This window comes from Antechinus flavipes, chromosome 2 (assembly GCF_016432865.1).
Source record: "Antechinus flavipes isolate AdamAnt ecotype Samford, QLD, Australia chromosome 2, AdamAnt_v2, whole genome shotgun sequence".
In the NCBI taxonomy this organism is placed as follows: Eukaryota; Metazoa; Chordata; class Mammalia; order Dasyuromorphia; family Dasyuridae; genus Antechinus; species Antechinus flavipes.
The window spans coordinates 612,767,980-612,912,158 of NC_067399.1; the positions used below are offsets into that span (position 1 = coordinate 612,767,980).

Sequence of the window (144,179 nt, forward strand, 5' to 3'; positions counted from 1 at the left end):
TAGACTTCCAGTCACTAAGGAATGCATATAGTGAGGTTAGCGGAGAGTCCAGGGTCCATTAAGAACACACTTAGTAGAGATTGTTATCTCAGGGTACAGAGCAGCACAGCAAGAGTGTCTTTGAAAGGGAAATGTTGTTGGTGTTTTAGTGTTGTTTATTCTCTATAAATTATTGGATTACTTTGTGGCAACTTATTTTTCTTCCTTTTACTCCAGCTGTTTTTTATAACATCATTTCATGCCATTCTTGTTTAGAGGAAGTGAAGAAGAAACACTAGGGTCATTCCACCATTTTTTTTTCTTTTCTTTCATTAATAAAGATCATGAGTCAGAATTCTGTTTCAACTTCCCTCAGAAAATCCTATCTTTCTCAGTGAATCTTTCTACTTTACTGTGCTAAAATCAGTTTTTATTTTTTATTGTTATTACAGATTATTTATAGTAGTAGTACATAGTTTGCCAAATGTTAAGTTACCATGAGATCTACCATTTTCTTAGTGTTGTCTAGTATTTTTCAGATAAGCTAAATTCAGAAAAATAATTTTTCCCCCCTGCTCATGTACATTTGTGTTCTGCTTAATTATTTCAGTGGACCCAAGATTTCATCAATATGATACTTTTCAGTGATGTTGATTCACATCCGTACCTTCTCATCATGTGTGACATTGTGTTCTTCTGTAGGTCATCTCCAGGAATTTTTCACACAATACTAGCCATTTTCTACATAACATTTTCTTCGTAACCTTATGTCAAGGCAGATGAAGTCAAGAAGCATTTATTAAACATCTTACTCCATGTCAGGATCTGTGCTAAGAGATGGAGATCCAAAGAACTGTTCTTCCTCTCAAGGAGCTTAAGTCTTTAATAGGGAAGATAACATGTAAATGTTAGGTACAAACAGGATACGGATAGAATGATCAAGAATTTTCCTAAATAGAAGGCCATAGCATTTAGGGAGACTGGGAAAGGCACTTTGCAAAAGATGGGATTTTTGCTGTGACCTGAAGGAGGCTAGCAAGTCAGGAGACAGACCCCGAGACAGAGGGAATGCTAGGCTGAGGAGGACCGTCTGTGAAAGTGACAAGTCAGAGATGGGGCATCATATGGGAAGAAGAGTGTCTGGGTACGGAGATCATTAATAGAGAAAAGGGGTCATGTCACAAAGGGGTTGGTCCTGGATGAAATAAGAGACCCTGGAGCTTACTGAATTGGGGGGAGAGGGAGATTGGTTAGATTTGTGCTTTAGGAAGATTATTTTGAGATGAATGGAAAGAGGATTGGAATGGAGAGAAAAAGAGAGACTAATGAGCAAAGTATTGTAGTGTGGGCACCGGGTTCATGGCAGAGTCAGATGAGAGAAGGGGCAAATACTGGAAATCAGCAGGACTTGGCAATTGATTGAATATGGGGCAAAGGGACAGGGAGAGTAAGGAGTTGAAGATAGTGCCTGGAAGAATGGTAGGACTCTCAATAGTAATGGGAAAGTTAGAAAGAAGGGAAGACTTTGGTGGGGGAGGAAGGAAATAAATTTAAGATTTTTGTAAGACATACAGTGAGAGATATCTGATAGGTATTTGGAATGGGGAGAATGGAGAATGGAAAAAAGATTAAGATTGGATTAATAGATCTGAGACATAAATAGATAACTGAATACATGGGAGCCTATGAAATCACCAAACAAGTTAATATTGAGGGAGAAAGGGACCGAGGACAGATCCTTGTGGGACTCCTTTCCTCCCCCCTTCACTATTAGCAGGTGCTTCCTGGATGAAGAACGAGCAAAAGGACTGAAAAGGAGCAGTCAGACCATTCAAAAAGAAACTTAGATAAAGATAGTACAATCTAGATAATGTTAACTTATAATTTCCTAGAACAGTACACAGCTGCAAGGATCTATTTTTATTTAAGTTTGATTCTACTGATCTACAGTGCCAGAAACCAGATTGGTCAGTAAGGATAAAGTTTGGGAATTTTGCTAATGAAGAGATCTCTGGTAACTTTGGAGGGAGCTATTTAAATTGAATAACAATAGCAGAAGCCAGATTGCAGAGTTAGAGGAGAAGAGGAAAGGAAATAAAAGCTCTACTTATAGGTCTCCTGAAAAAAATTAGCCATGAAAGGGAGGAAAAATTTCAGACAGTAGTGAAGATGGGTGGATCAAATGAGAGTTTTTGAGGGAAGGATAACATGTTTGAAAGTAGGGAAACAAATGAACAGAGAGATTAAAGATTAGTGAGAAAGGGGTTATAAAGTGACAAATCTATTGAAAGATGGGATGAAATGGAATCTCTTATGTAGATGGAGCACATCCAGCGCTTAGCAAAGAAAAAAGCCACTGTGTGTGAAATGCTTAGAGGAGGAGAGACAGAAGGCATCTGAGAATATGAAATGAAAAACAAAGAAGAGGGTGCTTTTTGCTCTTCCTGGCCTTCCCTTAGTTTCTATAGTGAAACATGAGAGTCTTGATTCTCAGCTGAGAAGGTGAGGGGAAGAAGAATTGGAGGTTTGGGGAGTCATAAAAAGGTTGGAAAGGCCACTGCAGTGAATGGGAAAGAATCAGAAAGTGTGAAAGGATTGTCTTGCCAAGTTAGGACTCAGTTGAAATTATTTAACATAAATCTGGAGGGAGGACCCAGTCATCATTATGTAATTTTTTTTCCCTAGCTTCATTCAGCAGTACATGAGTAGGAGTGAAGATAGTCAATGGTGGAAGTAATGAGTGGTTAGGACTTGATAAGATCAGAGCAACAATAGGATAAAGGGTCAGAGGACTCAAAAGCACAATATAGAGTTGAACTGGTTTAACCAAAGGATCAAGATGGGAAAGAAAAGAGAGTAACTAGTGCAGGAATAATGTCTTGTTATGAAATTTAAGGGGTGGAAAGAGTGGAGCTCACAGCAAAGATGAAGAAATAGAATTAGGGTATGCAAGGCAGAGGGAGAGATAGTATGACAACAGATTATGATCGTAGAAAGAAATTTCAGAGTTCACAAATATGAGTATAAACAATTAGGGATGATGGCAAGATCAAATGCATGATCAGAGTTGTCCTAGCAGATGTTTAACAAGTGACTCTGAAGAAAAGGAAAAAAATGCTGGATACAGTTTTAAGCTTAATCTTATTATTAACATTTCCCCTCTGGCTTTGTTTAGATCATTAGACAAATAAATCAAGCCCTGGTTTGCTGACTTCTGAGATATGAATGCTTATAATGAAAATTTAGCTTTTGTGTCTCATGAGCTGATATAGCTGCCTCTAGTGCATTCTGATATTATCCATCTTTGAGTTAATTGAGGGTGGGGTGATAGAATAAATCATGGAAAATAAATTGAGGAATTGAGAGGTGTGGGCAATTGAGGGAGTATTAGTATTTTGTCTATTCAAGTCCGGTAGGGTGAGGGCAAGAGTTTGGGAGGAGAAAAAAGACTTTGAGCCAGGTACAGAACCCATTGAGGAAGGAAGGAGAATATCCTGGAGTTTGGTACTAAAGTTTTATTTGAATGATAAATATATATTGAATGAATGAACCTCAGATGAGGAGAGTTTAGAAGTGGCAGTTGAGAACAAGAAGTATTCCATCACCTCTGCCAGGATCAGTAATTGATGTGAGGTATGAGGAGATAGAGGTATGAGAGAAAGCACACCCAGTGCTAGAAGAGAATGAGAAGCTTTCTCGTTGGGAGGAAGTTAGGTCTCGATATGGAAATTGGTAGAAAGGAAAATGTTTAAGGTGAAAGCAAGTTTGTTACTTAAGAAATAGACATGGCAACTTCAGAGTGGGACTTTGGAGGGGTGAGGGTCTATATTGAATAAGAGTAGTCAGTGGGAGTTTGAATAATGACAGCTGTTCAGATTCACTGGCATGGGAAGGGTATGTTGGAATGGGAACATTTTAATCATTAAAGAAATTCAGGTGGGTTTTCATTTTCCCAGAGGGTTTGATTTGACTTTCTACTATTCTCTCCCCTATTCTTTTTCCCTTGTAACACTCCTCTCCATTCTATTCCACCTAAACACATTCTCTTAAACAGTGGGCACTAGGTTCTGTTTGGTTTTTAGAAGTGGATGATGTTGTGGATAATTTATGTGTGAGAGATATGGTGTAGTGGATAGAGGGGATGGCTTTGAAATTAAGGAAAACTACATGTACTAGCTGTGTGATCATGGATAAAATAACTTATTCTTTCAGTGACCCAGATAAATTCCTTGTAAGCATTGTAAGTTATTGATGAGTTTCAGCTTTCTGCTAGTGGAGGGATTCCCCATATTGTGAGTTCCTTGAATTGATAAAATCATAGATCTGGACCATCATCCACCAAAAAGAAGAACATCTTGGTTTGAATTCCTTTGTTTCCTTAAGTTTCCTATTTGGAAACAGATAATTCATAAGTTGAATGGATAACCCACATTTCCATGATCAAGACTTAACCTTGTTGCTATGGATATTTTGCTGGATTTTAAAAAGTTTTATTAAAAAATTTTGAAGTAACAATTTAACAAATCATAAGATCTTTAGAATATAAAGTAGTCTTAGAGGTCAGAGTCATTAATGGCAAATTAGTGAGAATTAGAAACTTAATTTACTTGGCCATAGTTTCTTTAGTTTTAAAATGAAGTTGGACCCAATAATTTCTAAGATTTTGTTAAAATGTGTCTACTTTGTAATGTTTTAAAATACTAAGTTCACATATGTTTAGTGATGAGATTTTTCAATTCTTTCTTTAATTTTAGGTAAGCAAAAGTGAGGAAAATTCTGGAATCTTGAAGATGCCTTGCCACAATATCCTAGTTTTCTGTATAAATTATAAATAACTTCGAGAATCGACTGAAGAGAGGACACAAGGATCAGTTTTTCAAATCATGCCATCTGAACAGAAGCATTTTTTTTGTGATGGAAAACTAACTACTTTAGAAAAGGATTATGATGTGAAAGATATAGTAGTTATTAATTCTGTAGAATCAGAGGAACCAAGAATTTTAGAAGATAATTTTGAACTGAAAAATGTGAAAGTTCATTTGCCCAAGATAAGTGTTCCAAATGAAGCCCTGTTGACACATGAGGTTGACATATATAGACAATTATTTGAAAATAAACCACAAACTGCCAGAAAATCTGTGAGCAAAGAGAAAGTAGATGAAAGTCCTTTAAATGATTTAAAGGAGTGTAATTTGTGGCATAGACCCAATGTAGGATATGAAGAAGAAGGAATGAAAATGTCTGCAAAAATACTTAATTTCAGCTGTACAAAATGTAGAGACAATATTCGCTATAGCCCGAATGATTTGCAGAAACATTTTCAACTTTTGCACTGTGGAGAGTTACCTTTATATCCTTGTGAGATGTGCAGTTTTTCTGCAAATGACTTTCAGTCATTTAAACAACACAGACTTATCCACCGAAGCACTTTAGTAAAATGTGACATTTGTAATGATGAGACTGTGTATACTTTATTAGATTTAACAAAACATTTTACAGTTAACCATTGTGTTAATGGTAATTTTCAATGTGAAAAATGCAAGTTCTCTACCAAGGACGTTGGCACATTTGTTCAGCATATTCATAGACATAATGATATTCACTATAAATGTAGTAAGTGTCATCATATCAGTTTCACCAAAGGAGAATTTCAGCAACATCTCTTTGTTCATTCCACTACTTTTCCCTTCAGTTGTCAATATTGTAAGTATAGTGCTGCCGGGAAGGACCAACTTCTAAAACATATGTTAGCTTTGCACAAAGATCAATTATATGCAAAAGATAAACTGGAAAAGGAAAAATGTGAAAAAAGGATAGTTAAGACTACATCTGGACTTAAGCTTATATTAAGACGATACAAAATAGGAACATCAAGAAAGACGCTTTGGAGACAAAAGAAGGAGAGCAATGGAAATGACAGCTATGTAGAAAAAAACACACAGGTGCTTAAAAATGCTAATAAAATTCAGATTAAATCTGAAGAACAGAGTAATGTATGGGAGCATTTGAATGAAGAAAAGGATGAAACCATGTATATTGAAAAGCGGAGTCAGAAGCAAGATACACCAGAATCAGAAACAAGAAATCTCTTACCTACCAGTCAGTGTAGTAAACCTGAAGAAGGATCAAGTTCTGGTTTTGGATTTTTGAAGAATGTTATACATGGACCCACGGTGCTGATGATGAAAAATAATAAAATATCAGTTCCTGCCAACTATAGTGCTAAATTTATGGGGTTCAAGATGGTAGATGGAAAACAACATATAGTCATAAAAATATTGCCTACCAATAAATCGAGTTCATGTTCTCCGGGTCTTCAGCCTGAAATAACAAAGGACAACACTACTGATTTGCAGCATCAAAAAGCTAAAACCACTGGATTATCTTCAGGTGCTACACTGCATATATCTGATTTAAATAACACAATTTGCACTAGTACATCTAATCCATTATCATTTCCTACTCCTCTGTTTTCTGGGAATACAACATTGGAAAAAGAAAAAGCTGTCATGGCTCAAGCTAGGGGTAAATCTCAGATAGTAGGTGCTGAGAAAAGTACACCTCATTTGTCAACAAATTCAGAACTGACTGCAGCTCCTTTGAATTTGACCACTAAACTTAGAATAAGTAATAATGTTGGAGCATGTGGAAGTTGTGTTACTCAAAATCATCCTCAGGTATTGTGTGCCACAGGTAAGAACCCGGTTAACTTGGAATCTATTGAAATAAAATCTGTTGAACCAAAAGCACAGCATAGTGGGATGTTGAATAACTCCAGTATTAATGATCTCAACTATATGCCATCCTCTAATCAAGGAACATTACCTTTTCACAATTACTCAAAAATGGACATTTTGGATAACTCATGCAGTATTTCAGTGACAGCACATGAAAACTCTGAAGAATCTTCATCAAGTAAAACGGCTATACACCAGTATCGTTCAAGAAGTGAATCAGTCTCATCATCAGTGGGAAGGAACACAAATCCAGACCTCCATCAACCATTTCCATCAAAGATTTGTCAAACTTACTGCCCTTCAAACACTAAAGATATTTTTGAACCTTTAAAAAACCACTGTGAATTTGATGCAGAAATTTTAGAAACAGGACAAAATATTAACGTACAGAATCCTGATGCTAATACAAATCAAAACTTAGGGAATGTTGCCGAGAAATCAGATTGGAAGGATGACACTTGTGCTGATTCATTCACAATGCCTAAAATCACATCTGTTTTCTCACTACAAAGTAAGCAGGCATCTGATTTTTTGTCACCTGAAGAAAACCAGTTGTTACAAGATGTATTGAAGGAAAACTCAAATGTGGGAAAAGATTCTGATACAAAACCAAATAAAGTAATACAACTTTATGATGAGCCACTTTTGAGAAATGAGGGAAAGATGAACATAACTGAATATTTTAAAGATTCAGAAACCCCATGCACTTTACCCATTTCTTCAAGTAATGTGGGTACTGGTGTACATACAGAATATCTCAGTGCCAGCAACTGTACAACAAATAAAGAAATAGGTGGGGGGAAAGAAAAACAAGTACTATCAGTACCAAATGATTTGGGAGACTTTGAGAAAATACCCAGAACTGCTGGTTTTGACACATTAGTTAAAACCCATTCTGATACTCAGCAGCTTATAAAAAGCAAAGTACAAGCTACTTCAGAAAATTCTAATGGCCTGGGTTCTTTTCATGTTCTGAGCCCATCAATAAATTCTGAACCCCCCAAGACAATTTTAGTTCAGTCATCTCCTAAAGGGTTTATTTTACCTTTACATCTTGCTAGCAAATCTGGATTACAGCTTGTTTCAGGAAGAAGTCTTTCATCAACTAATCCACCAGGTATTTATATGGCTCAAGGTGTGTCATCATCTCTCCTTTTAAACAAGAAACCTGGAGTGGTTTTAAGGTTAAGTAATGGAGTGCTTGGAAGTGTAGCCAACATCACAGGTGAGAATTCTCAAGTTTTTGGTGGAGCTGCTGCTAAGGAGCAAGACAAAATACCTTCTGTAAGGACAGAATTGAAAAAGGATAGTTCAGCAAATATAATTCGCCCCTCTACATTTGATAGTAGACCTGATATGACCATTAATTCAGAAAATAGTATGTCACTTAAAGCGTCATATTTTATTAGAAACTCAGCAGAACCTTCAGGGAATAGAATTTCTCCTCAAAATACACTGCCTGGATATCAAGGTACTAATTTACATACTATGGATTCAGTGAAACAGCCGAGTGAAGCTCAGCAGAAACAATCTCTTTATGCTCTGTTGCCCGATGGTCGGCAGGCAGTTCTCCTAAGATGTGTTACTCCCAATAAGTCGCAAATAGGGCCGTCTGATTTATTACAGAATAGCACTTATGAGCTTCAAAATCATCAACCAAAGAAAACTGGAGCAACACAGCAAAAAATACTGCTGAAAATAATAAAGAACCCTGCTTTTGATAACGGTCCGCCAGGAAAGAGTCCTAAGTCTTCATTACAGTTAGATATCATTCGATCTCATCAAACTTCCACAGCAATGGAGAAACAACCCGCTTCTTCCAGTGATGCCTTACTCTTAAAAAATAGATTGATGCCAGCAACCTCTACAGCAATATGCTCCATACCTCCTCAAGGGACAGTGGGTACCACCAGCCCCCCAGAGACGGAGCTGTTGAAGTGTCAGACCGAGGGTTCATTTGGGAGTGATTTCAGTAATAGAAAGTCTACCAGGAGAAAGATTTCAAAAACAAAAACTCATGTAAGACATAAATCTTCTGAACCTATGATCACGTGTAAGAACAGGAACTTTGGACCAAAATGGAGAGGAAATTTCCAGGAATGGCCTAGAAAAAAAGTAATGTTGCATAGGAAGAGTAAAAGAAAAACTAAACCCGAAGATTTTCATGATGTGTTAGACCTTTACAGACCAAGGTTTCCTAAGGACACAGTTAGAACTTTGCGACTTTTTCCTTTCAGTTCTACACAACTGGTAAAATGCCCCAGAAGAAATCAGCCAGTTGTGGTTTTAAACCATCCTGATGCAGATGCTCCAGAAGTGGTAAATGTAATGAAAAGTATTGCTAAGTTTAAAGGACACGTACTCAAGGTTTCATTGTCAAAAAGAACAATTCAGGCACTTTTGGAACCAGCATGTTGTAACTTTTCTAAAGCAATTAGTGATGACTTTTCTGCCAAAAGGCATAAAGTACTTAAACCTGTGAAAGAAAGATTTGTGTTAAAATTAACGCTTAAAAAAACAAGCAAAAATAATTATCAGATTGTGAAAACTACCTCTGATAATACTTTGAAGGCAAAGTTTAACTGCTGGTATTGTGGTAGAGTATTTGACAATCAGGATGCTTGGGTGGGACATGGACAGCGGCATTTAATGGAAGCTACTCGGGATTGGCATATGTTAGAATAATTTACCTTGATTATTTAAAAAATTACTTTAAAAGAATCAAATTATGATTTGCAGATGTTTTCTATTTCAGCATAATACCAGAAGTTAAGCTTTTAAATATTAATTGTTTTTGGAGCTGGTTATATTTTAATGGGAAAGCAGAATTGCAGCATTTTGAAAAAGCAAACAACATGCATGCATTTTGAATTTATAGCACAAATGTAAGTTTTTGTTTGTTTGTTTTTTGTTTTTGTTTTGCTTTTGCAAGAATATGTTCAAGAAATTAGGTTAAAATGAAAAAATTTGAAAAGTAAATCTTTTTTCCCAGTTATAAATTTATTTGGGAATGTATATTATAGTGGAGGTTGGCTCAATACTGCTTTAGCTGTTATCAGTCCTATAAAATCTGGTAAGTATTTCCTCTGTGGATCTAACCTCCCACCAAGAAGCTAACATATTTCTTCTTGGTTTCCTTTCCAGGCTGCTATTCTCAGTCTAGATTACTCAGAGATTTCTAGCACATAGAGGAGTATAATCTTTTAGGCAGTGTAGTCCAATGGAAAGAGTCCTGGATTTGGAGCCAGAGATCCTCTTCTCCACTATTAGCTCTGCTGCATTTAGTGTTTGTGTGACTTTGGGTAAGTCATTCTGTACTTCTGTATGAGGAGGGTAGGACTGATTTTGACCCTTGAGGGTCTTTTCAGCTCTAATCTATGATTCTCTCTGAAGGAAATAGATTGATTGGATAGTGTATTTGACTTACAGTTAATTCATCATAACTAGGATACAAGTGGGTACCTCACTTTTGTACAAGAGATGTCTCTGAATAGATAAGTAAAACAAATCAGTAAGTACTTTGCTTAATAATATCCTTTGATGAATGAAGGTTGACACTTTAGAGGGGCTATTCAGAGATGATTTAAAGGCTAGTATTGGGTTGCATAATAACAAGGAAATGTCTTTTTCGGCTCAAAATTAAAGAATCTTTTTGCAGAGATAGTGGCAGATTTCTTTAGATAATTGAATTTTCCAGAGTTTCCAGGGAACTCTTGGTCTTAGTGGATTCTAATTATTTTTCTTCTGGATGTAAGATCTACAAGTAGGCACTTCTCAGGGAAAAATGTTTTTCTAGATTTTTTGTTTTAAATTTATACAATAGCAATCTGGTAATCTCAGAGCTCTGGAAGAAAAAAAAAAAACCCAGTCCCATTTCCATGACTTACAAAACATCATTCTCATAGCTTTCACACATGCCTCCAGTGAAGTGGCTTTATTAATATTTAGAGGACTGGAAATCCAAAGCAAAACAGCCAATTGGTATCAGAGAAATAAAGGGAGATAGCAGTTCTATACAGTGGCAAAACTCAGGACCACTTTCTAGTGGATGCCTGGATAAGAACATATTTAAAATGAAGTTGTTGCACCGAATAATTAAAGATATAAAATTTCTGCTTTATAAATGTGGTTTAACTTTTATTAGGTCTTTGTATAACAAAACTCATCTGTATTATAAAATTATATGATCTAAGATTTTTTTGTTACATGGTTACTATAAGTGTTATATATTTTTATTATTGATTGGAATAAATCTTCAGGGCTTTTCTTCTGTACATGACTAAGATTTTAGATGTGTACATATTTTTGTATATGGCTTATTTGCTATAAATCCTGCACAGAAATTTTTTGGCCTAAAAAGTTTGTTTATTTTAGTTCTGGGCATGCACTAATAAAACTGGTTGAAAACTTTTAAAATATATATACAGAGCTTTTACCAGCATTATTTTCTTGGTTTTAATTTTAGTTTTATTAATTTTTTTTGTAAATTTGTTTTTCAGGGATATGAACACTATTGTTAGTAAGTGCCTAAAAGATGTGAAACAGTTTACATATATCAACTGTAACAAAAGGTCCAAAATGGGCCATTTCCCCAAGAGATTTATTTTAAAAAAGCCATATGTAGATGCTTTAAGCTATCTTGCTATGCACATGACACTTGTACTATTTCTGTGCAGTTTGTCTACTTTCTTAGTGAAGTATTTTTCATATAAATAAAACCTGTTACAATTGTGTTTATTAAATTGAGCCTAAGAATGGAATCAATTGGAAACATACAGTATATATTCATAATGCATAATGGTGTTAATTCAAGAATGGTAAGCATTGCTAATTTCTGTAATAACTTTCTCTTTAATATTAAATTTATCTTAAATTGTGTTTACACAACAATTTTAGTCTACTGTATTAATATCTAATGACAACTTAATGTTGTGCATTTTGAAAGACTTAGTTTTTTTTCAATCTTTTATGCCAGTACCCTATAAATAATAAAGTATGATTTTATTCTAAAGATTAGAAATTTATTTCAGAGTGGTATGTGACTTTAACCTCCCCTTCCCTCCCTCACCCCACCATTTGCGAGGATTATTTTGCTAGGACAAACTTGGTAAAAGCTCCTCATTTCTTAATAGGCCAGTCACCGGGCTTACCATTCCAATAATAGCCACTGAAGTGATCATCAGTCTTAGAGTTATTCTTGTAATAGATAATTGAGAGGTAAAAGAGAGCAGTCTAGTTGATAATCTTTTTCTTCAGTGGGTCACTGTTAAAATGACAGTATAAATTTCTTGAATTAATAGAGTGCTAATAAATACAAAGAGTTGTGAGATCTAAGAAATCTGTCATTTTAGTGGTCTTCAGATCTATATTCCTTGTCTTCCCTGACCTCAGTTGGAAGCCACTGTGATTCCCTCCAATGTCAGAAACTCTTTGCTCAGGCAAGTGTAGGTTTTTGGGCTACAGAGTAGCTGTATTGGGAAGATTTATCCTTCAGGTGGAAAACATCTTTAGCCTAATTGGGCCAATTGTGGTTAGGAGCTCAACTACTTCTGTGTCCTAACTTCCTCTCACTAGCAAAGTTGTGGTAAAAGCAGAAATATCCCTTTTGTCCTTTCTGTTATGTCCTTTCCTTATGGCTTAAACTGAAGCAAGTACAATCAAATATTTCTAGGACAATCTTCCAATTAAGAATTTTTATTTTTGCCCACACATACTTAGGTATTAAGTTCTTTTTTATATAGCTGTTGATGTTCAGTAAATGGTCCTCAGCTATTTTTTTTTTAAAGAACCTTCTTTCTTTTGTAATAATTTGAACATAAAACAAAAAAGCTTGATAGTTTTGCCATAACAGCCAAAATATGTTTTATTGATTCTCAAACTACCAAAACATTTTTAAGTCCCAAATTTTGTGTAGTGTTATGATATACTAAGATTTCAAAGTAAAACTGATATGCATCAACAGGTACGAGATATATAGAAAGAACAAAATAAGTGAATGGAGAGTATATTCCATTCATACCAGAGTGGGAAGGAATTTTTCCATTTGGAGTACAATTAGACTGAACTGAGTCCTGGGATCAGCAGTCGTAGAATATTGTCATAACTGCCACTAGCTGTGTGACATTGTTCATTGTCTTTAGGTTTCAGTTTTATATAAAAGGAAGGGGTTGGAGTTAATTGTCTTTAAATGCCTTCTGACTCTTAAAAATTATTTTTTTTCCAGTGAATGTGTCTCTGTTTTCAGTTCCACTAAAATATAGTTTAGGAAGAGAGTCGGATCCGGAGAGATAGAGAGCGACTGGAATTTGCAGGCTATATTAGGATAGAACTAAGGAAAATAAGGAACTATAATTTGATGAGACTTCTTAAGTGAGCTGGGATTCTTGGGGATTTTGAAATGAAAAGGAAAAAGTTGAAATAAAGGGGGAGATAAACTTTTCCAGGTACAAATAGAAATTTGTAAATTCTGCAAAACACCTTTTTTGCATGTAGATTATTTTAGTTGAGAACTCACTTGCAAGAAATCTTTCTTTTTAGACTTAATTTACCTCACTGGAATAATGATCCTCTTCTCATCCTCCTAAAGGATTTGCTCCTCTTTAACAGAAGCCCTTGGCATCCACTTGGGCTTATGGTGCTTTAGACATACCTGCATTAAAACTTCTCCTCAGCTAGGTAGGTGATGAGGTTTCTGAAAGATACCAAAATGGTCTTACTCCAATTCAACAAATATGTGCTCATTATGTCAAGGTACTAAACACTGGAGATATGAAAATGAAACAGTTCTTGCCCTGAAAGAGCTTATATTCTACTTATTTTTTCACATTGGAGAACAGAACTACAGGCAGCTAAGTAGATTGCTTTTGTTTTTAATTATTGATGTCAATGTTTCCTTGCACTAGAACTGGTATTTAAGAACTGATGAATCACTCCAGTAAAACTGTTCGTGAAATGGATTTTTCTTATCTGTCTATTTATTAAATTCCCTGAATTTCAGAACATACTATTTTCTTCCAAAAAAAAAATAAATAAAATTAACTGTTTTGCAATTTAATTTGTCATGTTTTTTAATTAAGAAATTGGGAAGTATGACTGATTTTCCTGTAACACCTACACCCTCTCTTTTAATTTTAAAGTTGAAAGTTCTGCAAATGTAACAGCATCATATAAAAATAGGTAATTTTATTCTAGGTTACCAAAGAAAGCTTGCATATTCTTAGTGAATTAAAATAGCATTCCACAAGTATATTGGTGGGGGTGTCAAGGAGAATACCTTTTAAAAATAATCTATTTTATTTCTAAAACATCTGTTTACCTCAAGAATTTGGTCACAAACTTTTATAAATTTGAGTTTTTAATTTTATGAAACTCTTGAAAGCCTGAGAGTCTTTAAATAATAGTAATCTGTATTGACTGAAACAAACATCCTTAGAAATATAGACTAGCCATATTTTTGGAATAACTAAAGTTACAGTTTTGTTTCCAATTATTTTTTGGTCTACTTCCCCCTGGCTTTTTGTTGAATGTAATTTTCATTGCATCGTGGTCTGAAAAGGATGCATTTACTATTTCTGCCTTACTGCATTTGAGTTTGAGGTTTTTATGTCCTAATATATGGTCAATTTTTGTATAGGTTCCATGAACTGCTGAAATTCCTTTCTGTCTCCATTACATTTTCTCCAGAGATCTATCATATCTAACTTTTCTAGTATTCTATTTACCTCTTTGACTTCTTTCTTATTTATTTTGTGGTTTGATTTATCTAATTCTGAGAGTGCAAGGTTAAGATCTCCCACTATTATAGTTTTACTGTCTATTTCTTCTTGCAGCTCTCTTAATTTCTCTTTTAAGAATTTAGATGCTACCCCACTTGGTGCATATATGTTTAATATAGATAGTGCTTCATTATCCATGCTACCCTTTAGCAAGACATAGTGCCCTTCCTTAACTCTTTTAATTAGATCAATTTTTGCTTTAGCTTGATCTGACATCAGGATGGCTACCCCTGCTTTTTTGACTTCACCTGAAGCATAGTAGATTTTGCTCCAACCTTTTGCCTTTAACCTGCATGTATCTCCCCGCTTCAGGTGTGTTTCCTGTAAACAACATATTGTAGGATTCTGGCTTTTAATCCATTCTGCTAACCGCTTCCTCTTTATGGGGGGGGGGTTACCCCGTTCACATTTATGGTTAGAATGACCAATTCTGTATTACTTGCCATCTTGTTAACCCCGGTTTATGCTTTTCTCCCTTCTTTCCCCTTTCCCCCCCTTCCCAGTATTAAGCTTGTGAGCACCACTTGCTTCTCACAGCCTTCCCTTTTTAGTATCCCTCCCCCCGCCTTAGAGTTCCTCCCCATATCTTACCCCTTTCCCTCCCAGTTCCCTTATTCCCTTCCTCTTAGCTTATTCCTTCCCTTTTCACTTTTCCCTTCTCACTTTTCAATGAGGTGGGAGAAGTTTCACCATGGATTGAATATATCTTAAGATTTTTCACTTAAAGCCAATTCTGAAGGCAGTAAGATACCCATTATATTCATCCCCCTCCATTCTTTCTCTCAGATATAATAGGTTTCCTATGCCTCTTCATGAGATGTACTACCCCCACTTTGCCCTTTTTCTGGTACAATGTCCTTTCCACATCAGTTTCTAGAACAAGGTATACGTGTATTCTTTATACATCTTTATAGCGGAAATATAGTTCCCAAGATTAATCTTTACCTTTTTAGATTTCTCTTGAGTTCTGTACTTGTAGATCAAACTTTTTGTTAAGTTCTGGCTTTTTCATTAGAAATAGATGAAATTCGCTTACTTCGTTGAATGTCCATTTTCTTCCCTGGAAAAAGATGCTCATTCTCGCTGGGTAAGTTATTTTTGGTTGCATACCAAGTTCCTTAGCCTTTCGGAATATCATATTCCAGGCCCTTTGATCCTTTAATATGGATGCTGCCAGATCCTGGGTGATCCTTATTGTGGCTCCTTGATACTTGAATTGGGTTTTTCTAGCCGCTTGCAATATTATTTCCTTCGTCTGAGGGTTCTGGCATTTGGCCACTATATTCCTTGGTGTTTTGATTTTAGGATCCCTTTCAGTGGGTGATCGATGAATCCTTTCAATGTTTATTTTTTCCTCTGTTCCTATGACTTCTGGGCAGTTCTCTTTGATAATTTCCTGGAAAATAGTGTCCAGGCTCTTTTTTTCATCATGTTTTTCTGGGAGTCCAATGATTCTCAGATTGTCTCTCCTGGATCTGTTTTCCAGGTCTGTTGTCTTCCCCAGAAGGTATTTCACATTTTTCTCCATTGTTTGATTTTTTTGGATTTGCTTGACTGATTCTTCTTGTCTCCTCGAGTCATTCAATTCCATTTGTTCAATTCTGATTTTCAGTGAAGTATTCTCTTCACTCACTTTTTAAAAATCTTTTTCTACTTGTCCCATTGAGTTCTTTTGTTCTGTGGAATTTTTTTCCATTTCGCCAGTTTTGTTTTTTAGAGAGCTGTTTTCTGTTTCCAGTTCACTAATCCTATTTTTCAAGGATTTTACTTCTTTATCCACTCTCTCTTTAACTTTCTCCAGGCTCTTTTGCCAAGCCTCCCTCTCCTTTTCCCAAGCTTCTCTCTCCTTTTCCCAAGCCTCACTCTGCTTTCCCCATTTTTCTTCTAGCTCCCTTGTGAGAGCCTTTTTAATCACTTCTATGAGGTTCATCTGTGCTGAGGAACAGACGATCTCCTCCTTTGGGGAATCACCTGGGGACTGCCTGTTTTTAGTCTCCTCAGGATTTAGAGTCTGCTCTCTATCTGTGTAGAAGCTGTCAAGGGTTAAAGTCCTCTTCAGCTTCTTGCTCATTCTGTCTATTAATCAGAGACAAACTACCAAAGAAAAACAGAAAAAACTGGAGTCTTTCTTTGGGGGGGGGCTGGGTGTGTTATCGAGCTTCCTCTACAGACTGCAGGGGGCAGCAGTGAGGCACTAGCAGGACTGTGCTGCGCCTGCGCTCTGAGATCCCAGAGCGTGCTGAGTCACTGAGGGGGAGGGGTAGCCAGGTCCCGAGAGACTCCAGCTGTTTGCGGTTGTGTTCTTCACCCCCAGTGTTTTTAGCTTCTCTGCTGGGCTGCTGACTTGCTGCCGGAGCAAAGTATCCAGTCCTGTAGCAAAGCTCTCCCCACCCCCTCTCAGCTCTGCTCCCGTGCTCTCACTGCCGCTGCCCGCCGCCTGCGCCCGATCTAAAACCGCCCCAGCCCTCCAGTAAAGACAGACCTTTCTTGGCAGATCTCAAGGATGGCTTCTCTTGGTAACTATTTGTGGGTTTTTTTCAGTCAAGCATTGATTCAGAGGCTTGTAATGAAATGGATAGTGAGAGAAAGCGCGGAGCTTATGCAGCTGTGTGCCTCCTCTCCGCCATCTTAACCGGAAGTCCTAAAGTTACAGTTTTGAAAAGGGAAAAGAGTAAGAGAAGGAAAAAAAGTGAAAAGCAGAAACAAGGCTGAAGTATTAAATGAGATCATTTGACCTATAATAAATTTATTAAGCGCCTTTTGTGTACAATGAATGTACTTTGATCCTGAGGAACAAAGCTAAGAGAGTTTTTGCCTTGTTGACCTTTATTTTCCCTAATACTCCAGATCATGAATTCTTAGTCCTTCATAAAAGTATCTATTGTATACATTTACAATTGAAGGACAAGATTTTCAATTAAATGACTGAAAAATAAAGATATTTCCTTTTGCCAATTAGATTCATGGATCTTGGAGGACCCCCAGATTAAGAATATTTATGAAGATTAGAACCTTTATTAAGCACCTTTAATTACTCTAGTGAATTCCTTATGTGGATATGCCATTTATTGATGCAAATCAGCAGTGTTTTCAATGTGGAGTCTCAGAGTTGTGGAACTCTAGGGATGACACTGAGAGTAAACCATAGTTGCACAACTAGCACGGGTCAGAGATGTGATGTGAGTCTTTTTATCTACTATACTAGTAGAATCAAACTCAAAAATAAAAACAGATCCCTGTGGCTGCATAGTGACTTGGAAAAACTACTAATTACCACGGTGTATCTGTGTTCAACTTGTCCCAGTTACATTGTAAACTGATTTGGGCAGTGTTTGAAACTTGCACTGCTTGGTGCTGCTTCACAGTAATGACAGGAATAAGACAAGTAATTATAAAGTAAATTTGAGTATTGTGGATGTAAATAAAGCATAACATGCAGTGAACATAAATATATGCACAAGTATTTCTGGCTGGAGGGTGGAAATCAAGGGAAACCATGGAGCAACAGATATTTGAACTGGACTTCAAAAAGTAGCATTTCAACAGATGGATATATATTGTGAAAATCATGAGTTTATTTCCCCTTTCATTGCCTCCTTTATGTTTCCCAGGATATAGTGCCATTTTGTTATTGCAGATACAGTAAGGAAGTGTCTTGGTGCATTGCCATAGCACAACAGAAGCCAAGATGATGCCAGGGAACCCTATCTCTTCTCTCTCTCTCTCTCTCCCATCTGTCTCTCTCCTCTCTCCTCTCTCTCTCTCTCTCTAGCATACTATGCAGTCAATATCACTGCAGGTAAAGGCAACAAAGCAAAGGCAGTATTATTTGGCTTTGCTCAGATCTTTCCAGAAATTATCTGAGAGAATTTGCTAAGGAGAGATTCATAGCAGAATTCAAATGTTGAGAAATTATATTAAAGAAAAAATGACAAGTTCTTACAAAAAAATTTATTAGGAAAAGTGCATACTAAATATTGTTCAACACTAGCAAAATACAAGAAAATTTGTTTTCCTGTAATGTTTAAAAAGAGGAGATACAATTTCTCTAGCAAGTGTTGTTTTCCTAATTGGCTTCATGAGACCCTTGATGATGTTCTCATTCATCCTCTCTTCATCTCTCCACACACAGCATTAACCCCTTGATTCTGGGCCCTATCCCCTCTCAGACTACTACAGTAGTCTGGTGCTCATTGGTCTCATGTCTCCCCTTTCCAATCATTCCATATTGCTGCCAAGGATTTTTTCTAAAGTGGAGATCTAATTTGACACTCTACCCAAAGTCATATGCAGTCCTTTGTATTTGTCTTTTTCAGCCCTTTACAACCTAGCTCCAGCTTACCTTTCCAGTTGCATTTATATCTTTTTCCATTTTTTTCTAAAACTTAAACTGGCCTTAGTATTCCTGTCATCTTCAAGCCTGGAATATAATCCTCCCTCTTGCCTTCCCAGACTTGGAATCTCCCTCCCTACAAGTGACTATACATATATGTATATAGAACCATAGGATTGATGATTTAGAGGCCTCAGAGGCTACCTATCCTATCTAATCCAACCCCTTCATTTTACAGATAAGGAAATCAAAACCAAATAGACTAGTGATTACCCAAGGCCAGATAATTACTTGAGTGGGATTTGCACCCTGGTTCTCTGATTTCAGGGCCAGTTACACCAAAGCTTCCTCCACTTTGTCCATCTAGCTTTAAGGTGAGGGCAGTGGCTATTTTTTTAAATCAAAATTTGTTTGCTGCCTCTGTTGAAAACAGAAGTGACATTCCAGAGGAATTTAATTTCTTTATTTCACACTACATCATATTCATTTAATTCTTTTCCCTCCCCACTCCAACATATTTCTTTCCATTGGAACATCTATACATGCAAACCATAGGTAACAAAAATTTTTTTTAAGATAACCTCTTGCTTTTGTGTAGTGTAAGGAATCTTCAAACTTAAGTAAATCTCAGAAACCTTTATATTAATTTTCAGAAATTTGACAGCCAGGAGCTAAGCACTACTCTCCCATATACTATCAGATTCTCCCTCTGCTATCCCCCTTCCCAATTTCTAAAGTTAGAAACAAAATTCATTGCAATTAATTGAAGTTAAAACTAAAGGTCTTTGTCCAGACCCCAACTTACACAATTGTGTTTGACACAGGAAGACTGGAACTTCTCAGGCTCCCACCTGCTTCTCTTGTGGGGCCGATACTCCAGTTCAGAAGTGTAAAACATAAGAGCCTATGAATGCCTCAGAACCAGATTAAAATACAATTGTAAATATTTAACTAAATAAAACTATCATACAACAAATATTACATTAAAAAGTTATGTCAATATGCAGTCCATAGTGATCCTTATGTACAAATTGCCAGCCCCTCTTTCTACTTGAGTTTGACACCCCTGCTCTAGGACATCTGAGCTATAGAGGGAGGGGGAAGGAAGTACTTTCAAATGAGAAGATCTGTTTTTAATCTTTGGAGAACCAGAATTGTCATTAGGTCGAAGGTTTATGTCCTAGAAGTTAGACTTTAAAAGGACCTTAAAAATGATCAAATCTAAGCTTATTTTACAGATGAGGAAAATGAAGTTCAAAGAGGTTGTGTAATTTGCCTAGAGTCATTCAGTTAATGATTAAGGCAGAATTTGAATCTAGGTCTTTGACTCCAAGTCTAGCAGTTAGAAATCAATGGCCAATCACTTTTGTTGCCATTGTTAATCTTTATTAGACTATTAGATTTCAGTGTTCCAGAGCAGGCTCTCACAGATTTGGAATTAATGAGATTATACTGTATAGGAACAACAACATTTAGAAAACTAAAATGACTTAAAGTGTGATAGGCCGATTGAGATGGAGCGGTTTCATGATCCACATTAAAAGGGGATTTTTCTTTAAGAGCTTTAAGCCAAGCATTTCTTTACATGGACAGCTTCCCTGCTGTATTACAGTAAGGATGCTCAGAAATTCAGAAATGTGTTAATAATATTCAGAGCAAGGTCAACTGACATTAATGTATAAATATTAAACATCTTATTAAAAGATACAGTTCTCTTTATTAGTGAGTTGTCCACTTTGAAGCAATCACATTTCTGTCCAATTTTGAGTGACACAATTTTTCCTTGTCCTCCTTTTTGGGAATTAATCACATCTCTTGGAGGAGGTTTGCTGTGAACTCAGTGTTTTATTCATCTTCTGGGTCAACCAATAGAAACACTCGTGAAGAAGAATGACCATCTCTGTAAGGAGCAGAACAACCCAAACGAATCCTGAAGTGAACAATGATTTCTAGAAAGCTGTCCCCATGATTCAGGGTACTGCCATACTCTGTGAGAGGGACTGACTGCTGACAAATCTTAGCAATTGCTCAGTAATAAATGCCTGCTGCCCCATACAGTCCAGAATGCATCATCTTATAACATTTTGATCTTTTTTTTTTTTACATTAAATATTTAGCCAAGAAGTGATTATCAAGATTTAAGAAAAGATACAAGGACATCTCAGCTATGTGAGTTTAGTGCTCTTTTTTTGCAGCCTCAGTTTCTTAGCAACCTTGTTTGCTAGGTGGCTGTTATCTTCTGCTGAAAATTGATCAATAGAAGAAAATTTATAATTGAATGATTGAAAATTCTCATTCTCTTAACTGCTTCTTGCAGTCCAGTTTGGAGTCTATTATAGCAACAGTGATTAATATCGCAAACTCGTTGTGTACTAATAGCATAATCTTCAGAAATAATAGACAACATCTTCTCCAAGATGTTCTCCTGAAGGAATGGTGTCCTCTGTGCCAGTTGCCTCAGTCCATAATGCATGAGCCACAGTGTTTCTGATGTCACTAAAAAGTGGGAAGTTGAGGATATCAGAGGCAACCATGCTAATCTTGGTTCTCTTCTTGATTCCTATGAAACTTTAACAGCATATTTCAGTCTAGTGGAATCTTTGGTGTTGTTCTGACTGTCGATGAGAACCAGAGGTGTATGTTGGTGATTTTTTATTATATCAGCCACGCTGTTAAAGTGCTGGATGAAAAAAACAGACATATTAAAGTTGACCCTAGACTTTAATTCCTTATAATAACCCAGTCCAAGCCCTTTCCCTTCTCCAGCAACTTCTACAAGCAAGTGAACTTTTGTTTCAACACAAGTACCATCTTTATGAATTTCTTCCAAAAAGATCACTTGCCCAGGAGCTGGGAGACTTGGATCTTAATCTCAACTCTTCCACTATCTTATTGTATGACTTTTGAGAATTCACTCTACCTCTCTAGATCTTGGCTTCCTCATCTGTGGAATGAGGTGGTTGGACTGGGGACTATTAAGGTCTTTCCCAAGCTTTAACTTTCTTTGTTTCTATTCTCAATATTTCATTGAATTAGATCACAAAGTGTCTTAATCTGCTCTTCAAAGTCAAACTGGAGGGAGAGGTCTCCCAGAAATGTTCACAGCTGACTGAGGTACATAACCTTCAGTTAGTTAGCTTGGAATTAGTTAAAAGGAAAGCAGTAAACCTATTTTACCCTTTGATATTTACTTATTCAGTTTGGAGCTGAAACTATTAGTAGAAGCTCCTGTCTTCTCAAAAGAAGATGGCCAATGCTTATAGCTAGTATGAAAAAAATTCAGTAAGAAGCAACTTCCAGACACACACACACACACAGTGAGAGACAGAGTGACACACAGAAACAGAGAGAGACAGATGGACAGATGCAGACAAACGAGAGAGAGACTGGAACAGACAGATGAGAAAGAGAAAGACAGAGGAGACAGACAGACAGATGAGAGAGAGAGAAACAGAAAGAGAATGAGCAAACATCCTGTCTAGAGCAAAGCTGGGAGAAACAGATACAAAGGAACATGATACACATGGATCCTCTTAAAGCTGAGACATTCAGAAACTTGAGTTAATAAACTGTGATCTTCCTGGAGATCATGGGCTTAAGAAATTGGATTTTTTTTTTTTAAACCTTGCTTTGATTTGTTATGTTATATAAGTATTTCCTTCCCAGAGGTTATGGAGTTGACTGATTTACTAGAAATGTTTTTTTTTTTTCTGAGTTTTCTTATAGATCTATCAAGAAATGCAAAAGTTTCAAGCTGCTACTAGATTAAATAAATGAGGGCCTGAAGAATGAGTCAGATCTAGCGGTCTGAGAACTCAAAACTTATAAGATCATGAACAATTGAATGTGGATATACAGAGTGGAGAAGGAAAGACTTAGGGAAAACCTAATAGTCAAGTTGCTTTCAAGTCTGTCATGTGGAAAAGTTGCTGGACTTAATTCTGCTTATATCCAGATGACAGAACTAGGAATGAGGGGCAGAATCTGCAATGAGGCAGATATACAAGCCCTTTAAGAAAAACTTCCTAAAGATGAGGGCTATATCAAATTGGAACCAACCGATTGCCCCTCAGGAGGAGGTTAGATGACCGTTTGTTGGGGATATTGTAGAAGAGCTTTTGTTCTGTCACGGGATAGGTTAGATGGCCTCTCGGGACCATGTCCACTCTGAGATTTTGTGATTCATTTCCTTCGGCCTCTTACAATGTAGACTAGTCAATGGTCAGTGAGCTCTTTCTAGGGCACTTGTGCCATCTAGCGATCAAGCTAAGTAATTGCTCTCGAAGCAGAGATGAGCCCGGCAGGCCATCTCATGGCCAAACTAGAAATGCCCTTAGAATGAACTGAGATAATCACCCTCTAGGTGAAAGTCTGATGAATTGCAAAATTACTTCTATAATTTCTATGACGAAATTTTGAAGTCATTAATTACGGTATATCACATGGAGACATACTAGCTGCCCTCATTTGTTTGAAGGGTGGTCCCACAGAGGGGAAGGTGTGGTTATTGGGCATGTCGCTCCAGAAGGCAAAACTGAAACCAGCAGATAGAAGTTATTTGATGGAAGCTTTTGGCTTAATCTGAGGAAAAACATTCTGTTACTCTGACTTGGATGAACTCTATCATTGCCCTTGTCCCGACCTTGGCTTTATGTCTCGTTCCTGACTGCCCACAGAATCCCTAGCACAAGAATATCATCCTGTATGTTCTGTAATTACGTTGTGTGTAAGCTATCTCCAGATCAAGACTGTAAATCTCCTGAGGTCTGGACAGGACAGTGCTTGTGCTTGATACTTCTTTTATATACGCAAGGGCACCTTACACAGGGGCTGAACCTCTGGAGCCCAGTTGAGTTGAATTGATGGAATCACTCACCTCTTCACCATTTTTCTTACTGCCCAAAGCATATTGTTTTGTTGATTCAATATATCTCACAGGGATGTTATAAACTCTTCTGTTATAGAATACAACTAATGTGAATGGCTGCTTGGAGTTGTGACCAGAGCTCTTCCTTATAAGAAATGATCCATCCTAGTTATAAAAGAAAATAAAAAAACAACAAAAACATTATGGTTAGTATTTCTGTAATTTGCCACAAATAGAAAAGCACTTTTAAAGATAACTAAAGAAAAGTTTTCATGGTTTTTGAATAACTTTTCATTGGAAAGGGCACTGGGCTTTTCAGAAAACTTGGTTTTCAATCTTGGCTTTTTCACTTGGGATCGCAAATTTTGGAGCTGAAAGGGACTTTAGAATTTTAGTCTGACCTCTTCATCTTACAAATAAAGGGAGTGACTTTTCCAAGGCTATTCAGGTAGTAAAATTTTGGAGTTGGGTTTACTCTAGAACGTGTGGTTCCAATTTTAATTTCATTTCCATTGTACCATGCTGTTACAAAAGAATGGAAGTAAATAGGACAATTTTATTACAAGAAGGTCTCTAGACCTTAAAAAAAAGATATCCTAATTTTCATTTTCTGTATTAAGTCAATATAATTTTTTTTAAAAATAACATTTTATAAAAGCCAGCCAGGTATTATATTACTCAGAATAATATACAGAGCAAAAACTTGAAACCTTAGGGTGGGTGGGTAGTCCAGAAGGATACCTGTTCTGTCCCCATTTCTTCTGGGAATCCTCATTACCAGGAATGGGAAGAAGATCTATCAGAATCTGGATTCTGGATTTTGGAGAAACTACTACTATCTGCCTCTGGTCTACAGAAGTCCTATTCTCCCTCCTCTTCCTTTCTTAGAATCTAGAAATGGTGATCAGAGGATAAAGCATTCTTGTTCATAAGTAAAGCTTGAAGAAACTTCCAAGTGCACATATTTTACTTAAGTGGGATGCACTAAAATATGGAGCAACAGAATATTAGAGGGAATATGAGATCCAGAGAAAGCAATTGCTACTTGGTATCAGCACCTATCCATGGGAGAGGAATTTATGTAAGGTGATACTAGAAAACAGCCTAGAGGAATTAAATAGAATAGAGGGACTGAGTACCAGGGTCAACCAGGATCTTGTACCTATTTCTTTGTCTCATCTGCATCCTATACATTCCATCCTGGTCTCCTGCCTTGAATCTACACTTCCTTGCCAGAGTAATCTGAAAACACAACTCTGATTATCTCACTCCCTTAATCACAAACTTTATATGGCTTCTAATGCTATACTGAATACAATCCAAACTCCTGCACTTGGCATTAACTTCCCACCAATGTGCTTCTCTCCAGTTCTTCTCTATATCTTATGTGTACATAGCTGTTTCCACATTGTCTCTTCTGTTTGTGACGTTCTTGACAGATTTTTTTTAGCTTGTCTTTGTCACTAGCACATTGCCAGGAACATGTTGTTGTTATTGTTCAGTCATGTCCAATTCTTCTTGACCCCATTTGGAGTTTTCTTATTAAAAACATTGAAGTGGCTTGCTATTTCCTTCTCCAGTCCATTTTATGGATAGGAAAACTGAGGCAAACAGGATTAAGTGACTTGCCTAGGATCGCACAACTTATTGTCTGAGGCTAGATTTGAATCCAGAGACCATGCATTATGGTGCCTCCTAACAAGCCTAATGGTTAGTGCCTAATAAATGCTTGTTGATTCCAAATAATCTATATTCTGGGCAAATCAAACTATTTGCAGTTTTTCCAAATCTTCTACATTTTTCCACCTCTATGGCTTTGTTCATGCTGTCCCTTTTGACTTGAAAGTACTTTTTGCTTCTAGCTCCTGGAATCCATCTTCTCAATCTTAAGGGCCCAGGCCAAATGATGACTCTTCCTTGAACATTTTCTAAGTCTAAGTCTCACTCCTCTGATCTCCCAGAGCACTCAGTACCCCTCATGTCATTTACCTCATCTTGTCTAATGTAACTATGCCCATGGATAAGCACATGGGGAGGAGATGAAGAACACTTGGAAGAAGAGCAAGCTGATGATGGAGGGACAAAGGGACTGAGAGGATATGGGTAAAGGATGGAGAATGGAACAGAGAGAACAGCCCCATATCAAGTGTGTAAATACTCTTGGAATTTATCCTGCTGGTAAAAGTTATTATTCTGAGGGGAGAAGAGGAAAGAAATGCCATTCTTATAACTCAGAAGCAGATAAAATGTTTGGATTAAAAAAAAAGGAGTGAAAGTCCAAGGTCTCAAGTCTATGCAGCTGATAAGTTGAACAGTCCTGCCATGAGCAGAAATAAAAGAGAAGATAGAGAGCAGCAAGTTTGGGAGAAGATGCTCCTTTTGTTTGAGAATGTGGAGCTTGGGATAACAGTGCTCCATCTAAGTAGGGCCAAATGGGACTCGCCAATGCCCAGTCCAACACTATCTCTTATGCCCTGCTACCTTTCTCTAGAGGCCTGAAATTGTTTCAGTTAGCATCTGTTGACGTGACATGTAGGAGAAAGAGTAATGGCCATGGAGTTAGTGGCTCCCACCTCTCCCATGGCCCACTGTGTGGTTTTGAATAAGCCATGTAAAGCAAATAAGCCATAGTCTCCCCACAAGAAGAAGTCTATATTGAGCTCTTGCTCTGTGCAAGGCCCTGGACTAAGTGCTGAGGATACCAAAGAAAGGGAAAAACAGCCCCTGCCCTCAAGGAGGTCCCTGCCCAATGTGGGAGATGGTGTGCAAACAGCTACCTACATATATCTGGGGCGATATACAGATATGGATCTATGTTTTATCTACATACACATATATGTACATATACATATGTGTAGGGCTGCCCACTTTGTTCAAATGCCAAACGCACGCTTGCCAGATATTCTATTTCCTGGAGAACTCACACAGGGCAGGCGCTCACAAGGGGGTCAGAAAAAGCGATACAAGAACATTCTCAAGGTCCCTCTTAAGAACTTTAGAATTGATTGTATGACATGGGCGACACAGACACAGGATCGCCCAGCATCATCAGAGAAGGGGCTGGGTTCCATGAGCAGAGAATTGAATTGGATCAGAAGAAACACAAGATGCACAAAGTTAGAGAGTCTACCCCAAATGTTCATAGGGACAATTTGTGTCCGACTTGCGGCAGAGCATTCTGGGTTTGGGCTGCTTCGATCAGCCACAGTTGGACACATTAATTTGGCTTTTACATAGTGATGTCACTTTGGTCTTCTTCGAGAACCAAGTACAACAATAACCAACTATATCTATATACACATATGTGTAATACATAGTTTTATGTGTGTATATGTGTGTGTGTATGTACACACATATAAAATTTGGAGGCAATCTTAGAGGGAAAACACTAACATTAAGTTTTATATATGTATGTACACACATATAAATATTTATGGATAAAATTGAGAGGGAAGACACTAACATTAAAAAGCAGAGGAAAAGGTGATATTTTAGCTGGGACTTGAGGGAAACCTGAAGATGGAGAGCATGTTGAAGATGGCGCACTGTCAGGAGAAATGCAGAGAATCAGAAGATTCAGAAGGGTGTCTTGTACAAGGAACAGGAAGGAGGCCAGTCATACTCAATTGCAGTTTGTGGAAGGAAGTATACAGAGACTAGAAAGGGGAAGAAAGTATGATAAAAGAGCTTTAAAAACCAATCAAAGGGGAGCCCCTGGAATTTGTGAATGAGGCTTGCACTTCAGGAAAACCACTTTGATAGCTGACTGCAGTGGGAAGAGACTTACTCAGGAAGGGAGACTAGCTAGAAGGCTTCTGTAACAGTCTAAGTGTGAGGTGATGTGGATCTGCACAAGTTTGGCAGCAGCTGCAGAGTCAGAGCAGAGAAGGGCTGTGAACAAGAAATGTGAAGGATCAGTGGACAGGTTGGCCACAGTTGAGTGTGGGTAACAGGCAAGCAAGAGAGAATGAGCAATCAAAGATGAAACCTAGGTTGTGAGACTGGGTAACTGAAAGGATGGTCACACCCTTGATAGCAAAGGGGAATTTAGGAAAAGGGCAAGATTTGGGGGAAAGGGGAAATAATGAATTCAGTTTGGATGTATCGAAGACAGACTTCACCTCTTCAGAGTATCATGAAGCCCAAATGAAAAAAAAAGGATGCAAAAAAATTATTATAAAATATAAAGTGTTATATAAAAGAAATATACACATTTTGGAAAACACACCTTATTGGATTTGTATAATGCAGCCTCTGCTGATTTTCGATCACAGGACCCAGCGTACCATGGTCTGCAGTGAACTTCAGCTTCCTGCAGAATCAAGAGCACTGTAAAAATGCTGATGCATAGGAGAGACTGGAATGAACTCTGTCTTTTAGATACATGAAAAGAATCCATGAAAAGAGTGCAGGATTGGTACGTTCCTCAGTTCATATCCCAACTGTGTGACCTTGGGAAAGCGTCTCAATGTCTCTGGGCCTAGAAACCATTCAATTTGTACATTTGTAAAATGAGGGGTGTGACCTTGCTAGATCTATGATCCTAGGAACCTAGACACTTGTATGTGTGTGTGTGTGTGTGTGTGTGTGTGTGTGTATGTTTTAATTATAAAACAGGACTATACGACTTATGGAAAGAAAACAACACGGACATCAGATGGCAGTGTTGAACCTTTCCTATTCTGGTATCTGTGAGAAACTGAGGAAAGGACATTCTTCCTGTTTGTTAAAGAAATGGGAATCATCACTTTCCACGTATGGGATCTCAAAGATGCCCAAAGTCAATGACAAAGGGCCCATCCACTATTGGGCTTATCTCCTTCCATGGTTTCCTTTATCTCCTCTTTATAATCAGCTTCCAAATCTGTTTCCCCCCTCTCTGCCTAGAGTCCCCACCCCATATTCCCAGATGCTTGTTGGGTTAGCACCATCTTGTTTTCCACTGTGACCCCAAACTCAACACGCCTAAAACTGAATCCCAAATGTGCCCTTCCCCACGACTATATTTCTTCTGACAACACGATCATTCTTCTTTCTGTTATCTAGACTTAGAATCCTGGTTTCAACATTTAACTCCTCCCTCAAGCCTGCCCCACCCCTCCCAATATAATCAGCTCCTAAATCTATGTTGATAACTCGGATCTCCTTCCTCTTTTTCATTCCTACAGCAACTGCCTTCGTTCAGGCCCTCCTTATCTGGTGTCCAGCCTGCTGTAATTATCTCCTAGTGAGGTTCCTGTCTACTTACTCCTTTTTCATCTGTTTTTCACATTGCTGCCCAAATTAGCCTTTTACACAGCCTCTTATGCATAAAGAAGATCCCTGGACTTGGAATCAGAAAATCTGACATGGAAGAATCATTCTAGCATTGTGTTACCTCAGGCAACCTCATGCAATCATCTCATCCATAAAAGTGGGGTCATGAAGCTTGCACTGCCTACCTAATGGAGTCATTGTTGGGAAAGTACTCTGTAATCCATAAGAGTTTTTTTTTTTTAATTGACAGAAATCATTATTGGTAACAATCATTAAAGAATACACTTTGATCACATCATTTCTCTATCAAAAAATCTACTTTTCCCCCCCAAAACATTGCTTTGAATAAAATATAACCTCTTATTTCTGTGTTTGAGGTCATTGACTTCTCAGATCACTTTATTGCTGTACAGTTATTCACTGTGTCCAACTATAGCATCTAATGCTGTCTTTGGGTTTGGGGGCAAATATTCTGGAGTGGTCTGCCATTCCCTTACCCAGTAAGTAGATAAAGGCAAACAGAAGTTGAGTGACATAGCTAATAAATGTCTGAAGCTGGATGTGAACTCTGGTCTTTCTGATTCCAGCCTGCATATCCATCGCTAAACTATATGTCTCCCCTTACCCTGCCGTCATCCTGCTTTCTCTGCTCTCAGTGCCTTTGCTTCTGCTGGGGCAAGCCTTAGTATCGCTTCCTATTAAAGTTTTGCCTTCAAAGTCTCAGTTGTTACCTCTTCTATGAAGTCTTCTCTGACCTTCCCAACTTAGAGTCATCCCAAATTTTGAGCAAAACTTTAGATCTTCTCTTTGCATTTATCTCACTCTATCAGCTGCCAAGTTTTATGTGTATGTGTACACATGTGCACACATGTGCATTCATTCACAGGTGTGCATACCTATAATATACATGTGCATATAAATATATAGGGCACACAGGCATGTGGTATTGTGTATTTATGTGCGTATAATTCATATATTTATGTGCCTATATTTACTGTTCACAGCATACATACATTCATGTGTGTATATGTGTATTGCATGTGCGTGTATATATATGTAAGATTCTTAAAGGCAGAAATTGTTTCTTTTATGTATTTACATAGCATGGTGCCTGGCACATAGTAGGTACTCGATTAATGCTTTCTCATTATTTTATTCCTATGTCATAGTTACTTGGTGTACATATCTATCTTCATCAGATTATAAGCTATATCTCACCTATCTTCATATCCCTAGTGATTTGCCTTTATCAGGTGCTTGGTAAAGGTTTGTTAAATTGAATTAAATTTAAGTTTATAAAATGCCCATTCATATAACTCCATTCAAGTTCCATCTAAAAATACCCTCTCTTATGTGTTGTTGTACTCCTTTACCAGATGAAGAATTGATACATACAAGAATAATTTCATACCTGATCTGACAAACAGGAATTGGCTGGAAAGTTAGATAATGGAACATCCATACTGGGGCTCAACACCTCTGGAGGCTCTAAAAAAGATTTAAAATTGGTCAAAAAGAGAAATATAAGACTTTGTCCCTGCTCTCAAGGAGCTTACAGTGTAGTTGGGACATCAGGCAGAAACATGACAAACAATTACAGAACTACATAAAACATTATATAAGGGAAGGTATGCATGTGAAAAATGCAAGAAGTGTTCAAAGGAGGCAGAAACCAATTGGATCCAAGTGGTCAGAAAGGACTTCGTGGAGGAGGTAAGATTTGTAAGACTGAGGAGGTAAATGGGATGGACTGGACATTCTTGCTGGAAGAGAAGCACAAGCAAAGTGTGGCAACACTATCACCTCATGAAGTTTGTTCAGTTTTGGAACTGAGCAGTTATTTGTAGAAAATGGGGAAAAGAAAATGGTTGGTTCTAAAATATTTGATTTGCATTTATTGACACTTATAGTAGTAGACAAATGAATAGAATGGATGAGGCCTGTCTCACTTAAAAAAAAAAAAAAAAGAAATAGAAAAAAAATTTAAATTCTCTAAAACAGTGTCCTCCCCCAGCCTCAACTGGCATTTGAATAGACTTCAAAACATGATAATGAAATTTAGATTTATCCATCCTAATATGCACTGGGACCCTCATGATTTCTCTCCATCTAAACCTGGAGAGTGGTGTCCTCAATGACAAAGACTGGGAGATCAACGAACAAAACTGGTGTTCCAATTTTGGGAAGACTTCAAGGCACAAATGGTGGTCCAGGACATGCGAGTGATAGTAGGGTCAGGCTCTTTGGATGAGTCTTAGAGAATCTCAGAGTTGAGTGTGGCTACATTAAACATCTACTCTAAAATCATGCCTAAAAAAGAATTTTTGTTATTAAATAACATTTGCTTGAAGACTTCCAAAGAAGGCTTCTATTAGACTTGAGGCTTTTTTTTTTTTTTTTTTTTTTTTTGCTGAGGCAGTTGAGGTTAAGTGACTTGCCCAGGGTCGTACAGCTAGGAAGTATATATGTATGTACACACACACGCACATATAAACAACACAAGCCTAGATTTGCTTTTTGATCACTTTTACCTAGTGATTTTGGTTCTTCCCTCTGGACCAAAAAGAACTAATTTATTTCTCCAGAGTCCTAACTTACTGAATTTGACATAGAATATATTAAAAAATTAGAATTAATGATTATTGAATTTGACTTAAAGGTCTTCAAACTAATTCAATTAAAGTTGTAGAAAATTTGGAATGGCTTCAAATCCTTCCCTGTCTCTATCTTTTTAAATAAGTGTAATATAGATTTAAATATCTTTCACAAATTCAATAATGACCAAAATTTTTTTATTTACAATTTCATTTAAAAAAACCCGCAAAGATTTAGTGAAAACTACATTTGGCTAACACGATTCCTAAACCCATTAAAATCACCATTAAAATAAATGTAAGAGATGACTTGTGAGATATATTACAAAATATTTTTGGTATAAAGGCAAGAAAGTCATATTCAGAGTGAGGAATTCTGGACTCTAGTCTTGGCTATGTCACTGACCCAATCTGTGACTCTTCTCCCTTCTTCCTAACTTTCCTCATTTCTAAAATGCAAGGAGTAAGAGAAGGAATGCTGGATTAAACAATGTCTTCTATCTCCAGTTGCCTATGTTTTGGGAATTTCAGTGCTCATAGAACATTCACCAGTTAGTTTTACCTTCAATACTGTTTGGTTACTTGATTGTTTATATTTATTGAATTAACCAAAAGATGAATGGCCAAATCTCTTAATTCCATACAATCTTATTGTAAATAAAACCACCTTTAATTATATTATCAATAACTTATTGCACTCACTTGGTGGAGGTACAGGTTTCTGTTGGATTGGTCTGAAATAAAAGAGAAATAGAGCGTGAATTTATTTAACTCTAAAGAGTATAAATGAAGACAGTTATCAATGGGCATGTCTATAATACTAACTGTGTAGTCTTGGGCAAATTATTTAAATGTTCTGAGTCTCAGTTTCTTTATCCGTAAAACAAGAGGGTTGGGCTAAATGATCTTTTTTCTGAGTTCAGATTAAACTGTTCTGTGGTTCTCTGAAATTTTCTGGTGGTTCTAAGTTATCAGCAGGAGGCTTGTACCTCTTGCACCATAGGAGACTCAAGGAGATTCAACTTCTCAAAAGACTCCATAAAATGGTTAATCTAATATCTAAGAATGCATTTAAGTGGAGACACCATTGGGCCTGCTTTAATAAATCAAATGAGTCATGCCTAAATAGCAACATAAATTAGCAAATAATTTACCATTACTAAATTCTCCAAAAAGAATTTATTAAATGGTTGTAGACTTGTACAATCTGGGTACAATTCTAAATCTACTTTTTACTTATCCCAGGCAAGTCTTTTTAACCTCTCTAAAATTCTCCCCCTTTCTCCCCCCCCCCCCAATATATTATCATCCCAACTAAATAAACAAAGAAGATACAGCAAAGTGTTTGGTAAACATAAAATACTATGTAAATAAAAGTGATCTTCATTACTATTATTTTTAATGCCCTCTGCAATTGTTTGCAGAATTAATTTGTTATGTAAACCTTTTCTTTCTTCATAGAAAATTTAAAGTTAAGTTTTAATTTAACCCAAGTCAGATCATTATAAATTCCCTTGGGGATTTCATAGAGCTACTTGTGTTTCAAGATGCTTGCATCTTGAATAAGGGATACAAGCACAAGCTCTGGAATGAGAGGATCTGGGTTCAAATTCTGTCTCTGATGCTTTCTACCTGGGTTACCTTGGAAACATCACTTAACTCCCCTAGGATTCAGTTTACTCTCTCTCAAATGAGGAGACTGGACTAGATAGCCTCTCGAATCTCCTTTAGCTCTACAGCTGTGATCTTATTCTGCAGTATTGTGAATTATTGATGTGTATTTCTCTTAGTCATCTATTAGACTCTAAATGATGGACATGACTGTCTATGAGAACAGGCACTCCATGTCTTCTCTCAACTTTGTATCAGCTTTCCCAGGACCTGGCACAATACTCTCTCTGTGTGTGCTACGGGGTAAATAAATATTTGCTAAGTAAATGAAATCCACAAAAATATCACCTTTTCCTGCCCCAGCTTGTTGCCTACAATGTCCATCCCTTCCTGATCTATTATTGGAGCTCGTAGGATCTTTCTCCCCATCCTCTAACACCAAGGATTTCTGTTGTCTCCTTCTCATCCATGGCACTGCTACTAAAATTTCCACGTGGGAATCAGGAGACACTTGTCTATATCTTGGCCCTGCAGCTTGGGAGTTGTTTGAAGGGGATTTCATGAGTCAAAGAAGGTAAACCTTGGCCATGAGACCCCAGAATCTGGGAGAATGTTTCTACTACTATTGTCAGAAATATGAATTTCAGGAAAGAGAGCCTATCTGGAGGAAGAAATGAATTTGGTGTCAATGGCTTTTTGGAGGCTAATTGATCCAAATTCTCTTTCCACCATTTATTTTGGCTTTATAGAAAGAATCCCATAAAAATCATAGGACCTTAGGCTTAGAGTTAGAACCTAAGAAGCCATCTAATCCAGACTACTCTTTTATAGGTAAGGAAACTGAGACTTAGGGAAGGGAAGTGACTGACCTAATGTCACATGGATAAGAAGAATAGCTAGGATTTGAACCTGGCTCTTTGACTCCAAACACAACGTACTTCACTGAAACAAACTATGACATTTGCGCCTTTTTCATTAGTAGATCACCCTGATAGCTGGAGAAGTTACCTCAGTAATTCAAGAAATAAAATAACGAATCCATTTTCTGTACTACCTGGATAAAAAGTTCACACCCTTGATGCAATGGATAAATCTCGGAATTTTATTCTATTTGAATCCAACATATTCTCTGGATAATTACATACCTTCTTATTAACTGAAAAGTACGCATTATTAGCTCAAAGTCAGCCCCAACTCATGACAAGGGAGCTACCCTGAACCTTCCAGTTTTCCTGAAATTACCACTTAGTATAAATGATAAGAAGGAACACAAGGAACTAAAAAATTCTTACTTGTTAGCTGTGGGAAATGCTGATGGGTGTGGAAGTTCCAGCCGCAGGCCCGGTGCTCGGCCTCGGTGACGTTCAGCAGGTATAGGCTTTTCTACATAGTGAAAGTTAGAAGTTCAGGTTATGAGGAAATGCAGTTTTCTCTGTAAAACAACAAAACTGAGAGGGAAGAACTAATCTGCAACTTGCTTTGCTTGTTCTTAGTTTGACTTTGTTGTACATCTCCTATCAGAGCTCTCTAACTCCATGAAGACTTGGAGTCTTCTGCCATTGTCTCAGACTCCCCATCAGCTCCTTGCACAGGCTATGCTCAGACTCCTTTGGGGTCCCTAACTGCACCAAATGTGAGAAAGGGGACCTTCTTGATAGGAGGCCTGTCCTACATCATGGAGCCTCCTTGGTTTTCCCTTAGCATGAGACCTTAAAATCCTAGAATCAGAGGAGCATTTTATTTCACATGAAAGAGTGGGGGGAAGTTCCAAGGAGGGTGATTACAGCTCAGTATAAGAAAGAATTTTGTAATAATGAGAACTGTCCAAAAGTGGCCCATGTGGAGCCTGGACTTAAATCTCAGCTCAGCTACTTGTTTGGGCAAATCCTTTAACTTCTCCAGTCTCCAGTGGACCATCACTAAAGAGGGGAGAGAGGAGGAAGTCATATTGGACTAGATGGTCTCTGAAGTCCCTTCTCATTTTAGCTTCTGTAGGTATTTAAGCAGAAGCTGGGAATATCAGAGAAGAGCTTCCCATTTCACAGGATCCTAGATTTGGAGCTGAGAGGGACCTTCAAGACCAATTAGTCTAATGTTCATCTTCAATTTTACAGATGAGGAAACAGGGTCAGAGATATTAAGGGCCCGTGATCCCATAGGAGAGCTACAGCTTGAATTTAGACCCTCTGATTATAAAGTCAGTGCTCACTGTGCCCTCAGATAGAGGCTGAACTAGACAACCATCTAAGGTCCCTTCAGATTCCGAGGCTCAGTGAGTTACTGTCTTGGTGTTATATCCGTCCTGGTATTTTAAAAATGTTCATGGGTGAGTTCCAGAAGGGAGATAGTTGTTGAGGCTGCTCCCATGTTTTTGCTTAGTGAAATGCAAAAGAAATAAGTGAAGGATCAAAAGTTATAACCATTAAGAGACACACAGAGAAACAGAGAGCCATAGAGATAGAGACACAGAAGTAGGGTGATCAAAAAACTGACAGGAAAAAAAAAAGGAGGAAATCAAGAGATAGCCAGTGGGAAACATGCACAGAAACAGGAAGGAAAAAAAGGTTACTTTATACATAAGTCATGGCTTAGTGTTGGAAAGTGCCCATATGCTAATAGTTCTGATTAAATCCAGAAAACTATTTTGGGGTCAGTTGGAAAGATGGATCATCTTAGCAAGGAAAGTGTAAATTTAGCTGTGACTTATCACACACACAATAAAATAGTGGATGTGAAGGTAAAAAGCTAGGCAGGGATTCTTATTCTTTGTATCATGGACCTCTTTGATATTCTGGTAAAGTCTAGAGATCCCTTCTTAGAATTATGTTTTTAAGTAATTGAAGGAAATGCAAAATTTCAGTTGGAGGTTAGTGAAAATAAAGATGTGATTTTTTTCCATCATAGTTCAGGGACTCCCTGAACTCTATGTATAGACCCCAAGTTAAGAACCCTTATCGAAATTCTTGGAAAGGCAAAAGAAGTCAGATTTGTTTATTCATCTCATTTCAAATCCTGGTTTGGAATACATAATTCTTCCCTTTAGAATAGGCCTTATCTGATTATTTCAGCTCCCTGAGCCTTGATTTCCTCTCTGTAAAATGCAGGATTTATACCTGAGGACCCCTGAATCCTCCTCTTTTTCTATCTTCATTTGGAAATCAGCATGGCTCCCTGCAAGTGGGAAGACTGTGCTATAAGGGTTAAGATGTGGTCATGGCACTTAATAATGGGAAGTGTTTGTGGTTACAATCTAGTTAGTTGTTGCTGTTTGCAGAAGGTACTTTATTTTAGTTGAAGAACTGAATAACTGTTTATAATAATTACTTACAAAATAATTTCCAGAGTGCACTTCCCCAAATCTCCTCCACTCTCTACCAAACAAGAAAAGAGTTTTATATACAATTTACCTTCATGACCCCCCAAGTTGTTCTGTGAAGGAACACCAGAGGCCTGCAAAAACAAAAGAAACTCATGTAACTTGGCAGAATATAAAAATATATATCTTATAATACACATTGAGATATTCAGGAAATGTTACAAAAATAGACATTTTAACAGAACATCCCTTCCTATGTGAAGTTAACATACAATTAGTCTTGTGACAAACATAGTCACCAATTTAACTAACTATATAAGCAGATATAGTTATTTTACACACACACACACACACACACACACACACAATCGACTGGCATAAATCTAAACTAGAATACAGCTTTTCATTGCCAAGAGCATTAACATTCTTTGTAGTAATTCATACACTGCTTTGCATCAGGGAGTGGAGGAGGCTAGTGAATGTTGGTAACTGATATCTAAAAATAAATGGATGATGGTAATTATTGGCAACTAGTCTGATGTAGGAGCTGCCAACTGATAGTCTGGGGTCCTGTGAGAGGTATGGTTATACAAGGGCTTCCCAAATCCATAAATAAGCGAAAACCATTTCTGCATGTTTAATTAATAATAATATAATAATTTCCCCAGTATTTATATAGCATATTTAGGTTTACAAACTACTCTACATTTGTCTTTTTATTCAATCCTTACATCAACCCTGTGAGGTTAGTGCTATTATTTATCCCCATTTTACAGATTAAAAAAAAAAAAACTGAGACTGAGAAAACTTAAAAGAATTGGTCAGGATCACACAGCTGGGAAGTCTCTGAGGTCTTCCTGAATCCAAGTCTAACATTCTATTCACTGAGTCCATATAGTGGCCTACTAGGTTTCACATTTACATATATTACTGTTTTTCAAATATGTTAAGAAACTAAGCTGATTAGTTAAAATACTAATTCACAAAGGGAGGGGACAGGCAAGATGGAAAAATTGTCTCATAATCAGAGTACATAAATAAAAGTCTAAAAACAAGGAGGAAGGGGTGGAGAGAGCAGTTGAAACACTTGGAACTCCTACTCATTTGAGGCTTCAGAGGAAAGAAGAACACATACAGTTGGGTACAGCAATATATTTCATTCAAGAAGGAAACAGAGGGGAAAGGGAAAGAGGGAAATGAGCAAGGGTAGATTAAGCAAGGGATTGGTCCTAAACAAAAAACTGTAACCAAGGATTACAAAAATATTTATAGAAGTTCTTTTTATAATGGGGAAAAAAAGGAAATTGAAAATGGAGTATCCATCAATTGGGGAATGGGCTGAACAACTAACAGTGAATGGATATCACTATTGTGCTGTAAGAAGGGATTAAGAGGATGATGTAAGAAACACTTGGGGAGACTTGTATGAACTGTTGCAGTGCGAAGTATGCAGAACCAGAAAAAAATAATTTATACAGTAACAACAATATTGTAAAGACAATATTGTAAGTGATTTTGAAACACTTAGGAACTCTGATCAATGCAATGACCAAACACAAATTCAGAGAGTTTATGATCATATTTTCTAGATATGTTATAGAGAGACAAATTATTTTATAATAGAAGATAGATTCAAAGTGCAAATTGAGCCTTTTTTTCTTATGACTTCTGTGAGAATTTATTTTGCTTAACTATATATATACATATATATATTTGAAACAGGATTTTATTTTCCTTTATCATTAAGGATGGTGCAGGGAAGAAATGGAAGGTACAAAAGATGAATTTTCATTGATCAAAAGTTAAGAAAATGGAAAGTAATACTAAATTTATAGTAGCTTTTACTTTAATATTTTTCTTAGTCAATGGCAGCACATAATGGCTGTATCATCATGTAAATGTTCATCAAAATTTTTATCTTAAAAAGGGTCTTCATTTTTGTAAATGTTAAAATGGTAGGTCCAGTGATTATAGTCCATGTTGGCCAGAGTATTCCTTCCCACATTTTTCCCGAATCTGTATTTAGGTCTCATGTGTGTGTCATCTCTCTTCTTAGAGATGGCAATTAAACTTTCTAGATAATTTGGAAGGAGTAAGCCAAGGTGGGCACTAGCTTATTAACATATGACCTTGATGCATTGTTGATTAGGTAAGAGTCTAATTTTTTTTTCATGCCTAGGTTATGTAACTGGAATCAGTTCCATAAGTTAGATAATAGGTCATCTATACTCCAGCATTTAGAAAATAATTTATGTGAGAGAAACAGTCTCTTTGGCAAATCTGTTCTAGAGAGTGGTGATATTTACTAAGATCATAGAGTTTTGTATTCATTATAAAGATTTCCCCTATAACTGACCTCTCCTTTGAAAGTGTAATTTCAACTAGTATTTTTACTAAGGAAGTATTCTCACTTTAAAAAAGACTCTCTTTGTTTTTGGTTTTATTTGGAAATTACTCCAACTTTAACCAGAGTTGTCATATAATGGGTTACATTCCTAGAATTTTGAAATAAGGCCAGAAATATTCCCTGCACTTGAAGTGAAGGAGAAGTTTTTTTTTTTTTAAAGAATGAGATTACTCAACTACCCAAGTATTCTTGCCCCCTCTTTGTACCTTAGAACTCTTATGTTGATGAAATCAAGGTATTCCCTGAAACTCTCAAGTGGAAGACATTTTTTCAAATTTCAATTAAGGTAAAATAAGCCATGATCTAGCCAAATGGATATTGATAACTATTTAAGATAAAGTCGCAAACATAAGGGATATGCACTGAACCTAAAAAATTAAGACTCACAGAGAGAGATGATCAATGTTTGTCTATACTGTTGGAGGAAGTTGTTGGAAGAAGATCCTTTGATTTCAGTAGTTGGTATCAGTGAGTAAACTAGTAAACATAAATCACTAACCCTAGAGTTGAGGCTAATGATCAGCTATTATAGTTTGTTTGAAATGTTTCTTGAGAATTTCCAGTTCCCTTGCTGTGATCCTATCAACTGTGACCAATTTTCTGGCCTATAATTTGGTTTCTGGAATGGACTTATTAGGAAGAGTATGCCATGAAAAGATTAGCATCCACACAACTAACATTATTATAAATTAAATAAACTGACTTTCTAATTTGCAAATTGTGTCTCTTTCAGGCCTCTTGCCACACACCTACAATCCCAGCTACCAGGGATGCAAAGCTGGTGGGTCTCTTGAGCTCAGGACTTCTAAGCTGGAATGGGCTATTGATCAGGTGTCTAACCTAAGTCTGACATTAATATAGTAAAGTCTTAAGAGCAGGGGGCCACCAAGTTGTCTAAGAAGGGGTGAACAAATTTAGGTTAGGGATAAAACAGGTCAAACATAGCTTCTCTGCCAGTCAGTAATGGGAACAAATCCATGAGTAGCTCTAGTGTTTCCAACTTGGGCAAGATAGAGAGATGCAGTCATAGAGAAAACAATAGCAACAAATCAATATCTCTTTAGAATTTGATTCTTGTGGATCTGTTCCTCAGAGTTGGATCACCTTTGAGTGAGTTAATAAAATAGAAATCTTGAGGATTAGGTTTGATCTGGAAAGATCTCACCATGGTGTAATCAATAAGAATGGATCAGCCTGAATTGCCAGCCCCCCTCTTTCTTTTAACTTCATTGTAAAATCTAATATCACTAAATGTTACAGAAAAGATAACACCATCTTCTATAAAATCACAGATTCAAAATCAACTTACTGCCTTCAGTGGAGGTGCTGTTTTCTTCCTGGGAAATAAAAAGAAATCCATAATAGAGAAAGCTTTAATAAAATGACTCATGAATTTAAACCAGATCAGTAGAAGCAGATGTCCTTCAGAGCTACTTCATTTGGACCACAAAAGGGGGAGTTAGTTATGCTGTGGTAGTTTGTGGAAAGTTAAAGGGGAAGCAGAGTTAAATGGCTTTAGTGAAGTAAAAAACAAGTTGAAATTTTGGGGAAATGCCTGTCAGGAGAATATGAACTATTCCCTGGGTAAGGCCTGAAAACAGACTATTAGAAGTAGCTGACAACTGAGCAGCATCTTTATAATATATAAAGACCCTGACATACATGCTGTCTTGTTAAGGGAGCTATCTGCTAGTGGCTAGGAGGGATCCAACTCTGACCAGCAGAATAGATCCCTTTATGTGAGAGGATGATAACGATACAGGGAGACTGAGAGGCAGTTGCATTCTCTGACCTCCATCCGCTTCCCTTTTGCCTCCAATTTATTTCATTCCCAATCCACAAGCAATATCTGCATCAGGAAAGGCTGAGCTGCAATTCCTTCAAGTGTGTTATGATTAATAGCTGTGGGGGCTTTCAGAGAATTGACCAGCCCCTTCACCCTTAGACATGGTCTTTAACATTATCTCATTGGAACTTCAAGACCTTCTATGACGTGTAGCACCAGGATTATTATCTCCATGTTATCTGTCGTGGGAACTAAGATTGAGAAAATGCAGTCAGTAGTGCAAGGTCTCATCACTTATAAATGGTGGAACCAGGAATCAAACTCTGCTGATAATTCACTATCCATGTAATAGACCTCAGACAAGGCACTTCACATCTGAGTCTAAATTTATTCATCTATAAAATAGGAATAATATGTATTATATTATCTCCCTCATATGATTGTTCTGAAGATCAAATGAGATAACAAGGTATGTGAAAGCTATGAGCTGATTATCTGTACTATTAAAATAATAATGATAATTATATAAAATCTCTTGAAGATCTACACTGTACTTTACTTATATTATCTCATTTAATCCTCACAATAGTCCTGTTAAGTCCATGTGATCATTATCCTTTTTGTAAGAAAGCATTAAGCATAATGCCTGATTTATAGTCAGTGTTTAATAAATACTGGTTGACTTGACTTATTGACTTAAAGATGAGTGAGTGAGCTAAATGCTTAATAATTGGTTGCTGATTTGCCGATGAGGAAAGGAAGGCTCAGAAAGGTTAAGTGACTTGCCTAAAATCATACAGTAAGTCACTGAGTTAGGATTTGAACTTCGGTCTCTCTGAACCTATGTTCAGAGCTCTATCCAATGTACCACTCTATCTTTTTTGGACTAGAAGAATTCTAATTTTTTCTTTAAAAGGATGTTTATTCACTCAGCATTTATTACTTAAAACAAAGTTTGAGCTTCAAAACTAAAGCTTAAGTGAAATGTCACCAGAAAGGCTGATGCAACATAACAGAGAAATAAGGTAAATCTCCAAAGAGATGTGATTTAATTTCCCCTAATTTGTTTTACATATAATGGGGGTGTACCCATGGTATCTTAGGTTACTACCTCCTGAGGAGGGCAAGTGGAGTGTTTTCCTCAGTAGTGATTCTAAGCTTACTGAGCAACCTTTAGATCTTTAATTAAGGTTCCCAAAGAGGCTTTCGCACCAAAAGGATAGACCCTAGACAAATGACTGGCATCAATTAGCTGATATGCATGAGTTCCATAATATTCACAGCTCTTGACTGTGGGACTATTACTTTACAAAAAGATCTGTGAGTTCATCAGTGCGACACTGAATTCCTAAGACTAAGATGTTAAGAATCCAGATTCATCTGAAAAGGTTTCAGTGCAGTGAAGTGACTAATAGAAACCCACTGGCTACCGCGGCTATCTCCCTTTTAACTTTGACAAGAAGTAAAACCAGAAGAGCCTCCTTTTGTTCTTTTGCCCAAATTAACTACTGGAGCCTATTCTTTTTAGAGAATGTCTCCTCTGCCTAAAGCTGATGCTCTTACCCTCAGAGGTAAAGCTTTGACACGCTAACAGGTTTCCTTTTTGGCAGGTACTTACATGACCCTTGGGAGAGGGGATGGGGCTTGAATCGATGGAGGAGGCTTGGGTTCCCGAGCTGTGCCATTACTGCTGTCACCTGAGCACAATGTACATAAACATAGTCCTAAATCTCCAGATCCTCAAATAGGATATTCACAGTGAAATAAAACCATCTTTTAGACTAGGGAAGAAATGCAAATTCAGCCTTTTGCTGTTTTAAGTAACAGTCCACCATCATCCTAATCATCAAAGGTAACATCGATACAACGTGTTAGAATGTGCAAAGGGCTTTACTGATGTCAACTCATAGAATCATCATAATAATAACATGATAACAGACATAGCACTTGTGTGCCAGGCACTGTTCTAAACACTTTACAAGTATTGTTCCATTTGATCCCCACAAGTCTGGTAGGTGAACACCCTCATGTCTTCAGCTATGGGACTTGGAATTATTTACCAAGATGGGGATAAAGTATGATGCACACAGAAGTGTGAAGACTCCTCTGGGGAGCCTCTCTGACCCATGGGCTTAGCTGGCTGGTGGTGGGAGGGGAAGAAGGAATCTCTGACTGGTCTCTGTAAGATCAGGGTAGGAATCCAGATAGGGATCCTGCTAGGAGATTCTTAGAAATTTTTTTCATGGGTTCATCTATTTTAGGGGTAAAAGAAAATTTGCTTAGGTGGGAGGGGGGACCTCATGTCATCCTAAGTCACTCTCCTCCCTTCCTGCTTCTCTCCCTTCAGTTGCCATGAGATGCTGAGGCTGCCACATGTGACACTGATGGCCAACATGGAAGAATATTCAGAACAGTGTAGAGAGGACAGATTTGGGGCAGACGGGAGCATCCCTGAGTAGATCAGGGCCTAGTGGACAGTAATGGGTGTTGGGAAAAGGTGAGTGGAATAGATTCTTGGTCCAGATACCTTTGTGATATAATGACAGAGGAATCCTGGTCTTTGTGTGTGAGAAAGAATTATGGGTGTACTAAATCCTGGGAAAGAGAAGACTAGGGGCATCAAAGGTATTAAAGTATTTAAATAGCTTTAAAGTCAAAGAACATATAGACATTGTATTGAGCAGAACTAGAAGTGATAGGGAGAGGAAAGGGAGATTTGCAAAGAAGCCAATTTAGATTTGTTTTTCAGAAATATTTCTTAACTGCTAGAGCTATCTAAAAAGTACAATGGGTTTCCTTAGGAGATAGTGGCTTCCACTTCAGGAAGTTAAAGAGTCTGCCTCTTTGGAGGTCATCCAGCAGAATCTGGATGACCACTTGTCATATATATTGTGCTGGGAAATCTAATTCTGTTATAGCTTAGGCTAGATGGCTACTGGAGTTTCTTCTAATTCTAAAATTTTGTGATTTTATAAATCTTGACAATTATCCCCTCCCTGGAAAAATGATGGGGAATTGAGATCTCACAAGGTAGGACATGATAGTTTTATGGTGATAACTGGAAGGTAAAGAAGTTAGACAAGAAATGGGAAGGAACATGGACTCCAAAGCCTGCTCAGTGACCAAGATAGACAGAAGCCATGCTTTCATAATGAAAAGATGATTACAGAACATCTATATTTATTCTGAGAAGATGGAAAGACAGAGGAGTTAGACTTGGGTTGAAAGGGGAAAATTTGGGATAGGGGAGATCAAGGGAGGAGATAGAAAGTGATGAGGAAAAGAAATCAAGAGAGGTGATTTTACATGCATCATATAAAGAGAGACTAGGAACTATAAGCTTTGTCTCTGCTCTTGCAAGGTATTTTCTGCATTTTTTCTTGCTAGTTGGCTCTCTCAATTAGAGGCCCAACAGTACTTGGGGCCAACGTAGGGGCAACTAATAAGACTTTGAAACTAATGACTATTTCTATGTAGTAGCACCATTTCCCAAGGTTCCCATGTCACTAATTGTGTGTCGTCTTGGATTGTTTGACTCACTTCTAACATGGATTCAGTTACCATGTTTTTTTTTTTTTAATCTCCACAGCATTCTTTAAATCCATCCCTCTTTATTCCCATTGCCACTATCCTACTGCTTACTGACTCTCATTATGATCTGTCTAGAATTTAAGGCAGAGACAGGTTCAGGAGGGATAAAGAGATAGGGATGAAGCAACAGTTCAGCATCCCTGAACTCGCATCAGGAGGGCTCTTCCTACCTATATGTAAGTTAGCATTTAAAATAAACTGATGCACTTGGTATTTTTTACTTCTCTAGAGCAGCAAATTTAATTTTTGATCCATAGATGTAATATGATCTTATTTATATTTGTTGAATTAAAAGATTCCTGAAAGATTGGCAAGTGGATCCTTTACTTAATATGCTCAAAGCATGATAACAAAACTTTGTGGCTACTCACAGGTTTTGATGGTTGGTTTTTGGTATGTGGAAAAAGGTGGTGTCTGAAAAAGAAAAAAAAAAAGTAACTATAAGCCAGGAATTTTATATGTGTGATTTTGTTAAAAAAAAAAAAAAATCCAAGAACCTCTCTTGTGATTTGACAGAAGACTTTTTTCAGATCTCCATTTTGGTTTTTATTTCTAAATTTCCTTTTCTTCATATCTTGCATCTAGAGTTTCTAAACTTTTCATTTTCTTTCCTGACCCTTCCTCTACACAGGTGAAGAGGCAGGAATTTCTTCATTAGCAATCAGAACCTCCTTCTCTACTGTTGTGACATATGTCATTCCTAATCTATTTGGGGACAAAAGAGGAAGGCTGTGTGGCTCAGTGGAAAGAAAGATTTCAAGAAACTTGAGTCCCCATTCTCCCTTGGACAATGATTAGCTAGATGACCTTCAGCAAATCACTGTGCCTCAGTTTCCCTCTCTGGAATATCACATTCCTCCTTACTTTATATAGATAGAAAATGAAGTAATTGCTTTGAAAAATTCAAAGGATCACAGATCTAGATCTGGAAGGCATCTCAGACATACTTAATAAAGTCCAATACCATTTATTTATTTGAAAAAATTAAAGCCTTTGGTAACTTGTCCAAGGTCATACAAATGGTAAGTGTCTGAGGTCAGCCTTGAACTCAGACCTCTTTCAGTCCAGGCCTGTACCACTTAGTTGCCCTGCTAATCTCCATTTTATAGATGCCAAAAAGTATTTTATCCTGGGTTACATTATGCACAGGAGTTTCTGACTCAAAGACAGAAATCACTGTACTATCCAATACACTATGCTATTGTATTAGGTTTATATGAAAATAGAATCTGTTAAATGCAGGTTTTGCATAACATGCCATTTTCACTTCCACAGAAAATATTAGTGAACTGTTTTTTTTACTTTAAAAATTTAAAAATTTGTTATTTTGAATTTGGCAGGCACCAAGAAATAGTTTTTTAAACATTGAAAAGAAAAACGGTATTATATATGAACTTCTTTTTTCTTTTGTATAGTTCAAAAAACACATAAAATCATGGGCTATTAAGCCTGCAATAGAATCTCACTTTCAAGAGGAGTATTTGCACATTGAACTGGATCTTACCTCAGTCACAGGAACTTCATATTCTTCTCCTAAAATAAGAAATATAAATTTTATTTGTTAAATTGGGCTTTAAACCAAAAATATGCATCTACTTATGACTATCAAATGAGACATACATAAAATGCTTTGTAAACCATAAAGCATGATATAAATGTTACCTCTTGTTATTATTATTATTGTCATAATAGAATAATATTTGTTAAATATTTACTGCATATCAGATATGGTTTTGATACAAAAGCAAAAATCAAACAGTGTCTGCCCACAAAGAGCTTGTATTCATCAGAAGAATCTATCCATCTACCCATCTATTTATCTATAATATGTACATGTTCATATGTTTATTTACATTCTTGTAAATATATATGTAAATATTATAGCCATTTGTGTATGTATGTGTGTGTACACACCCAGATGTATATAAATACTGTGCTTAGAGGTACGGAAGGAATGCATTCAGAGCAAAAAGGCAAGCCTACATGAAGGCATTGAGACGAGAGATTTAATATTGTATATGAAGAATGACAGATTGGCCAATTTAACTGGTTCATAAGCATATGTAGTAGAGTTCTGTGTAATAATCTTGGAAAGGCAGGCTTTAGCAGACTTGAAGAGTTTTACATGCTAAACAAGAAGTTTGTATTTTATCATAAAGGTGAGTCGGAGGCAGTGAAACTTCTTAAAAGTGACATAGTTGAACTTGAATTTTAGGAATAAGAATTTTGTGATTATGTGGAGGAGAATAGATTGGAGAGGGGGAAAACAGAAGTCAGAGACCAATTAAGAGGGGATTGCAATAGTTCCAATGAGGGGTGATCAGGATGTAACCCTGAATTAGAGTTACACAGTTAATAAGTGTCTGAGGTGACATTTGAACTTGGGTCTTCTTGACTTCAGGATTAGAACTCTATTCACTCTTCTTCCATATCTGCCTGTGGGAGAGGAACAATTTAGTGTATCTAAAGAATGGAGATAGCACCAATAATCTAAGAAGCTATTACAGTGGTCCAAATGATGACCTCAAATATAGCAACAAGAATAGAGAGGAAGAAGTGAATCCACGAAGTCATTTAGCAATAGATTTCAATAAAGCACTAAGGAAAAGTAAAAAAAAAAAAAAAAAAAAAAAAGAGCCAACATAGCATAATAGAACAATGGACAGTTTTAATCAGAAAACACTGGTTTAAATCCCATCTCAAACATTACTACCTATGTGAATTAAACTCTTTCAGTCTCAGCTACTTTGAAAAATAAGAGATTCAGACTTGATGATTTTTAAAGTCCCTTCCAGCTCTAAATCTAGGATCTTTTGAACCTCTCTCCTCCCCAACAGTTTCATTCTTGGGACTCTAGAAGAATGGAAAAGAATTGAAGTCTTTGAGAATGGGAAGAAAACATCTTTGTGTTGAATATGAAGTGATGTTGAAGTTGGATAACTCCAAGTGGAGTTATCCTGGATACAATCAGAGGTGTCTATGACAGGAATACAAGCCAAAGCTGGAGATTTGGAAATTATGAACAGAAAGAAATGTCAAAACCAAGGAGCAGATGAACTCTCAGAGGAAGTATCTGTGTAAAGAGAGACCAATAGAAGGATATGGATTTAGCTTTGATAGAATAGCTATATTTAAAGTTGACAGCACGAAGAGACAGGGAAAGTACTATTATGGAGGAAGGAGAACAAGGGTAATGAATGTTGAGGAATGTAATAGTGCTAATTTTTTCATTGGTTAAACAAACTAGGAACTAAAATTCTCATTTTCATTAACTAGATAGGATAACCTTCTTCTAAATTTTCGGTTCTGACAGTTTTTAAATTTTCTTCTTAATTATGATTTCATTTTGTTCATTTAAAAATTTTGTAATTTAATTTTCCCCTCCCTCTTTAATTGAGAGGTTTATCCAAAGTTTATCAATTTTGTTAGTCATTTGAAAAACTAGCTTTCAGTTTTCATCAAGTTTATAGTCTTTTTTGTTTTTCTTCAAATTTTTGAGATTTTCTCCTTGGTGCTTATTTGGGGTTTATTTGTTTATTAACCCTCTCTTTTTCTGTATTTGTTAATAGATATTTTTCCCCTCTGGGGCTTACTATAGTTTCAATCTAGAAATTTCAATATGTGGTCCGATCAAAATCATTGTCTTTCACATAGATATTAAATATTATTTGTCAAATATTCATTTACTTCTATGTCCTTAGCTTATGTTCCTTGTATTAATGACTTTTCTTATTGTATTATGATCTATACATGATATATTCAATGTTTCTCTTTTCTTATATTATAATTTTTCTGTTCCTTAATTTATAATCTATTTTTCTAAAGGTGCTATATATGGTGTTCCAAAATATGTATCCTTCTTAGTGCTTCCTTTAAGAAGATGTCAAAATACTTTTAACTCTAAAATTCTCATGTCTTGATCTTTATCTTGATATATAATTCATCTCAATTGTTTAATTTAGTGGGATTTAAAAAAAAATTCTATACTCTACCTGGGGCTAAAGCAGATACAGGTGGAAGAGAGGCTGGTGGTGCAGAACTAGAAGGTTTGATGGATCTGTTCACCTTGGGAGCTTAAAAATAAATAATTATTATAGACATGCCGTACCTAAGAAATAATCCATATTTATGGGAGGGAGAAAAAAATCACGGAAAGACTATTTCATTAGCAGTTGATAAAATACTGAATAGGTCAAATGAAATGCCTTACAAGTAATGCCAAACAATAAAGTTTTACAATTATATTACAATACATTGTAATATTACAATAAAATAATGCCAAACAGTAAAGATAAAAAAATAAACATTTTGAATAAAAAAATCATATTATAACCCTATAAAACATTAAAACTATTTTCTTGTAATATAATTTTGCTAGAAATAATAGTATTAATATTGCTGGTCCTGGAGATAAAATGGGGTTAACTCCCAATATCTTTTTATCTTTGTGGTTACAGTTTCTGTCTCTGTTTCTGACTCTGTCTCTGTCTCTCTCTTTCTCTTCTCCTCTCTTTCCTTCCCTCCTTTCCTGCCCCTCCCCCTCCTCTCTCTCTCTCTCTCTCTCTCTCTCTCTCTTTCTCTTTCTCTCTCTCTCTCTCTCTCTCTTTCTCTTTCTCTCTCTCTCTCTCTCTCTCTCTGTCTCTCTCTGTCTCTCTCTCTCTCTCTCTTTTTCGCATGCACGCACACAGAAACACACAAAGACTTTTTCCTATTTCTTGCATCTTATTTTTGGTGGTGTTTTTTTATTTGTGTGTTTTGAGAACTCGGGCATATTTTGTGTAGGTTGTAATATTTGAGGATATAAAAGCTGGCAGCAGATAAGGACTATTCTCCTTTATGGAAGAACAAAACCTTAGGTCAGGTATTCTTTTTAAAAAACTAACTAAGTTAATTACTCCATGACCAGATCAGACAAAGCATTTAACCATATTTACAGTCTGGAATTATTGTTGTTGTTTGTCTTTCATTCTGGAAGAATACCAAAGACATCATTAGCGTGACATCTTGACTTGCACATGTGCTGCATTTAAATGAGGCAGAGCTGTGCCAATCATCAGCCTCAGTAGCCATATGAAGAAAGAATGGTTTCCAAGAATCACTAAAGAGGGATGAAAATTGTTTGTGCTACACAGAATGCATCTTTGTCATTGCATTTTTCAGAATGGAATTCTCTAAGCGGGAGTTTTTACTTTTAACATTTTAAAAAAATTATATTCAGTTCCAAATTCTCTCCTTCCCTGTATTTCTCCCCTCCATTGAAAAGGCAAGAAATGTGATACTTGTTATACATAGTAAGAAAATAAATAAAGTGAAAAAAAATCCTTCAATTAATTCGCTCTCATCATGAGTCCTTTGTAACTGTTGTAGATCATTATATTAATCAATCAAAGTAGTCAAATCTTTCATAGTTGATTGCCTTTATAATATCACTGTTACTATATACAATATTCTAATTGTACCCATTTCATTTTGCTTAACTGAGTGTTTTTAAAAGTATATTTTTCTTAGGCACATAGGGACTATTGTTATTCTTCCACGAATTTGGCCTCAAGGAAACACAGTTTCTGATATAATATTCAGTGTCTGTATAGAAAATACATTTTAATATTTCAAAAATATTAAAAATAATCAGTCAATCAACAAACATTTATTAAATACGTACTATGCCCTGTACTTTGTTTTAGGACTCAGACACAAAAGCAAGACAGATTCTCCTCTCAAAGAGCTAACATTATTTTAATATGGTTTCAATATAATAATATATTTTGTGTTTTAAATTATGTTTTAATTGAAATTATCATTAAAAGTATATAATTTTAGTAATACTTTTTTTAATTCTAAAGAGAAACATGATTTTCTCTTTAAATATATCATTTTGAAATGTCTGCTGATAAGATTTTTAATTTCATTTTCATTCCTGATCAGCTTCTTGACATCTGCCCTGCCGTTGAATTTGCCCAATTCCCTCACCTTCAGTTTTCAATTTGTTGTTATTCAGATACCCAAACTTTTATGATCCCATTTGAATTTTTCTTGGAAAAATACTGGATTGTTTTGCCATTTCTTTCTGCAGCTCATTTTATGGATATGGAAACTCAGGCAAACAAGATAGAATTATTTGCCCAGGGTCACACAGCTAGTAAATGTCTGGAATCAAATTTGAACTCAGGAAGATAAGTCTTCCTGACTTCAGGCCCATTATTCTAGCCACTGTGCCACCTAGCTGCCATTATATCTCTTGTACCAAGGAATTAGGGCACCTAGATAGCACAGTACTGGAATCAGGAAGATCTGAGTTCAAAAATAGCTACAGACACTTGTTAGTTGTGTGACCCTTAATCCTAATGTTTACTTCAATTTTCTCATCTGTAAAATGAGCCGGAGAAGAAAATGGCAACAGTTCCACTATCTTTGCAAAAACTCAAAACGGGCTCACAAAGAATGTCACAACTGAAATAACTGAATATAAGGCCTTAATGGAATCAATAGCACCACTTCTTTTGGAAAGAGTCTCTATTTGCCATCCCTGTGACTTTCAGGGACTAAAAACTTAAAAAAAAACTTAAAAATTTTAGGATTAAAAACACTTTTCCTGGCTGCCAATGCCTAAATATGTTGGGTTTTCCCATTAGAATGTAAGCTCCTTGAGGTCAGGAACTGTATATTTGTAGCCCCAATACTAATCACAGTGCCTAGAATATGGTATTAATAAATCTATACTATAAATAAAATAATTTAAATAAACTTTAATTTTAAAAGATTTAAACTTTTTGTAACTTCATGTAATCATTCCTTTTATAAGTTACATTGGGTCAATCTATCAGTGCAAATCATTTGCTAATATGAAATTATCATGGGAGAGGGTATATTCTCAACATATTCTTGATCCATCTGCAGCTCATGGACCTAACAACCAAAGAAAACTATAGCTGTCCAGATAAAATGACCATTTAAAAGCCCTAGTTTACCACCGAAAAGGTTTATATGCTCTGATCAGGTGCTAGAATTTATCTAAAATGTCCATTCTCTTACCTTGCTCAGATGGGAGTGAATCACTTTCTGTAGGATGGATGTAGTTTTCATCTTCATCCTCAACAGGAACCACATAATCAGTCTTTAAAAGTACAAAGATAAAAATAATGAGGAAGGCTTGTGTTCTACAGGGGACAGTCCTAGATTGACAGGAATAGCTCTAGAGGAGATGACCTCAAAAATGCCTTTTGTCTTAATGTGACTTTTGGTTGCCCACCTTCCTTGATGTGACTGTCTCCCTTGGTATTGGAGCCAGGCTTTAACCAAACATAAGATTATGGGGCCTGAGGGCCTAGAACAAGTAGGGTTGGGATGAGATGGACCTTGAGATCAAGGAAAATAATATTCTGAAGTTTTGTGGTTGAGCCAAAGGAATCTGGCATTGAGCCTATCTTGGTCTGGGATTTTTTCACCCACAGTCACAAGGTTTAGGCTCTTGGGCCATGGTAAGAGTTGGTCCTCTGCACAAACACCGCTTTGGCAAAAAGATAGTTCTGGCCATTGGGAGGTCTGCAGCCTTCTCTACTACTAATCTTGCAACTCCTCTAGTCCCCTTTATCCTATCTTTTCTTTCTATTTCTCATTGATTTTTCTCTATTCTGCATAGAATGATAATAAATATGGTTATTAGAATTTACCTCTTTAATATCTCCACTTGAATATAGGTACCCCAAAAGCCACCTGAAGTTTTGTTTTAATGTGCCATGTAGATCAGAACCACTGAAAATCATTGCTCGTGATCTACTGATGTGGTTATGAATGTGTGCCAGAGGATATGTTAATTCAGTCAAAGTCTTGAACAGCATATCAACTGAAGTGAAATGAGAATTTACCTCTTCTCCCTTTGCCCCTACTAAGATGGGCTCATGTTAGTTACACTATCCCAATAGTGGATATATTTTACGTTATAAGTAGATACATTATACTATCAGAGGAGAAGTTACACATGTTCCTTTCTTACTTAAGGCATGGTGCCCTGGGGGACAGTGTACCTTCATACATGGATAAAGGGAATCCTCTCCTGCCCTTTTGTTTGCTTTGTTATCAGATATTTGTTTTGTTGGAACTAATGTGTTATCTAGCTGGTAAAGATACACAATTGGAGGAGTACCAGAGGAAGAACCTTGGCTAGGCAAGGAGCCCGAGTTGTAATCCTGCCTTGATGGTTACTCCTTTGAGATCTTGGACAAGTCACACCTTGGGCTTCTGTTTCCTCATTTGCAAAAGAAAGGGATGGCCTCTAAGGTCTCTACTGGTTCTAGCTATGAGATGTCATGATTTCAGGGCTTTGAATGGATGCTGACTTACAGTGTATTTTGAAATGGGGATAGATTTTCTAAAAACCCACATGTCAGAAAGTGTACTAGGAAGTATTAGAAAATAAGTAAACCCTTAGCAATATTGTCTGCATTGCACTACCAAGAGAAAGTAACTAAAAATTATCCCTTTAAACCAGAATTTCAAGGAAATTCATATTCTCTTGAAAATTAATGTGAATTTCAAACATTTGTAGTTTATTGTTTAAAAAGTGCTATTTATCAGGCCAAAGGCAAGTTGACTTTCTGTTGATGGAGCATCTTAGGAAAGGAACCAAGGTGTAAAAGACAGTGCAGAAGGAAAAGAAAAAAAGAGCTTTTAGTGGAAGATGGGAAAGTACCTACTTCATCACTCCTCTCAGGAATACCTTTTAAAGTGGATGCATATCATAAACTCTTCTTTCCCCATCTTTCCTTCTTTTCCATCACAGAAGAGAAAACAGACAGTCAAAGAGTCAGAAAGAAAAGGAGACAGAATTAGAAAGAAATTTAGTGGAACAGAAAAGCAAAAGGGGATGAAGGAAAAAGAAAAATGGAGAAAAAGAAGGAATTAAAGGGCAACAGGAAGGGGACAAAGATGAAGGGGATTGATCCACAACTGACATCATACAATTATTCAGGGCCAAAACCAATTAGTCTCCAGGCATTTGATGAGCATATATTAAGCTCTTGGGAACCTTGCCCTATTTTGGAATGTCTAGGTCCCAGATGCAAGTCCCCAGACACCATTCACCATTTATATTTTCAATAGTTCCATAACTATTTCTGTGGTCTCAGCTAGAATAAAATTTCTGTTGAAATGAGATCCTACATAAAGCTTTTCTTGTGCATGGAATGTTCTCTTCCTCATCTCTGCCTCTTTCCTGGCTTCCCCAAGTCAAATTTCACTTTCTACAGAAAACTCTCTATGTGGCTGCTCCCTACTCATCCCCCCAAATGGTAGCATTTTTTCCTTTGAGATTACCTTCAGTCTATTTGTAATTTATGTTGTCTTCTTCTTAGAATATAAACTTCTTGAGGGCAAGGACCATGTTTCTGCCATTGTTATCCCTGGCATTATGGCTGATTAATTGTAGAAATTTACACATTCAAGAGGTTGAGCAATTATGAGGATGAACACCCCAGAATGGTAAGACTCCACCCCCTTTACTATTTACTTTGTATGGATTTGGTATCTCCTTGAGGGCAAAGACTATTTTGTCTTTGTATCACTTGTATCCAGCACACAGTTGGAGCTTTAATACACATTTATTGAGTGATCGTGAATAGTGATAATGATAGAGGTCAGCCCCAGAGACCACAGTGACTTTGCCAGTAAGTGTATGGAAGAGCTATGAGTATTAGGATTACCTCATCTTCCGAGGAGTTTTTTGGCTTTGGTAGATGAGGCTTCTGTGGATGAGGTACCTGCAAAGATGAGTGCCTTGTTTTCTGGGAAGGCCAACTTGACTTAGTTGGAAGTGTCTTGCTGAAAGGTGGAGAATGTCTCTGGTTTGATCGATTATCTTTAAAGGGAAGCGAACACACACACACATATACACAACATATATTTAATAACCAATTATTCAATGTTTGGAATTCAAGAGCTTTTTTTTTTTAATAAAAATTATTCCTGAAAGATACACAGCACAATTTCATACATAGAAAACGTGCCTCATGCTGAGTGTCCCTTGATGCCCCTTCCCTTTTTAGGTTCTTTTTAAAATAGGTTGTTTCCCCCCATTAGAGTGTAAGCTCCTTGAGGGCAAGGCCAGTTCCTTTTTTCTTATCTGTAGCTCCAGTACCTGACGCATAATAGGCAAAATAAAAGTTTATTGAATTGAATTATCCTCTGGTGATGTAGAATTTCCCTCACTTTGTTAGTGCTTTCTCTCTCTCTCTCTCTCTTTGTCTCTGTGTGTGTGTGTGTGTGTGTGTGTGTGTGTGTCTTTCTTTCTCTGTCTCTCTCCTTTGTTTATGCTCTCCTTCCCTCCCTCTCTTTTTTTGTGTATCTCTCTTTTCTCTCTCTCTCTCTGGTGTCTGTCTCTCCCTCTTTTTCCTCTGTTTCCTTTGGAAGAGAAGAATGTTAGGTATTTCATTTTCGAAGGCTCTCTACTAGGCTGCCAGCTGAATGTGGAAGTAGATATCAACAGTTATATTCAGTGTCTCAATAAAGCAATTGAAATAAATATTACAGCAATTTAAAAGCAAGATTTATAACAAATAAGTTATTTTTCATACATGGGAGGGGAGTGAGATGGTATGGTATAGTAGGAAGAACACTGGGCTAGAATTCAGTGAACCTGGGTCCTAGGTCCTGCCTCTGGACCTTTAAAGAAAATCACTTAAGCTTCCCTGGGTCTCAGTTTCCTCTCATGTAAAATAGGATAATGTAGACAATGATTTCAGAAGTTTCTTCAAGCTCTAACATCCTATGAAATGTGGGTCATTTGGGGAGAACTTAAAATTATTTTTTCCTAATTTTTTTCAGTTATTTTAAATGAAAGCTCTGGTTACTCAGTGACCACTGGAGGGCAACCTTACTGGACATTTAGCATTAGCCAGCATGAGCCAAGTTTCTTTTCCATTTCTTCAGACAGGGATTTGAGAACACACAGAAATGCTTATATTATGCAACCAGTGATTAATAAGATTGTGTAATCTTGTATTTCCTTGTCAAGAGAACTAACGTTTAACTCTCAATTCCACTGAACTTGGAGAAAAAAAACCCTTTTGTAACAATGGGATAACAGAAGAAAAGCCAATGTACAATTTCAAAGTCTTAACTTATTGGGATCTGAGTATTATACTCTACATTAGATATATGTGTTATTCTAGCTTCATTTACAATTTTGCTTGGCACTATTTCAAAAGTGCACAGGTCTGCTGTTCAATCTAATCACCTGTGCTGCAACATACCAATAGTTTTTGTGTTTTTCTTTTGGGGTTGAGGGAAGAAAAAGGTTTTCTCTTTAATGAAAAAGAATACTGAAATTGAGATATGGATACCTCAATCTGATTTCTTCCTATGGTATTTCCTATCTATATAATAATTAGCAACTATTAACTTGTCTCAGTTTTCTAGGTCCTGACTCTGGACCTAACTTAAAGAAAATCACTTAAGCTTCCCTGGGTCTCAGTTTCCTCTCATGTAAAACAGGATAATGTAGACAATGATTTCAGAAGTTTCTTCAAGCTCTAACATCCTATGAAATGTGGGTCATTTGGGGAGAACTGAAAATTATTTTTTCCTAATTTTTTTCAGTTACTTTAAATGAAAGCTTTGGTTACTCAGTGACCACTGGAGGGCGATCTGTAAAATAGAGATAATAGCATTTACTTCACAATGTTAAGTCTCAAATAAAATTATGTATGCAAATTGCTTTGAAAGATTTGGGGTTGGAGCTGTTGGACAAATTGTGATGGAATACTAATATTTTTTTTTTAAAAAGATAAGCAGGATGCTTTAGGAAAAACTTGGGAAGACATATGTGAACTGATGCAAAGTGAAATGTGCAGAACCAGGAGAACAATGAACAATATAACACCAATATTAGAAGCTTGATCAACTATAAAAGACTTAGCTATTTTCAGCAAAATAACTATGGAGGATTTATGGTGAAAAAAGTGAAGGATTCTAAAGATAGACTGAATCATACTTTTAAAACTTCCTTTATTATTTTTTGTGGTCACAATTTTATGGTTAATATGGAAATGTTTTGCATGTATAATCTATATCAAATTACCTTCTCAAAGGGATAGAGGATCGGGGGGAGGGAACTTGGAACTCAAAAATTTTTTGAATGAATTTTTGTTTTTATGTAATTGAAAAAAGATTAAATGTAATAACTAAGAAAAAAACAAAGACTTAAGATGTCATATAAATGTCATCCATTAATACTGTTTTATCAGTAATAATTATTACAACCTATGTTTTCTCTAATAATTCTTAGGCTTTAGAACAAAACTTGAGGCTAACTAAATTCAGAAAAGTACTGGGCTGAGAGTCAGAAGATATGGATTCTAGTTCTTCTTTTCTTATAGTTACAGGGAAATCATTTGACTTCCTAAGCCTGTTGCTTTCTCTGTAAGATAGATAATATCTGCTCTGCCTATCTCATAAAGTTGTTGGGAGAACAATTAAAATGAGGCAATGTACTTGAAAGGGAAAAGAATGATAAAGATTACTGTTCATGTTATTACTCCTTGGATATATTTAGGAATGATGATATTGTTTAATCCTTCTTAATTCTTATTAATGAAATGTTTTCTTCCTCAATCAAGACAAATGATTTGAGAAAATGGAACAGGATTTTTACACCTCCCCTGCATGTCTCTTATATTGTGATGTGGGCCTGGGCTCTGACTTCATTGCCTCTCAACATTTTCCTACTAGAATAATCTAAATAATCAGATCAAGTATCAAACAGTGGAATTAATCAATTATGGATCACTAAAAGTCATAGTCACAGAAGTGAGAAAGATTCTTGAGTCCATTCAGTCCATCCTATACTGGAATCCCCTGTATTTTATATTTAACAAGTGCTTCATTATTTAGATTTTGTTTGAAGAACTCCCTAGAGATGGGATGCACTCCCCTTCAAGTCAGCACATTCCATTTGGGGATAGCACTTAAAGTTAGGATGTTTTCTTCTTATATCAAGTCTAAATATACTTCTTAGTATCTTTCATGCCTTGCTACTAATTAATCTTTGAGACTGACAATTTAATTCTTCTCCTACCTTATAGTTTTTAAAATACTAAAAAACAATTCATTCACATTCTCTGTTCCCATCCTAATGTATCTCTTTTCTCCAGCTTTTAAACACTTTTCCAAATCAGGTTTTACACACACACACACATCTATACTTTGGAACGTTTTTTCTTCAAACAAAATGTCCAAACTATAAACCAACTTTATTTTTTGTTTGGGGGTTTATCAAATGCTAAATTGCTATAGGCCTTGATTATTATTTTGTGCATATCTAATCTATTCTACTGATCTACCACTCTACTTCTTAACCAGTACCAAATAAACCAATTTTTTAAAAAGTTAAAATCAGGGGCAGCTAGGTGGCACAGTGGATAGAGCACTAGCCCTGAACTCAGGAGGACCTGAGTTCAAATCTGGTCTCAGACACTTAACACTTCCTAGATGTGTAACCCTGGGCAAGTCACTTAACCCCAATTGCCTAAACCAAAAATTAAAAAACAAACAAACAAACAAAAAGTTAAAATCATACCATTTTCCTTATGTAGAATGAGGTATGTTTGGGCTACAAACTACAAACCTTCAGAGCTTTTTCTCAAGTTACACAGACTAATAAAGGGAACATGGGAAGAGAATATTCATTTAGAAACAGCTGTTAGAAAGGTTCAAAGGGGAAGGGGGTCTGGGAAGGGATATTAAAGCGACATATATAGTGTTTTGCAAACTTTTTTGATAAATACTAATTGTTATTATTTCTAGAAACAGGAGAAGAATGTCATAAAGGTATGATACAGTTGAGAGAGCACTGAATATTTTGTTAGAGGGCCTAGCTAGATCTGACTCTCCATTCTACTATTGACATGAATTGAGCCAAATCACTTCTTTGCAACTCAGTATCTTTAGCTGTGAAATAAAAGGATTACTCTAATTGATCTCTAAGGACCCTTTGACTCAAAATCCTGCTTGCACAGGCCAAAGTATTTTCTGACCTAGCGTTCTAAGAAGAGTCCTTGATAGAGAATGAATTGATTTGCCTTGAAATGACATTGAGTGAGATAAATTCACTGTTAAGTATAATAAATAAATTCTCTACAAATCTCATTATATGTCTTCCTCTTTTTCTACTCATATGGCCATCATCCTAGTTCAACAAGTCCTCATCAGTTCTCACTGTCATATTCTTCTAATTAGACTCCCTGCCTTAATTTTCTTTCCACTCCAATCTGTCCTCTAACACATTTACCACAGTAATTTTGCTAAAGAATATATAAGACCATTCTTGAATTCAGGATGATCAATCTTCCAAGGACTGAAGTTCAAATCCAGCCTCAGACACTAGCTGCAGGACTCTGAGCAAACCCCTTAACCCAGCTGCCTCAGTTTCCACATCTGTAAAATGAATTAGAGAAGGAAATGGCAACACTACAATGACTGCCAAGAAAACTCCAAATGGGATAACAAATGAGTTATTTGTGACTAAAAATGGCTGAACAAAAACATCTAATTGTATCATCACTACCCCACATTTCCAGCCCCCCCATCCTCTAATGTCTCTCTATTATGTTTATAAACTCAGCTGTTTACCATTTAAAATTATTTATAACTTGACCCATTCCTATCTTTCCAGTTTTCTTCATACATGACTCAAACATAAACATTCTATGATAGTCTTCTCACAGGATGCTCCATCTGCCACCTTGGTCTTTGCTCTGCCTTTCCCCCACTTGGCGTGCTCTGCCTCCCAACCTTTGTCTCTTAGAAAAATCTGGCTTTCTTTAAGACTTAGCTGACAAGTTACCCCCTGAAGGAGACCTTTCTCCTCCATTCCTCTTGTTACCAGTTACCTTCAGCCCTCTAAGGTATTCCCCAATTAGAATGTAAATTTATCATTATTAGTATTAAAGATTTTTATTTTCAAAACATATACATAGAGAATTTTCAACATAGAATGTAAATACTTAAAGGAAGAATCTATTTTTTGCTTTTTCTTTGAATTGCCAAAACTTCTCTCAGTGTCTGGCCCACTGTAAATATTTATTTTAAAACTGTATGGAATGATTGGTTTTATTTGAAGAAACAATAATGATAGTTTATATTTCTAAAGAATTTTAAGATTTATAAAGCACTTTTACAACAATACAAATATTATTATTCTGTTTTTATATATGGAGAAGCCAAAGGTCATAGTGATTAGTTTGCCCATAATCATCATGCTAAGAAGTCTCAGAACCAAGACTTAAAGGCCAGTAATAAATTTTTTTACACATAAATTTTATACATTTTATACATTTACACACATATTTATATTTATATCCATCAATACTAGAGAGATGACTATTATCCTCACCTGCATATTCTCCCTTGGAAAATGGAAGTGTAGGGGGGAGCTTCCTTTTTTCCTTTTCTGTTGGAGGAGGTTCATAGCTGTCATCTGCAATTTCTTCCCCTGGTACCACATAGGTTTCTGAATCAGAGGGTTCATCTGGATTTTCATAATCACTGTCCTAGAAACACAAGTTGACCTCACTCAGTTGAAAAGCTGTGATCATGAAAAGTTAGCCATAAAATGAATTTCTGTTAATTGTCTTATTTTCCCATTGATATATATTTGGAAAGTGGGAGATGCAGTCTCAGAAGAAAAAGAATGCTATTTCCTTGACCAAATCACACATTGACAAAATAAGATTTTTCAGAGCAAACGTTTAGTGATGATCTTCGGAATCAGACATAACTTTAATGGCCAGAAAAATAACTGCTTAACAACATGAACTGTGCAATTAGCTGTTTAGAGAATTGTGGGGTACAAGGAAAGCCTTGGAGGCCTTCAAACAGATATTGGATGACCTCTCATCACATCAATTATGTAATATAGGGGATTGCTTTCAACCCTGCCTCTGACTAGATAGCTGCTGAGGTCTCTTTTTAACTTCTGATTCTGCAAAATTGAACCGGTATTGTACTCTAGCATCTTTACCAAGGAATCTGAATGATTTTAACCATTTAAATCATTATTTTAGTTAGACTTTAGATTCTTCTTTTACAATTGGAATTTGTTCCATAACTGGCCACATCTGAACTTTTTGTTATTATTATAACTAATAACAATAATGATGTTAACTCACATTTATGTAAGACTTTAAGATTTATAAAGCACTTCAACAACCATCTTGGGATTGTAGGGTGTGGAACTATCTCCATTTTTCAAACTGGGAAATTGAAGCACAAAATATTTAGATGACTTCTACAAGGCTATAAGCAAAAGTACACTGTCTCTTTTTAGAGTCACATAAGAAGAAATTTAAAAAGCTTTTGTCTTTTCTACTTCTCTTATCATGAATTCCTGCCTCTATGATACCATCTTCTCAAACTTTTAAGGGAGATGGAATTTTCTGGGTTTTGCCCACTATTTTACACTTTTCTTTTCTTGGAACAGCCTAATATAGCATAAAAAGCACTGTACCAAGAGGCAGGAGACCCAATTCTGCCACTATTTTCTTGTGTCTTAGGCAAATAATTTTTACATTTTTAGGGTTTAGTTTCCATTGGTTCTCCTTTCTCCCCTCCCATTGATTTCTCTACTGCATATAATCTAGCTTCCAGTTCCTTCCCCATTTATTGAAGACTACTCAGAAAGATTCCCAATTATATTTTAATTGTTGAATCCCATTACCCTTTCTCAATCCATTTCCTCCTCTCTGCAGCATCTGATATGATGCTCTCTACTACTGATCATACTCTGTATTGACATACCACTCCTCTCTGGTTCCTTTCCAACCTATATAATGACTCCTTCTCAGCCTTCTTTTCTGGATCTTGTGTGTGTGTGTGTGTGTGTGTGTGTAATATAATGAATATTGGTTCAGACAAGTTGCCTAACAGGCACCCAGTTAGAAACGACAATAAGGAGCTAGGGTTAGAATGGTGTTCAGAAAAGATATCAGGGTTAGGGTTCATCTGTATAGAAATAATTAAACCCATGGCAATTCATAAGATCACCTAGGAAGAGAATATAGAGAGAAAAGACCTAGGATAAAACCTTAGAGGATACTCATTGTTAGCAGGTTAGACGTGGCATATAAATATGTATCTATATATATAGTAATATAGTATATGTATACTAATATACATGTATATACAAATGTGTACATCTATCTATACTATATAAAAGTGTATTGTGTACATTAATGTGTACATGATTAAAATTAGGCACATATTTTCTGAAGCCGAATCTACCTAAGGCAAAAAAAAAGTCAATTCAGGCTCTAAGAGAAGCAGAGAATTGTTTAGCTGTTAGGGATCTTAGTCTATATCTGAAGAACTGCTATTACACCATACTTAACACTATACTCAAATTGACTTTCCAGTTTTTGCTTGAAGGGGAACATTTCAATTGCTTGGGGAAGCCAATCAATTCTCCTAAGACATCCTGTTCCATTTTTGGCCAGCCCCAATTTAAAAAACTTTTTCTGACATCAGCACCAAGTTGGCTTCTTTGCCAATGCTATATAAGGCTTCTGTTTGTGACCCCAGGAGCCAAATTGAATAAGCCTAAACCTTCTTATTACAATATTTCAAGAATTTGAAGGTAATTATTCTCTTCCTCCTTACTCCTCGTGACAGGCACTGCACTAAGTAGTCAAGCTAAGAATGCAAGCAAACCTGGCAGTTCTTGGCCCAAGGGACTTATATTCTATTGGAATGGGGGAGGTGGGGTAGGGAAGATGACATATTTATATGCACAGGAAGAGTTTTATCTGCAAAATGGACTTTGGTCATATTCCTTTTTACCTTTGTCCCTGCCTTTCTCATAGCCCTGAACCTTCTAAGTGGTTCCCAAGTTGTCAGTGTAAATAGGCTATGCCTACAAGAGACCAAGCAACAATCAGTTGGAGTTTTAGTGGACACAAGTTCAACATAAGTCATCAGTGTGAAATGGCAGCCATGAAAAGTAATTGTGTCTGTTTGGCTCCTGAAAAGACAAATTATAGCTGTATAATTTAGAAGGAAACAGCTACAATTGTCTTCTCCAGGGGCCAAGCTGACAGAGTACCTTCTCCTAGTAGGACATACTTACAAAGTCATCTGACCACTGTTCCTCTTCATCACCAGGGCTTTCTAAAGTAAACAGCAGAGATAAAAGAGCACATGAGTACACATGACAGCCAGTCTCTTTCAGTTAAAAACAAATGCCTAAATGACTCTCTCTGTTTTCCTCCTATAGAACTGAGGAACAAAATCTAACTTCCCTGGTAAATAAAATCTTTTCCTCAATTCAACTCAATTAACATTATTAATGTTGCTAGGTCCCTAGGATATGAAGATAAATGTATGTTTAAAAAAAGATCTGCCCTCAAGAAGTTTACATTCAGCCAGTGGATGTAATATATAAACAGTTACATGAATACAGAATAATCTGACATGGAAAAGGACATAGACAACCAGAAGTGGAGGTCAAGAAAGGCTTCCTTTATGATACTTGAGAAGAACCTGGAAGGTAATTAAGGATCCTCTAGGTGTAGCATCCAGTCTGTACAAAAACATGGAAGTACTCCTGGGATATCACCCTCTGACTGGACCGAGGAGAACTCTTCCTATAATCTTTATTTAAGGAAGGTCCTTAGTCTGGATATCTCTTTATTTTCTGCCAGGCTGAATGCCTTTAGCTCTATCATGCCCCCTAAACTTTTCATCTTTGAGGACTATTTCAGTCCTGGAACTCATAGTTCAGCAGTGTCTTCTCATTATGGGACACTCCCTCTCCCTATTTGAAGTTGGAGAGTTCTTCCCAGAAACTCCATTTAAGGAGGACTTACAGAGGGTACATAAATCAGACATTTCTTCATTTCTCCTTAACTATACCCTTTTGACAAAGGGTTGTTGTTTGTCCTTCATCCCAAAGAGAAGGACCATGACATCAGGAAAGTGCTGACATGACAAGCAAATGAGCTGGATTTAAGTGAGGGTGGGCTGCGCAAAATCACCAGCCTCACTTTCTCCTCCAGACCATCTGGTGCCAGTAGCAAGATATAGCTCAGGACAATTGGAAATTGCCCCCAATGCAGTAGGAAATTCTGGCCTCCTAGAGCTAAGATCTTTAAGATGTCTTAACTTGACTGAGGTAACATCAATTCAATGACTAAGGTGAGGTTAGAGTTGAGACAAAGAATGGACTCTATTACCTAGGTTTTGAAAAAAAAATGTTTAAAAGTTTAAGGTATGATCCTTAAGAAAGAAATCTAGTAGGTAAAATCTTTTTTTAAGGAAAGCTTTTCATTTTCAAAACATATGTATAGATAGGTTTCAACATTTACCCTTGCAAAATCTTGTGTTCCATATTTTTCCCTCCCTTCCTCCCACCCTCTCCCCGAGATGGCAAGCAATCCAATATATGTTAAATATGTGCAATTCTTCTAAGCCTAAGATATTTTGAAAGGTTTCATCAATCAAAAAAAAAAGTATATTCCTTTGGGCACCTGCAGAGATAGACAGAGACAGAGAGAAAGAGAGAGAGAAGGATGAAGAGGATGAAGACAAAGAAGAGAAAGAGGATCAGGACAAGGAGGAGGAGGAAGGGATGGAAGGAAAGAGGAAGGAGAGAAAGAAGGAAGGGAGGGAAGGAAAGAAAGAAGGAAGGAAGACAGGAAAGAAGGAAGGGAGAGAGGAAAAAAGAAGAAAGGAAGCAGGGAGAAAGGAGGGAAAGAAAAAAGGAGGGAAGGAAAGAAAGATGGAAAGAAAGAAGAAAATGAAAAGTAGATATCATGTACTAGTCCTGAATACTTTTTTCTCTTTTCTCCTTCTTCTCCTTTTCTATTTCCTTTTTTGTCTTTCTCATTAGAATATAAGCTTTTAGAGGGTAGGGGGTGTCTTTCTTTTTGCTTGAATTTATTCTACCAGTGTTTAACCCAAATCCCAGACCAAAGTAAGCATTTTATTGTTGACTATATAGAGAAGATAAAAGGGATTAGGTTAGGGTCTAAACATAATCTACAACTAGGAGGAATAATATAGTTGCTGACCCAGCAATAATGCTCAGGAAAGTAAGATAGGAACTAGGAGAAGGCAGTGTCAAAAAACCAAACCCAGAATAAGGAGAGGTTTGAGATAAGGAGATCAAATGGGAAGCTATTACAATAAAAGATCTTCACTAGGGTGGTGTCTGAGTTGGAGAAGGTGGGGGACTGGATGGAAGAATTGCTATAGAGTCAGAAATCACTCCAGACTCCCACATTGGGAACCACTGTTCTGAAGAAGCTTAGAGTGGATAAAATAAGAATGTGACACACCTGGACTTTCTATGGGGTGGATGGTTTAATATTGTGAATGTAACAGGAGAGGCTGGGCTGAGAGTTGGCATTCTGGTTGTTCCACATTCTCCCCCCCAAAAAAGCTTTATCCTCATATTTACCATTTGATAATTAAATCCCATAAAAAAGAGACTCTAATTTCTTATCTTGGCCCCAAATTATGCGTTATCACATTACCCTTCTCCTTAATCTGTTGCCTCAAGCTACCTTAGCCAATTGATAGTTGAATATCTGCTGTGAATGCAGAACTGTGCAAGGTCTCCTCCATGGAGGGAGTAGAGTATGAGAGAAAGCATAAAAGGGAAGGCTGTTCCTTCTAGGAGCTTAAAATATTTTTGGAGAAATGCAACTAAAAATGTGAAACAATCATTGAGCAATTCAAGACAGCATATAATTATGTGTTAAATGGTGTAGAGCAGACTAAAAGGTTTAAGAAGAGAGAATCAGGGCAGGCTGGAACAATCAGGGAAAGTTTCCAAAAGGAACTAAATGGAATTCAGATCGGAACGCAGAATTAATGTTACCTCTTGCCAGAAGGCTCTCCCTACATTAGTCCATTCTCTACTCAGCTGCCAAAGTGATCATCCTAAAGCATAGGCCTTGACCTGAAGGATTACCAGCTAGAATTCAGGGCTTCTTAAACTTTTGTTCTCAGTATTTTAATGTTGTTAAAAAAAAACATCAAGGATCCGTTCAAAGAGGTTTTGTTCACATGGGTTATATTTATAGCTATTTATTATATTAGAAATAAAAAATAATTTTCATTTGTAGACCCTCTGAAAGGGTTTCAGAGACCCCAACAATTCTTTGGACTACACTCTGAGGACCACTGGATGAAGGAACTTGTATCTAACTTTTTGTGACCCCATTTAGGGTTTGTGTTTGTCACTGTTTGCCATTTTATTCTCCAGCTCATTTTGTAGGTGGGGAAACTGAGGCAAACAGGATTTAGTGACTTACCCAGAGTCACACAGCTAGGAATGTGCCTGAGCCAGATTTCAATTGAGGAAGATGAAGCTTTCTGACAGGCTGTCCTATGTACCCTAGCTAGTACCCCCTCACCCTCTTAAATTTCAGTGGCTCTCTATAACTTCCAGGATCATAAATAAAAGGGTCACTTTGATGTCCCTTCCCTATTTCTTCCATTTCACACCAGTCTCCATTCTTCCATCTGTCCTCCATACTCCAATGATGATGACCTCCCACCTGATACTCCATCTCCCAACTCCAGACATTTTCATTAACTATCCCCCATATCTGGAATTCCCTCCCTCCTCATTTCTTCCTCTTGGTTTTTCTGATTTCCTTCAAGTGTCAGCTGGAAAATCAGACCTTCTAAAGGAAGCTTTTCCTGATCTCTCTTAATTTTTGCACCTCCTTGCCATTTATTATCTCTGATATATCCTGTTTATATCGAGTACAAAGCTGTACTTCATTGTTTGCATGTTGTCTCCCCTGATAGACTGAACTCCCTGAGAATAGGAACTGTCTTTTGCCTTTCCTCATATCCCTCTGCACTTAGTGTAGTGCATGGCACATAGGAAGGGCTTAATCAATGTGTATTAAACTAAATAAATTAACTTCACTAATTCTTACTGAAAATCACAGAGCACCAATCAGACTTTTGAAGCTCATCTAAGTCAACTTCCTCACTTTACCAATGAGGAAACTGAGATTCAAGTTAAGTAACTTGTCCAATGTCACCTGGCTAACAAATGGTAGATTGAGCACTTGAACCCAGTCCTCCCAACTCCTGGTTTTATTCCTATGTCAAAAATGGAAAAGTTTTAACTAGATGAAGTTTTTAATTACATGAAAGGAGGAGATGAGAGTCCAAAGCAAATATGTAAAAGCCAGGATGAGGATGAGAGTTATTAAAGAGATTTCCTTGGATCAATAATTTGCTTTGGAGAATATTGGGATGAAAGATTAAGAATAAGAATGAGGCCAAATTGTAAGGGTCTTAAAAGTCTGTCTTTGGATTCAATATTATAGGCAAACGGGAGTCACTGTAGCTTATTGAACAGAGCAGTAACATGATGAAAATGACATTTTTTTTCAGAAGATTAGGTCAGCCATTGTATAAGAGATGGCAATAAGTGAACCTAGAAGGAGGGAAAACAATAGAAAATTACTGCTATGATATGGAAATAAGGTGATGAAGACATGGACCTGATTTGTGGAAATAAGTGAGAAGAGAAGGAAAATCTAAGAGCTACTTTGATGAATTAATGAGATTTGGTGACAGGACAGAGTGAATGAAGGAAAGAAAAAGATCAAAGACCAAAGGGTCATAACTTTGGAACTGAAAGGGACCTTAGAGGTCATTAAATTTGATTGTCTCATTTTACCAGTAGGGAAACAAGGGGGCTAAGTGACTTTATCAAACTCATATAGCAAAGGAGTGGCAGAGCTATGCTTTGAATCTAGGTTTGATGCTCTTTTCATTTTGATATGCAGCTTAGATGACACTCTAATATATGGACTGAGTAAGGATCTCAGTTTCAGATATATGTATGTATTCATGTCTATAAGTATGTATGTATACACAGATACATATTTATCTACATATGGTTATACACACATATACCTATACACACATATTTTTATTTATATTTATTTATGTATGTATATAAATACATATATTTATATATACATATAAAATAGTGAATTTTAACTTCTTTTTTAATAGAAAATAAATATATTAGCCACCAGAGTTTTAAAAACAAAAACAAAGCATTCCCTTTATTCGAGAAGTTTACATGTTACTATATACAATGATGATTCAGGCCTTGGAGAAAATTCCCTGCCCTTCTCTGCTTCCCAAGAATTAATCAAAGGTGAGGGAAATCATCTAAATTTCCCAGAGATGATGATGGTGGGAGTAGGGGTTCTGTTACATTAGAAAGATCTAGGACAGATTAAAGTAGATACTAAACTATTTTGGGGGATAAAATTCCCACTTCACCCCTATTTTCTGCCATTTTTCTTCTTTCTATTCTGTCTTTCCTCTACTCACTATCTAAGACATGATAATCCAACCAAGCTAATAACTATAGGGTACATTAAAAGAGGTATTAATATCCAGAATATGGAAGATGATAGTGCCATTGTATTCTTCCATGTCCCATTGACATGTGGGATGTTGTAGTCAATTGCATAATAGGAAAGACATTGGCAACCTGGACAAATCCCAAAAGAAGGACACTAAGATAGTGACAGGACTAGAAATTATTCTATATATGTATTAGAGGAACAGGAATAATTTAGTCTGGAGAAGAGAATAATTGGGAAAGAAGTGCATGATAACTGATATCAAGTAATTTTGATGTGGGGCAGAGTTCTTATTCTGGAACCTATAAACTTAAAAAATATATTTTGTTGACTGTATTTTAACATAATTGATTTCTTTAGAATTCTACCAATGTTATTTTAGACATTTAAGAAATATTCTGAGAAGCACCTATGTGATTCCTTCTTCACCAGATTGCCAAAGAATTTCATCATTCATATACACACCGACATATACACACAAGTTCAGAAACCTTGGTTGGATTTGAAATCAAAGTATGTATTTTGAGTCCTCACTCTGCTTCTTAATGTATGTATGTTCTTGGACAAATCATTTCATCTTTTGTAATTGGTCCTTTCTTTTTCTTTCTCCCTTCTCCTTCCTGATCCCTTTGGTCCCTGTCCCCTTCCCTTTCTTCCTCCTTCCATCTCTGGGAATCACTTCTTTCATTTGTGGAACAAGACAAGTGTTACATGACTTCTGAGACATCTTCTGGCTACAAAAAGAATATGGTTCTTTATATATTTCAACAAATGGCTTTCATGTGGAAGGAAGAGCTGTACCTGTTCTTCTTGGCCCTGGAGGGCAGAACTAGAGACAATGGATAGAAGCTCCAGAAACAGAATTTGACTTGATACACAAACAATTGTAAATGGCCAGAAGTGGAACTCATTGCCTAGAAAGTAAAGAATTCTCTGTCCTTAGAAGTTTTTTAGGTGAAGACTGGATGACCGCTTTTAAGAAAATGGTGGCACTAATTCCTATTTAGGTACCACTTGAGTAGATGACTCTTCCAACTCTTGATTTCTATGGGTCGTGATAATTTTCTCTTCCCTGGCCAAAGCAACATTTTGATCCTCTGAACACTTTCCCAAAGGTTGCCCACCTCAGCAAATTTCTGAGGCTCAGCCAAAACAAAAGTGGTTCCTAAAAAGCTTGGGGAAGTGGTTATGCTCTTGAGAGTCAGGAAAGAGAACCCAATTTTAAGGCACCCAGGAAACAAAGGGTTGTTGTGGCCTCTAAGAGCCAAGGCTCACCACTTGGACTGGCTTCTAGAGGGGAGTTTCCAGCAGACAATGGCCTCCAGAGTTCATAGGAATTTGCTATTGCTGAGCTCCCAAAGCTCTGGTTCTGTGGATGGCTTTGGTGGTGAAGAATTAGAACATCTTTTTGATTCAGGGACTTGGACTTGGTGTGAATCATAGCCAGCTTTGGCAGATTAAAAGATACAGAGACACTTCCATGGGTTGTAATGAAGCCAAAGGGAAAACTGAATTTTGGAATCATGATAGCAAGTAACTACTGTTTATTAATAATTTTTCATTCTTAATTTTTCTCCATTATCAGATACTGGCTATGTTAATTATATCAAGAAGTTAAATCAGATGCCATTTTCTTACATATTTCAATGGTACCACAAGATGAACATAAGCCAGCCCTATCTAAGAAAGATTTAATTAAAATTTCATTAGGAAACTCTTACCTGGAACATAATCCCTTTGAGGTACACTGGGTGGTGCTTTGCTTTTTAACCTGTGGACAAAATCATTAAAAACATAATTGATCAGACAACTATTATTAAAGTCCATTATAAGTGTTAATAAAAATAAAAATATTCATACCTCAAAACAGAAGGTTGTCACATATTTATAAGTGACATATATAAAACTAGTCACACTCTTATTTAGACCAGAAGTTCTGGGGTATTCAAGGATAGATTTCAGGGATTTCATGAATATAAAAAAAATGATAATTGTATTTTACTATAATTGATTTCCTTGGAAAGCTGGAAGCAAAAAAAGTAAAAGCTTTTAGACTATATAAGAAGCCCCATGCCTGTATGTCAATTATTGCTGTTTATTATTGTTATATCTCCTCCATTAATGCATCCTTCTCTTCCTTTTCCCCAGGAAACTAATTTTTTTTTAACAAAAGAATATAAAGAAAGGGGTGATGGGGGAAGCAGTTTGGCAAAACTAACACATTAATCAAGTCTGTGAAATATTCCATACCCAGAGTTCTACAAAACCTCTGCAAAAAAAGGGAATTAGATATGTTTTTTCATCTTTTATTTGAGATCAAATTTGGTCATTATGATCACATAGTATTCAATCAAAATTTTGTGGTTTTTTGTTCTTCCAATTTACATTTAGTCATTACTTTACATAGAAATCTTCCCATGCTTCTCTGTTCTTCATATTCAGTAACATTGAATATAATATTCCATGGCATTCATATATCATATTTTGTTTATCCATTACTCACATAATGGTGATCCACTTAGTTTATATTCCTTTGCTAACATAAAAAAATGTTGCTGGGAATATGGGACCATCTTGGGATCTCTGGTTCAAAAGCATGACATTTTTTAAAAAGCATGATTGCAGATTGCTTTCCATAATGGTTGGATCCCTTCACAGCTCCACCAATGGTGTGTTCACATCCATGTATTGTCCAACTCCCTCCTCCTCTGAATATTTCTATCTTTTGTCAATTTTGCCAGTTTTCCAAGCATGAAGTGAACTCTTAAAGTTATTTCAAGAGTTTGATGTGCATTTTTAAAAATTTTACTGATTTGGAGCAATATTTCAAATGATGATGATGATGATTTTTTTTTTTGGCTTTTTTTTGCTAAGGCAATTTGGGTTAAATGACTTGCCCAGGGTCACACAGCTAGGAAGTGTTAAGTATCTGAGACCAGATTTGAACTTTAACACTGATGCTCTATCCACTGTCCACCTAGCTGCCCCTCAAATAATTATTGGTTTTCATTTCTTTTGAGAATTCCTTAATGTTTTTTGCCCTTAGTCTTAATATTTTTGTGATAGTTACCTATATAGCTTGGATATCAGACTTTTATTGACAGCTTCCCTTCTTATTGCAGTTGTATGGATTTTATTTGGGTGAAAGTTTTTCAAATTCATGTAATTTAAATGATCTGTTCTATCTTTGGTGATCACCACTATCCCTTGTTTGGTTAAGAATATCCCTTAACCTCACAGATATAGATAGCTATGAAAGGGATATGTCCTTATTCTCTTATAATTTTTTTCATGGGGTGACCTTTTAATATTATGGCTTTCTTTCTTTTTTTTTTTTTAATAACTTTTTATTGACAGAACTCATGCCAGGATAATTTTTTACAGCATTATCCCTTGCACTCACTTCTGTTCTGATTTTTCCCCTCCCTCCCTCCACCCCCTCCCCAGATGGCAAGCAGTCCTTTACATGTTAAATAGGTTACAGTATATCCAAGATACAATGTATGTGTGCAGAACTGAACAGTTCTCTTGTTGCACAGGGAGAATTGGATTCAGAAGGTAAAAATAACCCGGGAAGAAAAACAGAAATGCAAGCATTTTATATTCATTTCCCAGTATTCTTTCTTTGGGTGTAGCTGCTTCTGCCCATCTTTGATCAATTGAAACTGAATTAGCTCTCTTTATCGAAGAGATCCACTTCCATCAGAATACATTCCTCATACAGGATCATTGTTGAGGTGTTTAATGATCTCCTAGTTCTGCTCATTTCACTTAGGATCAGTTCATATAAGTCTTGCCAGTCCTCTCTGTATTCATCCTGCTGGTCATTTCTTACAGAACAATAATATTTATGGCTTTTTTTTTGGAAAAGAGTTGGAAGCTGTCAGACTTCACCAACAGTACCACAATTTGTCAGAGAAGAGATTCCTTGGACTCACATGATTACTGAAGTCCCTTTCAACTTTCAAATTCCATAATTCTTTGACAGGTTAACAATGAAAATGTTTTTCAAAAATTAATTGTAAATGTAGAGTAATATTATGACTGGTTGGACCAATGATAAAAATCAAATCTAATTCAAAGAATAAAAATGAGATGTAGCTTGCAATTAAGACTTCATCTATTCAAACGAATTACTGATAATGGGAAATGAATAGACAATGACACAGAAATATTATCATTTTCTAGGAAGTGTCACTGATACAAATTAATTATCAAAAGTGAACCTAGAAATTGTATGTCAGCAAACACTGAGAGGAGTTAGGTACCACATAAACAGAATCACTTTAGAATATAAATCTATTTGCAAAATATTATAGAGAAAGATGGTGAAAGCTTATAAGCAATCACTTCATAAAAGAATAAGAAACAGAAGAATGCCAAATAAAAGAAAAGCTATCCCTAGTTGCTATCTGCAAGTGTCCATCTTCTGTTCTTGCCTACTTTCTATACACTGTATAAAGAATCCTTATAAGGAATCCTTTTTATTTCCTAAAAAATAAACTTTGAAGATTGTTTCATTCCAAAGAAATTCTTTCCCTTTCCCAACTTTTGCATTTGAAACCTGGAATCCCAGCGTGGTATACTTTGTTTTTCAGAAACAAGCCTTTTACCTATAACTAACCAAATGGTGCTCTTCTGTTGGCCCTGAAATCAATACAGTGCATGATTTTTTTTTTTAAATGTCAGACACCATCTGGCTTTTTTGTTCTTCTGTATCACATAGCCTATGATGGAGTTACTTCCTCATAAAAGTTCCTGTCATTTTCATTCAAGCAATCAGTTTCTCCTTAGTGAGTAAAAATCAGATTCAGAATAGGAGTTCACTGGTTCCTCCCCATTTTAAAGGATGACATTATCATTAATGTAAATCAAGAAACTAATTCTCTATTCTGCTAGAGAAGGAGCTATATTAGATATCTGGATAATAGTGTCCTTCAACACCATATCATATCATGCCCCTGGGCAAATTTGACTATTTTTTTTCTGGACTTCTCATTTATTTCCTCTTTTGGTCCAGGTAGTGCATAGTATACCCAGGGGACATATTATTTCTGTTTCTTTTGATCTTAAACCAAATGCCTCCTGCCATGCACCATCCCTCCTTACATGAGGATATTTTCTTAATGTACAGTGTTATTTTATTCATCCTTCTTTTAACTTATTCCTTTTCTTTTAAATAAAGTATATCCCTTTAGAGTCATAATTCAGGAACGACCCTCACCAATCAAGTGTCAGTGATACCAAAGAGATCAAATTTGCCTCCTTTCGTTAAAATATCTAATCTCCTTTACTTGTTGCCCATATTTTCTGTCTTGTATGTTGGCATCTGAAGTCAAGGGTTTTACTATTATTCTTTGTTCTTATTTTGTAGGTTCTAGCTTTTTGCACACAGTCTTCTACATTTCTTTTTATTTGATTTGATTTTTTTTTTTTTTTTTTTGGCTGAGGCAATTGGGATTAAGTGACTTGCCCAGGGTCACACAGCCAGATTTGAACTCAGATCCTCCTCACTTCAGGGCTGGCGCTCTGTCACCTAACTGCCCCCTTTTGATTTTATTTTACTTTTGCTTTTTTTTCTTTTTAAATTGTGAGGCAATTGGAGTTTAGTGACTTGCTCAGAATTACACAGCTAGTTAAGTGTTAAGTGTCTGAGGCCAGATTTTAATTCAGGTTCTCCTGACTTCAGGGCCAGTGCTCTATCTGCTGTGCCATCAAGCTGCTCCTCTCCATTCCTTTTTAGGAACAATAAAAAAAAAGACTTTGGGTTTGGAGTCAGAAGAACTAGGTTTAAATTCTGGCTTTTTATTTACAATATGTCACTTAACCATTCTAAGTCTGTTACCGCATGTGAAAAATAAAGAGGTTAGAATATATGGCTCTGTATATAAAGAAAAAATGCTGGCTACTGGTTACTCTTTATAACCTTTCTCAGAATGTTTCCTTCCCTTTGGAACTGGGTACTCTGTTCCAAAACAATATTCTAAAGAGAATAGTGAAAGAGAACCTAAGATTGCAGTTGCAGCATAGCTAACATACCTTTGTCTAGAACACCTACATCCTTGCCACACTCCCTAGGAACATCAGGAAAGAAGGACATGATTCTCGTTTTGGATCATTCCAAAATGTGGGGCTGTGGGACTAGCCCCAGTTTCTCCTGGGTAGATGCTAGCTCAGAAGGCTACTTTTGGATCCTTGGGAGGCATCTTAGTCTCTGTTGGGTAGAATTCTTTTTCATTAAATATACTTTCAATTTTGGGGGCTTTATTGTTGATATTATCTTGTGGATAAGCTCTAGTGAAAGTCTCCTTGTAATTTGGAATATTTGGCTCAGAGAAGAAGGCAAAGAGAGAGGGAGGCATTAGAACCAGGTGGTAAAGATGTATTAGCGGTTCAAATGCCACAGGCCTCAGATCCCAGGATTCGTAGAAGATTCAGAGGGCAAGAAAATTAGGAAAGTTTATGTCTTTTTGGCATTTAGAGATCAGTTTAGGATAACAACAGACATATTCTGTTTTTTCTACACCACAGAAGGGCAAAGGTTCGCTGGACCATTTCCTAGAGGAAGCAGAGCTTTTGGGAGTAGAAGTGTGAGCTACAAAGCCAAGACTTTCCATGTCATCCTCCACAGAACCACAGATATATTAAGAATGAGATTCAGGAACACTGACTTTCACTTTAAGTCCATTCTACCGCTGTCCATGCAGTCACTATGCATTCTTCTATACAACTGTTGCATGAACATCCAGAGAAATGAATCAGTGCACTCTTATTTTTGTATTCCAAAGAAAGATTCCCTCCCCCCCATCATATTTCAGAACATATTTGTCAACATGGGGAAATTCCGGGTATGGGAAATTCCTTTACCACTACAGATCATCAAAATTCTTTGACCTAAAACCATAGGATTATATATTTAAAGCTACCAGGAACATGAGATATGATCATCTCCTACCCCCTCCAATTTTATTCATTTTACTAGGGTACAAATACAGAAAATGAGGTCCAGAGAAATTAAGCTCCTGCATCCAAATCTTACACTCCATCTGCTATGTCTCAGCTGTCTCATTTTCTGAACATACTATACAATTAATTTGTATGTCAATGAGAGCGCTTCCAATGCTATGCAAAACTCATTAATTAGAACCATGACAAAGTTGTTTTATGATCAAAACTCATAATAAAACATATCCATGAAGTTTTCTGGCATTTCTGTCTCTTCCATCTTTCTCCCACTAAAAAACAGAAACAGGCCCATTCATTTAATCTAAATCAACAAACCTTCTGTTTAGAGAACCTAAAATCTTTCCTCATTTTGCAACTATTCAAATGTCCTCCCTATACTTTTGAATTTTAAAGACAAGACAAAACACCTTTTTTGTCACATATGTTTTTTCTGCTCATCTCTTCTTCCTGTAAAGGAGTTATTAACCAACTTTAAAACGAATATACCTCCTCCCTCCCAAGTCCTTGTCTCTTTGACAAAAATATACCTGTCTTCATGAATAGAGAGGACCTATTTCGTGTCTCATTTTATTCTATATGAAGGAAGGTTGGAAATTCCAAATGAACTATAACTCTGCTGATAATTCTTTAATATGTTGGAAACTGGTGATTTTGTGAATATGAGTTCCCTCTTCCCTGATACAGATACTAAGCCCTCAGATACTTATTAAGTGTTTTACAATGGTTCCCATATTTTAAAAGCACATTGCTTTGGGGCTAAATTGGTGAAAAGCCTACTCAGACTTCACTAGACTGAAACTAAAATGCCTTATATCATCAGACTTTTCCAGCTTGGTAGGATCTGGGAGAGTTTGTGCTTTGTTGACATAGACTTCTAGAACCTAAGATGTCCCCTGAAGACTATGATGAGGCAGCAGGCCTGGACTTTAATGTACTGAATTATAGTAACAGCATTTTTTCCAAAGAACCCTGTGAAGTTGGTAGGGCAAGTATATTGTTCCCATTTTATAGATGGGGAAACAATTTCAGAGAAATTAAATGACTTGCTCATAGTTGCACAACTAGTAAGTGGCAGAGTTCCAATAATAAAGAGTTTTTAAGCTATAATTAAAATCAAAATATGAAAAGTAGACACGATCCCTTATGACTCTGGAAGTGGAATTTGAGTTGAGTTGAGTGGGAATTTCCTCATCTGTTTTCCTACTCCCTTCCCAACTTCAATTTGAGTTTGGACAAAGTAGCCTGAATTAAAAAGGATGGCTCCAGACCAAATGATTATGGAGATTCATTTCCTGGTTTTTAAAATATGAGTAAGTTCCAGTTACTTCATCTTGTTCAATTTATCTTCAGTGGGAAAGAAGAAACAAAACTGTGTGACTTCCACTTCAGCCTTCTTCTCTTCACTTGAAGATAAATAGCTTCAGTTATCTAGAGATCTCTCTCTGTCAATAACAAAGCTGCTAATGCATGTTCAGATTTGCTTTAATGATGTCATCCTTCGAAAGGTAGAATTTGCTTTAATGATAATGTCATCCCTTCGAAAGATAGAAGATCAGCAATGGAAAATTCTATTTTAGATCTGATTCTCATAATTATCATTACCACCATTGGATAAAAGCCCTATAGTTTTAGATTTTATATCATACCTTCTTCAGGATGTTTATAATCAATTACCCTAGTAAGAAGCTGGACACATACAGAATTTGTGGTCACAAGGGATAGGAAAGTCACAAGTAGCTTCTCTTCAATATGGGAAAGCTGATTTCAAAGGGTTCAGAGAAAAAATAAATATAAATCTTGTGAGCTAAAATTCCACAGGCTTTCTCAGATCAGAAGAGATGGAAAGCAGCCAAGAATGAAATTTTGAAAGTGCAAAGAACAATTCCAATGGGGTGTTGCCTAACACTCAGTAGGCATTTAGTAAACATTGACTGATTGATTAAAGCAAGGCCTATGCAAATATATGGGAAATATCAACATATCTTGCCACATAACCAGTATATAACTCTTCCTGTCTCCAAGGTGAGTGTTCTAGCCACAAAGTTACCTCAAAGTTTTTAAGATGATGAAAGCAAGGAGAGAATGGACACAAATATATATCTTACTTTTGTAAAAATTGTATTGAGTCCAAAAAAGCTCAGTATTGAGCTAAAATTATAAAAATAAAAAAAATCCTAAGAGCAACAAAAACAATTAAAATGAACTATACTCAGGTAAAGATGAGGATCAAAAAAGAGGAAGATACTGCTGCTCAGGGTGGATGAAAGTGGAAAGAAGAAATTGCTCAATTCTTATGTTACTTCTGTTTTCTTTGGTACAAAGAAAGGCTTTTGGATTAAAAGAGATAAAACAAAAATAGCTAATAGGGAGTTGATACTCAAGAAATAAGTGCCTTTGATAGGATCCAATCTAAGAAGAGTTTTTTAAGCACCTATTGCATAGAATTATTAAGTTCAGATCATTGGATTTTGATAGATTTCTTTCTACATTACAAATAAGATTGATATATTTCATTGCTAAATCACTGTCAGTAATCTTTAAAGATGATGAAAATTGATTTACTGTTTCATACTATTTTTATAGAAAAGATGGAGAAATGTATGTCAGACTGTAGTATAAGGTGAATATGGTTCAATGTCTCTAAGTATTCGGTATTTGAGATTAATGTTTTCTTTTAAGATATTATATTTTCCTTCTCTTCTTCCAGATTGTCCTTCCCTTCTGTGTATTCAGATCCCCAATCAGTTATTTTTTGTCTGTTTGTTTGTTTTGTTTTGGTGGGGTTTGCTACTATGGATTCAAGTTTTTTATTTTGCTAATTATTTTTGCTAAATTTTTCATAAACATTGATTTTGTAACTTTTATTTCTCTCTGAAACCATCCTTTCATGCTCTCTTGGGAATCTATGGAATCCTTTCCCTCTTCAGCTGTTGATTCATTTTGTTTTATATTGTAATATTTATTTAGAGATATCTTGACTCATTTAGATGATCTGGAAGTCATCTTCCTTTTTTATTGATATCATTCCTTTTAATTTATCTGCTCATACTCAAAGTCTTTGAGTTTTCTTCTTCCTATTTGGTTTTTTTCACATTTTTCCCCCCTTATGTTCCTGAATCATTCACATTATGACTCCTCCTTTAATGATATACCGATCTCAAAGCTGTCAAAGCCCCTCCCATAATATAATATATTATAAATAATTTATTTTGCATTAGCTTGTTTCCCAGTACTTAGAGAAAGACACAATTCATCACAATTGGGTGCTACTACTCTAGCCCTTTATACTCGATAGGCACTCCCACACATTCTGACATCCTGTCCCAGTTCTCTCTTTTGCTCATTTCTCTCAATGAGCACAATGTTCTGTCACACTTTAGTCTCAGCCAGAACAAACTTCTGGCCTTTGGTCTTCTAAATACCCAGGGAGAAGGGGGAGAGTTGAATTCTAATTGCAAATTCATGGGTTGGCTTGTACAGTCCTGCCAGAGAGAAGGGAAAGCTTTAAGGATTGGGGATTACCTTTCCTCACTATTAGTGCCTTAGGTTGTTACTTTATTAGAGTTTTAGATATCTTAGACCACAGAAACAACTGAAATTCCTTATCTGTTGTGAATAATTATTATTTTGGAGAGGTTTGAGAGATTATGAAGATCTGAGGATCAGAAACCTTGTTGGTCACATGCAACCTAATAGTGCAGTGTCAGCTTGCAAGAAGCCCTCCAGTAGAGTGATGCAGGGATCTGTTCTTGGCTCTATTCTAACATTTCTATTAATGATTTGAATGAAGTTATAGATGGCATGCTCATCAAATTTGTAGATGACACATAGCTGAGAGGGATGACCAACATGTCTGATGATAGTCAGAATCCAAAATAAACCTTATTATACTAGACCAAATTAAGGAGATCAAGTCCAATAGGGATGAACTCACAATTTCATAATTGGAGTCAAAAGGTATGGCTAAGAAGAAATTTATTTGGGAAAAAAAATCTAGGAGATGGTTTTTAAGCCAAATATGAGCCAACTGTAACAGCCAAGAAACCTTACATAATCCTCAGTTGCATTAATTCCATTTATTTCATCAATATTTTGAACACTGTCCATATGCTCATTGTGCCTACACTGTGTTTGGTGATAGGGATATAAATACAAAAAATCAAATAGTCCCCATCCATAAAGCACTTACATTCTTATATTTCTACACTGGGAAATACAATATCTACACAGATTAGGATATGTAAAATACAGGATGTCCCAAAAATCTTAGTGCCGTTTTAAGCTATAATATTATATTAGTAAGATTTTGGGGACAGACAAAATACAAAAAACATCAAGATGTGTGGGGAAGAATATGTGAAAAGGTACAAGGGTAGGATATAGAATGTTATATATGGGGGGAACAAGTAGGGCTAATTTGGCTGAAGTAGAGAACATGGAGTAGTACCAGTCTGCTTAAACAAAGATGTTGAAACAAAACTGTGAAGGATTTTAAAGCCCCCAAAGGAGCTTGTATTTCATCCTAGGGGCACTGGGGATCTACTCAGATAGTAATTAAAAGCCCAGATGAGAGGTAATGAGGAGAACCTTAACTAGTGTGCTAACTCTAGTGGAGAAAAGGGGGGAAGAACAGAGATGTGGAAATAGAAGCAAAGGAATTTTGCAATTGATTGGGGTGGGAAGAAGGCAGGTTAGTTTTTGGGAAGGGTGATGAGTTGAAGGCCCAGAATTTAAGAAGACCTTTTAAAAGGACCAAGCTGTGTCAATTGATGAGGTACATTTTAAAAAGAAATCCAAAAGGCAAATAAAAGAGCTAGTAGAATGAATTTTTTTAATTGTAACATAGTTGCAGTATTTGCTTATAATTATTTGTATTGAAAGTACATTTGCACAGATAGAAACTACCTAATAAGTGAAAATAAAATTATTTTTTTAAATTTTGTATCAATTGATAGAGCTTAGCATAAAGAGAGGGAACTAATATACAGAACTAGGAAGGAGAAAGTCCTTTTGTACTCTGCCTTGATCATCCCACATTTGTCACTTATGCTTAGTTTGGGGTATCACATTTTTGGAAGGACATTCAGTACCTGGAGATTCTCTATAAAAGGATGATGAGTCTTTCTGATTCTAGGCTCAGGGCTCTATCCACTTCACCATATGATAATGGATTGAAAGAAATGGGAATGTGGATTATACAAAAGAGATTAAAATTGAGATGCTAGTTTCATTTGAAGGTAACAAGCAAAAGAGGGATTAGACTAATTCTCTTTGGTCCAAGAGGATAAAATTAGGAGCAATAGTAAGGTATGGTGATGGGTGACAGGATAGTATAGAAGCAAATTTAGACTCGATGTCATAAAATTTCCTCCCAATTAAAGCTGTCCCAAAGTGAAGCTGCCTTGAGTACTTTGTTTCCTCCAATGGGTTTTTTCCAGCAAAGGTCAGATGATTACTTCTTAGTTATGTTATAGGTAGGTTCTTGTTCAAGTATATCCATTCAGACTGGAGGTTTCTTCCAACTTGAGGTTCTGTCATTTATCATTAGGAAGGAAGAGATGAAATAGGGGTACCTTCTAAAAAAATTTAGAACTATTCTGGTAACATTGGTCTTTCCCTTCTTGCTGTATGTTTTTCAGGAAATAAACCACACCACTTATCATCCATTATCTATGAGTGCAATAAAATTGGTGAAGATTCCACTTACTTTTTAAATTTGTTCATGATTCCACCTTCATTGTTTGTAATACCATGTAAGACCTTTTGAAGTTGCCTATAAGAAAACCAATCATAAAATAACATCAGTTATCATAAAAATAACAACTTTATAGTTTGAAATTTATATATATATTTTAAATCTTTCTTCAAGAATCTCAGTCTCTCCTGTGACTGAAAAAAGGAGAAACCAAACCTCATTTTGGATTAAACTTTGTTTAAACAATGTTTATTGGTACCTATATGCTATTTTGTCCTATTAAATGAGTTTTAAAATTAGGTATTTGGTATATGGTGCTACAAAGAGGGTAGTCTGTTAGAATGAAACATTAGTCTTTGCAAGGAAAGGGAGGGGCTAAAGCAAACTGTGAGGAGGAAGGGTAGGCTAGAGACTATGGGAGAAAGAATACTTTTGAGCAAGGTTTTGAGAGAACTTGGTATTAGCAGAGTGGCTGACTCTGGCCTCAATAAGCCAAATTTTGGGGGGTGGGGAGTCCTATGCTTCTAAAAGAATTCAGCTAATGACATTATTAGCTGATGAGGCCATTTTTAGGATGGTGCAATAAGACACAGTCTATGCTTGAGACTCTGGAGAGGCAAGGAACACACTGAAACTATTCTTAGAGGAAAATATAATGCAAACCTGAGAAAGGCTCCAGACTAATGAATGGTTCTAACTGAAAGGCAATTCTTTAGCTCAGCTAAATAACTAACACCTACCTAGGAGTGAATAGAATCTTAACACTGGGAAGCAACTTAGAAACCATCTATCTAATCAAATTCTTTCAATTTGTTGGACACTGGGAAATCCATGTTTCTTTAAGGACCTACTATGTGCAAGGCACTGTGTTAAATGCTTTATAAATATTATCTCATTTTTATTGCACAACATAACAAATATGGAAATATGTTGAAAAGGATCACACATATTTAACTTGTATCGCATTGCTTACTCTCTTGGGGACGGGGTAATGAGGTAAGGTGGTGGGGAACTGGAATACAAAGTTTTACAAAAATGAATGTTGAAAACTATCTCTACATGTATTTGGAAAAATTAAATACTATTAAAATTTTTCACCTTAAAATTAAAAAATAGAATAGTTAAGCAAAAATAAATAAATATTTCATTTGATGTTCACAATAATACTGAGAAATAAGTACTATCATTATCCCCTTTTTATAATTAAAGAAACTGAGGAAGAAAAAGGTTAAGTGATTTGCTAAGCATTATATTGCTAATAGGTATCTAAAGCCAGATTTGAACTCTGATCCTGCTGACACCAGGGCTAGTAAATGAGTCATTTTCAGATCTCTATCCACTAGTATAAAGCACTGTGAAAATCCTAAAGCTCTATATAAATGTTAGCTGTTACCACCATCATCATCACAATTACAATCCTCATTTCAGTGATTTCGTAAATTTAGGAGAATTAGATATCAAAATTAAAAAGTCTATTAATGTGCTGCTGGTGACTACCACTATGTATAAGCTTCTAATATGCCATCTCCTGCTCTCTCAGCCTTCGTACTCCATACTAAAAATGAGCAACATCACTGTTTTGAAAAAAAAAATCACTTTATTCCCCAGCACAGAAGCCCTTCATTCTCTATCCATCTAACGTTCAAACTCCTGTCTTGGCCTTCAAGGTCTTAGACAACCTCACCTCCTATCCTTGTTTCTGACCATTTCCTCATTCCAATCAAGTTGCCTGTTTACCACTTCCCTAACATGGCTTGCATGTTACCTGATGGAGCATAGATTCATATTTAGATCTGGAAGAGAACTTGGAGGCCATTAATTCTGACCCTTCATTTCACAGATGAGGAAACTGAGTCACAGGATGTTAAGTCAATTTGTTAACAAACATGTCATTAAGTGCTTTTGATGTTCCAAGCACCATACCAAAAAAAAAAAGTTTCCGGGGGCAGCTAATTGGTGTAGATCATCAACATTGAAGTCAGGAGGACCTGAGTTCAAATTTGGTCTCAGACACTTAACACTTCCTAGCTGTGTGACCCTGGGCAAATCACTTAACCCCAATTGCCTCAGCAAAAAAGAAAAAAGAAAGTTGCTTCTGTTCTCAAGGAGTTCACATTTTAATGGAGGAGACAACATGTAAATGAGAATTCCCTGCTTGAGAAAAAACATGATGCTTTACATTAAAGGGGTTCTTGAATCCAGTCAGGATGTTCTTTCTCTTTGCCGACTTCTTATATAGGGGGGCAGCAAGCTGGAAGAATGAATAGAGTGCTGGATCTGAAGTCAGAAAAAATCCTTTTCCTGAATTCAAATTTGTCCTCAGACAAATATCAGCTGTGTGATTCTGGGCAAGTCACTTAATACTGTTTGTCTCAGTTTCTTCATCTGTAAAATGAACTGCAGAAGGAAATAGCAACCTACTTCAATATTTGCTAACAAAGCCCCAAAAGGAAGAGTTTGTCATAAAGAATTAGACTCAGCAGTAACTTATATGGTACATAACATAGTGCTTTGCACTTTGGTGCATGTGGAATTTTTGACTCCTAATTGTTTTCAACTCATTTACATTTAGTTTAAAAATGTAGTACTACATTCCAGACCCTATGCATGACAAGGAGGATATGGAGATAATAACAAAAATTTAGCTTAAACTCAAAGAGCTTTCATTCTCCCAACAAGAAATAGCATCTACCTAGGTGAGTAAAAACAAAATATAGAATCACAGATTGACCCTGTGATCTCACTGATGTAGGCAACCGCTGGGTGAGGAAGTTCCCTCCAGCAAGGTGGATTGCCACCTCGTAGGACCTCAGTCTCTTCTGATGTCTCAACCCTTGCAGTGCCTTCCAATCTCCTCCCTTCTTTGACTTCTGGAAATCATGTATTCTCTGGCTGATTGGCCAGCAGAGCTCAATGCCCAAAGTCTGCCCTAGCTGGTGGCTTCAGACCTACCAAGTCCGGCCCACTCCCATGCTTGACCTCTGCTTTACATGGTCTCAGCCTCTCATGCTATCTATCTCTGTGCTCACAGATTTGATTGTATGGCCTTTGACCTAACTTCTCAATAGTTTGTCCTACTTCTTTCTCCTTAGATGGATAAGCTACTCTAGCCCCTAGAAGCATTCTCACCCAAAGAGAGACTCCTTGTGCATTACTGGCCAAGCCTTTGTCCAGACTGTAATTCCTTGCCCGGAATGCTCTACCTCTTTACTCTATTCCATCTTTCCAAATCTCAACTATCTTTTAAAGTCTAACTCAAATTCCAGCTCCTACAGGTTGCCTGCCCTAACCACACAGCTTACGGTGAACTCTCCTACTCTTGTTATTGAGGCATTTTTCAATTGTGTCCAATTCTTCATGTCCCTGTTTGGCGATTTCTTGGTAAACACACTGCCATTTCCTTCTCTGGCTCATGAGGAAACTAAGCCAAACACGGTTAAGTGATGTACCCAGAGTCACACAGCTAGTAAGTGTTTGAGGCCAGATTTAAACTCTATCCATTGTACTACCTACTTGTCCTTCCTCCCTACTCTGATAGCCCTTAATTCCTATATAATTCATTTGGTCCGGGTCACACACCTTCCTATATTTTTCATAGAAATGTTTTTCTGTTGTGAAATTTGGAACTATGTTCAAAAGACTATAAAACTATGCATAACCTCTGACCAAAACAATACCATGCTAGATCTGTATCCAAGATTAAAAAAAGAAAAAAGGCCCTAAATGTACAAAAATAGTTAGAGCAATCCTTTTTTCCCTTGAGGCAATTGGGGTTAAGTGACTTGCCCAAGGTCACACAGCTAGGAAGTGTTAAGTGTCTGAGACTAGATTTGAACTCAGCTCCTCCTGACTTCACTGTGCCACCTAGCTGCCCTAATAATCCTTTTCTATGGTAAAGAATTGGAAATTGAGAGCATGCCCATTAATTGGGCAATAGTTGAACAATTGTGATAGAATATAACTGTGCCATAAGAAATGATGAATAGATGGTTTCAGAAAAATCTTGAAAGACTGTCATGGAGGGGGATGAAGAGGGAGGGAGAAAAATGTGGAACACAAGGTTTTGCAAGGGTGAACATTAAATACTATCTTTGGATGTATTTTGAAAAAAATTAAAAGTTATTATTTTTTAAAATCTTGAAAGACTTCTATAAAATTACAAAATAAAGTGAGCAGAATCAGGAGAACACTGCACAGAGTAACAGTAGTACTGTATAATAATCAATTGCAAATGATTCAACTGTTCTTTGTAATATCATAATTTAAGACAATTCCGAAGGACTCATGATAAAAAAATTCACATTCTTTTCAAATCTTTAAAAAAATCTAAACATATCATGTCTAATGATTTGCCTTTATCCATGTGGGTGCTTCCTCCCTCAAATGAACACTCATTCATTATTCAGAAATCCATTTTGCTTTTGCTCCATAGAAAGTTACATTTACTAACTTTTTTTCCTTTAGAAAGCACCTGTGATTTCATTGGTTAAGAAACTTCTCCACAAAAAAACTTCCTCTGCCAATAAAGATCTGCAAAAGATCTGTTTTACAACTAAAACTTTTTTTTTTAGAAAGTTGCCTGGAGGGCACCGAGAAGTTGTGACTTCTCTAGGGTCACAGGCAACATGTCAGAGATATCTCAAGTGTTTCTGATGTAGAGACTGGTTTTCTATTAAGCCCCAAGTCTTTTCTTTTATCATAAATTATATATGCAAATAATCTTTTACCATTAATTGCTTGGACATGAGAATCATTTGTAATGCTCTTATCTAGGTACCTACTGGAGCCCTCTTAGAATTTCGTCTGCCAAGTACTTCACGTAATGACTTTTATAAAGTTAAATAAGATATTTTGACCAGCTTTGATCAGTTTCATCCTCGAATTACTTCTGAACTGTCTTCTAGCTGCTGTTGCCCCAACTTTGTGCTTTATCTACATCATTTTGTCAATTAAATCTCGGACAACTTGTGCATTTACTACTATCTGATCTGGGGTACCTCCAAAATATCCTTTTTAAGAACTTCTGCAAAGCAACTGAATTTCAACATGTTCTGTATCTCTGAATACTCACCCTACCTGTTAAGAACAATCCCCACATTGTACTTTAATTTTCTTTTATCTTTTTGTATCTTGCAATTTATCTTTGTTTCCCTTCAGGGTATGTAGTATTGAAAACTTAAAAAAAATCCATATGCAATGTAGGCAAAATGAAAAACTTATAATTTATAAAAATTCTTCCTCCCCCCAAGACAAAATCAGGGCAGAATTTGTAATTTTTAAAGAAGGTGAAGTAGAAATATTGAGTCTTAGTAAGAAATATTTTGAATTTTCTTCATCTTGTTGCTAACTCAAAAAAACAAAATCTATGAAATTAACAAGTTTCAGTCTTTTATTCAGAAATTGTTTTGTGTATCAAAGCCCTGTATCCTTTTATTTTTTGATATGCAATTCTGCATAATTCTCTGTCAGTTATTCAAATGTATTAAAAATGAATCATAATATTTTCCAACTGGATTCCAATTGAGGTTAAAAGGTTTTCTTGTGAGTTTTAGAAGTAGTTTCAAACATAAATGATTTTTTTTCTTTCATTAAAAAAATAACAGAAGGAAGGATTAGATCTCTTTGTAATATTCTTTGGTTACTACAAGGGTAAGGAATTCTTTCAGCCTTTCTATTCTAAAAGTCTCTTTTATCTTCCTTTTGTACAATGATCATTAAGTGGACCCACTGATATTCTATTTAAAGAGTGTGTTTTCGACTTTGAAATCAGATACAAAATAAATCTCCAAGTCTATTCTGCAGGTTAATTTCTAGTTTAATATAATTTGAGGGATTCTCTGGGCTCCTAAGTAGAGCCACTTTTCTAATGTTTAAAAAGACATCCTTGCAATAAATTTTGCTAGATGGGCTATGCAAACTATTTTTCTTATTGTTTTGTGGGATCTTTCTTCTCTCAACAAAGTGCTTGGTAAATGATCAGCATACAAACTTTATATTTATAGAGAGGGAAGTCTGAGACAGGGAAATGTTTTTTGTTTGTTTGTTTGGTTCCCGAAACTTTAGCAGATCCATGATTTCATTTTTATCTGACATAGACTGCTATATAAGCTCTATTTCTTAAGTAGACAGTTTCCTAGATCTTGCCAAGAAATTGTCAGATCTAATGACTTTTCTCATTTTCAATTCTCATCTTCTCTATGGCGTATGACACTTTTCCTCCTCAATATTCTCTTCTCTCTAGCTTTTCATAGCTTTTCTCTTGGTTCTCCTCCTACCTTTCTGATCCCTCCTCTTTGCTGAGGTCACACTCATCAACTCTGAAGGTCTCTTAGGGCTCTGTTCTTGGTCAAACTCTTTTTCCCTTTCATCATTTTTATGCAGATGATTCCTAGATTTATATATCCACTTTACTTTTTCTTAGCCCCCATCCTGCATCATCAAAAAGTACTTGGACCAAATGGTACATATGCATCTCAAACTCAGTGTGTCCAAAATAGAATTCATTCTATTTCCTTCAAAACAGTCCCCTGAAACTGGGGCACTAATAACATTGTTGACAGAGTTGTGAACTGATCCAACCATTCTGGAAAGCATTTTGGAACTATGCTCAAAGGACTACCAAACTGTGTATAACCATGCGGCTCTTTTTAATAATGAGGGGATTCAGACCAATTCCAATAGTCTTGTGATGGGGAGAGCCATCTGTATCCAGAGAGAGAACTATAGGGATTGACTGGGGATCACAACATAGTATTTTCACCTTAGTTGTTGCTGTTTGCTTGCTTTTTCCACTTTTCTCTTCCTTTTTGATATGATTTTTCTTTTGCAGCATGATAAATGTGGAAATATATTTAGAAGAATTGTGCATGTTTAAACTATATTGGATTACTTGCATTCTGGGGGAGAGGGTAGTGGGAAGGGAAGGAGAAAAATTTGGAACACAAGTTTTGCAAAGGTGAATGTGGAAAACTATCTTTTCATGTATTTTTTTAATAACTTTTTATTGATAAAACTCATGCCAGGGTAATTTTTTACAACATTATCCCTTGCATTCACTTCTGTTCTGATTTTTCCCCTCCCTCCCTCCATCCCTTCCCCCAGATGGCAAGCAGTCCTTTATATATTAAATAGGTTACAGTATATCCTGGATACAATATATGTGTGCAGAACCGAACAGTTTTCTTGTTGCACAGGGAGAATTGAATTTAGGAGGTATAAATAACCCAGGAAGAAAAACAAAAATGCAAGCAGTTTATATTCATCTCCCAGTGTTCTTTTTTTCGGTGTAGCTGCTTCTGCCCATCTTTGATCAATTGAAACTGAATTAGCTCTCTTTATTGAAGAGATCCACTTCCATCAGAATACATCTTCAAACAGTATCATTGTTGAGGTATATAATGATCTCCTGGTTCTGCTCATCTCACTTAGCATCAGTTCATGTAAGTCTCGCCAGTCCTCTCTGTATTCATCCTGCTGGTCATTCCTTACAGAACAATAATATTCCATAATGTTCATATACCACAATTTACTCAGCCATTCTCCAATTGATGGGCATCCATTCATTTTCCAGCTTCTAGCCACTACAAACAGGACTGTCACAAACATTTTGGCACATACAGGTCCCTTTCCCTTCTTTAGTATCTCTTTGGGATATAAGCCCAGTAGAAACACTGCTGGATCAAAGGGTATGCACAGTTTGATAACTTTTTGAGCATAGTTCCAAATTGCTCTCCAGATCTTTGCATGTATTTTAAAAATAAAAGGCTATTATTAAAATTAAAACAAACAAACAAAAAACATTTCCCTGTCTCAGACTTCCCTCTTATAGTTGAGGGCAACACCATCTTCCAGTCAACCAGGCTTGCAATCTCATTTTCATCCTAGACTTTTCATTTGCATTCAGCCCATAAATATAATCTGTGTCAGATTTTACCATTTATAACTTCATTTATATCTCATGTACAACCCTTTCCACTGAAAAAGCTATTACTTTAATTCGGACTTTCATCATCTTTCTCCTAGACTGTTACAAAGTTCTTTTTGTTCTCTCTGCCTCAGATCTTTCCCTACTCCAATCTCCTTCTCTCCCCATTCCCCATCCTCTACTTGTCTGTCAAGGAAATTCTAAATGTAGATCTGTTTATATCACTTATTCCTCAATAACTCCCTATTACCATCAAGATCAAATATCAACTACTCTCTTTGACATTTAAAGTTCTTCAATTCTTTCCTCTAGTCTACGGCCATATTACCCTGAACGCGCCAGATCTTGTCTGATCTCGGAAGCTAAGCAGGGTCGGGCCTGGTTAGTACTTGGATGGGATTCCGCTTGGGAATACCGGGTGCTGTAGGCTTTAAAAAAACAAAAAAAAAAATTCTTTCCTCTCTTTCTAGTCTTCATATACTCTATCCCCTGGCTGGTGCTCTGCCATGGATCTGCTCCTCACTTTCACCTTCAAGACTTGTGCAAATTTTATCTTGGAGGAGGCCTTTCCTGGTTCTCCAGATTTAGTACCTCCCTTTCTGAAATTGCCTCTCATTTATTTTTGTATGTACCAAGTCATTTATATGTTATCTTCCCCAAGAGGATACGAGCACTTGGAGGGCAGAAACGGCCTAGCATGTAGGACTTAAATGTTTTCTGATGGATAACTTAGCTAGAATCACTTACTGAGGAATATCACTGCATTTAACTGAGTTAAACACAAAGTGTTTATCACATAAGAAGTCCTGCCATTTATATAGGACCTGCCAGAACTTGTGTCCTACTGGGATAACCTTTGAGAGCCCAGAATCACCCACACCGAGACTTCTTGAAACTGAACTTGGTGGTAGCAATGTGATTCGATAAGTACCAGAGAAAAGGTATAGTTTATTTGTCTGAAAGCATGTTCTTATGGACCCATCACCACCTCCAACCAATCACTACCATTGCATAGAACAGTTAAATAAGGTGATTTCTTAGGTGATCATAGATATATAGTCCAACATGAAAGATGTATTCCCATTCTACTTTACTCTGCTTGATCAATCAACAAACATTTATTAAGCTCACCTATATGTCACGCTCTGAGATAAGTGATGGGGATTCAAAGAAAGGCAAAATTGTCTCTGATCTCAAGGATTTTACATTTTAATGGGAGAAGACAATATATAAATAACCGGTAACATGTAAAATATATACAGTGTAAATGGAAGGTGATCATACCATTTCTGGGATAATATTGTGTTCAGCATTGGATGCCATATTTTAAGAAGGTCATTGACAAATGGTGGAGCATCAGAAGAAGATCAGCAGTATGGTGGAAGGCCCTGATACCATAGGCCTCATGAGCATCAATGAAATGGAGGAAAAGAAAGGAATAAACATTTACCTAGCACTCATGATATGCTAAGCAAGTCACTGTGCTAAGTGCTTTTTACAAATATTAGGGAAGAACTTAATAGAGATTTGATAGCTAAGTATTTGAAAGGCTGTTCTGTGGGAGAGAGACAAAATGTGTTATGTTTGGTTCCAAAAAAGCAGAACTAAGAGCAATGAGTAAAAGTCATATAGGCAGATTTTTGTTTATCATGGTAGGGAAAGGTACCGTTTCCCCTCCTTAGAGGTTTGCAAGAGAAGTCAGTCATCCATTCTAGAGAGGGTTCTGGTTGAATCAGATAGCATTCTGTAAAGTCCCCTCTGGCTATAAATCTAAGATCCTCTGAGGTCTTTCCCATTCTGAGAATCTGTGATTATGGGGAGTGTTTTCTTTTATTTATTTTTCTCCTAGGAGTTCAAAAAGTTCCTAAGTAGCAAGTACTCTTGTGGATAGCTAAACTTCCTCATGCCTTTTGTAGAAGATTAACAATTGGAAGAGTGAAAAGAACTGAGTTTTGGAGTCTGAGGACCCCACATTCTAATCCTAGTTCTGCTACCTGTGAGTTGTGGGACCTTAGGCAACTAATTTAAACCTGTGGTCTTCAATTTCTTAATGTGTAAAGAAAGAAGGTTGGATTAGATGATCTCTAAAGTTCCTTCTAGTTTTAAATCTATGATATTGTAAAAAGAAAAGCTCAGGTTTACTCTGGGAGATACTTATTAAGTGATCCCATTATTTAAACCCATTTTCTAGGCATTGACAGCCCTCATCTTGGAACCATGGAAATGGTCCTAATAATGTCCATGTCTTTATATAGATGGTCCAGCTTAGTTTTGGGGCAAGTAATATACATCTATAAAAGATTGCTTCAGGAAGTCCTCAGTGGCACCTCAAATTTGATGAGATTCTCACCTTACATAAGCCATTCCACTGGTGTCTTGAACACATGTATCTCTTGGGATTGGGAAGTGCAGGAAGCTGCTCATCAACCAGCCACTGGTTTATTTTATTTTAACTATGTATTATAGTTATTTTATTTTAACTCCTTATTTTAATTATATATACTTGCTTAAATAGCAAGTTTGGCTCATTATTTCAGTGTTCTAAAAAAGAAACTATGTAGATTTGTAAGTTTTCCAGTTACAGGAATTCCAAAATACTGTGAAATACAGCCATAAGTGATAATATTTCTAACACCAACTAGGGGGAAATTGCCTTTTCTTCTATAACAGAAATTTCTCTCATTCATTCTGATCTGTAAAGGCAGAGCAAATGAAATAAGCACAGATTTAAAGTCTGAAAAAAATAGGCTTCCTCTAAAGCCTATTTGCACCTCTATAAACAGGTGCAAAGAGTATTAAGTTTGAAAGTTAGAAGTCAAGCTATGGGATATTGGAAAACTCAATTCCCTTTTCAGGCTTCAGTTTACTGTTCTGTAAAATGTTAAGGTTAGACAGCTCCTTCTCAAGCTTGGCATTCTCAAGCGTAAATCATTTAACAAAACTGGTACTCTTGTGGAGAGCTAATGCCTCATGCCTTTTGTAGAAGATTAAAAGTTGGAAGAGTGAAAAGAACTGAGTTTTGGAGCCTCAGGACCCACATCCTAATCCTAGTTCTGCTACCTGTGGATTGTGGGACCTTAGGCAACTAATCTTCCTTTCCATTACTCATGACCTAATTATTCCAGTTGAGAATTATTTTTCTTTCTGTCACAAATTTCATCTGGAGGAAGGATTAAAGGTTGTTCTGCTTGACCCCATAGGTCAGAAGTTGGATTCATGGGTAGAAGTTCCAAAAAGTATTCTACTCATTGTTGTTCAGTCACTTTCAATCATGTCTGACTTTTTATGATCCTATTTGGGGATTTACTTGGCAAAGATACCATAGTGTTTTGTCATTTCCTTCTAGCTCATTTTATAAATGAGGAAACTGAGGCAAAAAGGGCTAAACTGACTTCCCCAGGGTCACACAGCCAATAAGAGTCTGAGACCATATTTGTAGGCAGGAGGATGAGTCTTCCTGACTCCAGGCCCGGCACTCTATTCACTAAGCCACCTAGCTGCCTAACTTCCAATAAGTAAAGCTGTCCAAAAATAGGGCGAGTACCTTGTAAGGTAGGAGATGGTCCCTCAATGGAGGTATTTAATAAAAACCTAGGTGGTGTCTTGCTCAATATCTTGTAGACATGATTCTTGCTTTGATATAGACTATGTAACCTGAAATCCTTACCAACTCTGCAGATCTTTGATTTAAATGACAATGGAATTCCTGTAAGGTCATATGATCCACAGGTTTTTTATAAACTGACCTTTTTTTTGTTTGTTTTTAAACTCAATACCTTTCCATTTTTTTCTTCCTCCATACTTCACTCTTACCAGAGTTGCCAGCCAGGAGCTGGATGCTTTTGGTTTCCTCTCCAACCACCAATATGCTAAGCTAACTGGGCTGTGATCATGATTGCACACTCCGAGACAGTTCCTGTTCACTCCTGAGGACTGTGCCCAAGACGCTTCCTTCCTGGAGCTTCTAAAGCCACAGAATCTCAGACACTGTCTCCCTTCTGGTCTCAAGCCCCTCTCTCCACATTTTGTCCCAATCATATGCTTCCTACCTGTTTACTTACAGAATTCAAATTACTATACCAGAACTGCCAAGCTAATTTCACCCTCTCACAGATTCAGTGAAGTTCCTAGAGCCATTTATTATCTCAGTTAGTAGACACTATCCTTGTTCTTGCTGCAGAAGCTTAGAGAGGCTTCCGAATTTCTTTGGTTATTATTGTTTTGCAGGTAAGAGTAAGGAATGGGTGTGGAGGTAAAGAGGGAGAGATGGTTCAGAGCTGGGAGTCCATTAGTATAAGGATCTCTGGCTATGGAAATTCTCCTCATCAACGTAAATAAGCAATTTTTTGGTAACTCATTCGTTGAGTGTTACCTGGGATGCTGAGGTTAATTTCCCAATTCTCACAGGACTAGTATGTGTCAGACACAGCACCTGCATTCAGACCTTCCTGCCTCGGAGGCTGCCCTTTGATCCACTCTGCCATGCTTCCTCTCTAGATCATCCAAAAAAAAAGAACCTGCTAAGATTTCTATTCTATTACTGCCCTTTGCCTTTTCACACACTACCTACACCCAATATTTACCTGTCCCAAACTTTTGTGCACATTTTTTTGTGTCCTAGAAACACTACATCTCTTCTGTTACCCTCTTCCACAAATTATAAGGGACAGCAGTGGATAGAGCACTGGCCCTAGAGTCAGGAGGACCTGAGTTCAAACGGGACCTCAGACACTTAACACTTACTTAGCTGTATGACCCTGGGCAAGTCACTTAACCCCAACTGCTTTGCAAAAACAAACAAACAAAAACAAATACTAGTTATGTAAAGATGATATAAAATGAAAAAATATTTATTGTAACAACTGAGCTAGCACCCAGGACACCCCAGAATCAGCCGGAGTCAGGATAAGCAAGTCCTCAGTCTCTGTTCTTGGTCCTAGACGCAGGATTAAACAGAATGGAAGCAGAATCTCCTTGATCGCTTTCTCCTTCATCTACCACCTGAGGGTGTGTCCCTGGCTCATCTTACTCCACCCACTAGTCCCTTCTACAATCCTCTATACACCAATCATTGAGCTAGTACAGATAGTGGAAAGGACCATTTTGGTCCAGTGGAATATGCCCATAGAGTACTGTCCAATCAGCAGTCATCCCTAAGTGCTCAGTGCATCGACCCAACAGCTTCAGTCCTCTACAGTTTATCATTAATAAGCATCATTTACATGATAATTTAGAGATTCCATTGATTCTTTTGTTGGATTCCCAATTTTAAGACATTTAAAGTCTTATCATTGGTTTTGAATTTTTTTTTACCCAGTTACTCTTTAGCCACTTTGTACTACACTGTTTGCTTTGTGTGATGGCATGAGCAGGAAAAACGATAAGAATAAGATATGGCCCCTTATCTTATACTCTCAAGGAACCTCCAATCTATGAACAATCTATGAATAGTCTATGAACAGTCAAAGATCTTGAAGGGAAAAGATGCTTCAAAGCACAACATGAATAATGTAAAAATGAGGAGTAAAAACAATCACCATTAGTTCTGAGGATGGAGAGACTGCTGGACTGATATGAACAGAGGAAACTCCACGCAGAGGAAAATTTAACTAAATTTAGAAAATGATATCAATATAAGCTTTGTGAGCTAGGAATGACTTGAGTTGGTCTCTTGAAGGATAATTAAAGTTCAGATAGATTGTGGATGGTGCATTGGCCTTGGAGTCAGGAGTCAGTTCAAATATGGCCTCAGACATTTACTAGCTGTATGACCCTAGGCAAGTCACTTAATCCCAATTGCCTCTCTTGCCTCCTCTACAATATTCCCCCCCCCTTCCTTCTTTACCCCTCCCACTACACACACAAAAAAAATTACAAATAGCTTCAAAGAAGAACAGGACAATGTCACAAATCACAGCACTGAAGCAGAGAATGCAAAATATCTTAAAGAGCAATGAATGAACCAGTTTAGCTAGAGTGGACCATTTGTATACAAGAATAAGAGGAGAAAAACCAGAATATTTTGAATACCATTCTAAAGAGTATAGACTTTATTCTATAGGACAAGGCAACACCACTGAGGGCTTTTAAGCAAGGTAATATGTTATGACAAATATAATATATTTTAGGAAACTTAATATAGCAGAAATATGAATAAAGAGAGAAGATTCAGAGCAAGTTCTTAGGAATTAAGCCACTTAAATAGTTAAGACCACAAGTAAATATCTGTAGGAGAGTGGGAATAGTTGGAATGAAAAGGAACTGATAATTTTGAGAGAAATTACCAAATCTCAAGAGAAAGGACCAGGAGATTTGGAGATGGAAAGCATGGTTGGAGTCCAATAATCCTGTCTTTATATAAAAAATAGACAAATAGACCCAGAGATATGAAGTGATATATTTACACTCACACATAAGTAACATGGATTTGGAGACAGAAGGGGAAAGATTAAAGGAAAAAGATAAGCCAAATAAATCACCATTCAAGTCTAGGTACCTGGAAGAACTAGCATTCATGCCATAAGAAAATCATTTAAAACTGGAGATGATTAACCTGGAGAAGAGAAGAGTTTATAATGGCTGTTTTTAAGTATTTGAAAAGTTCTAAGCTTTAAAATAGACTAGGCATTTTCTCTTTGTCCCCTGAGGTAGAAGTAGGAAAGAAGTTGCAAAAAAATGCAAATTTAGACTTAATATAAGAGAAAAGGCTTCCTGACAGTTAGAACAATCCAATAGAGTAATGGTCTCCCTTGAGATGTAATGGTTAGCCTGGCCCTTACTAGATGGAGTTTTTCAAATAAAGCCAAATCCTTTCAACTAAAACCAGAAGTTCCTGAAGGACAAGACCATTTTCTTGTTATCTGCCATAGAACCTAGAACAGTGCCTTGTTTTTAGAGACAGGCAAGAAAAGCTTCTTGAATTATTTCAGGGGAACACAGCAACATGTCACTAATGACTACTTGCTTGCCCAGTCAACAAGTGAAAGACATCATTGAGATTATGTATATCTGGAAAGGAAGGCAAGCCGGTCTTATAACAAGAATGAGACAACAAATGGATAATTTAAGTGGTACAGAGCTATACTTTAAATCCAAAAGAGTAGGAGGGAGGTGTTTACTGTGTTGTTTTAATCCTCTATGGAGAATTTCAGCAAAATCCTAGACATGACTTACCCAGGATAAGTAGGTGGAAGATAGTTGGTGGGGGGGAGAAGTGGGTTGGAGGAAAGTTGGGACTTGATTAGCCATATTTACAAATTTACAATCATTCAGATTATTGAAGCTTAAAGGTGTCTGGAAAACTTGCAAATGATCTTCCCACATTGCTCATGAATGAGGAAAGTCAGAGCACATTACTTGTGTGTTGCAGCTTGCTAACCCTATCAAGATATAAAACATCATTATTAAGGTAATAAAGTAATTAGGGGACTAATAGTGTAACAGGAACAACTGATTTATGTGCTACTTCTTTCATTTAACAAATACTTATTAAACATCTATTGTATGCAGGAAATGTTTAGATAAAAGATGATGCCTGAACTCCTAGAATTTACCATTTAGAAGTTTAAGACGCAGATAGAAAAACTGAAATATGCATATTTACCTCATAAATATCTAAATATGAAACAAAGAACTAAGTAAGATCCAAAGGAGAAGGCCATTATGAACTAAGCAAATTAGGAGAGATTTCATGAAGGTGTCATTTGAGTTTGGACTTTAACGGATGAGTAGTATCTTTACTGTTATAAAGTTCTTTTTATTATTTCTTTGGATTCCTCCTAACAATTCTGTGGAAGCAGGTAGAACTATTATTTCCATTCTACCAACAAGGAAATAGACTAACAGTGACTTGTTTAGATATTCTGACTCTAAAATGGAGCGATTTTTTTTTTTTGTCTGATAAACCACAGCTATCTTATAACAAGCAAAAAAAAAAAAAAAAGAAAAAAGAAAAAAATTCAACAGCATGCCCTTCAGTTGGAATGTAGAAATTAGCAATATAATGTACTAGAACCCACCAAAGCATCGGGGTACACCCTTGAGCTATGGCAGTCCCTTAGGAATTTAGCATCTTCCCTCCTTCTCAATATAAAGGAACTTGGACTCTCATTCTTTTTCTTCTTTCCATGCTTCTCTCATAAATCACTCACATTTACTTGAGAGGGATGGTGAGAACATTATATATATAGAGAGAGACTCCTCTAGATCTCTTTTTAAAAATGCTGTAGAAAGCAGATGAAGATCTGCTTGTTTTCTTCTTCAGAGAGATGATTTTGGTAGTTAGTAATCTGACTGAGAGCTTGAATGGGTGGTGATTATTTCTCCAAGAGAATACAAACTCTTTGAAGGCCAGGTCCATCTCCTCTATAGTACTAAGGGGAAAGACTGCCAACTTAGTGTCCAATTTTTGTTTGTTTTTTTATGGCAAGGGATAAATAGCTAAAGATATACTAGTTATAATTTTAAAAAGGGAAAAATCTTTTAAATTTATATATTGACCTGACAATTGGCTCAGAATAGCTAAGAGTGGGAATGAACAAGAATAAAGACAATATGACATCTCTACACAATAGCAAAATGCAAGTTTCTTAAAGACAGGAGCTACTTTGAATTCCCAGTGCCTAGTACTGGCTTGTCCTATTAAAGGAATGAATGAAAGTGATTTTATGGAAATAAAACTGAAATTGTTAGAAGATTCAGATCTACCGAATTTGAGACTTAATACTAGTTATTTATTCACGATAACTATGGGCAAATCACCTAACCACATTAAGCTTCTGTGTTGTGTTCTCATCTGCAAAATGGGCATGATATGTCTATTTCTAACTTCCACAGGACTGTTTAGAAATTCAGATGGGGTAATATAAGAGACTTCATAAAAATAAAGATATTAGTTATATTAATGAGCAATGTGAACACTGTGCTTGCTTAATATATAAAATTCACAACATAAAAATTAAAATGACAAAATGTGTTCATTAAAGACAGAAACCATTGCCACATGCCATATCCTAATGCCCTCCTACTCAGGAGAGTCAAAAAAAAATTGTCAAACACCCAGAGTTCAGACTTGCCTCTGACACTAATGAATGTGCCTTAATGTATGAAGATCTACAAGATGAGAGTACTGAATTAGAAAATCTCTTAAATTGCCATGGTTCTATATGATACACACAACTACTAAATGCTACATGAATGTGAGCTTTGATTGTAATTGAGCATGTATAGAATTGAATTATTGTAGGAGCAGGGTTACAAAAGCATCCACATCACTGCCTCTTCTGAGCTAGCTGTTGGGCTGGGATCACTGAGAAATTAATTTACACGAATATGTCATGCAGCTTCATATTCTGTTCCTTTGCTCCCCAAAATAAATCTTAATCCAGAACTGTTGGAGAGAAACAAAGGGGTTTTCTGATGGTAGAATTAAAGGTGCTATAACAACCCCAAAGCAAAAATAGTTTGGGGCCAGTGGTTGTCTACTCGGTCTACTCATAAGACTGGCTACTGAGCTAGTCTTATAATTACCATCCTCTATGATTACACAAACTACTGTGGATATGGTTTCTGAAAAATATAGAGTGGTATGATACCAAATGATCTCTAAGTCTGCACACAATGCAAGTTTGAACTTGAAAATGCCAAAATAGCTTAGGATGCAGATTAAATCTTGGGATACAGGACTCAAAGACAATCAACTGACAAGATTTGCCTTTTGAAAAGTGTGTGTGTGTGTGTGTGTGTGTGTGTGTGTGTGTATAAAGAAAGAGAGCAGCATTAAATAAAATTTTGAATTCACCAATTAGAATGCTACAAGAACCAGGATGAGAAAGTAAAGGCAGTTTCCTTATTTCCTTCCACTCTTCCTCCATCTTCTTCTCTACTCATATGGCTCTACAGGATGAGTAATTCTCTCCCACAGGACTGTGGTCACTGTGGCCCACATAGTCTGTGAGAGAAAAGGCCTGACATTTCAAGAACATACATCACTGGAGGCTTCAGGGCTCTCTTGATTAAGGAAAGGATGGTGAGATAATAATAGAGCCAGGGTTTTCTTCTCCCTCTACAAGGTAGGATTGCTCAGCACTTTTTCTCCTTTTTTTGCACAGGAGATAATTACATGAAGTAGTTTCTAGTATTTTGACTCAGCTGGAAGTTTAAACTTGGGGTTGTTAATCGGTTTTGGCCATCTAATGAAGACCAATGGACCCTTTTTCAGAATGATATTTTTAAATATATTAAAGTACATAGGATCCAGTTATGTTAAAATAAAGAAGTAATTTTCTATTCCCATCCAAGTTCACAGACTATGAAATTGATCCACAGACCCTTTCGGGGTCCTTCAATACCTAAGTTAAGAGACTTTTATATAAGCTGTTTTGATCTTTTAACCTATCTTAGGCAACAGACTTGGAATACATCATTAAAAAATCAGTTTGCATCCCAACCATCAGTATCAAAAGGAATGCCATTGTTCTAGAGGGGATCCAGATAAAAGAATACATAAACTTTACCCATTTAAATGGGGAAAAAATTCAAAGTACATATCTTGCTATGGAAGGTAATTTAACATTGCCTTGATATATGTGAAGGGTAGTACATTAAACAGAATTAATGAAAAGCACATGATATGTTTTCTCTACTCTTTGTTTTTTTATTCAGTTTCTCCAAACATCATATTATACTCAGTTATAGCTTTCTATTATGAGACATATCTTCCTCAAACCAGAATTTTGTCATTGATATGTCTTTTGTACACTTTGAGAATCTCGAAGAATTAGTTGGGGAAAAACACATCCGTATACTAATCTCCTTTTCATCATAAAAATGAAAAATGTCAGCTATCTTATAAGTTTCATCAGATGCTTAAATTAAAAATGATGGCAGAGAGAAAATTATCAATGTATTTGCACCAAATTAAATATCATTCCAAATAGCTTGAAGGAAGCTTGAAAGAACAGGTACAACACATAAATTTATAGGAGTCAAAATAAAAGAAAGAAAAGGAGCCGAGGCAAAATCCATCAGTTCAAATATCTATTCACAGAAGCATAAAATTTAGGCAATAATAAATAACAATAATAATAACAAATAGTTATTTATATAGCATTAAGTTTTGCAAGGTGTTGGAATGAGAAATTCCAATGCAAAGAGGCAAAGCTGACCTCATAGATAACACTAAGATTTGGAGAGATGAAACTTATAATTAGAATATATTTCTGGATTTGAATACATTATTCAAATAAATCAGAATGTATCAAAGAAATTAAGAGACTGAAGTGGGAAAAGATCACGGAGAACATTTGGTTGAAAGTAAATAGAGGGAGAAAGAGAACTGACTTTGTTATTCATGTATACTATATATCCCTGAGACAGAAAAAAGAAAATAGATGAACAGTCTGCCATGGGAGAAGTTATGATGGGAGATTTCAACTATCTAGACATTTCCTGGAATTCTCTGCCAAAAGTAAAGCAATTAAGTGAAATGAGCAGAACCAGGAGATCATTATATACCTCAACAACGATACTGTTTGAGGATGTATTCTGATGGAAGTGGATCTCTTTGATAAAGAGAGCTAATTCAGTTTCAATTGATCAAGGATGGACAGAAGCAGCTACACCCAAAGAAAGAACACTGGGAAATGGATATAAACTGCTTGCATTTTTGTTTTTCTTCCCGAGTTATTTATACCTTCTGAATCCAATTCTCCCTGTGCAACAAGAGAACTGTTCGGTTCTGCACACATATACTGTATCTAAGATATACTGTAACCTATTTAACATGTAAAGGACTGCTTGCCATCTTGGGGAGGGGGTGGAGGGAAGGAGGGGAAAAATGGGAACAGAAGTGAGTGCAAGGGATAATGCTGTAAAAAATTACCCTGGCATGGGTTCTGTCAATAAAAAGTTATTTAAAAAAAAAGTAAAGCAATTAATAATTTTTAATTTGCCTTATTAATTCCATTCTTTAAAAAGTGGTGAAAGAAACAAGGGGAAATTCTATTCTGAATTTGATTCACAAGGGTTAAAATGATGAGAATCTTTGAAATCATTGACCACATCTAGTCATTCTTCTCAAGTGTAATGATTTGGAATAGTTCCTACACCATTCTCAGGACCAGTGGTAGAAGCTGCGTAAGATAGTGATAATTAGGTAGCTGTTTAAGTTTTGTGATAGAAAAGGAAAAATAAGTCAATCTAATATGATTCCTAGAAATTGTTTAATACCGATTTCAAAGTAGGTAGATAAGTAGATCCCTTAGAATAACAGGTTTCAGGAGAGGTCAATTTCAGAAATAAAATTCTGGAGACAGAGAGGAAAACAATACTAGTGGGGAGGAAAAACAAGTGTCTGATGAAACTAATGTGGATGCACAGGGAACTCACTGACCAAGAGATTTTTTTAAATGAAATGTAAAGGGAATGGAAGCAAGAATAAGAAACAAAAAGATGAATGTAAAAATAGTCACAGGGGTTCTGAAGCTCCTGAACTGAAGGTGGCTTGGTCAATCATAAGGTTTGTTGTTGTTGTTGTTTGTTTGTTTATTCTGTTTTTAGCTATTGAGGGACCAAAAGTGAAAAACAAAAGAAAAGATAGGTTCCATTGTCTGAATTGTATGGGATGAAATTAACTGACAAGAGTAAGAAAAAAGTTAATACTTGTTTGGTCTCTATTTTCTTTGCCAAAAAGTATCCATATGATGGAAATGTGAGAGCAAAAATGGGTAACTAGGAATTTAATATTCAAAATGAAGAAATCTAGAGAAATAGCAAGAAAATCAACATAAATAAATCAATGTCACTATAATCAATATAAATCAATAAATTGGAGGGAAAAGCAAGTTGTATGTGGTAAATTTGCAATTTTGTATGCACTTTTTTATTTAACTGTTATGGAAACGCTTGTTTGTTCTATGAACTTAAAATAAAATATTTTTTAAATATTAAAAATATACAAGAAATGCCAATAAAAACTTAAAAAAAGAAAATCATTATAAACAATCAATAGAGTTATCTTGAGTCTAAGGAATGATTCTAGCCCAGTCATGAGTTTCTTATATATTTACATAAGAAAAATAAATTATATTTATCCAAAATAAAACACAAATGGGACTCGTGGCTGGTCTAGAACATGCCTTATAGGGATTTTATGGCTGTCTCTCCTAGATTCCTGACTTCATTCTGTTTTGACCTCTAGAAACAGTATGCTCCTCCCTGATCTCTGATAATGTTGTCAGTTTGTGAACTCCCCCTCATTCTGCCCTTTGGAGCCAGGCTTGTTGAGTCATACTTGATCATAATTTTAGTGACCCTTATTTCCCTTGACTCCTGCAGCCAGGAAGCCTCAGGCTACCTCATGTTCCCCCAACTTTGGCTTTCTTAGTCTCTGTGCCCTGCCTTTATGTCATTATCTGCTACCATCAGACATATCCCTAGGATATATGAAATCAAGTCATTCTTCTCAACGTTAATAATTTGAAGTAGTTCCTACACCATTGTCAGGACCAGTGGTAGAAACTGCATAAGGTAGATAGGAAGCAAAGGGAACTGTCTGCTATTGCTAAAAAAAAAAAAAAAAGAATAGGAGGAGGAAGAAAAGAAAACAGAAGAGGAGAAGGAGGAAGAGGAACTATATATAACACAAACATAGTCTGTTGCCTGGAAATAGTATTCTGCATTCCCTTTTTCTACATATCCTTCAAGTTGCATGGTGTCTATCTCCATAACTTTTCCCTTTTAAAGCTGCTTGTGATATTAACCTTAGCTAGGTTTAAAAACATAACTTTTGCAGTAGGAGCAGCAGCAGCAGCACAATTTATCCTGCTCTCTGAATTCCTCTAGGGATGGATGACTATTGCTTGTAAAGTGTAAGGACCTTCTTCAATCAAAGTGGCAGTAGGCCTTCTGGAGAAGAGATTGGCAGGAGAAAGCAAGCAAGCTGTTACTGAGGCTACTACACAGCTAACGTGCTGGTCCTTAGGAAGAAGGAACTAGTGCAGGGTGACAGGGAGCCTGGGTCAGAGGGAAGAAGGCTCCTACTGCATAAAGAGACCCAGGAACTCCGTGTGTGTAGCACTGGACATCTCTTTCACTTCCTGCTGCTTTCCTATTTGCCATTGCCAAAATGACCATAGAAACTACTAAAAGCAGAAATTTTTCCACTGGTAAGCAAGGTCCCCAGGTCTTCCATCCTAGCAGCAACTTTTGTGAGAGTCAGGTACATTTGCCCATTTCTGATCTGAGCCCAGTAACTGAAGGACTTAACAGTTTGGGGTTCCTTTTGTCATCTGTGTCTCCTGGGGTTCCTGGACCAAGTACTCTGAATCCTCCGCAGAATCTTTTGTAGGAAGGATTCTTTTAGTAAAGGCCCTTTCAGTCTGTGCTAGTGGGGAAGAAAGGGCAAACTCAAGACAGTGGCTGGAGCTAAGAATACAATGATCATAAGGTTATGATGAAGGCCTGCAGGAAACTCCATAAATAGGACATACATTTGATGACATGGAAGTCTTCCTCCATCTGACACTGGGATGGATCCACACTTGGGGAAGTGACCAGTGCCTTCTCCTTCTTATGATCTTGATATGACACTTTCTTAAAGAAATATGAATGGACAATACTAACTTAAGAAATGCCATAATTGTTTAGACCAATGGTTCTCAACAGCCACTCTCACAGTAGTTTCAAGGGAAATTTTGCAAAAATTTGTTCTTTGTTTTACTTATCTCCAAATATCCTTCTCTTGTGTCAGAAGAAAAATAGAAACTTTGCATAAACCCATAGGTATATTCAGAACACTACATATTATTCTGGCCTCCATGAGAAAGACACCTCAAATGATCAAAGTAATAAAGGAAATTCTGTAATGTGAACAGACTAAAAGCAATCAGAGTTTGAGGTTGAAGAGTATACAGAAAGCTGCAATCTCAAAGCATGGAAGAGTATGGTGGTAGATATGGCATGAGAGGCATAAAGAAAGTAAATTTAGATTTGTTCCCTCAATAATAGATTATAGAATGAAGAGAACCTCTGAAATTTGAAGGTGCCAATCTGAAGGCAGAAGAATGCGGTACTGTTACAAAGGACATTTATGGAAATTGTTAGCCCCAGGAAGGGGCAGAGGGGAAACTATCAATAGCTTTTAAACATGTGTTTGATTTACCCATTAATATCATACCTCTTGCATGAATAAATAAATAATAATTTGCTAATCTTGAGAAGCACATGCATTCTAGATTGAAAGAAGGCTTTAGAGACAGGAAGATTTGGACTAAATCTGCCTCTCTCACATACTAGCTATGTGATCCTAGTCAGAATTTTTCTAAGCCTCAAATAATTCTCTAAAGACTATAAACTTCACAGAAGGACCCAATAGACATTGGCAGGAGTTTCTCACTGGGAGTTCCCTACACCAGTACACTCATGGTTCTGACCTTAAAAAAAGTGAATATGCTATTTCAATGAACTATCATCATACTGTGAAAACTGATGAGTATGAAGAATATAAAGAATCTGCAAAGCCTTTTATGAAAGTAGGCAAAGAGGAAAATGTATAACTAATAAAATAATTCATGCCTCTGTAGACTGCATTCTAGACTTTCTCTACCATGCCCCAGAAACATCTTCAACCTGAAAACAAGCTAACTCCAATCATGGAATTTACACATTGGCAGTACCCACCAGTCCAATGGCCTCTTTCTCTGATTGGATACCTCCCCACAGGACCCCCTTTTAAGGAGAGCATCCAGGTCCTCTATGCTGTCATTCCTCTCCAGATTGTGCCTCACTTTCTCTTCTCTGCTCCCTTGTGAGATTCCCCTCCCTGACTCATTTTTGTTTTGGTTTTTGTTATATATATATATATAATCCTCCACTATTAGATTGTAAGCTTCTAGAGAGCAGGAACTATCTTTCTTTCTGCTTGTATTTGTATTTTTAGCATTTAGCACAGTGTGATTTAAAAAAAAAAAAATGTTAACTATTATTAATCACAAAAATGGAAGGCACATAAACAATGTCTGTAAAAAGAGAAAAAGGGACTGAAAATGAACAAAGAATTATGATGGGAACATTTTGAGGAAGTGAATAATAAGTCATACTTTTGGTTGAAATTTTACATGTCAATAATTACCAAGCAAGTTTAATGGGCTGTACTGATGGTCAATATTCAGTTTTTAAATAAAAGATTTAATAATAAAAATTATTTTATAAGAAGATAACTTCCTTTTAAGGAGTCTGGAGTGCTGTCTGGATTGATTACTCCTCTTTAGGCAACAATCTACATTGGTTCCTAGCTTAAAACACTTTCACTCTAAACTTGTGACCTCGTATTTGCTCAAGGGGAGGCTCCCGGGCCTTTTTCTGGTCTGGGCCCTGTCTCGTAGGAGCTTCCTGAAGTTTGTCCTTTGTTGTCACAATCACTTTCATTACTTAAGAGGGCTTATCTGCAGAGTTAGAGGCCATTAAATTCTCTCTTCCGGCTCCCTTTTGCCAAAGTGGAAGAAGTTAGATCATACTATTGGCTCTGAGGTGATTGGATTTCATGAGTTACATTTCTTCATTGTAACCAGTGCTTACTGATTTCTAATCTGTTTCTGATCTACACTATTTCCTTACCAGGAAGAAATATTTTCCTTATCCTATATAGTACTTCAGCTTTCTTTTCTTTTTAAGTCACTTTGGTGTAGACCCTTGTCAAAAGTTTTTTGAAAATATAAATATTCTTTTCCATGGATTTTTCTTTATCTATGTATATTTCCTTCAAGTAACTTTCAATAATTACATTAGACTTCCTTATATTTTTGTGAGGTAATAAGATCAAGAAAAATCCAGCCGAGCCTTGAATGTACAGCCCATTTGAGTTTTTAACTAAACTTATCTGCTATAATGCATAGTTCATCATACCATAAAATTATTAATTATAAATCACACTGAATACTAGTTCTAATTTTTTTTTTTGATATATTGAATTAACATGGAAGGGAAATACCTATTTATTGGCTCACCAATCATGCCTTCTCTGTGTCTGTATACTGACTTTTTGTAGTATGTATAAATACCTTTGTTTTGTGTTAATGGATAAATATGTCCTTGAGGGGGAAACAAAGTGGATCTGCCTGTTCACCTGTCACCATGTATCCCTGGAGATGATGGCATGGCCCCAGATTTTTCCAATGGGGAAGTTTCCCTCCTGGTACAAAAGCTGCCCAGGAAAGCTCTAAAGCTCTTTTCAGCTCAAATTTCTGTCATCCACACTGGAGCCTTTGAGGAGTCCTAATTCCTCTGTGCCTTTTCTCCTGTGTCTTCCCCATCTTTTTAGCTCTGCTAAATATACCCATAAGATGGCATCCACCACTATTCATTATTATTAACATCTATAAGATCTTTTAGCTTCTAAAAAAAATTAGAAAAGCATTTTGCTAATGCCTTTTAATTTTTTTTTTTTTTTAACCACTATGTGCTGGCAAAGTAGTACCTCATCTTCACCACCCCCTCCCAATTTTTTTCAATTACATGTAAAGATAGTTTCCTATTTTTATAAGATTTTGAGTTCCAAATTTTTTCTCTCTCCCTCTTTTCCTCCCCCCCCCCCAAGACAGCAAGCAATCTGATATATGTTATACATGTAAAATAATTTAAAACATATTTCCACATTAGTCATGCTGTGGAAGAAAAATCATAAAAGGGAAAAACCACAAGAAAGAAAAAAACAACCAAAAAAGTGAAAACACTATGCTCTCATCGGCATTCAGATTCCATAGTTCTTTCTCTGGATGTAGATAGCATTTTCCATCATGAGTCTTTTGGAATTATTTTAGATCGATGAATTAGTAGGGTAGTTTTTAATGGAGAAATTTCACATTTCTAAGCAAAAAAAGTAAGTTATTTGTTAACTAGAAACAAATATTAAAAGTGAAAAGAATCCCTCATAGAGAAATGATACATGCTATTTAAAGCTATTGACTTCATTTTCATTTAGAATAATCACTTTATTATAACTGAAATGTAATATGTTTAATTCCCTACCCTTCCCCCACCTCCATTACCTACTTCACTTGAACCCCAGAGCAATCTGTAAATTATATTAGGTGTTTCAAAAACTGGTATAACAAAATTAGGTGCCCGTGCTAGCCCAGAATTCTTGCATTATTTACCCTGAATTACTGATCAACTAGAACCTATGTAAATTGAGCAAACCTCTTACTGTCTCCATGCTTTAATTTTCTTATTTATAAAATGAAAAGGCCACCAGTTTTCCCTTATTCACAATGACATTGAAAACCAACTCTTTAAAGTAGCTCCCGATGACCTCCAAAAGTAGAAATATCATTTAATTGGCTCAATATTTTATCTGCACCATTTTCTTGCTTGACAAGTTATGTGGAAAGAAACAGATATGATAAATATAATGAAATATATAATACATGGAAATATTTAGATAGAGATGTCCCAAACCTTAACTTCAACAGAATGCTCAACTTAATTGGTTCTTAATTCAGCAAAAAATGTAAAAATCAGTTGTAAAGAACATGAAAATATGTAAAGCACATTAAGTAGCATGCTTATTTGATGACAAGTGGCTATATTTTTATCATGTACAATATGTATCTGTTTAATAAAAGGTATGTTATTATGATGATTTCCCCTCCCAGTTTTATTTCTTTGGTGAGTGCCATTTGTAGTCTTACTATAAAGACCCACAATATCTAAAGTGGTCTCCTAAGTGAAAATTTCAGGCCAAATCCATTTTATGTATTATTCACAACAGAATTATCATTTACTATACTATGTTATCTATAATAACACATCTTCCTTTCTCCACTCTGTAATCAGACTGGACCTTGTATTTGAAGGGGTAGGTAGAGCAAAAAATGGTAGAGATTTAATGCCTTTTACTTAGTCTGTTATCTGAATCACTGGAAAAAACCCACTAATTGATGGCTATAACTCACATGCTTCCAGATTAATCTTCTTTCCACTGCTCAACAACCTTCAAGGATATTCTACTGTACACAGCAGTTGTGAACCACAACCCAGTTGTGCATCAAAACATTTCCATGGATCCACATGATATTACTATTAGCACTCACTGATCCAAAATGATGTAACAGTGCTTAGTGTTCACACATGGGGAGAGGATATTTGATAATTAATAGCTTCCCAGTGTTTTGCAGCCCATACAATTTGTAAAGGACTGACCTAAAGGTAAAGTCCAAGTTCTTTATCGTCTTTTGGGACTTTTTGTAATTTATTCCTATCTATCTAGTCAACCTTGTCTCCTACTATTCCCTAGCTAGTATTCTCTGGAAAGATCAAAGGGTCTTATTTTCCTGTCAACACTTCATGTCCATGCCTCTGTCCATTTTTTCTTTCTAGTTCCTAGAATTCTCTCTTCTTCCTCTTATCTATCTGAATCCTACTTGTCCCTTAATATTAAGCTCAATCACCACCTTCAGGAAGTCTTCTCAAAATTTCTTAGTCCATTCCAAACATTGAAGTCTGACAGGATTTGTGGTCTGTAACACTCACATTTGCATTTAATCTACTCTTGTCTGATTTAGTCAATTCATGTATGGCTCGTCCCTTATATGAGATGTTAAATTCCTTGAGAGAACAGGGTCTACAGACCCTCTATTTTTTAACCTCTTTTCCTTCCTTCTACTTTCATTGTAGCATTCTGTTAGCTTATAGTAGGTTTCCAGTAATTACTATTAAACTGAATTACTGTCATTACCTGAATTAGTATTAAGAGACATAAAGGCCCTTCATAGTCCTAAGGTCTGTAGAGTAGTCTAGTTTTATTGAATTGCCATGATCTTTAGCAATGACTATATTGTATAGACCAGAGCATCCCTAAAATGAGGAGAGAAAGACTCCTAACATGTAATTTCATCATAAAATCCCATGTGAAATTTGATAGAACACACCCCTCCTTAAAATGCCTGTCTCTCTCTCTCTGAACTGTAAGCAATAATTAGTGAATCTTGTTGATGTTAGAACATCCTTATATAAAAGCCTTTAAAACCAAAGCTTGGAATTGTCTTTTCTACAGTTTAGAAACATTTTCTTTTATGAGACCTCTTTTGATCAAATTTATTTGATTACATTTAGATTAAAAAAAAAACAAACAAACACTACAACAAGATTTTGGCTCCCTGATTTTAGTTAAACTGGTGTAATGGAGGGAAAACTACATCTAATCCTAAAATACATGAATATGGAAAGAGCCTATAATGAAAAGATGGCCACCCATCTAGAATTTACATGGAGGATAGATGACTTGCACAGGATCACAAGCTTGGTAAATTTCATAATTAGAACTTGATTCCAGATTTTCATGTTGCCAAATCCATTCAGCTAGCAGCCTCTACTATCCCAACCCATGTGTCAAATGTATATATACATAGCTGAACCCATCCACCAAAGAACACAATCTAGCCACAGAACTAGAATCATTAGAATCATTATAAAAATAAAATCAATGGGCCAAAGCTTCTTTGAGAATTTCTTGGGAGGAGAGAGTGTGAAAAGTAGCTCTTGAAAAATATTTAAGTCTCTTTAGTTTTCACTTTGTACTGTCTACCTTTGCTCTTAAAGTGGCTGTGGACCGAAAGCCACTTAGCAGATCCACTTGAACAAATATGAAAAAAACCATTATCTATAGAGAAGAATTGAGGTGGGAAGAAAGATAGATAGAAGAAAGATAGATAGAAAGGGGGGGAGAGGAAGAAAATAACGTAGATAAATATTTTTAAAAGCTAGGTAGGAAGAAAATAACAGATATGTAGGATGGCAAAAGAAAGAAAACAACATGAAAAAAAGATGGGTAGAAAGAAAACAACATGATGTTTGTTTTTTTAAAGATAGGTAAAGAAGAAAAAACGGGCAAAGAAAAAAATAGGTAAAGGAAAAAAAGACGGAAGAAAGAGAAAGAAAAGAGAGAAAGAGCAAAAGGGGAAAGGGAAAACAGCAACAAATAAGTAGAGAGATAAAAAACGATCTTTTCCCTATGGGAGTTGTCATCGTCTTTAGATGACAAGAATTTAGTATCAAAAATGAAGAACTGGACGATCGAAAACTCACCTCAACTTCTGCCCGGCCGGCACAGCTATCCTATTAAGCCTCTCCATTTCCCTGTTTCTTTTCCTAATGACCAGCTGGACCAAAACCCCTCCGGGGCAACCTCGCTTCTGGGCAGCACTAGGAAGTGTCGCGGAGAGCCTCCAGGTTGGGGCTGCGCCGCGGAGCGCCCGGCAAAGTGACTCCGTGTCCGGCCGCAGCGCTCCGCTAAGCCCCGGGAGAAGTCAGGCTCGCGGGAGCGCACAGGCAAGTTTCATGTTGCTACACCGTCATGTGACCTCATCGGCCTTGCCCACTCCCTTGGCATTGTGTAAACTTCAGTTCTGAAACCGATTGGGCATGCAAATTCCCCCCTCCCCCGGCCGCCCTCCCGCCCTCCTCACACACTGAGATTTGTAACCAGAGCTGGGGATGTCTCCCCGCTGCCCATCACTTCCGGCCGCGGACACTGAGGAGGGCAACTGCAGGAGGCGGCGGGGGTCGCTCGGGAGGAGGGACAGATAGGTGGGGCAGGGGCGGACCCGACTCCCTCACTTTTCTGGGAGCAATCAATCCGAGACTCAGAAAAGTCAAACGGGGACGGAGCTCGCTGAGTTATTGGTAACTTAGTAGCCCTAACTTAATGACGCTGAGTTAGTAGCACTGCTGGGGCCGTGCTGGGTATTTTAAAAGTATGTTTATATAAACCAATACCCTTTTATATGCAGACGACACTACTCTGATCTTCCCCTAAGCCAAATTAAGCTTTCTAAAAATAATACCAAACAAACAAACAAATAGTGGTGATGGGAATAGTTACCATAAGCAGCTAATTGAGCCAAAGTCCAGGAGAAGCATTTCAATTGAATTGCCTCCCCCCTCCCCCCCCCCCCAATCTGTTTTATGACAAATTAGGGGTTTTCCTGCTGGCTTGCAAATAATGAGATAAGATTTTGCAGGCGAAGATGTGATTTTGTTTTTCCTCTTGTATCTGGATAGAAGTAAATTGAACTACCAATTGCTAGCTGTATGTCTCTTTAAATTTCTTTTTTAAATAATACCTTTTTATTTTCAAAATACATCTAAAAATAGTTTTCAACATTCACTTTGCAAAACCTTGTGTCCCAAATTTTTCTCTCTTCCTTCCCCCCCTTCCCTATACAACAAATAATACAATATAGGTTAAACAGGGGCAATTCTTCTAAACCTATTTCCACATTTATCATGCTGCACAAGAAAAATCATATCAAAAAGGAGGGGATGAGAATACAGTATGTTTCAAAGACAAAATTCCACTATATGCCCCCAAAGGAAATCTTGAGTTCCCCCAAGGAAAGGGATTTTCTTTTGAGGATACGTTTATGCAAGGATGGGCACCTGTTCACCAGAATTGAATGGATGCCACTTTTCCAATCTACAAGCACTTGGGCCAAGACAAGGGCCCACTTCTGCCTACATTTGATTTTAGTTTCTACCACCTGTGCCGCACTGAGAGCTGGACTGCAAAGTGAGAGGGAGGGATTGGGGGATGCTATCTTGTTTGCCTGGAAACTGAAATGGGGAACCTCATATCTGAGTAGGGTTAAGCCAGTGCCTCCTAGTTCTGAAGCAGGACTGAGTTGGAAGGGGATGGAATTAAAGGGAAGAACAGTTGAAAATCACACTTAATTTTATTCCTTCTGAAGGAATGAAAAAGTCATTGAGATCCTTGTTCCCAACTTTTTTGCTTAAATGGGAGGATGATTTAGCTTAAAAAAAATTGGGGGAGAAGAAAGGGGAACTACAGCCCCTTTTCCATTTGGGGATATTTTACTTTGAGACATAGAACCATAGATTAAGATCAAGAAGACCCTCAGGTAGCCCCCTCATTTTACAGTTGAGGAAATCTCTTACATTTTTTTTTCCCCTTCCACATCTGCTTTGCATAGCTTTGACTAAGAACATCTTACACTTACTATTGAGATAGAGGGCTCTCCTCTTTTGGTGATGAATGTGTGTGTGTGTGTGTGTGTGTGTGTGTGTGTGTGTGTGTGTGTGTATGTGTGTGTGTGTGTATGTGTGTGTGTGTTTAATATATATTCATTTTCTTCCCTTAGAACCTGTTTCTGGAATTAAAGGATGGGTGGAAGAGGAATTGTATTGAATAACAGAGAAGAAGATGGGTGGAAAGCTTGTCTAAGAGTTTCTAATTCTCTTCAAGGAAATTTGGAAGCTAGAGGCAGCCTTGCTTAGTCATATCCAAACTGCCTCATTTCTTGTTCAACCAGAAGTTCAGGAGCACAGTGGCGTTTCTGAGGGTGGAACCCCTGTTGGCTACCTAGGTTATGAGCAATAGAAAGGACTGACAACTTAAAATTGCTAAGCTAAACCTTTTTAAACATAGTCTTGCTTTCTGCCCCATTCTCCTCTAATTAAAGAAAAAAAAAAAAAGATTGCTTGCATGTGGTTTTGAGGGAATACAAAGTCCTGAGACTGTGTTTGAAATTTATCAAGATGCTCTTTGAGTGAAAAAAAAAAAAACATAAAATGTTAAAGAGAAGTAGTTAATAAGTTCCTTTAGGGAAGAGACTTCTGAGGTAAATGTATCTCCAACATCTAGAATGGAGTGATTGCTGGATACTTTAAAGATATTTAAATGCTCACTGGAGTAAATTATTGAAAAAAGGCATTAACTATACCTATCCCACTTGGTTGTTGTATTGCATAATTTTTCTGAACAGCTTCTCTTCCCTCCCCTCTTTCATTTTGATTCTTTGTTATGAGATATGACTCTTTGGTAAGATAGGAGGATGGGATGTATTGAGAAATGAAGGTGATATAAAAACCCATATATATCAATGCACATTATTTTTTAAAGAAATAAAAGGTAAGAAAGAACTTCCTGGTCAGAAGCCTGTTGCAAGATTGGGCCTAGAAAGAGAGAGGCAGAAAGCAAAATTTCAATTAAATCACTTTGAGAAAGAGTCAGCCAGCCTCCTTAAACCAACTCCTCTGCTGAGCACCTGTAGAAGCAGCCTTTATTTCCCCAGAGAATGAAACCTGATGCTGAAGGTCGCACTTCTGCTTTTTATTTTTTGCCTTCATTTGTCTTTCTTATTTTTACTGTTATATGTCCTGATCGATGAAAATGAAAGTCTGAGTTTTCAAATCTCCAGTTAAGCATGGAATGGACTGTGTTAAAACATGAACGAGCATCATAGGAGACTATCATCCATTGCAGCCATCTTTGATCAATCAGCAAATCATGAAAATAAATTTAGAAGATACCAGAAAATACACTTGGCAATCACAAGGTAGAAGATCCAATATATACGGATGATCAGTTCATATTCCATCTGAACAGGGTAGGAGACATATAATCCAATTCAATATTTATTGAGCACCTTGTATATATGCAAAACACTGTGGTAGACGTCTTCTGAGGATATGAAGTAACACATGTCCCTGCCCTCAAGGAACTTTCAACCTAAGAAATGAACTTTGAAGCTATATCTTCATAGTCTTTATAAATTATGTATAATTGAGTGAATTGGATAAATGGAATTAAACTATAATTTGATTTTAAAGACAGGTTGTTCAAAATTTGTCACAATATTAAAATGAGCTTTGATTGGCCATATAGGTTAATATTAATTTATTTTTAAAGTTTTTATTTACCTTATTTTTAATTTATGGAATAAAACAAACTTTTCTATAACAAAGCATAACTTTAAAAAACATGAAAGTGCAAATCTATTGTGTACAGCTTACTACTCTCTTTAAACATGATAATTATGTAAATTTTTTTCTTCCTTTTTCCCCCTCCCTACCTTAGAGACGGTTACTATTAGACACAAATATGTGTATATCTGTATTTATATATTTCCTTTGTCTCTCTCCACATATATATGAATCTATAAGTACACATACATACAGCGCTTTATGGGCTATTAAATGTTTTAAATATTAATTTTACAAGTATTAAAATATTGTTTATATTAATATAGATGCAAATTAACATACATTAACTTATAGTAAACCTCCCAATGGGAGATAGACAGTACAAATATTATAGTTCAGATTTTACAGAGCAGAGGAAATTGAAGATCAGAGATAAAGGGTCATGTCCAAGCTTTGTTAGCTGTTAAGTAGACCAAACAAGACTAGAAACATGTACTGAGCTTTTCCTACAAGGCCAGGCTGCTAAATACACTGTTATTTGGTTCCTTGAAACCAGTAAGAGATCCAGGGGGAGCTGAAATGAGGCCAGTTTGCATCTGAACTTGCTTCTAAGGCCCCACCTGTCTGCATGCACTGCTGAACTACTCACTCCAAAATAAACCTAGCCTGGAAGAAAAGGTCTAAACAGGGCCCACATCCCAGATCTGCCACTAACTTGTTATTGAACAATTCACCAAGCACTTGGAGTCTGTTTCTTCATCTGTGAAATGAGGGGGCAGGGTTAGATGAGCTCTAAGTCCCTTGACAGTTCTAGCATCCTGTAGTTCTGTTGGGTGACCCAATTCCAGCTGGGTAGACAGTTTTATGGCCAAACAAAAATCGCACATTTTCAGAGCTGGGGCCACTGCCTCATGGAGGTGGGGCAAAGCTCCCAGAAGATGATCTCTCTCACTCTTCCACTCCCCTTATGGCAAGAGGCTCAGAACCGTGCTTCAACACTATCCTTGGAAGCTGGGACAGGGAACCTGGCTCCAGCTAGTTTTGACTGAGGCAGAAGGGGAAGGAGTCTTCTGGAGATCTTGTTTAGAAGGTCAGCAGAAGCATGACCTCATCTTTCTTGTTGTTTAGGAGCCCTACAGCTCCCACCCCCGCGAGGGACAGCCTTGGGGAAAATGAAGAAGTAGGCAACATTTGTCTGCAGGGTTCTCCCTGCTCTTTGACTTGCTTCACTCCTCCAAAACTCATGCTCAAACATTATTACAGTCTTTTCATGGAAAAGATCATGAAAAAAAGAGTGTTTTGGTTTTTTTCTCTCACTTTTCAGGAAGTACTTTTGATTAATTGGGGTTATTTGGTGCAATATTCAAATTACATTCTGCTCCCTTCTCTGTCCTTCCCCTTTCATTTTCTCTCTCTCTCTCTCTCTCTCTCTCTCTCTCAATCTCTCTCTCTCTCTCTCTCTCTCTCTCTCTCTCTCTCTCTCTCTCTCTCTCTCTCTCTCTCTCTCTCTCCCTTCCTCTGCCCTTTTATTTCATTCTCTAGTTCTCCTTCCTTACTAGCTTCCCTTCTTCCTCTCCTCATCCCTTCCCTTTTGCTTTTTATCTTCTGAGGAGAAACTTCTTACCAGGCTTTTTAGCTATAGCATCCAAGATGGTATAGTGCTGACTGCTGGAAAATTTCCTGATCAAAGACCTGTCTGGAAGGAGAGAAGTAAGCAACAGGAGGAAGTAGAGGAGTTCAGTAGGATAGTGAAAGGAGAACTGCCAACAGAGAAAAGGGGAGGGAGAAGAGAAAGAGAAGGAAATGGAGTAGAGAGCAAGCATTTTCACTGTCCAGTTTTAAAGGACACAATTTTTTTTTTTAAAGAATATCCATTGTAATTTCAATAAAGGGAGGAGAGAGGAGAGATGACCAAGTGAAAGAGAATGTGTGAAGGGTACTATCTAAGTAAAGGACAACATTTTAAATTTATCTGAAAAATAAGTAAAGTAATTCTCTACTTTATCAATTCCAGCAATTTAAAATTCTGTGGTTGAGGTGAATATTATAGGCCTTAATTCATTGCAGCAAAGTCCCATTGACCAAATGCATAACAGTAACTCATTGTTGGGACAGAAATTTCTCAGTGATATAACAAATGTCAAGAACAGGAGTTTTTAAACTTTTTGGTAGTCTGATGAAGTGTGTGGACCTGTCTCAGAATAACATTTTAAATAATTTAAGGAAATGCTAAATTTCACTCAAGAGTTAGTGAATACAATGATGTAACTTTCCCTCCATCCATGTTCAGGGACTCCTGACAGAAGGACTTTCTTTATTTCAATTCCACAAAATGTTTATTAAGGACCTAAGAATCATATTATCCTGTGCTGACTGCTGGATATACAAGGTAAGAACTGACTTCAGAGATGATAAATTTCTTGTTCTCTAAGAAGGTTGACTTTGCTCATGGAATTTCAGAGGACCTAGATCATAGAGTTGGAAGGACCACAGATTCAGAGGCCATTCAGTCCACTATCCTCATGATCAGTATCCGAAGGACAAAGTTCATGTGTCCACAGCAATATTCGTCCTTTGTTCCTTTTTTTCTCCTTACAAATGCTAAGCATCTTGGGAAGAAAGAGCAAGAAAAAGTTTATCAAGCATCAGTGATCAGTTAATTAGCCTTTTTTATGTACTTACTGTGTGTCAAACAGTATACTAAGTTCTGACAATACAAAGAAAAACAAAAGATAGCCCCTATCCTCAAGAAGTTTGCAGTCTAATGTGAGGGAGGAAGGAAGGAATGAAGAGTACATGGAAACACCTATGTACAAACAAAATAATACAAAATAAGAATACATACAAGACACACATACACACAGAGAAGATAAGTTGGAGGTAATATATTGGAGGCATCAACATTAAGGGGAATGAGGAAAGGCTTCCTACAGAAAATGAGATTTTAGCCAGGACTTGAAAGAAGCCAGGAAAACCAAGAAGTACAAGAGAGACAGAGAGAGACAGAGATAGAGACAGACAGAAAGAGAAAGATACAGAGACAAAGACACACACACACACACAGAGAGACACACACACACACAGACAAAGAGAGACAAAACAAGACAGAGAGAGAGAGAGAGAGAGAGAGAGAGAGAGAGAGAGAGAGAGAGAGAGAGAGAGAGAAAGAGAGAGAGAGAGAGAGAGAGAGAGAGAGAACAGAGTTCCGGTGTCACTAGTTACATAGGAGGGCTCAAGGAATAAGAAGAGTAGAAAAGTAGAAGCTCCCAAGTTAGGAAGGGCTTTGAGGGCCAAGCAGAGGATTTTATATTTAATCCTGTGGGCCACAGGGAGCTGCTGGTGTTTGTGAAATAGGCAGGTAATATGGTCAGATTTGTGCTTTAGAAAGATAAATTTGATAGCTGAGTGGGGAATGAGACTAGAGAACCAATCAGCAGGGACCAGGTCTGAGGAGGGTAGTGGAAGTATCAGAAGAGAGAAGACAGCGAACCAACATTCCCCCTTTCCAACTGGAAGTAATAAGGAAACAGATTTCAGCTCATTATAATGAATACTTTTCTAATCAGTTAAAAACATTTATAAATGTTAAGCAATGCTAAATACTGGTATACAATGGTAAAAATGAGATAGTATCTCTCAATGTCTCCTACAGTCTAATGAGGAGACAATGGGACACACACACACACACACACACACACACACACACACACATACACACACACATACACACACTAAATTTCAGGGGTCCTCAAACTTTTTAAATAGGGGGCCAATTCAGTATCCCTCACACTGTTGGAGGGTCGGACTGTAGTAAAAACAAAAACTTTGTTTTGTGGGCCTTTAAATAAAGAAACTTCATAGCCCTGGGTGAGGGGAATAATTGTCTTCAGCTGCCGCATCTGGCCCGTGAGCCATAGTTTTAGGACCCCTGCAACTAAATAGAAAAATAACCGGAGGTAGTTTGGGAAAAAGAGCCTACTAGCAGCTAATGGGGGAGGAGAGCAGATGGGAAAAGGCTCTAAATAGAAGATAGCTATTGAACAGAAACTTATCATCTCCAAGAGCAGAAAATGCATTGGAAGGACAGAGGACAACTGGTGCAAAAGCCCATATGTGCAAAAGGCTAATTGTGCAATATGGCTCAATCCCACTTTGTGAGGAGGGAAGGATTGTGTGAGAAGGAGGGACCAGAGTGGGAAGAGTGATCGGGACCGAACTCCCTGAAAATGGGACAAGTGCTTAGGAGGTGGTGAATTCCCAGTCACTGGAGGAGTTTAAGCACACCCTGACTGGCTGCTTGTTGAGGTTCTTATTGAAGAGATTCCCGCTCTGGCCTGGCTTTGACTGGATGGCAAGATGACTAGATGGAGGCCCTTCCCACAGAACAGTTCTGTGATTCTTAAAACAAAATATTTTATTTTTCCATCTCTTTTATTCCCATTATTTCCTCTCTTCTGGTCAGAAAAGCATGGCTTTCTCAGTTAACTGGGTTTTACTCATGTCGAGATCATCCAGGATGGTGGCGAGTGCAGGAGTCTGGGAGCAGACTGCCCGTGTCACTGACCATACATGTGGGAGCAGCCTCTTCCTGCTGGGCTTGTAGTTGGACCAGGACACGTATCCCAAACCACCAGAGTGCAAGGGGGCAGTATCTAGAAGGGGCAGGTGCTGTTCCTCACAGCATAACGCCTGCCCAGAGGGGCATGTGGCAAAGGGCTCTCTCCCCTTTTCCTTTTAGGCTCCGTAGCCATGAGAATGTGGGGTTTGTTTTGTTTGATTTATCTCAGGCACAGGTGGCTGAGACCCTGGACGGGGAAACTGCTGCCAGCCTAACAAAGAAGCAGGGCAAAGGGCTTGGCTATACAGGAATTGAGTTCAGACATGAATCTTATCTCCCTGCCCAGAGACTGAGGTGAGAGAAGAAGAGAGGCATTATGTCCCCAGTTATTAGGGAAGGGTATTGTTACATTCTTGCTATAGCTTTGAAATAAATATTCTTTTGTAACTGCTACTTTGTTAAACGCTTAAATGGGACAGGGGTGGAGGGAACTCCTAAAATTGAGGGGAAATATTTGATGTCTTGAGCCACTAGAAGAGACTAGGCACCCCAAAGCCTCCTTCTTTGGGGGAAATATAACCTATTGGCCTTCAGGCAGTAGAGGCCAAGGGTCAGGGGAGTTACTGATATACTTAGAAAAAGAAAGAAAGAGGGGGGAAACACATTTCAGACAAATTAGCCAATATAGCAGCAAAAGCCAACAGTATATACAATGTTCCATGACCACAATCCTGACCTCCGTGAAGAATGGAGAGAAGTACATCTTCATCTTTATTCTTTGGTGCTGAAGTTGGTTATTATCATTAAACAGTATTTCATACCAACATTTGTTGCTATAGTTGTTTCTACTTTCATTTTTAGAGTTACTGTGTATAATTTTCTTGAATCTGCTTACTTTGCTTTGCATCAGTTCATATATTCTCCCATATTGGTTGGTATTTTTTCATATTCATAATTATTTTAATGATGCAGCATTATCTCATCTCTGGAATTCTTTTTTTAAATTTTATTTTATTTAATAATAGCTTTATATTGACAGAATCCATGCCAGGGTAATTTTTTACAACATTATCCCTTGCACTCGCTTCTGTTCCGATTTTTCCCCTCTCTCCCTCCACCCCCTCTCCTAGATGGCAAGCAGTCCTATATATGTTAGATATGTTGCAGTATATCCTAGATACAATATATGGTTGCAAACCAAACAGTTCTCATCTCTGGAATTCTTTAAAAATGAACAGAGCCCCAGATCTCCTGCCATCCCCAAAGTTACTAGGCACGTAACTCATTGTGCTTGACTGTGGTCCTACCTACTATGAGTCTAAGGAATGTTTTGTTCAGAAGGAAGCCTTGCAAGGGACTTGGCAAGACTTGGGACAGACAAAGTCCTGCAAGGATCTTTGAGAATCCGCCATGGTGGTATCTACTTCCCTTTCCTTAGGAAGATGAAGGAAACCAGCTGCTTCTCATACCAACTACATGTTCTTTGTGAAAAGAGGAGCTAGTACAATGGAGTTGGAATTCTCGCTCTACTCCTTGGAAGTTATACCCAAGGGATCTTGGCAATAGCACTTCATCCTGTGATTTTCAGTTTTGTTATCTATAAAATGTGTGAATTGATGATCTCTAAAGTTGCTTCTAGTTCTGAAGCTATAATTCTATGTTTAATAATCTCTGCAATAAAGCCATTACCTCATTTCTTTACATATGAAATTAAACAATTATCAGGGATATATTTGTGTTTCCTGCCCCTGGATAGTCTCAGGGGTTGGGGGATACCAATATGCTCTCATGGAGAAAAATCTAAGACAGCAACATAATGAAAGTCATCAGACATGTATTAAATACTATATTTAAAGTGAAAAAGTTGCACTGGAATCATGAAGGCCTGGGAGCAAACCCTGCCCAACAGGTTATGTAGTCATAGACAAGTCACCTAACCTCTCAATGCGTTGCAATTTTTTTTTTTTCAGAATTATCAAACTCTTTGTAAGTTTGCTTGACAAAGATAATGGTGTAGTTTGCCATTTCCTTGTCCTACTCCTTTCATAGATAAGGAAACTGAGGCAAACAGGATTAAGTCACTTGCCTGGGATCACATAGAAAGATGAATTTTCCTGATTCCAGTCCAGCTATCTACTGTGCCACTTTTCACTAAACCAGGGAATTCTCTAGCATAACTTACAGAGAAATTATTGCTTTGACAGCAAGTTTTTTAGACTTCAAAGTTCCCTATATAATTGGTTCAAGCTCAGATAGAAATGGAGCCGCTAAACAACACATTAGGATCCCTGAGGACCACAAGTTGCCTTGGAAAACCATTTATTAACAATACATATGTTCAATTACATTTTTATTTATTTTGTTAAATATTCACCAATTGAATTTTAATTTGATTCTGGCCATACTTGGAAATGTTGTAGGATACATTTGATCTACTGGCTAAATATTTGACATTTACTTTATATAAGCAAAACCAAGGTCTAGGTCTAAGTGGTATCAGGGTGATATAAACATCTTGTCCACTTTGTATTTCCAGGGTGGATGGAGAAGTTGATCTCTTTTTTGTTATCATAGAAATGAAGGAAATTCCATTAACTCCAGAGAGTTCTCCTCTTTTATACCCCTTTCCTTTTTTTTTTTTTTATTTCATTTGTGACTCCCAATTTTTCCTTAACTATAAATGACAGGAAATGACTTATCTCTTCTCAGAAATACAATAATCCAAGATAATCCCAAAAGACTATTGGTGAAGCTTATTTTTTGGGCCTCCAGAGAAAGAATTGATATTGTTTGAATATAGCCTGAATTTTTCCACTTTCCTCCTTTCATTATTTTTATTTTATATAAATTTTCTTGTACAAAATGACTAATATGAAAGTGTTTTATTTGATTACACATGTATAACCTATATCTGATTGTCTACTTTCTCAGAAGGAGAGAAGGGAAAAAAGGGATGGAAGAGAGGAAAGACTAGAATTTGGAATTCAAAAATTTTTAAGATGTAAAAAATTGTTTTGACATATAATTGGGGAAAATAAATATAAATATGTATGTATGTTTGTAATCTTTATCTCTCTCTCTCTATCCATTCATTCATCTCTCTCTCTCTCTCTGTCTCTCTCTCTCTATGTCTCTCTCCATACTGTGGCTAACTGACAAGCACAGGAGTTATGCTACATTATGTTACATCTGAATCAAGAAGAAAAAAGTAAATGGGATTTTTATTTGCTTTTAATTAATAGCTTTTATTATAACATCACAGATATTTCTAGATATTTCTCTCTACTCTGTTCCTTCTGCCTTCTAGTGTAACCAAGAAAACATTGAAGTGAAATTAAGCAAAACCAATCAACATAGCGGTTATGGCCCACTTAGTCACTCTTCAGCCATATGGTCCCTACCTTTTCTCATACCCATAGTCCCTAACAGGAGTGAGACATATTTCCTTATCCCTTCTCTGGGGGCTGAGATTGGCCCTTATGATGGATTTCACAGCTTTTGGCTTAATTTGGCTTACATCATTTACTTTTCCTTGTTCTCTTTCCTTTACTTTGCATTAATACATACAAATCTTCCCATATCTTTCTGAATTTCTCATATTCATTGCTTCTTATGGCCCAATAATAATTCACTTTTTTTACATAGTAGCTTTTGAACTATATAATAGCCTGTTGGTGAGTTTCCTTGTCTCAAATCCTCGCCCCTCCAGTCCATCCTCCATTCAGCTGCCAAAATGATTTCTTAAGGCATGGATCCAACCGTATCTCTTGCCCTTCTATTCAATCTATTAGTTGTTCTCTATTGATTTCAGATGCAAATACAAAATGCTCTGTTTGGCATTCAAAGTCCTGCTTAACTTCTTCCTTCTGCTGTCCCAGTTTTTTACATCTTATTTCCCAACATATACTTTGTAATCTAGTGACACTGACCTCGTGGCTGTCCCATGAACAAGATAGCCATTGCTTTTACAGGAAGCCTTTCACAGCTTTCTTAATTTTAATGCCTTCCTTTTCTTAATTACTTCTCATTTATCCTGTATCTACTTTGTTTCTACTTCTATGCTTCCACAGAACACTCTACTATGAAAATTTTGGGAATATATTTTAAATATCTATGGGACCTTCTTGTTTTTGACCTCTCTGGGGGAATGACCAGAGTAGGATTGCTGGCTCAGAAGTAATGATCTTAAATTCTTTTCTTCTTTCTTTGAACCAATTCACAGTTCTGCCAGTAGTATTTGGGTGTATTTATCTTCCTAGTCTCCCTCCAATATTTGATTGTTTTGTCTTTAGTTAACTTTGTCAGTTGATATGAGTGAATTGAAACTTTAGAATTGTTTTTATTTGTATTTCTCTATTAGTGATTTGAAGCATGTTTTTATGTAGCTGTGACTAGTTTTTGTTCCTTTTTTTTTTTTTGAAAACTTCATATTCTTTAAAAGCTAAGTTTCTAAACGAAATTAGACAAAATAAAGAATTTGAGTTTTCAACCTTGAAAGCCTTTGGAGCAACCCAGAATTTTTAAATTTTCTTCAATCTTTTCATTCCTTTCAAGTTAAATCTGCCTTTTCTCAAACAATAGCATTTTGGATCTATTAAAGTGTTTTTATTCAATATTATTATTTTGCTGAATGCTAGTTTTTTCCCACTGCATCATTTTCTCTTAAGTCTTCAGTGTAACCGTTCAGTATCTCAGCTACATTATGAATGGAATAGGCATCTGTGGGCTGGCCTAAGACTCTCACTACATAGGGAGTTATGAATTTTCCCACAGAAACAACTAAGCAATGAATACATGAACTTCTTGAAGCACAACATGTCTGTGAGATGGGGTTTTCCTGTATAACTCTGCACACTTTAATGCTAAAGGTTTGCCTTATTTTTTAAGACAAATTTCTAAATTTAGGTCCCAGGTGCAGCCTTTACAAATTGATCATGTGTTAACTTTTTTTCCCTTTTAAAGCAGCAGTACCTTTTATTTGACCAATGAAAGCTTAGTTAAGAGGAAATGGAAGAAAGCAAAATGAGAGAATGATTAAAAGCCACTCTAAAGCCACAAAGTATTTGGCTAAGTGTTGTCAAAGTGAAGGTATTGAAATTAAGAAACTACAATAGGGATGAAAAGTAAAACATCACCTGAGTTTTCATGACATGAAGAGATAGGTCAAGTTATTTTATAATTTCTTGATTATAGATTTTATGGTATCTCAGAGAAAAGGAAAGATAGTTAAGTACATGAGTCCATAATGGTCTGGATTGGATTAGGTTCAGGCATTCAAAGGTTGGAAAACAACATTATATAGGGACTTAGAGTTAGGAAAATTGGTGTTCAAGTCTTGTCCAGACATGAGCTGTGAGACCATTGACAAGCCCCTGGATATCTTCATATCCCAGGCAACTCTGTATGATTAGAAATAAGGAACAAGTTGTCCACCTGAATTGGTAGAGGAGTTTTTATAATAGAAGTTCCCAACATTGATGAAATTATGTGTGTGTGTGTGTGTGTGTGTGTGTGTGTGTGTGTAATTTGTGTATAGATTTGTTTACACATACTGGTATACATGTTGTTTCTCCATTTGACTGTAAGTTCCATGAGAGCAGGGAATGGCTTTTGCCTTTCCTTGTATTCATAGTACTTAGGATAGAGATTGACATATTATAGGCACTTAATAAATGCTTATTGGTTTGGTTGAACTTGAGTTGGTTTCCCTCCCCAAATTCTTAAAACATCAGAGGATCAAGAACAGAATGGATTACTTCAGAGACCCCTCACCAAAGTATCTAAATATAACACAGAGAAAAACATGACAACTTCCAAAATGATTACCTGAAACTGGGCTTCCTGCCAATCAAGGTAACCAGTTTAGACAAGAAAGGGGAAAAATGAAAGTAAATTAATTAGGTGATAAATGCTATGGTTGCTTCCATTTATTGGTATATAATGTGAGAAACCATTGAATGAAGTATAGGAACCATTTAAAGACTTCACTTTAGCTTACTAACATTTATTAGCTTTCCCCACACCATAAGACCAGATTACACCATGCTTTAGTTCAGAAGAGAGAGGGGACTATTACGTGACCTCTGTTTTTCTGCCTTTTGATGCACTACGCAAGAAGAAGGAATAATTGTACTTTTCACTCATCAGTGCCACTACAAAAACAACCCTTTGTTACTATCACTCAGTATTTTCTCTTCCTTTGGATTACAATTTATCCATCTAAGCTGTCTGATCCAGATCTTTGTTACACTCACCTCATGGCCTCTGGATTATTCTTTCTTTCTTAGGAGGTTTCATACCCATCTCACAGTCTTCTCCACCCTCACTTTTGAGGAGAATTTCAATATATGTTGATATCCATTGAAACATGATCCTATTCTTTCATCAATCCCTGCCTCCAAGAACTCTTATCACCTCATCTTTATTTCATCTTACCTACAGAGATATATTAGCTCTCACCATAACCCATGATTGATTGTGCTAATTCTATGATCCTGATCTCTGAATTTAGTTTTAGAATAGGATTTTATTTTCAATTTAGTTTTCTTTCTTACTTTGATCTCTAGTTTCTCCACTCCCTTTCTGTTCCCCTTATTTATAACCTTTGTCCTGATTTCCATTTTCTCCCACTCATTTTTTGACTCTGCAGTTAATCTGGTCAACTAAATGTTTTCTTCTGCTTTAAATCCCTTGTTATTTTGTTCTATTGCTATCCATAGCGAGCCAAACCCCAAACTTGAGTTATACCCAGCATTTACCTTTTTTACTCCTCCTCATATGATGCTAGAGAAAAGTTACAAAACTATATTTTATGGATTTACTATAAATTTATGCTATCCAGTGTCAATTAGATTCTACGTCAATGATCTTTTTATTATTCTCTTATTGACATATTTCTCAAAGAACTTAGTCCATCTTTTCTTATCAAGGTCTGTATGTTAATCCTGTTTCTCTTCCTCTCAGCAGAAGGCCTTGCCTTCTCTTTTACTTAGGAAACAGAAGCCATCTAACCATCTCAAATTCTTTCTACATCATTGTCAATTTTTTCTTGTTATTATCTCTAAGGAAGAAATAACTTGGCTTCTTGAATAAATAATTATTGAATGAATGAAATGATAAGGCCATCTTATTTTAAGCAAGAGCCTGCAACTTTTATCATTCCTTCTATATCATCTTTAGTTTCTCCATGTCCACTAGTTCCATGCTGCTTATAAATATACTCTGATCTCTCCTGTCCTTAAAAAAAATCTTCACTTTGCCCAGTCATTCCTTCAAGTTACCATTCCTTTATTTTTTTCTCCCTTTTGTTTCTGGAAAAAATATAGTACACAATTTGCCTCACTCATTAAACCCTTAAAATATGACTTCCAATTCTAAAATACAACTGAAATTGCTCTCTCCAAGATTATCAACCATTATGTAGGGGGTGAATCCGTGAGGGGAATCCCACTATCTTCAATGATAATTCCATTTGACTTTTGAACAGCTTCAAATGTTAGGATTTAATTTAATTTTATTTTATCAGGTATTTTTTTTTCTCTTTTACTACTGAATCGCCTTTGTGCCTTTATATTTTCCATGCATCTTTCCTGATTGTGCCCACAGGGATCAAATAGAATATATTTAATTTCTCTTCCATACTATAACCCTTCCATACTATAGTACCATATTTATAAGTAATGATAGTTATAGTTTTCCTTCTTACTCTCTTTGGGTGGATTATCATTCAATTCCTGATTGTTATTCAAGACTCTATATTAAGCCCATTTTTCTTCCTTCTATACTTTTTCTTGGTGAGGGCATAAACTCCCTTGAGTTCAGTCATCTCTAGACAGAACTCTCCATTTACTATTAGTGGCTTTGCTTAGGTTGACTCCAACCAGGACAAGCTGATCACCTTATATTTCATCATCAGGCATATTGACTGAGCTTTTTATATTCAGTATGAATTCTCAGCTCCTATACTCCCATCTCCCTACTGATTAGAAGGCAGAAAGATGTAACAATAAATTCTGCTTTTTGTTGTTGTTTTATATAGGACTCAGAACTTTCCATATTATTCTCCATTTTCAGCAAGAACCTTGTTTGATTTCAATTTTATGGAACATCTTACCCCCCCTCCCCCTCTCTCCCCCACCCGCCTCTGATTTTCAGTTTCCTTTTATGTCTTATCCTTTTAGATTGTAAGCTCCTTAAGGGCAGAGATTGTTTGTTTTTCTTAGTGTACCTCTTGCATTTAGCACAATGTCTGTTACATAGCTGTTACTTAATAAATGTTTATTGCATTAAATTGAAGATGACTTTCAAACTGAAGATGACTCATCTAGCCTTAATCTTTTTCTGGAAATCAAGTACCAATTGCCTGAATTACCAATTTCTTACTTGAATGTCTCATAAGTATCTCCAACTTAACATATCCAAAAGAGATATCATTATTTTCTTCTAAACCCACTCTTCCTCCAAAATTCTTCTTTTCTAGAGAAGGTTCCATCACTTTTTAGTAATCCAAGTTTATAATCTTAAGTCATCCTTGAAACTTCTTCAGCCACCATATCCAGTAAGTTGTCAAGTCTTGCCAAGCTTACTTCAAATATTGTTTCTCACCTTCTTTGCTTGCTTACCATCTCTTTCCTGCCCTAGCTATTGCAATAGCCTTCCTGCCCATCATCTCCATGATCCACATAGCTGCCAAATTAGTATTTCTAAAATACACATTATTTTTCTGCTCAACCTTTGGAACCATTTAGTGGTTCCAATCTGGATTCCACCAACTTTTCTAGACTTTTTTTGCATTTATTAACCTTAACAAAATTTACAATTTAGTCAAACTTATATAGACTGTTTTTTATGCACAGTTAGCCCTACCATCTCTACCATCTTTACTCCTATTCTTGTGGTACTAGAGAAAGATCACATAGTTATATGTTCTGGGTCCACTATAAATTTGTACTATCAGTTGGCAACTGGACCCTCACTGCTACATAAGAGTCCTTTTAATTTTTTTTGTATTGGTGCTCACATTTCCCAAAGTGCCTATTCCTAACATTTTCTTATAAAGACATATATTAGCCCTGACCCTTCACTATCATCAAAGGATTCCCCATTTCTTCTCCACCAAGTTGAGTCTTTAGATTGCTTCAGTGCTCAACTCAGGTGCTTCATGAGTTATTTCTGCTCCTCCACTTACTGCACATATTATATTCCCTTTCTATGGGAATATAACTTTTTGAGTATAGGGCTATTTTATTTTTAATCCCCAGCTATCGTAGTGACATGCATAGAGTAGGAACTTGATAAATGCTTTTATATTTAATTTAGGCTTTTGATCCCATAGAAAATTGATTCTACTATGTTTTCCCTATCATGGTATAATAAAGACAGCGTAAGACAATTCTAATAGCATAATAAAATCTCTTTAGTTCACAATACAAAGGAGAGCACATTTCCTACACATATATGATATATATATATATAGATAGATAGATACATACATACATAGATAGATAGATGTGTGTGTGTGTGTGTGTGTTTGATAATCCAACCAAAGAGAATAAGAAGGAAAACTTATAACTGTTGTTACTTATAGGGATGCGGCTCTAGCATGGAAGGGCTACAGTATGGGGAAAAAAATTTAAATGTATTCTGTTTGATCCCATACATACACACACACACACACACACACACACACACACACACACACACAGAGAGAGAGAGAGAGAGAGAGAGAGAGAGAGAGAGAGAGAGAGAGAGAGAGAGAGAGAGAGAGAGAAAGAGAGAGAGAGAGAGAGAAACATCCATCCAGAACAGTGGTTTGAACTCTTTTAAAAAATTAATTATTTTATGCCAGTGTACTTGATAGGCACTGTCCTAGATCCTCAAGAAACAAAAATAAAAAATGAAATTCTCTGCCCTTAAGGAGTTTAAATTCTATAGGAGGAGGCAATATGTATAACACATTCCTTTTAGTACCCTTTTATGTGAGGATGGAGAATATATTGAATTAATCAATTAATTACCCAAACTTAAAGTAACTGCTTTAAACAGGTGAAAACATTGCTATTGAATCAATCTATCACAGGTATTTTGGGAGGCAATTGGGATTAAGTGAATGGGGTTAATCCAATCAAAGGTATTTCGACTAAATGCAAAAGTAGACATATTTATATTGGTTGCATTCCCTCTGCGGACTTGAAACCAGTAAGTTAGTTCACATTCAGGGATCTGACTATATGGCAAAAGAGTAAAAGGATCAGTTCTTGCCAAGTCCTTGAGAAAATCATTTGAAAAGAAAAGTAGAAACTGTATCTCCTTATTCCTTGATCACAGACTTTGTGAAGTTCATGAGGTTAGAGGTTTATACTTTTCACTGCCATATTAGTAGTGTCTCTAGAACAAATCACTTGTAGTGTCTGTGTAGCAAACTAGGACAAATTTGATACAATGAGGAAAAATAGTTTCAAGACTCTAAAAGGAATCCAGAAGAAGGTTACTTAGTACCTAAGGGAAATATCTTGAAGTTTCCTTCAAAAGGACTTTCAGGGGCTCTGTTATCCTACCCCTCTCTTGCCACATAAGCTTTCTGTGTTCAAGCCCATCTCCCCCTGTACATACTTGTTGAACAGTATGTCACAGACCTTTGGGAGGATGTACACCCTAGTGAATATGCCTTTTAAAAGCTAATGAAACATAGCTAATAGGTTATAATGATAATATATTAATAATAATATAATAATAAGCTGATAATTACATACAAAAGCACACCTGACATAGTCTCTATCATTAGAAAGGCACCCTTAAGGTTCCTTTTAAACTTTAAGGAACAAGCAGGTATCCTTGCTTGGGATACAACCAGTTATTATAAGTGGAAATTAGGACACTAGCATCAGAGTACAGAGTACTTCACAAAGAAAAGTAAAAAAAATTTTCCGCTATCTATTGTTAGGCCAAAAAGTTACTTTTGAAATGTCAACAATGTGGTAAAAACCAATTTTTCTATTGTTTTTAGCTTTTTTTCCTGTTTGTTAGAAACATAGTAATCATGTACAATGCTACAGTAATTTCAATGGTATTTTGAAAATATCACTGTGAATTCTGTTCCATCTGGAAAACGTTAGGATATAGAGCATTTTGCTTTATCAGATATTTTGATTTAGATATTTGCCATATGCTATGTGAGTACATATGTACCCTTCTACCATAGGTCAACATTTCTCATATAATTAGAATAGCAAATCCACTTTACATCAAAACTATGAAAAACAAAATTTAATCTTTCTGATAATCATGATCTATAATGGAATCTAGTTGTATCAATCAATCAGCATGTATATATTAAGCACCTTCCCAATATCAGGTCTATAGGCAGGCATAAACTATGCTCTAAGAATAAAACAGTAAAAATTAAACAGTTCCATCTCTCAAGTTAATATTCTACAGAGGAAAGCAAACTGTATGTTTGCATAAATGTATATCATAGGCAAACAGATATATAAAATCATAGAGCTGGAAAGGACCTTAAAGGTTTAATGCACAAATTTTAATAGGAAAGGAAAATCCAGAGAGGTAAGAACACAAGGGGATAATTAGGTCGCAAGTAGGAGAGGTGAAATTCAAAGCAGGGTCTTCTGACTGTTTAAGTTACAGAATTCTGAATAAATTGGGTTATAGCAATCAGCTAAACTGAGAGTTGCCATATTTATCTTCATTCAGTGCTCTAGGCCAGGGTTTCTCAAACTTTTTTCCACTTGTAACTCCTTTTCATCTGAGAAATTTTTACACATTCCCCGGGTATATTGATATATAAAATAGGTATAGAAATGATATATTTGCTGGTAATAAATTATCAAGAAATTTATTTTAAAACAACTCTTTGGTATACATAGTTCTTTTTATCACTTGTCATAATTTCTAACCATCCATTTGCAATTTTATCATTCATTAAAGATGAAGGAAAATTTACATGCTAATGAAATGGATGTGCTTATTTATTTTTACATAAATAATTAAATCTTGACAGAATATTTGATCTGCAGAATATAGAGCATTCAGAAACATTTTTAGTTACTTCCACATTTAGCTACCTGATCCCACATGGGATTGCCCACAGTTTAAGCTTTGCCCTAGATAGTAGCAGAGATGCAAACATTTTGGTGGTAGTTTCTATGAAGTTATAATAAAGTCTACAGGTGTCTCAAAAGTCTTAGTGCAGTTTTAAGCTTTAGTAATTTTAGAAGTATAAATGCTACAAAATTGCAAAGAACATTTGAAAGCTTATTTAAAATTATAAAATGTTGATATATTTCTTATTAAAATTCAACATAAGTACCATGTTGTATTATAAATCACTCTAGTGATTACATATGTAGTCCTAGCTGTAAGATCACACAAAGAATGAAATTTGGATGAAAACACAACAATTTCAAAGTGACTCCACAAGGAAAAGCCTAATACAAGAGAGATCAAATAACTGAGGTGCTCAAATAGGAGGACCTTTTTTACTGACCTACTGGCTACCCAGAAACTATTGCACATACATATGACATATATATGTACATGGGCATGATAGGGTGCCCCATCTTTTAAAAATTAAAATATGTTACCCAAAATGCACAAAACTAAATAAATGGAAGACATTTAAATTGTTAAGTTTCAAGTCACATTTTATAAATTTGTAGCACTTATATCTCAGAAGTCATTAAAGGCTAAATGTGCACTTAGATTTTGGGGACATCTACATTATTTGAAAACAATGCAACAGGGATACTTCTGAAACTTTGAGAGTAGGGAACTCAATATTTGAGAGATTTGGGAAGTAATCTCAGAGATGATGTCAGATTGTAAAGGTTGACTCCAAGGTATATTAGGATGCCTTTTGCATTTGCTGGAATTCACAGGAAAGATCTCCATCTGGGACCCTTTTTCTTGAAAACTCTAGTTTTTTCAAGCATCCTTTAGAGAAAAATGGCTGTTTCTATATTCCCCCTTCTTTTTATTTTAGACTATAATTAGACAGTCATTTTTAGTGTGTTTTCTGTAATGTCAGAGTATAGCTTTTGCTTATTTGAATGCTTATATGTTAAGAACAATAGTATGTGGCCTGAATATTGAAGCTTAATATAAGTGCAATATAAAATAGAAAATTTCTTAGAGCACACTATAATAACTTTTAAGTGTTCATTTTTAATTTTTATTTTAAGCAAACTTAGATTGCATTCATTCCACAAGGCATATGGACATCTTTTCTGAGATTCTTTATAGTTGCAGCTCCAAATACTATTTTTCTACTGTCCTAGAGATCTTGAGTAAACAATTCCAAATGATAATCCCTTTTGGGAAACCCATCCATCATCAGGGCTTTTCTGAGGTTGCTTTCTTGAGGCAGTTAGGTGGCTCAGAATATACAGGAGTGGGCTTGGACTGGAGTTCATATGTAATTTCAGATACTAGCTATTTAACTCTGGATATGTCACTTAACTACTGTCTACCTCAGTTTCCTCTTCTGTCAAACGACAGTACAAATAGCACCTATCTTTCAGGGTTGTGAGGATAGAAAGAAATAATATTTGTGAAACACTTTATAAACCTTAAAGTTTTTTTTTTAATAAATATTGACTATTTTAATTTCATTTTAATTTAGTTTACATATTCTACTGAGGTTTGAAGTTGTACCTCCAGGTGGATTCCCTTATGTATCTCAAGGATCCTTAAACAAAATTTCAAGATCCCAGTGGTTCAGATATTTAGAAAAGATGTTTGGAGAGATTTTGATATATGTGTGTGAAGGGGACATTTAGAAATATTTTTCAGAATTCCTTATTAGAAGGAGGGAATCCCTAGAAGAATTTTGGATGCACTGGGTTGATGTGAGGCCCAGCAGTTTTTATTGATGCAAGAAGACTTTTTTCAATATTAAATCTAATCTGTAGAAACTCCTAAAGGAAGAGATATTCAGAGTATGGGACAGAGTAGGCTCCTACTCTAATACAATAGAACCCATCTTCTGTGCTTGGAATAGGAAAGAATCTTTTGATTATCTTTTTCAAAGCCTCATCATTAGTTTGTTGTTGTTTCTGTCATCTAGGCTTCCTTTTAGTGATATTTTCATTGACTTGAGTATAATCAGTTCACATATTATTTTTCTTCTGCTTATTTCATTCATTATCTGCCAGTGATCTAGTTCATCTGGGCCCACCCATGGTATGTTATAGTTCTTGCTATCTGCTAGAACCCAAGGGAGAGGAAACTCTCAGTGAACAGAGGAGAAAATGACAGTCTCATCCTCCTTCCTTGGTGGTAGGGACTCAGTGCTCTTACATAACACCAAGCTAATATAATTTTGTTTCTTCCCTGAAGGGGGAAGAAATCACTCCCAAATCCTTAATCCTTGTGGGGATAGCCTCATGAATTCTGGGAATTGTGGAGGGATGAGGCATTTTGTTTTCCTTGACCTCTTCCTTTTCTTTATTTTATTTAGTTGTTAAAGGTATTTGCAATCAGGCAAATCAGTTCCTATGAGAACTTTGTAACAAGATGTTTAAGTTGTATAGTCAAGTATTTAGAAATATAGGAAAAAATGTTAATTTCCCAGCTCTTTGCCAACTGTGTTACACTGGTTTTTGTGGGCCTTTTAAACACAGAATGCTGGAAAGAATTAGATTCAAAACTTTATCTCTACTACTCACTGTGTGACTCTGGGTAAAGATTATGTCCCTGCTTTGGGCTTCATGTTTCTCATCTGTAAAAATGAGGGAGTTTGAAGAGATGACTATTAACCTTCCTTCTGGCAAAGGTTACATATCAAACTAATGGTAGAGCCATGCATAGAACCCAGGAGTGCTGATTCATAGCACTCCTTTCAAAAACACCTTTCATTCACAGCCATTTCTGGAAATACCCTTTCCCTTTCCCCATCTCAAAATGGAACCTCCCCTTCTAAAAGAGACACATGGTAAGTAAAAATATATAACAGTGACTGCACCTGCTAATGCTTTGGCATTCTATCCTAGTGCTTTAGTCCCTTACCTCTCTGCTAAGAGGAGAGAGATAAGGTTGTTTATCTATTCTCTGGGATGATGATTGATTTTTCAGATCCTTAGATTTCATCATCCCTTTTGTAATTTTTTCATTTATATGCTTATAATCTTTGGGGTTTTTGCTGTTGTTGCTGTTGTTGTTGTGCTTAAGCAGCACTAATTAATTATTATAGTAACTATATTAATATTATATTATATTATTCTAAATGTTTAATTCATTGTTCTGCTTAATTCATAGTTCAAATAAATTTTCTTATGTTTCTTTGAATTTTTCATATTGGTCATTTCTTACTATATAAGAATATTTTATTCATATGCCACAGTTTGTTTAGTCATTTTCCAGTTTATTTCCAGTTCTTTGATACTGCAAAAAGTGCTTTCTGAAAATATTGGCATATATTTAACCTTTGACCAGGATATAGCATATGAACATCTACATTACTTTTCTTGCATATTTCCAAATTTATATCTAGAGTAGTTGGATCGACTGATATCAATTTAATAACTCAAGCTTCCCACAAATGCTTTAGCATTTTTTATGCCTAATTTTTGTTATCTTTTCCGATTTGAAGGCTTTGAGATAATATCTTTGAGTTTTATAAATTTGCATTTCTCTTACTGACTTTTCCAGTGCTCATTTTATAAGCTATCTACATAAAAAATTATTTGACCTGTTTGCACTTGACTTCTGTGTTAAGCATACTTCTTTTATATCTTTCAAGAGCCTAATACAGGTCACAGAGATTCAATAAAGTCATTGCTTAATTAGTTAATTATTCATTGACTATTTTAATTCTCTTGGAAATAATCTGTAGCAAATAATGTCACAAATAATGCTTCAGTGCTCATTGTATCACATGTTATTATTTCCATGGTGTGGTTCAAATATTGAGAGGAATTTATAATTACAGATGAAACCTGCTGACTAATAACCTTATATTTATATTTAGGAGTCTCAATTACACAAACAAAAAAAAGGAAATGAAAAAAGCAAAGTATCAGAATAAGGTAGCTCACTAGAATTTTACTCTGACCTAAATTATTAAATACAATTAATTTGGAATGCATTGTTAGTTAAATAATAATATGTGTAATTTTAATACTGATCTTGCACTCATTCAACATTCAATGAACACTTAGAAAACACATATAATTACATGCCAATCACTGTGTTAGGCACGACAAAAACAATAAATGAAACATTCCTTACCTTCAAAGAGCTTCTATTTCTTCTATAATCTCAGTACTATTTATGGAAGGATGTGTTCTGACGGTGATGAACAGAGTGATCCAGACTAAGCACATCAACTTCCTAAAATAAATGGGCTAGACTAAATTCTCTCTAGCTCTTAAAATAACAACAACAACAAAATCCTAATCTTTTGTAACTTTCCTAGTCTTTAGATAACATCCTTGGACCCCCTTAGATTTTTAGTGTCTTTATTCTTCTCTGTCTCTTTTCTTTTTTGTTTAAAACTATGAGATACCAAACAAAATAGTCATCCTAAGTTAGCAAATGATAAGAATCTGCCTGCCTCCAAATGGCTGCCCTCCTAAAATTTGATAGTATAAAATTTATCTGCCCCATCTTGCTCTTCTGTAATTGTTGGAGTCTATTCAGATGCCCTTTCTCATTCTTAACAAATATTATTTAAAGCCTTTTCAGCTTTCTTCAAGTCTTCCATTGTAGCATTTTCCCCATTCCTTCCTCTCACCATTCCTTACAGTAGATGATTTTGATCCCCCATACAGATAATTCCAGATCCTACACACACACACACACACACACACACACACACACACACGTACATGCACACACACATGCATATGTATAAAATGGATCAATGGCTCTGGAATCTTAAAAGTGTAGTTAGCTTCCTCTAACAGGTATTTTGTCACCTTTGCCCCTAGTTCTTCCATAAATCTTCCATAGAAAATTGGCCTATTATCCTGAAGAGGTTCCTTTTTATGTTATAAGCAACTTAGATAACACTTAAGCCATCCATCCGTCACCCCCTATCCTCCTCCATGACCATCTCACCTTTTCTTATCAAACATCTTATGAATAAATTCTTTTAAGAGCAGGTCATGTCCCATCTAGTAGTAACAATAGTAATCTGCTATAGCCTTCTTATATGTCATTTATTCATTGTCCTGGGATTCAATTTTTTTTGATGTTTTAAACATATACTTCTTGATACAAATCATATAATATCACTAAAATAATAATGGGGACAGAAAAAAATGAGTTTGTTTATCTGGGAGTTACTTGGGATCATTAAGAGTAAAATGGAATACATTTTCCAAATGCAATCTAATCACCTGTCTTTCCCTTAATCAGTTCTGGTTTTGACTAAGAAATTGACTAAGATTGCTAATTATCCAGTGACTCTATCACTGTAGATGAAAACAGAAGACATAGCAGATATTACACTTACGTGGAAGGATGTTTCCCAGACTTAACACTCTCTGATGTACAGACACTGTTTCAGTTCTGTTTAGCATACTGTTTAAGATATGTTTAGCATATCTTAAGTATGTACTTAAAATAGTGGGGACTTAAAAAATCCTTATTGACTGATTTGATTTCTGAAGAGTTCATTTTATAGTGGACTATAACTGAAACAATTGGGGTACAGTGAAGGAGGAACCAGGGAATGATATAATAGCTTATATTTAAGTGATATTTTTCAGTTTTTAATGTGCTTTCCTTATAATTCTGTAAATATCACCTAGATATGAAACCCAAGAGAAGATCTCAAAACCTAACAATTAGTTGCAGAGACAGGGTTCGACCCTGGGTCCCTTGTTTTCCCTTATACATTACTAGCCCTGTATTGAGATGTTGAGGATGGGGAAGCTAGGAACACAGAGTATCTTCCACTCTTAGGGAGGAAGATCACTAAGGATCTTCATTCTTTTTCATGAAGAGCATAAACTACTCCAGGAGGTCAGGGACCCCTCAGTTCCCCATGATCCTTCCCTGGACTACCCAAGTTTACAATGTCTTCCAAATGCCAGCACAGCCAGACTTCCCTTTTGATGCCCTTTTCGGAGTAGTTTGTGCCAGAGTTCATACCCTTGGGACACTCAGCACTCTGCTGGTACCCACCTGCCACAGGGTGGCACCAAAGTCCATTTTTAAAAGTTACTTAACTCCTCACTTTCACTTTATTCAAATTCCTCCTTTTCTCTCCCCTTCATTCTTTACATATCTGCCAATATATCTCTATATATCTATATATAACAAAAGGCGAACCTTAATCCCAATTTAATCCCTTAAATCCTGATAGAACCCAATGATATTGATGAGAGTTGATGACAAATTTGGATGCTTTAAAGATTTTAAAATTCACATCTTATTTAAGCTTCGGGACAATATCCTAAGATAGATATTGTTATCCCTGTTGTACCTGTGAGGAAACAACAGTCTCAGAGAAGTGAAGTGACTTGTCCATGATTACAAAGCTAGAAAGCAGAGAAGGAAGAATTTACACCTGTGTTTTCCTGACTCTAAACCCAACTACTAACCTCTATGTCAGGATCCAAGAGCTGGACCAATGATATCATCCCATTCATCCTCTTCATTTGATAAATGAGAAAACAGGTCAAAATGGAGATGAGATGACCTGCTCAGAGTTATTTACATAGTAACACAATTGGTATTGGAGACCAGACCCTCTACCTTAAAATATGACGAATAAAAAAAGAGAACAATTGATTACCACCCTCCCTAAAAAAAAAGCCAAAGGAAAAATGAGAGGGAAATTAAAAACAAAAACGGTGTCCCTAACATTGAAGATCAATTTTTTTTTTGCCAAAAAAGGAAAAGAAATGTCTTTAGATTATAAAAGCAAAAAAAGATATTTTCCGAAATAAAACAATGATACATAATGATAATAAAAATAAACTGAGACAAAGAATTCTCCCTTTCGCTCTCCACACACATGCATACACATATGTACAATACCCACACATATATGTACCCACATGACCAAAATGTACATTCTGATCCCTTCTTTAGGAAGTCTCAGGCCTGTCTTATGGGTAAGCATCATTTTAGTGTGGTAGATTCATCACTATGTAAATATCAGGTGCTAATATCATTTAGTTCTTCTCATCTTTTATGATGGAGTTCAGAGAAAAATGGTCGAAGGACAAGGTGCTTTCTGAAATTCGTATACACTTTGGACCAAATTCAACTAAGGCTAACCCAGTGTTTAGAACTCATTAAACCACTCAAGAGTCATGAATTGTGATGAAAGCAACTTTGCTTAATATTTAATATCTAAAAGGATACATTGCCTACTTATTGATCCAAATAAAACATTACTCCTCTCCATCTTCACATTCAGCAAGGTAATGGTAACTGTGGATTAGAAATACATCCCTGTAGAGTAGTGGGAATGCCACTAAACTATTAGGTAGATAAAATGACTGCTTTTTATAAGTAAATAAGTGTATTAAAATATGAACTCATGACCATAGACTCACTGAACCCTTTTTTAGGCAATGCAAGTAGCAGACAGGATGACAGAATGACATATGCCTTGTCTTTTTCCACATGGTTTCCATTTCTTCTCCATGAGCTCTATTTTTGAAAGTTTTTTCTTTTAATGGAGTACATTTAGAATTAGTTGTTAATATTTCTATTAAAATATTATTGGCATCTGGTGATGGAGACAAAATGGCAGAGTTGAGCAAACACTACAGCCAATATCTTCCATTTGTCTTCAAACACCTTTAAAATAATGCCTTAAATTGATTTCAGAGCAGAGCAGAATCAACAAAATGGTGTGGTAAGATGTTTTTTAGCTAAGGACAACATAGGGCATTGGAAGGAAAAATCTTTGACACCGGCATGGTAGCTGATTCAAATCTTATGTGGGGGCAACACCAACTTTGGGCTTTGAAAGCAGCAACAGGATCAAAAGCTGTTTTGAGAGCTCTCAAACCAGAGATAATAAGAGTGTTGGGCAAGTTGTCAGAAAGGGATTACAGAGGACTGGATTCTGTTGAGCAAGTCCTTTGCTTATATTCTGAGGTGTCACTTAAAACCTATCACACTGATTAATATGACAAATGCTAGAGGGTATATGGAAAGATATTGGTGGAGCTGTGAACTGGTCCAACTATTCAGGAGAGCAATTTACAACTGTCTATAAAGGCTATAAAACTGATCATACTCTCTGACAATAGCAATATCATCAGATCTGCATCCTAAAGAGATTAAAGAAAAGGGGAAAAAACCCAAGATTTAAAAAAAGGAAAAAAAGAACAAAATATTTATAGCAGCTCTATTTGTAGTGACAAAGAATTGGAAATTGAAAGATTCCCATAAATGATGAATGACTGAACAAGTTATGGCATATCATTGTGATGAAATACTATTGCTTTAAGAGTTCCTTGTATGACGGTTTCAGGAAACCCTGAGAAGACTTCACCTAGTGAAGTGAATAGAACCAGGAGATCATAGTACACACTAACAGCAATGATCAACTGTGAAAGATTTGGCTATTGACCAAGACAACAATTGAAGACAATTCCAAAGGACCTCCATCTCCAGAGAGATCTGGTGAATGTTGGATGCAGATTGAAGCATATTTTTATATTCTTGCTTTTTTTTGGCAATATGGAAATGTGTTTTGCATGACTTCATATGTATAATTGATATTGTATTGATTGCCTTCTCAGGATGTAGGGCAGGGAGAAAGGGAGGGAGGAAATGTGCAACTCAAACACTTTTTTAAATGAGTTTTTAAAATTTCTTAAATTTTTATGAATAAATGTTGTGTTTAATTACAGGAAATAGTTCTTTCTGTAATGATGTTCTAGTTTTAGTTCACTTTATTTGCTGAATTCTTAAAGATATACGGGGGTTATCACATGAAGAAATCTGATCTATTCATTTATAAAGGATTATAATTCTAGATAACTGATCATGTCTTTGTAAGCATCCAGTAGATGTGAACATTTTAAAATCTGATATGTTACAAAGTTTCTGCAAGTTCATTGCATAATCTACAAGTCTATAAGTCTAGACTCCTGAAGGAGCTTATGCTGTGAGGTGCCATTTCAAAATTATTAGACTGCCTAATATAACAAAAAATCTTTCACTGATTTCTGGTGCCAATTACTTAATTCTAAATCAGTATTACAGACCTTTAGGTTTCTGTAAATAGGTCTGCATGATTTAGCCATTACAAATCTTTATCAATTTATGGGTCGCTTGAATTTATATGGACGTTGACTACTGTTGATTACATTTTCACTTTTTGGAGTTTTGTTATTTCATAAGCACTATCCAGAGAAAAATCGCTTTTGGTTATATTTAACAAATCCAGTGACATATACTTGTTTTTACTAGTGCTTTGTGAAGTGAAGGTCATTTGTTCTGAATATATTTCTATAAGTTTCTGACTTGTTTATTGTGTACTCTAAGAATATTTATCAGTCTTCTTTTTGATGAGAAATTATATGAGCTTTTTGTCAATGAATCCTGTGTTTCATTAATGTTATATAGGTTTTTATTTGGTCACCTTCTAAGTCTGTTTTTATAATAAATATCAAAACTATATGTTAAGAATAACATCACATAAGTGTTCATTGTTCTGACTGTATTTTTTCCCATTCAGCTTTGACCTCAGGATGCTAGTAGATTTCTTAACATACACAGCCTCAACTTTTTTCTTGATAATTTTATCCTCTATGTGTCTTCTGTGGAGAAGATGAAGGTATTTGTAATTATTTTCTTGGCTCAACTTGACCTCTGAATTCAAGTTTAAAACCTTTAGTTTCTATTCTTCCTTAATGTAAATGAAGGATTTTATGTTTATCACATCCAAATTACAGTTTGATATTGTAGGAGAAAGTTTTCATGAGCTGAAGTAGCTAAGTAATGTGCTTTTCCATTGAAACATGTAACTTTATGTCATCCAGCTATGTCTACTCTTTAACTTGAAAGTTATATTCAGATTTATTCAGAATGATAATAATGGACTTATTGGATAGGTAAAATCAGAGTTGGTTTAAACTATCTTTCTGAAAGATGCCACATTTTATCTTTTATTTTATTGTGTTGATAGCATATATAAAAATGAAGAATCCCATATAGACAGCAAATAGTTTGGCATTATCATTATGCTTGGTTCTGTTTTATATATTTTCAATACATGATTAAATTATGAGTGCAAAATTGAGTCAAAGGCTTTGTTATAAAAAAAGCAGTATGAAAGTTATGCTATTTTCAGCTCATTTGTTCTAAAATCATTGAATTAATAATCAATCCCTTTTTATATTCCTGAGACTTTAGCATAACTTTTTTATTTTTCAGCCAATATATTATTTTCTTATAAGTGTTTATAGATTTTTTGAGCAATACAAGCTACAAACAAACACAAATGCATGAATACATGATTAGTCTGTATTTGGAAGGGTCAAGCATAGTTTCATCTTTTAAAATATAATTTGTGATGTCTTTTGTTAGAAAGAGAAATAGTCAAGTGCATTGCTAGTATGTTAGACACATCATCATGAAGCATCTGAGTCCATAATTATGGAGCTCACCTAGATCTAGTGCTTTCCAGTTTTGTAGAAAAGTTAGAGCTTTGATCACCTTTTTTGGCATAGTCATTCTGTATTTCATGAATACTACAGAATATTTTGGTTCCATGTTCAATGCAAAATATGTACTTAGTTGCTTTATTGAGATAAAGAGGTAATCCTAGGATTCTGAAGACATTGCAGTGTAGTACAATCTTCCTATGTGGGAAGATTGTGAGCAGTAACAAACTACTCATTCTGAAATGGCTTATCACTATAAATCAAACCAGAAAGTATGAAAAAGTTAGAGTTGTGTGAAAGGCTCTCTCACAGATTTAAGTAACTTGAAAACAAATTTTTTTTAAAAATCTAATGCTTTGCACATAATAAGTACCTAATAAGGTCTTGTTTATCCATTGATTTCTGCATGAAAAGGAAAATAAAGGACTTAACAGAATTAGTTTAATTGTGCACCCAAGAACTACAAAAAATGCCATTCCATGAGTTGCTAAGTCATCTTACTTTGCAGTCCTCGTGATGAACATATGCAAAGAGAACCAGGAAATAAATTATGGCATTTGTAGCAATGGATATAAATGTACTGGTAATTATGAATGAAAGTTGGCAATTATTCAATGCTTTAAGATTTGCAGAGACTTTACTTTTATTTTCCCAATTATTTCAAAGAGGAAACTTAAGCTGAGTGACTTATTTATAGGCTGTACTAAGTATCTGAGATAAAGTCTGAACTCCTGACTTCCTGTCTCACACTTTATCCACTATACTACCTGAATGAAATCTTACCAAATGGGACAAGATTCTCCAGTCCAATTCAACATAGAGAGGTGAGGATGGAAAAAAGAGGTAAGAAAAGATGACTCACAACTAATAAATGAGAGGTCAGATCTGTTTGACTACTTATAAGGCCCATTATTATAAATATTTCTCTCCAGAAAAGAATTAGAAGTCACTGGACATAATGAGCACCAAACATAACCCAAAATATTTGGCTGTATTTCAGTAAGCAGAAACTGACTAGTTACTGTTGGAAGGGTCATTTTGTGAAATATCTGTCTGTGTATACCCTTTGATCCAGCATTGTCTCTACTGGGCCTGTATCACAAAGAGGTCATAAAAGAGGGGAAAAGCCCACATGTGCAAAAATGTTTGTAGCAATCTTTTTTGTAGTGGCAAGAAACTGGAAACTGAGTGGATGTCCATTGGTTGGGAAATGGCTGAATAAATTACACATATATGGGTATTATAGAATATTATTGTTCTATAAGAAATGATCAGCAGGATGATTTCAGAGAGGCCTGGAGAAACTTAAATGAACTGATGCTAAACAAAATGAGTAAAACTAAGAGAACATTGTACATAGCAACAACAACATTGTGGGATGATCAATTCTAATGGACGTGACTCTTTTCAATAATGAGATGATTCAGGTCAGTTCCAAAGGCCTTGGGATGGAGAGAGCCATCTACACCCACAGTGTAGAAGATTGTGGGAATTGAGTATAGATCACAACATTTTATTGTCACCTTTGTTGTTGTTTGCTTGCTTTTTTCTGTTTTTTTTTTCCTTTTTGATCTGATTTTTCTTGTGCAGCATGATAAATGTGGAAATATATTTAGAAGAATTGCATATGTTTAACCTATTTTGGATTACTTGCTGTTAAGGGGAGGATAGCAAGCGGTAGGAAGGGAGAAAAATTTAAAAAAAATTGCAAGGATGAATGTTGAAAATTGTCTTTGTATGTATTTTGAAAATAAAAAGCTATTATTAAAATAACAATAATAAAGAAATATCTATTTGTGTACAATCAGATCATTGACTTGTGATGAAAGCAAAGATCAAAACTGAATGCCCTCACCAATCACTGAATAAGTGAAAATATACTATATTCAATTACAAGTTGAACCTGACCTATTTGAATTAACTTTGTTGTTGAAAAATGAGAAATAGATAAGACTAAATATAATTGTTGCTAAATAAGTACAATTAAATTTCTTTTTATGAAACTCCAATAAAATAGTAGTACCCTTTCCACAGCTCAGAAGCATACCTAACTCTTTTATTTACTTTCTGAACAATCTACCAGTACTAGTAATAGATTTTAAATATTCCTGGTAATACACCTTTACCCCACCCTCACCACATACAGTGGTAGTACAAGGTGGCCCTGATATGATAGATCACCTGCTATCCACTTAGTCAATGCTGAATGAACTATCTGCATTTAGCCTAATATACCCACAACCACCAGCCTTATTAATAATTGCTTCTCTAATAAGCTTTATTTTTTCATTGAACAAAAATTGATTTTCTTTTCTTCCTCCTTCCTCCTCCCTCATTGAAAGAAGAAAAACAATAACAAAACTTTGATAAAATATATGCATAGTAAGCAAAACTAATTCCTGAATGGGTCACATCTAAAAATATATATTCCACTCTACACCCTGAATTCAACATCTTTTTCTCAGGTGATAGGTAGCACGCTTCATCATGGTTCCTTTGGAATCATGGTTGGCTATTTCAATGATCAACATTCTTAATTCTCTCAAAGTTGTTTATTTGTGCAATGTTGTTGCCATGATAGCATTTATTTCCTGTATCTGTTCACTCTGCACCTGACAACAGTTTTAATATACCATTTGGATCATGGTTTCCACCCATCTTAGTACTAATCAGAAAATACTATATACAAGCAGGACCTTGCAGTCATATGTACATTTCCATTTCTAAAATGTTTGATAGTGAAGGGATTGAGATACAACCTCTACTCTGAGTAGATTCAATACTGTCTAATACAACCCAGAATTTAGCTTCTTCAGATAAATTTACTCTTTACTCCTAAGCTCACTAATATGAGTAGTGAGAAGTGAATAAGGACATTATTTGCTTCTTTCAAGAATCAAAAAGCATAGAAAAACTTTATAAGACCAAAAGAATCAAAGGGGCATTCAGTAGAGAATCTGAACAGAAAGAGGAAATACAGAGGAACTTGGGAAGCAGATTGCAAGCCTGGCAGTGACAAGAGACATCAGAATAGCAGTGACAAGGCAATGATTTAGACATCTGATGAAACTCGCCTGCCCAAAACATTTCATCACTTAAACTTTTTTTGGTCATTTTAACTATGTTTTTATTTTTTTAAATAACTTTTTATTGACAGAACCCATGCCAGGGTAATTTTTTACAACATTATCCCTTGCACTCACTTCTGTTCCGATTTTTCCCCTTCCTCCCTCCACCCCCTCCCAGAGATGGCAAGAAGTCCTATACATCTTACATATGTCACAGTATAGCTTAGATACAGAAGGTAGAAATAACCCGGGAAGAAAAACAAAAATTCAAACATTCATTCCCAGTGTTCTTTTTTTGGGTGTAGCTGCTTCTTTGGGATGTAGCATTCATCACTTAAACTTAAAGTTCCATTAACATATAGAAGAACCAAACAAGAGGAATTCTGTTATGTCTGAGAAGGAAATGGTTTTGGGGAAATGACCATTTTGGGGAATGACTATCCTAACTTAGAATCTGTTACAGAAAGGAGAGGAAAGTCAGAAAGAACTGATATGCCCTTTGTATTTTTCAAGAGAATATTCCAAAGAGTTCAAATAACATATAAAAAGGATCCCAGGGAGTAAAATTCTGCAGAATTCAGCTCAGAAGAGAAACATCTGAAGATAGAGATATAATTCCAATTAGGAGAAAAAAAGGAAGTTGTCTTAGGAACTAATCTTGATACACATCCAACGAATTAATTGGTTAATTTTTAAAGTCACTAGATGGAAGGTAGAAGCAAGGATAGGAAACAGGATGAATAAAAAAAACTTGACACACTCATTTAAGAAATTTCATGACTTTAAATTCAAAATAAGCTGAGGTTGGTAAAAAAAAAAGTTTGGCTCTGTGATAGATTCAAACAGATAGTCTGTTTGAAATAGAAGAATGGTGGGACAATAATAGGAAATAACAGTGACATAAAAACAAAAGGTAACAGTATATAACATGGGGGTCTTAAAACTAATGAGTGTCTAAAACTGGAATATGTTGTTTCAGGAATTAATGAGGTCCCCTTTGCTGAGATT

The 144,179-nt window shown here is 36.2% G+C and overlaps 2 protein-coding genes and 1 pseudogene across 3 annotated transcripts; 2 read left to right on the forward strand and 1 right to left on the reverse strand.

Annotated features, from left to right (window-relative positions):
* Positions 1-4,739: 4,739 nt before the first annotated feature.
* On the forward strand, positions 4,740-13,765 carry ZNF518A (zinc finger protein 518A). Its single transcript, XM_051981758.1, has one exon. It carries the CDS (start codon positions 4,863-4,865, stop codon positions 9,399-9,401), a length of 4,539 nt encoding a protein of 1,512 aa, XP_051837718.1. The 5' UTR covers positions 4,740-4,862; the 3' UTR covers positions 9,402-13,765.
* A 5,500-nt stretch (positions 13,766-19,265) lies between these two features.
* On the reverse strand, positions 19,266-109,620 carry BLNK (B cell linker). Of its 2 annotated transcripts, none has more exons than XM_051981760.1 (19): positions 109,315-109,620; positions 80,322-80,387; positions 69,370-69,419; positions 62,365-62,405; positions 59,638-59,794; positions 54,008-54,105; positions 51,285-51,366; positions 48,245-48,325; positions 45,757-45,785; positions 44,624-44,666; positions 42,280-42,358; positions 40,185-40,212; positions 36,560-36,602; positions 34,445-34,535; positions 32,244-32,275; positions 30,359-30,435; positions 27,920-28,003; positions 23,701-23,856; positions 19,266-21,504 (listed from the first exon to the last, which is right to left on the reverse strand). In XM_051981760.1, exons 1-19 carry the CDS (start codon positions 109,359-109,361, stop codon positions 21,385-21,387), a joined length of 1,404 nt encoding a protein of 467 aa, XP_051837720.1. In that variant the 5' UTR covers positions 109,362-109,620; the 3' UTR covers positions 19,266-21,384. The 2 variants fall into 2 exon arrangements, with proteins under 2 accessions (XP_051837720.1, XP_051837719.1); XM_051981759.1 differs by having other exon boundaries at positions 53,951-54,105; positions 109,315-109,619.
* Positions 88,545-88,663, forward strand: LOC127552637 (uncharacterized; annotated as a pseudogene).
* Positions 109,621-144,179: the final 34,559 nt, after the last annotated feature.

Coding starts and splice junctions, on each gene's coding strand:
- ZNF518A (XM_051981758.1), top strand. CDS start 4,863: ATGCCATCTGAACAGAAGCATTTTTTTTGTGATGGAAAACTAACTACT.
- BLNK (XM_051981759.1), bottom strand. CDS start 109,361: ATGGAGAGGCTTAATAGGATAGCTGTGCCGGCCGGGCAGAAGTTGAG. Junction 80,388..109,314: donor CCGGCCGGGCAGAAGTTGAG/GTGAGTTTTCGA, acceptor GTTTTCTTATAG/GCAACTTCAAAAGGTCTTAC. Junction 69,420..80,321: donor ATCATGAACAAATTTAAAAA/GTAAGTGGAATC, acceptor TTTTGTCCACAG/GTTAAAAAGCAAAGCACCAC.